The sequence below is a fragment of the Vulpes lagopus genome, chromosome 4 (assembly GCF_018345385.1).
Source record: "Vulpes lagopus strain Blue_001 chromosome 4, ASM1834538v1, whole genome shotgun sequence".
Lineage (NCBI taxonomy): Eukaryota > Metazoa > Chordata > Mammalia > Carnivora > Canidae > Vulpes > Vulpes lagopus.
Window position 1 is genome coordinate 120,270,650 of NC_054827.1, and position 121,896 is coordinate 120,392,545.

Genomic DNA, 121,896 nt, shown 5'->3' on the forward strand with positions numbered 1-121,896 from the left:
GCCGAGGTTGGCACGGCTGTGGGGTGGGCAGCTGGTGCACTTCCCTAATCCTGGGGGCTGAGGCGGGAGCCTGGGTGTTCCCTGGCGTCGATCTCAGAGCTGGGGGTGCTGGGCAGTCGGCAGGCAGGACGGGGCCTGGAGCTGGTCCAGGGAGGAGCTAACAATCAACGTGAGGCGCCCTGGGCCTGCCTCTCCCACCGGCCCCGGCGCAGGGAGGAAGTGTGGCAGGAAGCAGGGGGTGGTGGCGGCCGCCGTGCAGTCAGCCGGGCTGTGGGTGGCCGCTGCCTGTCCTGGCTGGCTGAGACGGCCCGCAGGGCCAGCTGGCAGGGAGCCGGGAGCGGCCACCTGGTGCCTGCCCACCACCGCCTGGGAGCTGCCTCTGAGGAGCTGGACGCAGGTACGGGGGACACCGGGACGGGCAGGACGAGGACCGGCTGAGCAGGTATCATCCACGGAGCTGGGGCTCGCCACCCACGGCGCAATCTGAAAATAGTTTGTGGACTTTCACTTTCTTGAAGAGTCCTCTGGCATCTTGGGACTGTGGGGAGCAGAGAGCTGCAGTCTGGGGAGTCTGGAAGGCTGTGGGCCGGTTAGGAGACCGCAGCCAGGAGTCCTGAGCGCCGGGGGCAGCCAATGAAGCGCCTCGCTGCTGTGATCTCGCTGGACCCCCCCCCCTTCATGTGGGCACTCAGCAAGCGTGTGCCAGGGTCTGGGCAAGGCGCAGAGCCCAGCCAGCAGGACGGAGTCCGGGTGTCGGGGTCTCTGGTGGGCCCCTGCCCTGGGCAGGGTGCCACATTGGGCAGACACCACAAGACAGCCCAGGGTGGCTCTGCAGCTGTGCCTGGCCACTCTGAGGTCACCATCTCTGGGCCTCTTTAACATCATCTGGATGGAGATGAGTGCCCTGACCAGAGGCACCAACCAGATAGTTGTAGGGGAGGACACAGACCCAGGACTTCTAATGTCAGGTCCTGCCCTAGGTGTGTGCTCCCAGCAAGCCACTGAGACCCCCTCCTGGCTTCCAATGACCTCCCCAGGAGCACCAGACCCCAGCTCTGTCCCTCACAAAGCAACCTTGGCAGTTAGTGGAGCTGGCTGGTGCTGGGAGCTGTGGGGGCTGAGATGGAGTGCGTGCAGGTTAAGGGCAGGCGCTCCAGTGCTGGACTCGGCCCCTCTGAGTTCAAATCCCGTCAGTGCCCCCTGGCCAGCTGAGTCCCTGCAGCAGCTGGCTGAGCCTGTGAAATGGGCACCGTGGCATCCCCTCCCCCAGGTCATCAGGGAGATTAGATGGGTGTGTGTGGTCAGCACCTCAGGGTGGTGGGTGCTCAGGGACGGTCACACTGCAGTTGGTGACGATGACACATCCTATCGGGGGCATTGTGCACTTGATTCTCACAAAATGTCTGATGCAGGTGAGGTCGACCCTACCTCCCAGCAGAGAAAGCGAGAAGGCACGCGTATTACAGGAGAACCAGTGTCCCCGGGGAGGCCGTGACACAACATCTGTCCCTGGGGGGCTCCCAACAGTGGGAACCTACTCTCACCATCTGGAGGCCACAAGTCCGAAATCACAGGGTTCTCAGGACCCAGCTCCCTCTGGAGGCACCAGGGGAGGGTCCCTCTCACCTCCTGCTTCCCACCTCCTCCAGCTCCCGGGGCTCCCAGCCACGTCCCTCCCTCTGGCCTCTGTGGTCACATGGCCTCTGCCCCATGCCCATCCACATCCCTCCTTTTATAAGACACCATCCCTGGGTTAGGGCCCCCCCCTGCAGCATGACCTCATCCTAACAAGTCAGATTTGCAGAGACCCTCTTCCAAGTAAGGCCACCTGCTGAGGCGCTGGGTGGGGATGGATCTTGGGGGACACTACCCCAGTCCAGGGGTGACCAGACAACTCAAGAGGTGCTTCTTGGTGGTGTGGACAGGGTCTATGTGCATCCCAAAGGTACTGGTTCTAGACGAGCCCCATGAGTGCTTCCACCAGACCCCCCAACCCAATCAGGACTGAAAAGGTACCACCTCTCCCTCTGTGGAACCCACTTTTATTCAGCACCAGCTGTAACCCTGGAGTGTTCCTTGTGAGGCAGGTGCATCAGCTCTCCCCGTCTGGGTGGGCAGAGTGAGGCGTGGAGAGCTCTCCCAGCCCACTGACCCCATGTCTCCTCCCCTGGGCCGGGTGCTGGCCAGGGCCTGCGGCCTGCTGCTGACCCACCAGGCACCCACCCCCCGGGGTTTTTGTCCCAGACAGGCTGAGCAAAGAGGGTGAAGGCCAGAAGGGAGGGTCTCCCCGCGATGGTGACCAGAGAGCGGCCCCCCAGGAGCCCAGGTCAGCTGCCAAGGCTGCGGTCTGGGAGCTGCATCCACTGGAGAAGCCCCGGCCTGTGAGGAGGAGCGAGGCCATTATAGGAAGCGGGGAGGGAACCTTCCTGCACAGATTGGGCCCACTTCCTCATCTCCAGCTGTGACTAGGACCCCCCCCCGCCCCCGCCCCCGCACTGACGACTATCACCCGTGGCCCCGCCTGCCCAGGCACATCCGTCATGGGGCAGATGGGAGGGTCTCTGAGCCCAGGAAGCCTTCCCTTTGCTCTGGAAGCTGTCCCTGAGGCAGCCGGGAGCAGGCCCCTGGTGTCCCCGGACACACACACGGATGGGCCGGTCCTGACCCCGGGGCCGAGGTGAGCAGAATAGGAGGCTGCCACAGGACCCGGCACAGTCCTGCGAGATGCCCGGCCGCAGGGCCCCCTGCTGCACCCAGGGTGGGGGCTAGGATGTGCCTCCTGAAGGGTAATGTGGCCGGGCAGGGGGGTGGGAGGCTTGGACCCTGACATGGGCTTCAGCAGGTCAGAGGGGAGGGACAGCAGGCTGGCCTTGCAGACCTCAGGCATCCTGGTCCCAGCACCCCCATGGTCGGCTGGGGTGTGGGAGCTGCAAGCCAGCAGGTGAAGCCAGGAGGAGGGAAAGAAACAGCCCAGGCTTGGGCTTGGCTGGGGCCTGGGGAGCACAGCCAGTACATGGAGCTGGATCCGGAGGACAGCGAGGGGTCTTCATGCTTTACAAGGATGGAGATAGCCTAGCTGTATGTGTCATCCCCTGGGTGCTCCTTGGAGTCAGGTCCCCATTGGGGGTGGGGGTAGGGGCCCCTGGAAGCTTCACTCCTGCAAACCTTGCCGGCCTCAGGCTGTTGGGGGCCTGTTGGTTCTGGTACTGGAGCAGACGGGCTGTTTGGGACCAAGGCCACAGGAGGGGCACCAGAGTAATTCCTGCCAGAAACACGGTGCCCTGCTTCTGCAGCTCCCGTGGCCATTACTACCTTTCTTTCTTTCTTTTCTTTTCTCTTCCTTTTTTTTTTTTTTAATCTTTTTCTTTTGGATTATGGGAGCAATCCTGGCTTATAATGGGCTGCAAAGCAGCCCTTGCCAATCCCCAGTGGAGATCACTCTAGACCTTTTAGGGGAGGGTCCAAGGAAGGGGCAGCAGGCCGGGCGAAGCCCCACTGTGGGCTGAGACTCCCCCAAGTGACCATCCAGGGAACCTGGGAGGGGAGGTGGCTGCCTGTGCCACTGGCTGAGCAGTGTCCCTGGGTCCTGCTGGTGTCCAGTGCATGGAGGCTTTGGGGACAGGTCACGTGTGGCTGAACTGGGTGTGTTGAGTGATGGGCAGTAGCTCCCACGGGAGCCCTGGCCTCAAATCGCCAAGGGCCAGGAAAGAAGGCGGGCAGGAGGCCTTGCCGCTGACCCCGTGAGTCCTGTCCAGCTTGGGAGGAACAGATGGCCAGAGGGATTGGCCCACTTCCCTGGGAACCCGGGGGTCTGGGACCCCGTCATTGCTCTGCGGCTGCCCAGCTATGTGGTGACTCGGGCCTTCCGTGCTTTGCCTGGTCAGTCCTGAGCCCTTTGGACAGTTGTGGCCGAGAAGTGACCTTGGGCATATGGCTGTCTGCGCTCTGCCCCACCGTGCTGTTGGGGCCACCTGTCAGCCCCTCTGTACACGGTCCCCACCTCCCCCGGGGGCCTCACTGGCTCCCCAACCCTCTTCCCTCCCCCCACCCTCCAGTGTTGGGAGTTACCCCTGAACTAACTAGCCCTGGCACATGCAGGTGGTGACAAACACTCATGTCCAAGGCTCTCTGGGAATCTGGGTCCAGGCCCAATCCTTGGTTTCAGGGGGTCTGGAGGGAGGTGGGAACAGGCCTTGAAGGGATGGGTCCTGTATATTCCATGTTGCGTCTGATAAAGATCCAGCGGCCTCTTGGTTTTGGTGACAACATGAGGCAGGGAAATAAACCCAAGGCCCAGCATGGTTCCAGCTCCCCTCTCTTGTCTTCTAGGACTGAAGGGGACTTCCCAGGGTACAGAACCAAACCCCCCACTCCGGGCCTCACAGGCTTTGGGGGCTCTTCTGCTTTAATGGGATGCTCGATGCTTTGGGAGCCCTCACCTCATCTATCACGACCTGTGCCCCGTGTCCTGTGTCCTGCACCCCAGCATCTCCAAGGCTGCCCAGGTGCTTCCTGTCTCTGCCAAGGGCATCAGGGTGCAGCTGCGGGACAGGACCGGGGCCGGTGGTTGCCATCCAGGCTCTGAGTTCTGCATGGCCACCCCCGTACTCTGCCCGCTGCTGGGGACTTGCTCCCCAACATCCTCCAAGGAAGGGGTGAGACGGTGCTTTCCTGTCCCTGCATGCAGACGGAGTTCCCGCTGGCCAGTCCTAGGTTTGGGGTGAAATCTCATAGGTCATCATCAAGGGTCAGGGGGTCCCGAAATGAGGGGTTCTCTTGCTTGTGCTCTTGCCGACCTTGCGCATGAGCGAGCAGGACCATTCCTCGTCTCCACTGTCCCTGAGGTGGAAGCTGAGCAAAGAGCTGGCTTTTCCCCGTCCCTGGGGCCCAGCTGGGGGTCTTCCCCAGCCCCAGCCCTGACCACTCGGCACCCCTGCCACCCCAGGTGTTCCATCTGAGAGGGGACTCTGTGTTCTTCTGTGTCCTCACTGGTGACAAAGCCCCAAACCCAGGAGCAGGGTGTGTCCATCTCTGGACATCTCTGATCCATCTCTCATCTCTGACCCCAGTAAGGAGGGAGGCTTAATGACTGCTCCTGGGCGGGGGAGCAGTCGCCCATTCTGTCCTCGTTCTGCCTCGGCCACTTCCTCCTTCCCTGCCATCTGCCACCTGCTTCCTTCCCTCCACAAGCGGCCTGGAAGCTGGCTTACTTCCTGGCCCCTGGGATGGGACGGTGTTCCGGGGCCCCTGCTAGAGCCCAGGCCTCTTCCAGTGTCGGAGGCAGGATCCCCGGAGCCTGGGCGGGGTGGGGCTGTGGTGTTGTAAGGAGCCACAGGGTCCCTTGGGAACCTGAGGCCAGAATCACAGCGTTGCTGGTTGTGGGAAATGGAACTCGATGGTGTCTCCGTGGGAGTCTGCTCCGGCCCCACTGGACAGGACGTGTGGGGGGCTTGCTCACGTCCAAGGTGCCAGGGTGTCCCAAGAGGACTTCTCTGTGCCCCACGTCCGTCTGGCACTTGCAGGAATGTTTGAGCAGCCATGACCTGCTCTGAGCTACTTCCTAGGGGTCTACTGATGAGCTGGGGTGGGACCCCCACCTGCCCGCAGAGACTTCCAGCCCAGCTGGTGAGAGGGGCCCAGGTCTCGGAAAGAGCCTGCGGCAGGGGTTTGTCGTAGTGGAGAGGCCCCCCGACTCGGGAGCAGAGCTTTGGAAGGATGTGCAGAGGCCCACCAGGCGAAGGGGAGGTGATGTCCCCTCCTGACCCCACCCCTGCGCGGCACCCACGGGCACCTGTGTCCCTGGGGAGGCCTCGCTGCTGACCAGCCCCCTCTCCTCTGCCCACAGTGGCCAGCTGGCATGCGGAGCCCCCGGCCCTGAGGCCGCAGCGGACATGGAGGGCCCAGCGGAGGCGGCCTGGGAGGAGCCGGCCACCAGGGGGAGGGGGCCCACAGCGCCCTCGGGAGGCGGTGGTGGCGGCCACAAGGTCCAGAGAGCGGCCATGGGCTCCTCGGTCATCTGGGAGCGAGCAGGGCCCGAGGAGGCCGAGGTTCTGGGCGGAGGCGGTGAGTACAGCGCGCCGTCCCCCCCACCGTCCAGCCCCCCGGGAATGGAGCGCGGCGTCCACACGGTCAGGGTGCGTGTGGAGACGGCCCTGTGCCCAGTGAGACATTGTGACACACGAGGGCCCCGCTGGTGTTTCTCCAGGAGGCCGTGTGTGTCTGATAACAACCCTGGTGTGGTGAGGGGAGGGCCAGGAAGCTCTGGAACAGCTGCCCCCGGGGAATTTAGGGCTCTGGAGTAACCTTGGCGCTCCAGGCCCTGCTTTGTCCTTAGGACTGAAGCCCCTGGGACTGCTCAGAGGCAGTCCCTCATTCCTCGGGGATGACATTCGCTCGGGGCGGCCCTCATTCCTCTAGGGGGCGAACGAAGGTTGTCCAAGAGGGGATCCAGGGCCACCCAGGACCAAGCCGGGGCCTCCCCCTGGGGGAGGGGATGCGCCAGAGACGTGGGCACCTGAGGCCAAGCGAGGAAGGGAAGCAGGGAACTGCCAGGGATGGGATCATCCGGACTGTCCTGGGGGACCCAGGGGCATCCTGACTGTACAGGGGGACCCGGGGGCATCCTGACTGTCCGGGGGACCCGGGAGGATCCTGACTGTGCAGGGGGACCAGGGGGGATCCTGACTGTGCAGGGGGACCTGGGGGCATCCTGACTGCAGGGGGACCAGGGGAGATCCTGACTGTGCAGGGGGACTAGGGGGGATCCTGACTGTGCAGGGGGACCCGGGAGCATCCTGACTGTCGCCGCCCAGCTGGACTTGGGCTCGTTTCCTGCTTAGATACCTGGGAAGCACCTGTGTGATCTCCAGGACCCCTGTTTCTACATCCTGGGCCCTGGGGACAAGCTGCAGAGGGAGGACCCTCCCTGAGCTGAGGACAGTCCGTTTCTCCTGCGTCCTCCCAGGGTTCCCTGCCTCACCTGCCCACCCTCCTCCGGGTCACGTGCCCGGGGGCCCGGGCTGGAGCTCAGAGATGCTCAGTAGAGATCTGAATGGCCAGTGAATGATGGATGTGTGGGGAGAACACAAATAAAGCCTCACGAGGTACATGGTGGCAGCCTGGGGCATCTTTACACCTGTTTCCTCAGGTCCCCTGGCCGTGAGGAGCTGGGAAGGGCCAGGGTGACCCTCCTGGTGTGGACTCACCATAGGGAGGGGTCCTGGCGTCAGTTCCAGAGCCCGCTGGGCACCTCCTCTGCTGGCCTGCACTTTGCGGTGTCTCGTCAGTCCTGCCAGGCTGTGAGCCACACCCGACCCTCCTCACAAGGCCGAGAGGGCATATGTCACCCTCGGGGAGTGATGGTGCAGACAGACCAGGATCAGCCCTGGCTGTCCCAGACCTGGGGTTCCTCCTGGGCTGCCGCCTGCCCTCTGTGGTCAGTAGAGCCGCGGCCCCCAGACAAGTGCACATCCTGGGCCCCAGATCATATAGCAGAGGTGATTTTGCGGATGGAGTTAGGAATCCAGAGAGGGAAAGAGAAGCCTGGGTCAGAATCTTCTGGCTCCAAAGATCGAGGACGAGCCACCGTCTGAGGGCACGGTGGGCGCCCCTAGGAGCTGGAGACAGGCTCCCCCCATGGAGCCTCCAGGGAGAACTGGCTCTGCTGACACCTTTTCGCCAGTAAGACCTTTCCAGACCCCAGCACAGCTGGACAATACACTCGTGTCATTGTCAGAGGCCACAAGCCTGCGGTTACCTGTTCTAGGACATGGAGAGCCTCGTACCCCTCCATTCTCCTCGGGCTTTTGTGACCTGGACAAAGGGGACACAAGGGGTCAGTGGTTTGCAGGGGCATGGGTACATCTTTTCCAGAAATACTGGGGGCTTTGTGCTGGCAAAACTACGCGTCACCTGTTTTGACCTTGATCCCACAACCTTGCTCTGTTACAGATGCCACTCCTCCTGCTGGCAGCTCTGGGCCTGCTACTGGGACCCCTTCTGGCCAGATGGGCACATACCCCACAGGTAGACATCCTTGGGCCCCACATCATGCAGCAGGGCTCAGTCTGGGCAGGACCATCAATGTGGGATCCCTGGGCATCCCCTCTTCCCTCCAGCCCCAACTGTGCCATGGCCTGCGGGTTCAGGAAAGTCTCGTCCCCAGACTCCCCTCCCAGATGGCTGTGGGGATGGGGAGGCTGGTAGGTGCGGATGGCCAGGTCCTGCGCCCAGGTTCTGCTTCGGCCCCGCCGGGAGAGGGCCCAGGATGCTGTATTTCCACGCAGGGCCTGAAGGCAGGAGTGGACGGGCCAGGAGGCTGGCCCAGGTGTGGGGGCAGTGAGACTCTGGGAGGGATGTGCAGTGGGGGACACAGAGGGAGGGGCAGGGCCTGGCTTCTGGGGTGGGGGCTCCAAGGACTGGTGGGATTTCTGTAGGGCACAGATGAGGGGAGGAAGAACTGGGCCGTGGAGGGAGATGAGGTGAGAAAAGGAGCCCCTTACCCCTGAGACCCCACTCCCAGCTCCCGGCTGTGGTGACACAAAAACCCCAGCATTGCTGGCAGTTCCCCTTTGCCTCGACACCCGCCCGTCCCCTGACTTGCCTTCCGGGTGGCCGGTGCTGCTGTGGTCACTCACGATGGCCAGGGAGTGTTGAGCAAGCGGCAGATTATTTTGAGTCTGACAATGCCACCCGCCCTCTTACGGGAGTTGGAGGCGTCCCATCCAAGAACCAGTTGTGAAATGTTGGGCATGCTTCCCATTAGGCAGGGGGGTGGGGGGGGTGGGGAGAGACTGAGTCCTGATTCCAGAAGTCTCCATGTTGCCCTCCTCTCCCCTCCCTCTTTCTCTTCTCCTCCTTCTCTCATTTCCCCTCCACCCCTGGGGATCAGCACATGCTCTGGGGATCTCAGTAGCACCGTTGGGAGGTCTCTTAGCTGGGTAGGGGTGGGGGTGGGCAGAGAGGCGGTTCAGCTGGGATCTGAACTGTAGGGCCGCCTGTCAGGCAGGCCAGTATTTGGTCTGGGAGCAATTGCTCCAGGTGGAAGATGTAGTGAGTGCAAAGGCCCTGGGGCAGGGTAGGGGGGATGCTTTGATGTCCTAGGGCAGCACGGAGGCCACAGGCCAGAGAAGAGGTGGTGGGGGAACCAGGGCCAGAGGCTCGAGGCTGTGCTGGAGGGAAGGTGGAAAGGGTTTGCATCTTACTCTACCCAAGAAGAAAAAGCCCTGGAGCCATGCTAGCCAATACAGGAGACACACAATTCATGTTTAAATTTATCTTTAATAAAATGAAAAATCTGGTTCACACAGTTATACCGGCTGTATTTCGAGAGCTCAAGGGCTCCATGTGGCAGGCGGTAGCTGTTCAGGACAGTGGATGGCACTTCCTGAGAGGGTTGAGCGCTGGGGTGTGCGGCAAGCCAGAGCTCATCATAAGGGGACCCTCTGGCTTTCTGTGGGCCTGGGAACTGGAGGGAGAGCAGGGTCCAGGGCAGACCTATAGGACTGGGGCACAGGGAGGGGGGCTGTGGTGGGTTCGGCTCAGTTTGGCAGTTCCCTGGTGGACCTGTGTGCTGTGTGGTGCAGGGAGGTGTTCTTGGTCTGAGCAGGGCGGGGCCTGGGAGCTCTTTGGAAAATGGGAGAAAGGGAGAGGAGTTAGTTTGGGGGACAGGGTGGTGAGTCCTGGGATGCCTGTGGGTGTCTGCTGTAGCTTGAATGCCCCTGTCTGGTGCTCAGGTGATAGGAGAGGTCGGGGCTGGAGGTCAGGGTGATGCTGGTCACTTTGCCGAGTGTCTACTCTGTGCTGCCCCTTCCAGACCTGACCTTGCAGCTACTGGCCGTGCGGAGGAAGACTGGGCTGCCGGACCCCAGCTTGCAGCAGACCGTGAGGCGCCGGCTCCGTCTGCTGGAAAATGACAGCCGAGAGGTGGCCCGTGCACTGGGGGTGAGCCTGGCTTCTCTGGGGTCCATGGGCAGGTACAAGGGTTCCAAGCCCAAGAGCAGGGACAGAGGATAGGGGTGGATCTAGGAGAATGCTTGATGTCCAGACCTCTGTCCCTAAGGAGTCAAGGCCACAGGAGGGGAGGACATCCCTGGAACACACCTCATGGTGGCACTGTGACTTGTCCCTGTCTGTTCTCCTGGATGACTGGGCCACCAATCACACCCTGCAGTTCCCACCACACGTGGCCCACCGTACACCCAGTGTCCCATTCCGGTCAGCATGCCCCCACCCTGCCAGAGATTCTTAAAGTCTCTGTCATGGGGAGTGAAAGGGACGGTGTGTGTGGATCTTATTCTTAGATTTTGATGGAGCCAGGCCCCTGTAGACCTCTGCACAGTGGACGCTCTGGCAGGATGGTGGCCAAGGAGGGGGCTGGGCCGGGCGACGTCCCTGTGGTGGAGGTCCTGGGCTTAGGGCTGGGCAGTCACCATGTGACCTTGCAGTCAGCCTAGCCTGACCTTGGCCAGAACCCAGCTTCTGAGGCACCAGTCAGGGATGCTTAAGCTTGTTACCCTACGGAGCTGAGGTGCAGGTCCAGCAAACAGCATGGGAGTACCAGCCCTGGGTGGTGCAGGCAAGGGGCGGAATCCCAGCTGTGCCATGTGCTGAGGGGCAGGCCTCGAATAAGACACGCAGCCTCCGTTCTCAGGCTCTTCTTCTTTTTCTTTTTTAAAAAGATTTTATTTATTTATTCATGAGCAACACAGAGAGAGAGGCAGAGACACAGGCAGAGGGAGAAGCGGGCTCCCTGCAGGGAGCCTGATGCAGGACTCAATCCCAGGACCCCGGGATCACACCCTGAGCTGAAGGCAGATGCTCAACCAGTGAGCCTCGCAGGTGCCCCCATTCTCAGGCTCTTAACTGGAGCCCAGAGTAGCACCCATCCACAGCACACATACATGGTACCTCGTAAGTGCTGGTGTTATTTCCAAGCCCGACCACCACCAGGAGTGTTCATGGATGGGAGTCAGGGGAGAGGGGGTACCAGAGTTAGGGCGGATGCCTGCGTCGTGCTGCCCGAGGGGCTCGGTTGGGTTGCACAGGGCCCAGCGCACGGCCTACAGGGAGGACCTGGTTTGCAGAGGGTGGAGGCCGAGCCTGGGGCACACAGGGGCTCTGGGAAGGAGCAGGGCTTGGCCCAGGCACGAGGAGCCACAGCTGGCTTGAGAGCCCCCGCCTCGGGCTGTAAAGGACCCAGCTCTGAGCCTCCACCCCTGCCTGGGTCACTTCTGCGAAGCGTTTGTGCTGCGCAGCTCTGTCCCTGTGGCCAGATGCCGAAAGCCCCCCGCCTCCCCCGGGACCGTTTCTTCCCCATAGGAGTTATCGGCCAGGCTGCTGTCTATCCACAGTGACCAGGATCGGATCGTGGTGACCTTTAAGACTTTCGAGGAAATCTGGAAGTTCTCCACCTACCACGCTCTTGGTAAAGTGGTGGCCCTCCCAGAACTGGTTGTGGGGACTCCCCCCAGAGGACACTTGTCACACACTGAGCATTTAATGTCATAAATCGGGCTTCAGAATAGACTGGCTCACAACGGCCGGTGCGACGGGACTTGGGAGTTAGCGCTCACCCGCTCTCAGGGAGAAAGGATGGACGGGATGGGTGCAGAGGTGCAGGTCTGTCCCCAGACACGGGCTGCCTTCCATGTTCCTTCCTGCTCTGCGCCGTGGGAGAAGCTTTGCAAGGCCAGACCTCGAGGGAGGCTGAGTTCGGACCAGGCTGTCTGCAGCCCAGCCCAAGAGCTCTCTTTCTAAAGCACCCCAATCTGTTAGGAGGCACATGTGGGGTCTGGCTGCATCCTCTGGGGAAACCGTGCTCCACCACCTTGGTCCAAGGGCTGAGAGCATGGAAAATAAGAGCGACAGTGTCTTGGGCACCTGGCACAGGGCCTGTGCTAACCCTCCAGCACACGCGCTCCCCTTGAACATTCTCATCCCATCTCACGGATGCGGAGACTGAGGGTCAGACAAGTGGCTTGTCCTTGCCCAAACTCGCCAGGACACAGGGAAGTCCAGGGCGTCTCCCATGGTCACCGCCAGTCCACTCACAGCCCAGATGGTCAGACCTGGCACCTCTCTGGGTTTCAGACAGTCCCGCGAGTCCCCAAGATAGGGCAGGGCTCCCCCAGTGCCAGGGCCGCAAGGCTTCCCTGCCTCCTTTTGGAGCCTGCTGGTGACCTCGCCTATCTGGTCCCCAGGCTTTACTCATCACTGCCTGGAAAACCTGCTCGTCGACCAGGCCTTCTGGCTGCTTTCGCCCAACGAGGATGAGGAGACAGCCGTCCAAGTCCACGTGGACCAGGAGGCCTTGACGCTGACGCATGAGAGCCTCCTCACCCAGGAGGGTGAGCGCTGCACGGTGACGGTGACGTCGGCCAGCTCCATGCCGCGCTGGGGACGCCCCAGGGAGGAGGGCCCGGGAGGCTCTGGCCTGTGCGGGGACATTAACGGGGGCCTCATGCAGGAAGGAGCACGTGGGGGGACTCTGGCCGGGAAATGCCCGGGCCCTGTTGCTTAGCGGTAAAGACCTGGTCAGGCCCCCAGGAAATAACAGTCAAAGGGGTTCTGCAAGCGGCACCCATACCGCTATGTCGAGAGCCGGTGTTGCCTCAAGTGCGGAGGGGGCCTCAGTAATTGGGCACAAGTCAGCCGCAAACAGACCACAAAGCTGCCTGCCTTCCCCTGGCTCCCGAGAAGAAGAGAGGCGGCCAGGCTCCCAGCAGTGGTCCCCTCAGACAGGGAAACTGAGGCTCTGCACTCACAGAGTGGAGCTGGGACTCCAGGCCGGTGTCAGCTGTTTCTGTGGATGCAGAGCCTGGGCCTGGGAGACCCTGCAGAGCGGCGGCCTTTACGCGTGTCCCCTGGCAGGGAACATGCGGGGCCCGCCTGGCAAAGATCCAGCCACCTGTGGCCAGCCACACTGAAGGATGGTCTCTGTCCCTTTAAAGGTCCTTTCTTTGTCCTGTGTCCTGACCACCATGTGCGACTAACCACCAGCCCCCGGGGTGCAGGGGGCGGCCCCCAGCCCCTCGGGCGAGCCTCAAGGGGTCCCCAGGGAGAAGCAGCCTCCGCAGTGGACTCTTCTGCTCCCAGCCCTGGCACGTCCTCCGAGGAGGTGGCAGCAGTGGCCGCTCCAGAAACTTTGATTCCGTTTCATCAGTAGGTACCGACCTTTGTTTCTCTGCTTCCTGTCAGTCTCACGTGTTGTCGGGCCAGATGGAGTCCGTCTGCAGGCCAGAGGAGGTGGACAGGGCCCCGCAGACCTGCTTGCATCCCTATCTTGCCGCTTCCAGCCTGTGGCCATGGCAAACCAGGCCAGGTCTGGACCTCAGGGCTGCCACCTGCCTGAGGACGCTGACATTCTGTGGCAGGGCCGTCCTGGCAGGAGTGTGCAGCATGGAGCTCTTGCTTCATGCTCTGGCTTGTTCTGAAATGCTTTTGAGGGCACTAGCTGCATAATGTGTGCCCATAGTAGGGAGGTATGAGGCAGATAAAGCCTGGGGAAGGCAAGAACGGGTGGCATGTAAGCTCCTGCTCATGTGTCCAATGTGGGGCATTAACTTGGCTTGGAGCTTCCTGGCAGCCAAAGCAAAGAGAGAAACTCGATGCCCTGATGTTTAGAATCTGGGAAATAACAGGCAATGGCTCAGCTTGTGTCTTAGGCTAATGGAGGGAGGTGTCCCAGGATGCCAGCCTGAGGCAGGAGGCACCTGGGCTGGGCAGCATGGGGCTCCCTGCTGGCAGTGCCACATACCTGGGCCTGTGTGTGTGTGTGTGTGTGTGTGTGTGTGTGTGTGTAGTGGGGGCAGGTGCTGGAATTCGCCTGGGTCCTTGGGGGGCTGCTGACCTGTCCAGCCTACTCAGTTTCAGCTTGCCACACATCTGAGATCCTCTCTTGTCCCACTGCAGGTGGGCTCTCAGGGTCCCCTGGGACCCCATCGACAACTCCGTGAGCCAACCTGTGACATCAGACACCCCATTGATGGGTAAATTCTTCCACTGGCCTTTCTCCCCTGGGGAAGGGGTGGGCAAGGAGGGGCAGGTACCAGCATTCAGGAGGCTTCTGTGCTCACCTTGAATCCTCCCCAAGCCAGAGGAGGTAGTGAGAATCCTCTCCAGTTCATGTTGTGACAACCAAAGCTAAGAGGTCCACCGGTTGGTCCAAATTCATTTTACACAGTGGGGCCAGGACGACCCGGGTGCTGGTCACCGCCTCCAGGGAGCCCGAGCATTGCACTCACAGACCATCCACATGCACGGCTTTCTCTCTGGCAGCACATTTGTCACGCCAAGGGCCCTCACACAGGTGGGCTCGGCTCCAGCTGCATATGCCGTGTGCACTAATGGAGGCTCCTGAGGCTTAGATCTTAGGTCTTCTCTTGCAAAGACAACATGGGCCTTCAGTGTGGGCTCCTGGTCCAGTGCTCTCTGCTCTGCCCATGCTGGCTGGTGCAAGGATGGCCTCGTGTACCCATTCAGGGACTATAAGGCCTCATGGGAGAGGCACCTATGTTTACAGAGGCACCTGTCCTGGGTGGATGCTGGCCTGGCCTGGCCTGGCCAGGGTGGGACAGAGGAGAGATCCCTGGCCTTGGAGGCTGACAGCTCTGGGTCTCAGTTTCTCATCCTCAGTATGGAGATAATGTGCCCCCTCCAGGGATCACTAGATACCTGGCCCCTTGGGTGCAGTGGCCATGCTCCATCGCAACCCCAACCACCTGTTCCTAACCGAGCCCCCCACCCGGGGTGTGCCCCCAGCACTGACCGTGTGGCCTCCTTCCTACAGCCACGGGCTTGGCCTCGGCGGTGGTGGACTACCAGGGATCTGGGCCTGAAGAGATGACCTTCAGGGGCGGCGATGCCATCGAGATCCTGGGCGCCCAGGTGCCCGGCCTGCCCTGGTGCCTGGGCCGGCACGTGGCCTCGGGCCAGGTCGGGTTTGTGCGGACGAGTCTCGTCAGTGTGCAGGGCCAAGCGTCTGAGTGAGTGGCCGAGGCCCTGCCCTCTCCTGACCTGCCCTTCCACCCCTGTGGGAAGTCCTGGTGCCCCCGCCCTGGGCTGACTCCTAGGTGACAATCCTGGACCTGGGCCTGGGCCTCCTGCCCTCGCGAACATCCGGGCATCATTCGTTCCCTGGTCCCCGGGCTGGCATCCTTCCTGTCTGGTGTGCCCTGTCCTTCACCAGGGCAGGGGCTGTTCTCTGCAATCCAGCGTTGTCCTGCGGATGCTATGACAAAGCACCACACTGGGGGCCAAGAACAGCGGATGGCGATTCTGTCCCAGTTCTAGGGGACACAAGTCCAAAATCAAGGTGTCCCGGAGGCGCCAGGGGAGGATTGCTTCCACATTCCTCCAGTTCCTGCTGGCTGCAGCGAGCCTGGCTTGTGTCACCCCAGTCTCTGCCTCCATCTTCACCTGCCCCCCAGCCCTACCCCCACGCATCTGTGTGCCCCTCTTCCTTTTTTTTTTTTTTTAAGATTTTATTTATTTATTCATGAGAGACACACAGAGAGAGGCAGAGACACAGGCAGAGGGAGAAGCAGGCTCCATGCAGGGAGCCTGATGTGGGACTCGATCCCTGGTCTCCAGGATCACACCCTGGGCTGAAGGCGGCGCTAAACCACTGAGCCACCGGGGCTGCCCTGTGTGTCCCTCTTCCTAGAAGGACATTGGTCATGGATCAGGGTCCCCCCACTCCAGTGTGACCTCATCCTATCTAATTACATCTGCAAAGCCCCTTTACCAAGTAAGGTCACCTTCTGAGGTTCTAGGTGGAGATAAATGAATTTTGAGGGACCGTTCACCCCTGTGCACCACGTTGCTCCCTTTCATAAAGCCCTTCGACGACTCTGGGCCTGGCCTTCGCCCTCACCCCACCCCCTGTGACCCAGACCCTGGTGACCACCAATGTCAAAGGCTGCCCCCTGCCATCAGAGCAGGTGTGTTCACCTCCTCAAGAACAACTTTGTGTGGACACGTGCGCCCTACGTGGGACATCCCCTCCATCCAGGCCTGCCCATTTTCCTGGGGAGTCTCACTGGCCCCCAAGTCCCATGTCCAACAGCTCATCCCTGGGGATGCGCTTCTCCCCCTACAGGACCCCCACAGCCTGCTGGTGACATGCCTGCCCTGTCTGGGGGATTCTGAGCGTCCCCGCTGTGTGGCCGTGGGCAGCAGCAGGAGCGTCCCGGGTGAGCGGTCAGCGCGCACAGCTAGGCCATCCGTTGGTGGCCATTCTGCTCCCTGAGCTTGAGCTTCCATCAGAAAGACCTCAGGCTGGGAGCCCGCGGGAGGTGGGTGTGCAGAAAGGCCTTTACTGAGTCTGTCCCGGGGCCCCCGGGCCTGGCCTCCCACACACGTCTGCCGGGGACCCTCTGGCCCTGACATCCCGGGTCATTCACAGACCGGCCCCTCCCAGATGGAACCTCAAAGGCCACTTTGGCTTCACAAATTCAAAGTGTCTGTTGCACCTGCTGGTCAGGAGGGAGCTGGAAGCTGGCCGGCCCGGGGCTGAGAGCCGCCGCTAGACCAGCGTCTCCCGAAGTGGGTTCCCCGCAGCTTTCCGTCACAGACCCGGTGGAGCTCACGCAAGGTGGGGATGCCCTCCGCGTGCCTGGCTGGCGGTCCGCAGCGAGGCCCAGCACCGGGAAGGCAACGCGAAGTCTGACCTGCTTTCCCTGTCGGAACGCATTGCCCACACTGACTTCACCGTCAGGACCCTCTCTCTCAGCCCCAGCGGCGGCGTTCCGTGGAACCCTGTCTGGGGAACCCTCCGTCTAGACGAGTCCTGTCACGTATCCAGGGGAGACCGCGGCTTCTGCGTGGACAGCTGGGGTCCGTGTGACTTACGCCTGCCCTGACCTCGCCCAGGGTCTGAGCTGGGATGGCTGCTGGGTGCGCTCGTCCGTCGGCTCCCTGACGCTAGGGTGACGGGGCTGCAGCAGAAGCTCCTCGTTTGCTCAGCACGTGTTGACTGAACATCCGTCTATGCCAGACCCTGCGCCTTCATCCTTCGTGTGATGAACCTGGTGGCCAGGCCTTTTCTCCTCTTACTTTGACATGATTTCAGACTTAGGGAAAAGTTGCAAAGAGAGCACAGGATTCCCATCATCTCCCCTCATCCTGATCGCCCAGATGTGAGCGTGTTGTGATGCTTGTTTCCTGCTTTGCCCTCGTGTTTGAACCCTGTGGCGAGTTGGCTGCAAGCACGTGGCCCCACTCCCGGCGAGCTGGGCGGCGCGTTCCCTGAAGCCAGGACATCCACCTGCATCCCCACGGCACAGCTGCCACAATCGGGAGACGACACTGGTGCAAAGTCGCTCTCTGCGGGCCACACGCAGGTCTCGTGAGGATCCCAGTCATGCCTTCGAAACCCAGAGAAAGTTCCAGACCCCGTGGCGCCAGCCTCGCCTCCTTAATCCGAAACAGTTCCTTCATCTCCTTGTCCTTCAGGACGTCTCTGAAGAATACAGGCCTGTTATTCTGCTGAATGTTCCAGACGCTGCCCCGAGATTTTCTTTAACTTCTCAAAATAGCTCCTAGTTTGAAAGCACTTTTCAAGGTTTCATATTATGCTGCCAATTTAGTCGTACAAGCACAAATCGCCTGTGCCTTCTCTCTCTGCTCTCCATCCTGGTTTTCATCTCCCTGACTCGGCGCAGACATGTGCCCTGTGTTTGCGTGGGGCACTGTGGGGAGCACCCGCAGAGGCGGTAGGCAGAGCCGTGGGAGCACAGGATGCGAAGGGACTGAACCTGCTTGCTGCTGCCAGCTCCCTCCTCACAGGGGAGGGAACTATGAAGTGGGGCTTTGTAGGCTGCCTAGGAGCTCACCTTCCCCAGGTTACCATGACCCACTGGGTCTGTAGCAGCCTCTCCTGCTCCTGGCACCTGTCTCAGCTGGTGAGGCACCATCCAGGAGGGCAGGATCTATTTTGTTTTTGCCCCAGTGGTGAAGACATAGCAGGTGTGAGGGGTCTGTCTGTCAAATGAGTGGAAATGGGTCTTGCTTAGGAGATATACTATCTTAAATAAAGCACCTTTTTTTTTTTTCCAGGCTGGAAAATGTGATTTTTCTCAATGAGGAAGAAAGGTCATTCTTCAGCAATGAAGGGCGCTTTTCAGAGGAGGACGCCAGGCAGCTACTGAGGAGGGCGTCTGGCGCCGACGTGTGTACCGTGTACAGCTTGGGTAGGTGTGCGGGTGCTGGTGGTGGGGCGCTGCTCCCCTCGTGCCTCCCACTGGCTTCGGGGACATCACGGGACCTCAAACTGGTCACCCCCTCCAGCCAGGTGCTCAGGACGGTTTTTGTGGGCAGATTCCCAGAGGGACTGGGGAGGGTCTGTAGCTTTCCTACAGGGTTGCACCAGCTAGTGACCGCCAGTCCCAGGAGGCACTGAGCTCCTGCTGAACAGCATCGGCCTGTCCCCTCGGTGGGCCGTGATTGTTCTGGCTTCCGTGCACTGCTCAAGACACCCCTGCCCTCTGACATTTCCTCTCCTGAAAGCCCGGCTTCCTCCATCAGGAAGTGAAGGAATGCAAACCCCTAGGCACTTAAAAGTTACCAGACAGATGCTGTTGCTGCCCCCAGGACTTGTAGGGGTAGCAGACAGGCCAGGTGCAGAGAGGGGGATGGAAAGAGAGGCAGGGAGGTGCCCACAGTCCCCTGAGGTTCCCGCTGCCCACCTGCCGCTTTGCCAAGAGTCTGTGAGAGAGTGACCATCCTGCTGTCACAAGATGAGGGGCCTGGGCCCGTGTGGCTGTGGTCTGGCCGGGTTGCCTGAGTGCTGGGGGGCCGGGGCTGGACCCCAGGGCTGCCACCTCCTACAGACAATGCCGCACCACCCTGTGCTCAGGGAAGGCAGCGCCCCGCACAGAAGCGGGACACGTGTCGGCCACAGCCAAGGGAGTGAGGCCCCAACAAATTTGCCGGTCGACTGTCGCGGACAGGACAGGAGAGCCGGGTTCCTTCATCCCAAGGATGAAGGGGAATACATGTGTGGACACACACACACACTTACACGTACATGCAATATGTACATGTGCACGCACACACATGCACACACACCTACACATCACGCAGACACACGCGTGCACACATGCACATCCACACTTGCTGCTCGCACCTGTGCTTGCTGATGCGCATGCCAGGAACAGCTCCTCCAAGAACGGAGTTCAAGTTTCTAGGTTCCCACACGTTGCTCTCTCTTCCTAAAACAGGCAAACTTGGATCTCAGCTTTGCGAGTCGGGCTTAAACCAGCCCGGCATACACTCTCGTCTTTGTTAGGAAGGCTGTGGGCACCCCTCAGCCGGGGGACGTTCTGGGGTCCCCTCTCCCGGGGGCCGCCTAGCTTCCCGCGAGCCTGCACAGTTGTCCTAGCTGACTTTACACTTCAGACAACCTTTCCCAGCCAGCTGCTCATGTCAGCCCATTTTCGGGAGGCGGAAACCAAGGCTTAGGGAGGGCCCCGTCACGAGGAGGGTGGGGTGCAGGTGGAGCTGCTGCCCTGATCTCCAGGACAGCAGGTGAGACTGCGAGCAGCCCAGGGTAGGGAGTCCACCCCTGTCCCCAGAGAGGTGGCAGCAGAAGCCCACGGCCTCTGGGGGGTGTGGGCAGGACAGAGCCTGTGGGCAGGGGATCCTCAGCCCCCCAACCAGGGGATCCTCAGCCCCACAGCCCCTCAGGCTGCCCCAGCCCATACCCCCTCCTGACATGGCCCCTCCTGGAGGTGCTGGCCCGAGAGTGATGCTTTTTTTCTCCCCATTTCAGACAGATTAGAAGAAGCTGAGTGTGAACAGCCAGAACCAGGTAGGCTCCTCCCACAGGATCCCCTCCTATGGGATCCAGGCTGGGGCTGGGGTGATGCCAGGCTGCACAGCATGGATGGGGGGAGGGGTGGGGACCTCATGCCTCCCTGGGGGAGGGCAGGTGGGCGGGGCGTCAGCCCTGATGGGGAGCTGGATGAGGTGAAGGTAAGCTCCCCCTGCTGCTGTGGTGGGTCCCCCGTGAACACACCAGGCCTCCTGCAGAGCAGGGTGTCCCCTCCATAGTCTGAGCCATGCCTGGCCCCCTGCTCTGTCTCCAGCAGAGAGGGGCCTCCCCTCCATAGTCTGAGCCATGCCTGGCTTCCTGCTCTGTCCTCAGCAAAGAGGGACGTCCCCTCCATAGTCTGAGCCATGCCTGGCCCCCTGCTCTGTCTCCAGCAGAGAGGGACCTCCCCTCCATAGTCTGAGCCATGCCTGGCCAGGGGTTCTTTTCTTGAAACCTAGACCAGCTGAAATTCTCTGCTTTGAGAGGGTGAAGGGGGTGCAGGGCCTGGATTTGGAGCTTCGTGCTGGAGCAGCCCCTTTGGGATCTGTCTCTTCTTCCCGGGCGAGCTGATTAAGGGATCTCCCTCCTCCCTCCACACCTCCACCTCGTCCCCCCACAGAGGATCTGCACTGGGGAGATCCTGGGCACTTGAATGCCTGAGGACCCTTTGGGGTTCCTCAGGCATAGAGTCCACCTGGATGCAAACAGGGAAGGGCCACCTGGGGTTCTGGACGAGAAGGCTCCGGAGATCCCAGGGCCACTGTGGGGCCTCCCCTCACCCCTGCGCTCTGCTGCATGGGGAGCAGCAGGACTTGCCAGCATCGGAGGGGGTGGGCGAAGCCGATTCACACCCACAGTGAGGTCGTCAGGTCAGACATTTGCCCCTGAACCGCACTGAATTCTCGTTTATTCCTGGCCTTCACAGACTAACAAAGAGAGTTCGTTTTGAACATATTTTGTGCAAGTGAACTCGAAACAGAAGAACCTTTAGATCCTGGTTCTTTCCTTGCAGACAAATTCCCCCTTTAAGCTCCTGTTTTCCCAACAGGAAGCATAGCCGCATGCTCCTGGGCGCTGGCTGTGCCTTCGAGGGCCGACCAAAGCCAGCAGTCCAGCAAGCGAGCTCCCTTGGGCAGTGGGGGTCCCAGATTCCCCAGCATCTTGTCCCTTTAGGAGCTGTGGGCCTCAGATTCCCAAACCAACCAGGACGAAGGTGGAGACCCGGGGGTCTGGGAGCTATTCCTCAACTTTCCTGCCAGACATAGCCCCGGGCTGGACAGAGGGACACAGACTTCACTGTCCTCAGTTCTGTGGGTGGCTTTTGAGCACGTGCCGACCCATAGCTCTGATCGGCTTGTGATGATTTCATGGGAGTGGGGGGGGGGGCTGTACCTGACAGGAGACCCCCCAAGGGCTGAGGAAATCCCACGGAGGCAGCCGTACCAGAAATGTGGACATGTCTGTCCATTAAGTGGCTTTAACTCTTTCTGGAGAGAATTTTTTTTAAGATTATTTATTTAATGGGATCACAACCTGAGCCTGAGGCAGATGCTCACCCACTGAGACACCCAGTCACCCCGGAGGGAAAAGGACTTTAAATGATCACTGAGCGGTGCTTTTAAACAGGAAGCATAGGAGGGCATTCCTGGGTAAAAATCTTGGCCAAAGTGATCCCTAGTCTCACAACCATGACTGAATTCCCACTGAGTGCTGGGTGCTGGGTGCTGGGCTCCGCGTTTCATGTCAGTTTTGATGCTCAGGTAGGGGAGGCTCAGGCAGGACCTGACAGGGACACTGAGGCTCGGAGGGATGTCCTTACCCCAGCCTGGACCCAGATCAGGTGCTCATCTATCTTGGGGGTTTTGGTGACTTGCAGAAATGCCTCTGCCTTCCCTGACCCCAGAGCCGCGTGAGACCCTACAGAAGGTGAAGAATGTTCTAGAACAATGCAAGTCCTGCCAGGACTGCCCGGAGGAGCCAGCATCCTGGGGTCTGTGCTCGGCGTCCAGTGGTACAAGCTCACCGGACAGTGAGGAGCCCTCCTTCTGCTTGGACTCAGAGGCCGACTGGACCCACCCGGAGGCCCTGGGCTCACTGCTGCTATTCCTGGATGCGCCTGGGTACAAGGCCTGCTTCCGTGGCCTCTATGACCTCTCCCTGCCGGGGCTGAGCACCCTGTTTTGTGGCTTCACCGATGAGGAGGAGCTAGCTGGGCACCTGGCCCAGGCCCGAGGGGCAGCCAAGAAGGCCGGCTTCCCCATGGCCCTCGCCAGGCTCTGCTTCCTCCTGGGGCGGCTGTGCGTGCGCAGGCTCAAGCTGTCCCAGGCCCGGGTGTACTTCGAGGAGGCCCTGGGGGCCCTGGGGGGCCACTTTGGCGACCTCTTCCTGGCGGTGGCTGTGTACGCCAACCTGGCCACCGTTCACCTGAAGCAGAAGAACAGGGACAGGTGCGCGCAGGTGGTGCCCAAAGCCTCGGCCCTGCTGCTGGGGACGCCCAGCCACGTCTGCAGCACCGAGGCCTGAGTCGGAGCTCCTGAAGCATGCCCTGCGGCAGGCCATCGCCTGCCGGAGCCCCCAGGCCGAGGCCCGGGCCTGCTTCCTGCTGGCCAGGCACCACACTCGCCTCAAGCAGCCCGAGGAGGCCCTGCCCTTCCTGGAGAGGCTGCTGCTTCTGCACGGGGCCTGGGGCTCCCCAGAGGCCTCGTGGCCCATGGACGGCTACCTGCTCCTGGCGGACATCTACAGCCGGCAGTGCCTGCCGCACCTGGCGCTGAGCTGCGTCCGGGCGGCCTCGCTGCGGGCCCGGGGCTCGCCGGGCAGTGCGCTCCGAAGCGTGGACCTGGTCCTCCGGAACTGCCCGCAGCTGCCCCACCCGCCCGCCCAGACGGCGCACCACCTCCGGCGGGCGCTGGCCTCCCTGGCCTCGGGCCCGGGGCAGGCGCTGCGCGGCCCCCTCTGCGCCAGCCTGGCCCGGCTGCACAGCCGCCACGGGCAGCAGGACAGGGCCATCTCCTTCATGGCGCAGGCGGTGGAGGCGGCCGCGGGCGCCGGCCGCCGCCTGGCAGTAGACTACGTGGTGGCGCTCGCCTGGCTCTACGTGCTTCACGGCCGGAGCCCGCTGGCCCTGGACATCCTCGAGTCTGTCCTGGACGTGGCCGTGGCCAGCGAGGACCAGGAGGGCGTCATCGCCAACCTGGCAGCAATCGCCCTCAAGAGGACGGGCCGGACCCGGCAGGCGGCCGAGGGCTACTACCGCGCCCTGCGTGTCGCCCGGAGCCGGGGCCACCTGAGGAACCAAGCGGTGGTGCTGGCCAATTTCGGGGCGCTGTGCCTGCAGGCGGGGGCCGGGGGCCTGGCCCAGCACTACCACCTGGAGGCCGTGAAGCTCTTCTCGCGGCTGCCCAGCGGCGACTGCGGCCAGGACTTCACATGGGTGCTCCTGCGGCTCGGCCACCTGCACACCCGCAGGGCCCTCGCCCGGCAGGGCAAGTGCTACTACGAGTGGGCCTTTCTGGTCGCCGTGGAGACGGACCACGTGGAGGGTAAGTGCCAGCCCTGCCCTTCCCGGCCCCACTCTCCCCCGGGCTCTGGGTCGGGCGCGCTGGCTTCCTGGAGGGAAATGTTTTCCTCTCACTTCTGTCCAGAGCACACCCGGGGTTTGCAGCTTGGAGGCAAGCGGTTGTTCTTCCACCAGTGAGAGTGTTGAATATTTGCAGGTGCCCTGGAGGCTGGCTGGGGGGCGGCTCTCGCGGGAGTATGCCAGGCTCGGTGCGGGGGTTGGCCAAGAGTGGGGCACAGACGCCCGGGTCACAAGAGCCACAGGTCAGCTCCTGGAGACCATCAGCCAGCTCTACCTGTCCCTGGGCACTGAGCGGTGAGGATGCCGGCCTTGATCCTGGGGCAGCCTCTCCGCAGGGACAGTTTCATTCCCAGTGTCAGACAGGCTCTGAGCCTGCAGGCCTGGGGAGCATCCCGACCTGTACTCGGGGCACGACATGGGGTGCTCATCATGATGATGGGAGGCTCCTGGCCCCAGCTCATAGGACCTGAGGGTGGAGAGGGTCTAGCCAAGCATGGGATGGAAGGTAGGCAGAAGGTGCCACCTGTGCCAAGGCCCTGGGGTGAGCAGGCTGGGCCATGCAGGGGATGGGTGTGTTGGGTGGTGGGTGGTGAGAACCTTGGCTGGGGGGCTAGGGCAGAGGCCGGGGAACCCAGGCTGTGGTTTGACATTGTTCCCGAGAGCACTAGGGAGCCACTGAGGGATATAGGATATAAGACCCTCACCAGGCCTGGAAGGGGGCCCTCTGGACCTCCGGGAGGAGCCCAGAACTGGGTGCCTGGATGCACCCTGCAGCCTCGGGCAGGTCCTGGCTGTGCTCAGAGGTTCTGCCCCTGTGCTGAGCCTGAAAGAGAACGACGGCCGCTCTGCGTCGTCTCTGAGCTGGTTTGGGTAGCTTGTCTCCCGAGGCTCGAGGCTCGACCTCTGTCAGCCAAAATCCTTCAGCCTCTTCTGTGATCCTTTCATTTCCATAAGACTTATGCTGATGGCCTCTCTTCCGCTGCCGATTCCAACACTTTACACCTTTTCTTCTGGTCTGGCTAAAGATGAGTCCATTTTGTTCATCTTCCTAAAGACTTGTCATTGGGTTTCATGAATTTTCTCTCTTCTCAACATTACTATTTTATCTTGGTTCTTGAACCTTTGCTGTTCCTTCCTTTTGCTTGCTCTGGGTCTAGTTACCTGCTCTTTTCCTCCTGCCTTAGAGGGGGAAGTTTAAATGTTTTTTTTCTGAAATGTTTCTTTGTTGGGGATCCCTGGGTGGCGCAGCGGTTTGGCGCCTGCCTTTGGCCCAGGGCGCGATCCTGGAGACCCGGGATCGAGTCCCACGTCGGGCTCCCGGTGCATGGAGCCTGCTTCTCCCTCTGCCTGTGTCTCTGCCTCTCTCTCTCTCTCTCTCTCTCTCTCTGACTATCATGAATAAATAATTAAAAAAAAGAAGAAATGTTTCTTTGTTAATGTAGGCGTCCCTCTAAACCCTGCTGTCCTGCGTCCCGTGGGGTTGGGTACGTTGCTCTTGTATCTCCACTCATTTCGAAATATGTCCTCGTTCCCGTTGTGATGTCTCCCACAAGCCGCTGGCTGTTTAGGAGCACACTCTTTGTGCCCACATATTCCGGGATTTCCTGAATTTCCTTCCTCCTGACTTCTGGTCGTGTTTCATTTGTCTCTGGAGGACACGCTCTGTAAGACGTCAGGCCCCTCACAATTACTGGGAGTTGCTCTGTGATTGGACGTGTGGTCCCTCTCAGGAAACATGACTGAGAGGTCTCGTGGGTTGCGGGCTTGTTCCAATCATCTGTGTCCTCACTGATGTCCGGGTCAGCTGAGTGGGGAAGAGCTCGATCTCAGTCCCCAGGTTCAGGCGAGGCAAATAGGGCTGCGGTTTGGAGCCTGGCCTCATGAAGGAGCTGGAAGCCAGTATGAATCCCAGCCCCACTGTGCACTGTGTGCTCCAGGCTTGGTGCTCTGCTTGGGACTCCGTGTGCAAGCCTGCAGCGTTGGGAAGCTTGTGCTCCCTGCCTGGTCGGCGTGGTAGGAAGGCAGCGCGGCATGGTGGGAGAGGCCGGCCAGGACCCCCCCAGGCCTGGGAATTGTGGAAGAGGTCAGCACCGTATCTGTGACCTGCCCTACCGGGGCTCATCACCGTGTGCTCATCGGCTGTGCGACCTTGAGCAGGTGGCCTAGCCTGTCTGGGCTCAGTTTCCACACCTGCGATGCCCCAGAGGCTGGCACACAGCAGGGGCCTTTGGACCTTGCAAATGTCCCTGCAGTGCATGACAGTGATGCCCTCCTTTTGTCTCCCCCGCCCAGGCCAGCTGCGTGCCGTCCAGCATCTCTGTCACTTCTATAGCACCGTCATGCCCAGCGAGGCCCAGTGCGTCGTCTACCACGAGTTCCAGCTCTCGCTGGCCCGCAGGGTGGCCGACAAGGTGCTGGAGGGTCAGCTCCTGGAGACCATCAGCCAGCTCTACCTGTCCCTGGGCACTGAGCGGTGAGGATGCCAGCCTTGATCCTGGGGCAGCCTCTCCGCAGGGACAGTTTCATTCCTAGTGTCAGACAGGCTCTGAGCCTGCAGGCCTGGGGAGCATCCCGACCTGTACTTGGGGCATGTGGGTCCCAGGACAGCTGTCCTCTGCCCACACACCTCCCGGCCTTCCAGGGGAGGCAGAGTGTGCATTTCTGGGTCACTTTTCAGATCATGGCGACTTTTGGAAACTGACCTCTGTGTTCCCCGAGTCTCCTTCAGCCAGCCCAGCTCTGGGCCGAGCAGCCTGTCCCCGACTGTCCCCTCAGATGTAAGGACTAGAGGATTCTTGTCCATGGAGTGATAGCTGGTTGTCCCACCTGTTTCCTGTGGGCAGAGTTTCGGGGTCACTTGTCCTATGTAATGCCTACACTGTGCATCCCAATCAGGTGTGGTAAGGGACAGCCTGGGAAGATCACTGAGGACACCCTCTCCAGCGGGAGACTCTCTGAGAGGCAGGGAGGGAGCCACAGCCCAGCCTCGGCCTCCCCCCACACTCCAGGGCCTCAGTTTCACCACAGGACTAATGGACAGTGACCTTGACAAATGCTTCTCAAAGTGGGGTCCCCAGAGCTGCAGCATCCACATCACCTGGGAGCCTACTGGGAAGGCACATTCCCGGGTCCCACCCCAGACCTGCCAAGTCCCAAACTCTGGGAGCACGGCCCTACAACCCGAGTTTGAGAACCCCTGGCGCAGGTTATCTCTACATTTCTGCCCAGTGCAGATGCTCCCTGCTGCGGCCAGAGGTCACATGTCCGTGTCTGGGGAGGCGGGGTAGAGACAGAGGGGCCCGCTCCTCCTCTCCGTTCTCTCCCAAGAGCCTTCTTGACTTTTGCCAGCTGAGCAGATGTAACCAGACGGGCACTGGGAAGAGCCCAGTCTGCCCCTACGCGGGCAGCTGGCCTGGGAGCACCTGCTCTGACCAGCTGGCTCTAATTCCAGGGCCTACAGGTCCGCGCTGGACTACACCAAGCGCAGTCTGGGGATATTCATCGACCTCCAGAAGAAGGAGAAGGAGGCACATGCCTGGCTGCAGGCAGGGAAAATCTACTACATCCTGCAGCAGAACGAGCTGGTGGATCTGTACATACAGGTGCAAGGGCGTGGAGCGCGTGCACCACACTCGCTGCCCACTCACTCTCTCCTTCGTCCCCAGAGCACGGCAGGCACCTGCTGCGTGCTGGCTGCCTACGCCACCCCCACCCCTGGACTCCCACTTCCAGCATCTTACACAATGACCCGAGCAAGCCCCCGGGGGGCCAGAGGCGGGTGCCCCTCACTGCGCCCACCTGGGCTGGTACACAGCAAGTGCTCAGTAAACATGCAAATGATGCGTTCGGTCTATTAACACACGGGAGAACTTGCTTCCGCGGTATGTGGCGTGTCTCCTTAGAAATGCATTAATCACAAGCTCCATTTCCAGTTGCATTCCCAAACATGACGTGATTTGAAGTAAATTGAGAGGCTTGTGAGGGTTATGTTTTCATTTTTGAGCACCTGCTGTGTACTTCCCTGGGCCAGGGGCTGAGGATCCCAGATCGGGAGCTTATGGCTGAAAGGGGGAGCAGACACATCAGTAAACAGTTCTCCCACGGGGCTGCCTTGGGGCTGTAGGCAGGGACATGGTGGAGGAAGGAGCCAGGAGGGTGAGCTCCAGTTGGTCTGGGGAGGCTGGATTGAGCAGCGGGGGGTGGGGCCCACCTTCGAGGTGGGCTCTGGACAGTAGGATTCTCAGGGGCAGAGGCCAGATGTGCATGTGTGGCCGGTTCTGGATTGCCCGTGGGGGCTGGTCTACTCTTGTCCATTCATCTGCTGTTCGTTGAGCACCTAGTATGCACCAGGCACCTTGCTGGGCTCTGGATATGGCAGAGAAGCAACAGCCTTAGCCACCTGGTGGGAGGGACAGGCAGGTGTGTGCTGTCAGGTGTTGCCAGGGGCCACGGAGGAAGATAGTAGAGGGGAAGCCAGATAGTAGAGCCCGGCCAGGGTCTGGGACTGGTTGCAGGGATTCAGGGGCCTCCACCTCTGAGCTCCATCCCAAACTCCTCACCAGCCCACACTTGCCGACTCCCAGGGCCCTGGCCAGACAGAGTTCCCCATGGCACATAGCAGGAACCGCCGTCCCCGCTGAAGGACGAAGGTGTGGGCGAGGGGAAAGGCAGCCGCACTCCTGTTGCACATCCTCAGGGCCGCCCCGAGGGTCTAGGGGCAGCTGGGGATGCTGAGAGTCTCCGCCGGAGCACTGTGGGCCTCATGAGAGTTTCTGCGTGCCCACAGGTGGCGCAGAATGCAGCCCTATACACGGGGGACCCCAACCTGGGACTGGAGCTGTTTGAGGCAGCAGGGGACATCTTCTTCAATGGGACCTGGGAGCGGGAGAAAGCCGTGTCCTTCTACCGGGTGAGTTGGCTGATGAGGGCGGGCCTGCTGCCTAGAGGGAGGGCCGCCCCATGCACTCACTTGCTTCATTCCTGGGTGGCTTCACCCAGGATGATCCTGACCCCCAGCCCCAACCTGGGAGGGAACATTGGAGGGACAGAGGCAGCTCTGGGCTTACAGGACCTCAAACTCCTGGGAGGCCAGTCCTACTCCATCTGGCAGATAGGAAACTGAAGCCCAGAGATGCATAAGGGCACAGCGCAGGACACACAGCCCGACCATGGAGGGACCGGCACCAGGGCCAGGACTGCATGCATCTACAAGTAGAGCAGCTGCTCCCTGCCCGGCCAGCCCACAGCCTGCAGCCCAGCCCTGGGGACAGAGAAACACCCACTTTTAGAGCAGGAGGGTGTTGGGTCCTACTTGTCAGGCTCTCATCAGCCGGGGGTTGGGGGCACTGGTCTGAGGTTACTGAGACAGGCTGCAGGTCATACCCCAGCTTGCTCATGGCCCAGCGGCCCTGTGGGCGTCAGGGCCTCTCCAGGCTGACTTTCCTCCTGGGGTACAGAGCTGAACAGAGATGCCACAGGATAACGGGGTACATTTGGGGCTTTGAGGGATACCAGGCCTGACCCGCCTGTTTGTGTGGCAGGATCGGGCACTGCCCCTGGCTGTGACCACAGGGAACCAAGAGGCAGAGCTGCGGCTGTGCAACAAGCTGGTGGCGCTGCTGGCTGAACTGGAGTCGCCCCAAGAGGGCCTGGAGTTTGCCCACATGGCCCTGGCGCTCAGCATCACCCTGGGTGAGCCCTGCACCCCGGCCCCCCAGGGCCTCTACCTCTGACACCTGCAGGGTCAGCGCAGAAGACAAAAGACAGGGGGACCCCAGGGCACCTGCGGGGCTGCAGGTCACCCTCTCCTCTGCAGGTCCCAAATCTGCCCCTGGATGGTGCGGGGCCTGTCGGAAGTGTCCCACTCACTGGGTGGCTGGGCTCTCCTTGTCAGTTCTGTGGCTTCCTCTGCCTCTTTCCCTGCTGACCACAAGGGCCAGCCAGTGTGCCTTGTGTTCTAGACACCTCAGGCTTCTCTCTGGCCCCTACACACATGCCGAGCTGGGTCAGTCATGCTGTTCCATATGTTGTCCCTTCCCAGTGTCTGTCTCCGCACTCAGCCAGCCCCACTGTTCTCTGTCTGGAGATGTCCCAGTCCCCTCAGTCCCTGACACCCCCTGTCCCGGCCCCTAAGGGTGCCATCCCAGGCCATGTGTCTTCCCCCAGAGAGAGGCACACAGTCAGTGTGCAGCAGGGTTTGTGTGCAGAGCCCACGGAGGTGGGCTGGAAATTGGAGGGAGCTGGTGACTCCCCAGGGGTGGCGGAGGAGCTGCAAATACAGCAGGAAGGGTCCCTCTCTTGTTGGGAGGCTGCCCGGAGTCCTGGTACCTGCCGTGCACAGCCGGCCTGACTCTGGGGCCTCCTGCTGACCCCTCCGGGGCCATGTGCAGGCACAGAGCTGGAACGTCCACCTCCCTCGGTGGACAGGGAGCAGACAATATTAGGCCCACTGTGCAGGTGGGGAGACTGAGTCCTGGGACCGGCTGGAGCTTTTGAGACGATGTCGGCGTGGGGGGCCAGGGCTGGCCTGTGCCCCCACCACCCCCACAGCCGTATCCTCACGCGTGCCCCCATCCCTGTGCCTCCAGGGGACCGGCTGAACGAGCGCGTGGCCTACCACCGGCTGGCCGCCCTGCACCACCGGCTGGGCCACAGCGAGCTGGCCGAGCACTTCTACCTCAAGGCTCTGTCGCTTTGCAACTCGCCCTTGCAGTTCGATGAGGAGACCCTGTACTATGTGAAGGTGTACCTGGTGCTTGGTGACATCATCTTCTATGACCTGAAGGTGAGTGGGGGCGGGGGAGGCAGGGCTCAGGGCACGTGGTGGGTGGGGGAGCCAGCCCCGCTTGGAGTGGGATCGCAGATCGCAGATCCAGGCCTGGCCCCGGCCCTCCTGCCGCGTGGTCTCGGCCTCCGCCCGGAGCTCCAGACCAGGCTGTGAGGAGCAGGCCAGGTCAGCGGACGTGGTCCGAGTCCCACCCAGGCCGGGCCCTGCCCTTGAGAGCTCCACGTCCAGGGAACAGTCTGACATGTGAGCAGACGTTGGCCACCACTGGGTAAAAACAAACAAAAAAGTGTGTAGTCAGGGCAGCCTCCTGGAGGAGGTAACTGCAAAGCTGAGTCTTTTTTTTTTTTTTTTAAGATTTTATTTGTTTATTCATGAGAGACATAGAGAGAGAGAGAGGCAGACACAGGCAGAGGGAGAAGCAGGCTCCATGCAGGGAGCCTGATGTGGGACTTGACCCTGGGGCTCCAGGATCACGCCCTGGGCTGAAGGCAGACGCTTAACCACTGAGCCACCCAGGCATTCCTGAGTCTTAACAGTCCAGCGGACGTTCGCCTCCAAAAGAGTGCGGGGGATGAGGTCATTCTCCGGGGGGTGGGGGAGGAGTCACCACTGCCCCCAGATACCACGTTGTAAGGTGCTACCCAAGTCCTGGCACCTCCTCCAGGATGCCTGCCACTGTGGACAGAGGGATTCTTTCCTGGAATCCTAAGTCACAGAGGGAAACGGGCTAGGGATGGGTTGTGGCCTACCCTGGGGTTTGTAGCAAGGACACCCCTGCAGGCAGCCTGGCTAGATCCTGCCCTGCTGGAGCTGGGGGAGCTGGAGCTGGGGCTCTCCCCGTCTCCCAGCCCCGCAGTGGACACAGACCAGAGCCTGGAGACGTCTGCATGCTGCCCTATGGGCAGGTGCCCCCATCGCCCCACCCTGGGTATGGTAGCACTGCATGGCACAGTGTCTCTGCTCCGTGTTGGCTGAAGGGGGGAGCAGGGGCTGACGTCTCCAACCCCCCCCCCCCCCATGGCACCTAGGGCCTGGGGCAGCGCTGGAAGCCCCCCACCCAGTTAGCAGCCACCAACTGCCTGCCTGGGGCAGCCTTGGCTGTGCACTGTTGACACCTGGTGGTCAGAGGTGGTCACTGCGGCCTCCTGCTATGTCAGAGCCGACAGTTCTTTGGGGAGCCTGTGGGCAGTGGTGGGTACTGCAACTTAGCCTCACTGTGTTCCAGTCTGTGTGATCCAGGCTCTGTACGATCCAGGCTCTATGACATCCACACTGTGTGATGGAGGCTCTGTGTGATCCAGGTTCTGTGATCCAGGCTCTATGACATCCAGACTGTGATGGAGGCTCTGTGTGATCCAGGCTCTGTGATCCAGGTTCTGTATGATCTAGGCTCTGTGATTCAGGCTCTATGACATCCAGGCTGTGTGATCTAGGCTCTGTGTGATCCAGGCTCTGTGTGGTTGGCTCTTCTCATGCTTTACTGTTCTAGAGGAGTGGTGCCCCCACAGGACAGGGCAGAGACAGAGGCCGGCATGGTCAGCTAGTCAGGGTAGGACTAGGAGCCGCATGGTGGAGCTCCAGTGCCAGGGACCCTGGGACCCACCACCCTCTGACCCAGTGAGCCTGCATGCTTCATGTATGTGCCTGCTGTCCCAGGCTAGGCTCTGCGCTGGGCCTCCCCCGTGTAGGTGTGCAGAGCCTGGCAGTAGGGCAGAGCTGTAGCCAACCTCACCTGAGCTCTGTCATCTGTGGCGTGTGTCCCTGACCCCTGGGCCACTGAGGAACACAGCCGCACAGAGGTTAAAATCCCAGAGTCTATGTGATTGGTTACTAAGCAGCTCTGCATAAGAAGGGGAAACTGAGGCTGGAAGATGAACAAATGTGCTCAAGATAGGAGTCAGGGAGCTGGGCTCAGAGGTACTCAACCTGACACCAGGCCCTGGGGATGAGACCTTATCTCTCCATGGTCTCACGGGACAGGAAGGCAAGGTCCCTGGGCTTGGGAGGCTGGGGTCCAGTGGTTTCCCAGCTGTGCCGTGGCTGCCATCAGCTCCACGTCTATCATTAGGGTCCACAGCCGACTTCATACCCTGCAGCACAGCCCAGGAGAGACGGAGGCTCCTCTGTGTGCCCCCTGCACGGACAGGCATGGGAAAGGCTGCTTGGAGGTTGGGGGCCGTGGGCATCTCTGCCACTGTACAGCACCCCCTGTTACCTGCACATGGGGGCATCAGGGCTGAATGAGCATGACTTGAATAGGACAGATTTGGGTGTGAATCCTGCATGTGCCCCCACTGGCTGCTGCAGGCACATGTGCACACACACGTACACGGATACACACCACTCCCCTACCACCCACAGTGGCCAGTTCCCTAGTTGGGATGTCCCCTCCTCCAGGAAGCCCTCCCATCCTATACCAGGCTGACTCAGGTGCCACCTGGGGCTCCCGCAGGCTGCTGCTCACCCCTGTGGTCAATGTGGTCCTGGAATGGGCCATGGCTCCCACCTCACACTGGGCCCAGTGCCTGGAGGGGCTCAGAGCAGCTCCGAGTCCCTGCTGTTCTGTTTTCCTGAGCCCGCGCTCTGTGCAAGGGCAGTGAGGAGCCAGGGCTGCTGACGGTGTCCTGGGAGCCATCCCAGGCAGCGGAGGGAAGGGCCGGGTCTGGGTTTTAGAGTGGTCCCTCAGGAGGGGCTGGGGCGGACACGACGGGGAGGCCGGGCAGGGCAGCAGCCTCCGGAGAGACGGGCTCGCGAGCCCCCGCCTGCACCCAGGGACGCGTTAGGGTCAAATCTGGCTGAGCCACCGTCTCTCCCCCAGGACCCCTTCGACGCGGCCGGGTACTACCAGCTGGCGCTGGCGGCAGCCGTGGACCTGGGCAGCAAGAAAGCCCAGATGAAGATCTACACGCGCCTGGCCACCATCTACCACAACTTCCTCCTGGACCGCGAGAAGTCCCTCTTCTTCTACCAGAAAGCCCGGACCTTCGCCACGGAGCTTAACATCCGCAAGGTCAACCTGGTCCCCGAGCGGTGCTGGGGGCGGGCGCCCTGGCTGGCCCCCAGCCCCCCGCCCTGAAGACCCCGGCCCATAGGAGTGGACTCCCCACCTCTCCTGGGGTCTCTGCGGGGCTTGTTTCCTGGGAGACGGGGGTCAGACAGCAACCGATGATTTTGTGGAAACCTGCTACAGCCTGCAAGACCCCTCCCCTGGTCTGCCTCTGGGGGAGTGTCAGGGACCAGGCCCCATCCCTGGGGACCCCCCTGGTCTGCATCCCGTCCTCAGCTGTGAGCTGGAAGGACAGACCCGGGCCAGGTCCCCCTGCCAGCCTCGCACACCCCAGTTCCTGGTGTCAAAGCGTAAGACGGCTGCAGGTTTCCTTGGGCATCTTCTCCCTCACCCATCCCCTCACAGCGTGTCTGGCTCTAGCTCTGCCTTCAGCCCTCAGACTGACCTCCAGAGCCAGCCCATTTGGGACTGTTATTGTCTCCATTTCCAGTTGAGGAGATGGAGGCACAGAGAGGTTAGGTGCCTGGCCCACAGTCACACAGCAGGTAGGTGGGGCTGGGTGTATACCACCTGCCCGCCTGCCTCAAGGGATGTGTCTTCATTAGAACCTAAGGGCAGGTCCTGGAAGAGGGTGTCAGCGCCTCGCTGTCTCTCCACCCCTTATCTGTGTCCCAAAGGCACCCTTATCTGTGTCCCAAAGGCAACAGTCCCCGGTTCCTTCGGGGCCCCAAGGGAAGGTGGCCCCAGCGCTCTCCAACCTGAGCATCCTCTGGCCCAGCCTGGCCCGTCACCCGCAGCCCCGCTGGCCCTGCGTGGTCTGCTGCTGAGCTTGTCTAAAGGCCCATCTGCACCGCCAAGTGCCAGGGAGCCTCGATTTACAGGCAGGGAAATAGTCTCAGAGAGGCCGTGGGTCTCCCGGGTCGATCTCCCCCACACGGCATCATGTCACTCTCCTCTTTTTCTTTAATTTATTTTGTTAAGTAAGGTGAAATTTACATAAAATTAACCATTTAACATGGACAGTTCAATGGCATTTTGTGTATTTACAGTGACGAACATGTTTTCATTGCCCCATGGAAAACTGGCCCTAGAAAAGTCACTTCTCCTTCCCCCTCCAAGAGCCTCCTTGAGCAAGAGGGGAAGCTGAGGCCGGCAGAGGGACTGGATGGTGGGCCAGAACTCTGGGTCAGGACCTGAGCCCGGGAGAGGTTGCAGGCCCCAGGGGCCCCAGGGAAGGGGGCAAGGGATTGGGGTCTGCGAAGCCCCGGGTCCCTGCCCGCTCAGAGCTGGCCTGCAGGTTTCCCCCGGGGCCTCTCCCACCAGGGAGCAGCAGAGAGCCTTCCAGAAGCTGGCGCAGAGAGGCTGCCCAACCTCCCAAACTTGACCCCAAAATGCCTTCTAGAGGCGGGAGGGAGGGCGTGGAAAGCAGGAGGCGGCCTCACTGTAATTGAAAACAGGACGACCTGATGACCTGGTGCAGCAGGCAGCGGCACAGTAACCCCAGGACAGATCTCGGGTCACTGACTGCGGGGCGCCGCCCGGGCCTGGGCCTGCAGCCACCCCGCAGCGGACGGGGCCAGAGGGCAGGGTCACTCAGGGGCCCCACCACCTGCCTGGGAATCCGTGCCCCACCCCCTGACCTTCCCAGAGCTGTCACTCCCACCCCCCGCATCCAGGGTCCCACGCCCCCCACCTGCCGGAACCCTGATACCCCAGGGCAGCAGACTTGGTGGTCCCAAGGGGGACTTCGGTCGCATAGCCCCTAGGTTCCCATCCCAGCCCCCCCACTTAGAGGCTGGGGACTTGGGGTGAGTTCATTTCCCTGAGCCCCAGTTTGGTCAAAGCCAAGCTGAGGCTGGTGACCCCAGTACTGGGAGTCAAGGGAGGATTCACAGAGCAGGGTGCTTGGTGCCAGATCCAGGGCTGAGGTTGCCTGTTTGTTCTCGATGATACTTAACACTGCGGGAAGAGCACCAACAACCACAGGCTGAGTCATCTGGTCAAGTCCCGTAGCTTCTTAGACCCTCGGTCTCTTCTTTTGTAACCAGAGACAAACCCTACTTCAGGGTCCTGAGAAGGAAGAGTGAAGACGTGCCCGGCACAAAGCGGCTCGTGGAACCGGGCAGCCGGTCCCTTCTTTTCAGCCGAAGCCAGGAGGTGGACAGAGGCCAGGACTCCAGTGTTGCTCTGCCCCTTCAGGGAGCAGGGCCTGGGCAGCAGCCCCCTGACCCATCTGTCGGCAGAGTGAGTGTGGGATGGGCCCGTGGCTGGCACCTGTGCACCAAGTGAGCACCCAGCCAGAAGCCCTGCTGCCCCTGCTGTAGAAGAAGGCGTCCCCACCGGGTCCTTCGGGGCCCCCGGCCACGCAGGTTCAGCAGGCACCTCCTGCACACAAGCTCCGTGAACTCCCGCAGGTCATGCGAGGACAAATGTCAAGCCAAATCCAGGTTGGCCTCTAGCTTTGGGCGAGGCAACACTGAGTGACGGATAATGACCGTCCCAAGGAGGCACAGCGTCTGTCCTCATCCCCACCATGGAGCGACAGCAGCCCCGTTGCCTCCAACCGAGGGGCGGGCAGGGGCCGTGGAGGGTGGGTGTACCTGACACCAAGCTGGACTCTCCCAGGCCAGATGTCTGGGGACACAAGAGCTCGCCGCAGGGAGAGCTGGACCCCCGCCCCGCCCCACGAGCAGAGGACCTCCCTTGTGAAGGGGAAGGCAGGTCTAGGCGGCCCTGAGGGTCTGCTGGGCCCAGCTTCATGCCCCTTCGACTCCAGGCTGCATCTTCGTCCTGTGTTTGGGGGAAGTCAGCCTGTGCTTCCCGGCCTCCGGGGCTGGCCCGGCCTGGGCAGGGGGCCGCCGGCCACCAGCTTCACGACTGGGGGACCCTGTCTTCCAGCCACAGGCTGGGCATCTGTGCAAGGCAGGGCTCTGCCTCCCTCTGACCCCATGTGACCTGGAGTACCCCGCAAAGGCCCCCTTCATGTGCCAGGGCGCCTCGCCCCTGTGAGAGCTTGGTTTCCTGCTGTGTGGAGGGTGTAAGGAGATGTCCTGACTGAGCTGTTAGATTAGCAGCAGCACATGAAGCTAGCTAGCATTTTAACAAACCGGGGTTTACTAAGGTCACCGGGTTGATGAGAAAAGGGGAAAGAAGACAAAGACACCTGTGCACCTGCCGCCCCGGCCATGCTCTCCAAGCTCCACTAGTCCACATGTGAGGCTTTGGGGTACAGCTCCTGGTCCTGCACCAGGAGGCCAGGAAGGAGCAGGGAGGGAAGCCCAGGATCTCAGCCACCCCCCAGCTGGCGTGGGACCCAGACAGTCTGGGCTTTACCATCTTCCTTCCCCGAGCAGAGGGCAAGCTCTGCACTGGGCCTGCATCCTTGGGCTTGGGGAGCTCTACAGGGCCTCGTTCCCTCCCCAGGGCAGCCGTCTGTAACTGCAAGCACGACCCTTATCCACCCATGCTGTGCTCACCAGGCCAGCCCTCACCTCCAGCCAGAACCAAAAACATTTCACAACCTCTGTGGCTTTGGGCGGCGTTCGCACGGCATCCCAGGAAGAAAGAACGTAGGACTAGGGGTGTGACTGGGAAACGGGGCGTCCCCCAGACACACAGGGTGGGCTCTGCGTCTGTGACGGCTCTGCTGAGGCTGTCTGCAGGGTGGGGGGACCCCTCTGGGGACCTATTAATGTGGGGAGGTGGTGAGGCTAGGGAAAGGGCAGGGCTGGGTTTTCAGGGAAGTCCAGGGAGGACGATGCAGCTGTGTCGGGCTCCAGAGCGGGCCCCACCCCAGGGGAGGGCAGCAGGGGTGGCAAATCCCTCGCCAGGACTGGACAGGTTGGTAGCAGGCACCTGCCCTCCCATCCCCGTGGGGCAGCTCCTGTGTGCAGCACGCTCTGCATCGGCTCCTACCCAGGCTCACGGCCCGCCGGCCAGCAGGGAGGACCCCGTGGAGTGTGGTCACGCCTGGTTCAGCCCGGGCTTCTCTATCCAGCACCACAGACACACCCATCCCCGACTGGGCCTGGATCCTGGGGCTGAGTGCAAGGTTGGGTGGGCCCTGACTGAAGGACATCTGCTTTCTGGGGAACACCCCAGAGGGCCCTGTCTGGGGACAGGGTCACCTCTCACCTCTGCCAGTCGTGAGGGACAGCAATCGCTGGGCAGGAAGGGACCTGCTGGGAGCTCAGCTGCTCACCTGGCTGTACCCCGACCTCAGCCAACACTGTGGGGCAGACCCAAAGACCACCCCAGGGCTCACTCCGTAGATGCAGGGAGGCATTCCGTGTCCTCCCATCCCCACGTGGGATAAATACTCTCAGCAAGTGGGGAACAGGCCTGCCTCAGCGGACAAGGGCTTTCTGCCCACCGTGGAGTCTAAGCAGGTTCCGTGTGAGCTGAGGAGGGGGCCGGGTGGCGCCCCCCACTTCTAGTCCACATGATACTGAAGGTCCCAGAAAACCAGCAAACCAAGGACAAGAAACAGGTGCACAAGGGTTGATAAAGAAAAAACAAGTGGACACCATCCACAGATGGTACAATCGCTTGCATGGAAAACCTGCATCTCCGACAGCCTCTGGGATGAACAAGAAGGTTTCCCAGCGAACAAAGGCAGCTCTGCCCCTACAGACCCACAGCTCTGAGTTGGGAAATGCAGTTTGTATTTTTAAGGATTTTTTATTTATTCATGAGAGACACACAGAAAGAGAGGCAGAGACAAGGCAGAGGGAGAAGCAGGTTCCTTGCGGGGAGCCTGATGTGGGACTCGATCCCAAAACCCCGGGATCACACCCTGAGCCAAATGCAGATGCTCAACCGCTGAGCAGCCCAGGTGTCCCAGGAAATACAGTTTTAAAAACTACACTGTTCAGAGTATCAAGAATGTATACAAATATCTGGGAATAAGACTAACCAAATAGTTACTGCGTGCATGAGTGGGGAATGGCAACATGGTAAAGATGTCGGTAGCTATGCAGCAATTGAAAAAAAAAAAAAGAAAGAAGAAAAGAAAGAAAGAAAGAAAGAAAGAAAGAAAGAAAGAAAGAAAGAAAGAAAGAAAGAAAGAAAGAAAGAAAAACCCATGTAAAACTTTGCAAAGAGAGAGGCTCTAGAATTTGTACCAAAGAACCAAAGGTCAGGGTTAGCTGACCACAGAACTCCTAAAGAGGACAGAGTTGCGGAGGGGGCACGTCCCCCATGGATCTGATGGTTTATTCTAAAATTACTTCCTGAATATAGGGCACTATCCTACATTCCTTCTTGAATGTAGGACAGGTAAATAAATGACTATGAAAAGACAGACCACCTAGAATTGAGCTAGCAGACGTGTGGACAAGGCACACAGCACATCGACCTGCAGCCAGGCCCCTCGCGGCCACCGTGGGCACCCCGGCCGGTCCACGTGTGAGGTGGTCACCACGCCACCGGGCTCCTCAAACCCCCGAGCCCTGTCAGATTAAATCCCAAAGATGTGGAAAGCAGAAGAGGTGTGACCTCCTCAAAAATAAGGAGCATCTTTTCATGAGGCCGAGTGGGGAAGAACGTCTCCCACGTGGCGAGCAGCACCAGAGGGAAAGGACGACGGATGTGAAAGCAGCACAGCGTGAGCTTGACCGCGTTTGGGTCATAAACCGTCACCCACGAAAGCCACCACTTGGACGCGACGGAAGGACGAGCCATGGGCTTGGAGGAGTCACCTGCGTATCCCAGTGGTGTCACTGTGTGTGTGTGTGTGTGTGTGTGTGTTTCCTGCGTGTAATACTCACAGTACGTGCATGCATGTGCATAGGATATAACCGCACGCCCGCACACGCACAGAGTTGGTGAATTATTTAAAATAAAGGGGCAAACATGGCAGCAGACAAGTTATGGAAGCGGAAGGCAAAACGGCCAAAGGTCCCACCCTGGCGAGATGCCAGCCCATCCCTGTGCACCGGGGGCACCGGCGGGGACACGGACACGGGAGCTCCGTGCTGTGAGGCAGGATGGGCACCTCCCCGGAGAGCAATCATCTGGTGCCTTGTGGTGTGAGCTAGAAACCCCAGAAGCGGAGTCCACCTGCTACCCGACGTGCACAGGCGTCAGTGCACAGCGGGCCCCACACGTGAGCCCCAGGAGACGTGCAGGTTCGCACTGAAGCACCCGTGGTGACGGCAGCTGTGCCAGGAGGGGAACGGGCACATTTCTTCCCTGGAGAGAGGGCATCCCCTCCCCTCGTGCGTGGCTCTGGCTGGTGGATATTAGTGCCCGGGACACAAGGGGAGGCCTAGAAAGCCTGGCCACGTGGGAATGGGCTGCCTACCATGTGTGGGGAGCCCTGAGGCTCCGCCAGAGCCAGCTGCGCCTTCTGGAGAACACGAGACCTCCAGGAGGAGATGTGAGGTGCCCCCGATGGCTGCCATCCACATGAGTGCAGCCATCCTAGGTCACGAGGTCACACGGTCACTCAGACACCAGCCACCAGCCAGGTGCCTGCACACAGATGGCTTAGTGGCCACCGGCCAGACTGGCCCAGACACTGGTGAGTTTCGTAAAATGGCTCTTGCGGGGACGCCTGGGTGGCTCAAAGGTTGAGCGTCTGCTTTGGGCTCAGGGCGTGATCCTGGAGACGTGGGATCAAGTCCCACATCAGGTTCCCTGCAGGGAGCCTGCTTCTCCCTCTGCCTGTGTCTCTGCCTCTCTCTCTCTGTATCTCTCATGAATAAATAAAGAAAATCTTTTTTAAAAGACAAAATAAAATAAAATAAAATAAAATAAAATAATAAAATAAAATAAAATGACTGTTGCTTAGCCTCCCTAAGTATTGGCGTGGTTTGCTTGCAGCAGGAGCTGACAGATAGGAAACCCTGACAGTCTCCTCCAGGGCCAACGGCAGGAACAAATGCATCGTGTCCATTAGGGAAATGCCGTCCAACTGCAACAGTGGATGAAACGTCACAGGCGAATCCAGCAAACATCAGTTAGATGCAAACAGCAAGCTACGCAAGATTGCACACAGTCTGACACGGCTGGTGGGAGGCCTGCTATCTTGAGGCTGATGCCAGCGGTGTGAACCCTCCCAGCCTGGCGAGTCTTGGGCTGCCCCTCCCACCCCGAGGTCCCAAGGTCGGCGCAGGGAGGGGATGCGGTTGTCCCGCTGTCCTGGGCCTGTACCAGCCCCCACGGCACCCCCTTACCCCTTCTCCCCTCTGGCCCCCACACCAATCTGCAGCCCTTGGCTTTGTTTTTAGTTCCAGGAGGGCTGGGCTCACATGGCTCAGAGCAAGGCTGAGAACAGTCTATGGTTATGAACCTCGGTTTAATAGACGGGGCACAGTGCCCCAAGACAGTTGCCTATTAAAAATGGATATGGTTGTAAAAGAACCTAAAGTTATAAAATAAGTAAGTCACAGGGATGAAACGTATAGCAGAGGGAATATGGTCGACAATGTGGTAATAACCTTGTCTGGTGGCAGATGGCAACTACTCTGACCGGGGTGAGCATGGAATACTAAGAATAGGGTATGTGTACTACAGACGTACGAGCAGCCAGATCTGGGCCCCCCACCACAGCACGTGCTGGCGAGGACACAGAGCCACAGGAGCTCCTGCTCACCACGCTGGGGACGCAGAATCACCGGTGCAGATGCTCTGGGAGATGGTCTGTCAGTTTCTTACCAAACTAAACATTTACTATCTGATCCAGCAATGAAGCTGCTTGGCATTTACCCAAAGGAGCTGAAAACTTGTCCACACAAAACCCTACACACAGATATTAACAGCAGCTTTGTTCATAATTCCCCAAACTCAGAAGGAACCAGGATGTCCTTAGTTGGTGATGAAGGAATAAGCTGTGTCCATCTAGATGGTGGATTATTCAGTGTTAAACAGAAACAAACTGTCAAGGCACAAAAGGGCCTGGAGGAGCCTCAGGTGCACGTCACAAAGAGGAAGAAGCCAGTCAGCAAAGGCTGTGTGCTGTAGGAGTCCCTCTGCAGCACATTCTGGAAAAACAGAGCGACGATGGGGACAGGAAGGAGACCAGTGGGTGCCAGGGGCTGGGGTTGGGGACGAGGACCCCGGGGGAGCACGAGGGTGTTTAGGGTAGCAAAGCTCCTCTGTGTGATACCACAGGGGTGGACACCTGTCATTCCGCGGTGGTCCAAGCCCACAGACACACAACACCGACAGGGACCTGGAACTGAGCTGTGAACTCTGGGTGACTGCGTACCCACAAGTTCATTGAGTTTAACAAAGGTACCCTCTGGTGCAGGATGGTGGTGATGGGGGAGGCCGTGCATGACGGCCGAGGACCTAGCCTAGAAAGGAACCTTCTGCACTGGACCAGCAAACTCCCTTAGGGAACTGGGTCAGGACAGAGAGAAGAATGTCATCTGTCGTGGCTCCGGCTGTAGAGCAGCTGAGGCTGAGGCAATGGGCAGCGGGAGGGTCCCTGCACCCAGGGTGGGGGCGAGCAAGTGTTGAGAGGCCTCTGGGAGGCCCAAAGCATGGGGTCCCCTAGAAGAGGGTGCGAACAGATGGCCCTCATGACGGGAGACCCTGCCGCCAGCATCTCACATTGCCCGAATTCAAATCCTAAGGTGGCCACGTTTAAGACCCAAATAACTGAGTTGCTATGAACGGAAAGCACAGGTTTCTGCGATCGCTGGAGCTCCAAGTTTCTTGTTGATTGGTCCGAGGCAGGGACCTGGCATCTGAGTTTTTGAAAGTTCTTGGAGTCATCTGGGGACCTCAATCTGTGGGCGATCTGGGGCAATGTCCCCCACCCGATGGGGGCTCAGAAACGTCCGGCCATTTCGGCCACCCAGCTTTTCCAGCACTTACAGGCTCCTCAGGGCTCGGTCCTTGCACACGCCTCCTCTCCACAGGTGCCCAGGCGGATCCTCTGCAAGCGTCCAGGTGCTAGGTGGATCCTTCTGGGAAAGAGCAAGAGTGAGAGAAACACAGCAGGTGGATGCCGGGGTTCCGGGCCGTGTGTGAGTCAGTACTTTAGGCTGAACACACACAGGGGCGGGGGGGTGGGCTGGTGAGGGCAGAAAGTACCCCCTCGCAGTCTGGAGGCCAGAGGTCTGAAATCAAGGTGTCGGCAGGCTCTCCTCCCTCCGGGCTCCAGGGAGAATGGCCTCCTTGCTTTTCCAGCTCCGGAGGCTGCTATCTTCAAGGCCACGTGTGTCCTGGAACCCCCCATCTCACCCGCTGCCCGCCCCCCGTCTGTGTGTGTGTGGACACTCCTCTGCCTCCCTCCCAGAACGCAGCAGGTTGGGGGCCTCAGGTAACCCAGGTTAACTCCCCACCTCAATGTCCTGAATGTAACTTCATCCTCGATCCAAATCCTTCTTCTGCCTTACAAGGTCACATTCACAGGATCCAAGGTTAGGGCATGGATATTTTGGGGGGTCCTCATCAGCCCGCTCACACCCATCAAGGGTGATTCAAACCCTACCTGTAGCCCTAGAGAGCAGCATGAGGGAGATGGGGCTGCAGGTGTAATTTTAGACAGACCCGTGGCTGTGTGCCCCCCACCCCCGCCACTAGGCATCAGATGGAGTTGGGCGGTGGGGGGAGTCCTCCACACCAGCAGCCGGGGTCCCCCAGAGAGAGGGACGGGGGTGTAGCCTGGAGCCTGGGAAGGAGACTGACTTCCTGGGGAGGCTGGTCCTGCGGGATGTGGGATCCCAGGCAGGAGCTGGCTGTTTCGTCTGGGAAGGCTAGAGGCTCAGTATCTCCATGGTGTGTGTGACTCCCTCTGTCCTCACGGCTCCTTTGCTCGGGGCCTGGGTTCTGAGACCTGGGTGTCCTTCCCTTTGTGGGGGAGTGAGGGGACGGGAGCTGTTCAGGGGCGTCCGGGGTGAGTGGCCCTTCTGTAAAACCACCAGAGCTCCCTTGACACCAGTCTGGCAATTTAAATAATTATTTATATGTTTGTTTGTTTGAGGCTGGAGGAGGGGCAGAGGGAGAGGGACAAGCAGACTCCATGCTGAGTGTAGGACCTGATGCGGGGAATGATTTCATGACCCTGAGATCATGACCTGAGCAGAAACCAAGAGCCGGACACTCGACTGACTGAACCCCCCACTTCTGACAATCCCACTGGGCACTTGAGGGACCCGGGGCCATGATGGGATGTGTCCAAAGCCATTTGGCCTGGAAGGTGAGAGCTCCTGGTCATGGGCATCAACTCCTTGGAGTCTGGGCTTCCCCATCTGTAAAATGGGGTTGCCGCTGCTGCTTTGTGAGAGTGTGTGTTTAAAGTACACGCCCTCAGTAAATGGTGCTGTTACTGTTATCTTTTTACTGGGGAAGGTCTTGATGAGGATGACCCACATGCACAGGGCAAAAATCTATCTCCCACGGCCCCCTTGCACGTGCTCCCTCCTCTGCCTGGCAGGCTCCTATTCAGCTGGCAGGACCCACTGTCAAAGGCCCCTTCTGTGAAACCTTCCCTGGCCACAAGGCCTCCCCCTCACTGGGCATCCTATACCTCCCCAGGCAGGTATATATACATCACACTAGGTCGTTGCCAACTGTTTACCTGCTGGGACCCTCCCCACCCCCTGGCTCACTGTGAGCCCCTACAGGCAGCAGTGGGTCTCATCCACCATCTGTGCCATGATCAGTGTTGGGCTCAGAAGCTCAGCAGGTGTCTGTGGAGCGAATGAGCACCTGAGGGCGGGTGTGTGAGACCTCATGAACGAAGGTGGCTCCAGAGCAGGGAGTAGCCCTCCCTGAAGATGCAGACGCAGCCAGAAGTCCCGCCAGGGGCTGGGGGTGGGGAGGGTCCTAGCTTCCCTGGAATGTGGAGGGGCAGGTCTGTCCCTCCAGGTTGGGGAAGAGCTTAGAAACCATGTGGAGGATCCATTTCTGCACTGAAACAAACGTTCTTTTTCTCAAAAACCCCTTAGGCTCCTCTTTCTGGGGTCATATTATTTGCCGTGAGTTATTGTTGTGTATCTTTTCCACTGAGGATGAGCCAAGTGAGTATTTGTTGGATTTTTGCTACAGAGAACTTAGCCAGGCTGTTTTTATCAACTACGTGCTGCACAGATGCACGTCTTCAAATCCCTCCTCTGAACCCCACTCACATTCGGGGTGGGCGGTCCTGGCTCTTTGTTTCAGGACAAAGTATGTGCAGAGACCTTGTGTGACCACAGCCCCTTTGCATGGCTAAGGGAAAAGAAGAGCAGAACTCAGACCCCTCCTGCCTCCCCTCCCAACACCCTCTCCCCTCCCATTTCCATGGTAACTCTGGGGGTGGTCTGCAGGCTGGTGGAGGGGGCTCGCACTCCCTAGGATATGGTGACAGCGTCCAATGGGAATGCTTTGAGTCACAGATCCCCAGCTCCCCATCACCTGTGTCTGTTTTGACGCTTAGATTGCTCACTAATGGTTTATCTCTTCGGTTGTCGTGAGAGCCCTCGGCCTGCAGTGGGATGTGGGGTCAAGGAATTCACAGCAGGTGCTATTTGCCAGCAGGCTGAAAATCTAGCTTGGGACTCCAGGAGCCTGGGAAGAGCATGAGGACAGGTAATGGGGTGAACAGCATCCCCCCAAATCATACCCGCCTAGAGCCTCAGAATGTGACCTTACTAGAAATAGGATACTTGCCAATGGAATAGTACAGGTCTGGAGGTGAGATCCTCCTGGGTCATCCAGGGGAGCTCTAAATCCAGAGACTGGTCCCCAGAGAGACAGAAGAGGAGACACAGAGAGAAAGCAGAGGGGTTGGGACAGAGGACAGGTGGACACCTGCAGGCCCAAGAGTTGGCAGAGGCAGGGAAGGACCACCCCTCAAGCCCAGCCCCCTGGGGCTCCAATGGCAGGGAGGCCCTTGAGGAAGACTCCCAGCTCCCAGACTGGGAGAGCACACGTTCCTGTAGTCGTGAGCACCCAGTTTGTGGGAATCTGCTCGGGGCAACCCCAAGAGAGCCATCCAGGACAATGGCTGTGTCCACACCATGGGGACCCTCAGGCCAGGGAGCCCCTTGCCAGCTTTAGTAGAGGAGGCGGCGGTGAGCAGGGGCCCATCCTGCAGCAGGAATGACGCAGGCTGGTCCGGCCCCGCCTGGGCGGTCCTCCTGGGAGGTCCTCCTGGGTTTGCTTCCCGCACCTCCTGCTCATCGGCCCGGGGCGTGGGCGTCGAGGTGGCCGCAGGAACCACTGGGTACGTTGGCATATTGCCATCGCCCTTTCAGAGGAGCTTAAGGCCTTACATGTTGGAGCATGGCCTCACCACGGTCCCCCCTGCTTCCTGCTCCTGGGTGACGCGGCGGTCATCTGGCCGCACAGCAAGGGTGCGTGCCCCGGGCTGCAGCACACCCTACTTCCCTGGAGAGACACTTGTAAAAGGGACCTTCCACATCCCTGTGTCTCACCCGCTCCTGCTTGTCAGCCAGGGGCTCTCGGGCCCTGACTTCACAGCAGCCATGGCGGGGCGGGAGGCTCTTCCCTGCTCCCAGCCTCAGTTTACCAGTCAAGCAAATCGGAAGGGAAACGACCGCACCCCGGGTGCAGAGGAGGCCAAGAGTCTGAAGTTGAGGTGCATCCGGAACTCAGAGGTGCACGCGTGTTTGGTGCTTGCCCCCCAAACTGACACCCTCTGGCTCAAAGCTCAGCCATCCCGTCATCGTATGCCGTGTGTGGACTCACAAGAGCATGGCTGCAGTGAAGACATCACCCCGAGACGAGTCACACCCTCCTCGCCGCCCCAAGGGCCGCAGCCACGGACCCATGCTCATCTCCATGATGCTGTCACCCCCCAGAAGGTTGTGTAAGTGGCATCATGTGGGACGTGATTCCGCCGCTTGTTCCTGGGATCCAGGCTGCTGTGCTTTACCAAGAGTTTCTCCCTCTTTGTTGCAAGTGGTCTCCACACTTCGGATGGGATGGCCCTGGGGACACGGGGTGGCTCTGACCTCTCACCTCGCGCACTTGGCTGCTCCCAGTCAGGGCTATTATGGGAAAAGCTGCTATGAATGATTAACATATGGATTGCTGTGGGGACGCGGTCTTCGCTGCTCTGGGATGAATGCCCAGGACCTCCACAGGTGCGTCATATGCTTATGTTTGGTTCAGTTTTTTACAGAAAGTGCCAGATCACGTCCTGGAGTGGCTGCACTGTTGTGTGTGTCTGACAGCATCATCACTGACGCATGCACGCACCCAGAAGGACACCCATGATGGCTGGCCTTGCCGGCAGGGTCCAATGTGATCATTCTTCCTTCTGTGCCTATTCTTGTATCTTCCCAACTTCACGGAATTTTATAATACATACTTTGGGATCAGAGAAAAAGTAAGTTCCGTAAAGATTATTTGATAAAGTGATAAAATTCTCATGAAACCATGTTTTTATTTTTTTTTAAAGATTCTATTTATTTATTCATGAGAGACACAGAGAGAGAGAGAGAGGCAGAGACACAGGCAGAGGGAGAAGCAGGCTCCATGCTGGGAGCCCGACGCAGGACTTGATCCCTGGACCCGGGGATTATGACCTGAGCTGAAGGCAGATGCTTGACCACTGAGCCACCCAGATGCCCCACCGTGTTCTTATTTTTAAGACTGCTTTAAAAGATTATTTATTTAGAGAGAGAATGTGTGCTCACGAGCAGGGGCAGGAGCAGAGGGAAGAGGAGACAGGGAGAGAATCTCAGGCAGATGCCCTGCTGAGCACAGAGCCAGATTCAGGGCCCAATCCCACGACCCTGACCTGAGCTGATATCAGGAGTCGGACACTTAGATGATTAAGTGACGTAGGTGCCCCGAAATCATGTTTTTTTAAAGTGAAGATGCTGTAAGGTGTAGCAGTACCGTGAACACACCCACACTCTGGCACACTCACGTGCATGCACATGCACCCACGCACTCCAGGACTCACAACCAGAGGACAGTAACCCCATCATCCACAGGACTCCCCTGACTGCTGGGGTCGGGGTCAGGATTGAGTTCCCCGGGTCACTGTAACAAATCACCGCAAACAGGGTGGCTGAAAACAGAGAAACTCATTCTCTCAGACTGGAGGCTGGAATCCAAACCGAGGTGGGGTTGGGGGTCCCTCCAGGGGCACCAGGGGAGGCTCCTTCCAGCCTCTCCCAGCTCCTAGGCATCCCTCCATCTGACCTCTGTGATCACGCAGCCTCTGCCTCCTTCTCCGTGTGTCTTTTATAAGGACACTTGTCGTTGGATTTAGGGCCCACCCAGGTGATCCAGGATGAGGGTACATTGAGATCTTAATCACACCTGCAAAGAAACATTTTCAAAATAAGTTCACCTCCACAAGTTCTGGTGGTCAGGAGGTGCACAAACCAATTAACCTATCTTGAGGGGATGACTTTAAAGAAATTTCTGTGTACTCTTTGCGACTTTCTGAATTATCCACAATGAGAATGTATAGCTTTTATAATTAGATGCAATCAACAACAATAATAATGGGTTGCCTAAAAATAATAGTTATTTCTCCGACCTTGAAAGAGAGCCAGAAACAGGACAAGAGAGAGGGTTGACAAGCAGGTTGACAGAGTGGGCTGGAGCCTCTAGTTGTGGGGAGGTGCCTGACCCTCCTCCCCCAACCCCCGTCCTGGCCCTGAGAGCCAGGGGCTGGGCTGGAGTCACGGTGTCATCATCACACAGGCATGTCCCCAGGGTGGGGGATGGGCCTGGGGGTCCTGTGGCCCGAAGAAGATGGGCACAGGGACGGGGTGGTGGGGCCTCTGGGGAGCAGCTGACGGAGGCTGTGCTGCTGTTCACTGGACCCTGGGTGGGCAGCACGGCACAGACCCCTTGCCGGTCACTCTGGGCCTCACTGGTAAGATTGGCACTGTCACCTCCACTTTATGGGTGAGGAAATGGCATCTCAGGTAAATCATTTGCTCAAGGCTCACAGCTGGTGCGTGATGGAGTGTGGCTCCGACGGGGCATGTGGTCTCCAGGACACCTTCCAAAACTTGGAGACACTTGGCTGAATGTGGACTGGAAATGACATCTCTTTGGTGTCCTGGCTGTATGCAGTGGTGCTCACTCAGTGTTCCTGGACCCCGTCTCCCTGAGGGCAGGGCTCATGTCTACCTGGTTCTGTGTGATGAGGGACCCCTTGGGGTTTTGACTGAAAAGCTGGGACTGGGGGCCCCCAGAGGCCAGGTGGGGTGGTGGCGACCCTCTGAATCCAGGAATCTGTGCTCCATGGTGCTGCTCCCCTGCTCTGTGATTCGGGCCTATGTCACACTTGCCCTAGGCCTCAGTTTCCCCATCTATACAATAGAGGTGATGCTTCTCAGGCCCTGCAAGCTCTGCGACAGTGGTCTGTGGAGACAAATGGGAAAATAAGTTTCCTTCCACAAGGCTGGTTGGTGGCCCTGGCCTCCTGCCTTCCGGGAAGCAGGTCACTGCTGACCTCTGAGCATCCCAGGCCCCCGCCTGTGCCCAGCGGGAGGTGGCCAGTCCCCCTTCCGCCCTCTGGAAAGAATCCCAGGACCGCAACTCTGGGAAGAACTCTCAGCCTGGCCCTGGGAATGGCCCTGGGGACCAGGACTGTCTGCTGGAAAGACAGTGCCTGCAGTGTAGACACTGACACACACCCAGACAGTGCAACATTTGCATAATGCACACACACGTGCACACAGGCATGCATGCACACTTATGCCTGGACTGCACATTCACACACACATGCACACAGGTACTCACACCTGCATTGCACATGCATTATGTATGCACACACGAGTGCACACAGGTATGCATGCACACTCACATCTGTGTTGTACATGCATATATATGCGCACACGAGTGTACACAGGTACACACACACTCATGCCTGCATTGCACATGCATACACACATGCACACAAATGCACACACACACATTGCTCTCAAGTAACTATTAACAGTTCTACCCTTCATAAGTGTCTATGCAGAGAAAGGCAATCCTTAAAGGAAGAATCACCCAGAGACCCACCTGTGAAGTGCACATTTTGGAGAATTTCCTTCCAGACCTCGAGAGAAGAGATAGGCAGACATACATCATTTATAATTCTTTTATTTAAAGATTTTATTTATTTATTCATGAGAAACATAGATAAAGAGGCAAAGACACAGGCAGAGGGAGAAGCAGGCTCCCCACGGGGGAGCCCAATGTGAGACTTGATCCCAGACCCCGGGATCATGCCCTGAGCCAAAGGCAGACGCTCAACCACTGCACCACCCTGGAGTCCCATATCCTTTCTAATTCTTACAACAATGGCATCATGCGCCCTTCTGGGTGGTCACCTCTCTCCACTCTAGGAGGCACGTGGTTCCCTTTCATGTAGACCTGGGAGGAGCCCCGAGAGACGCTGCTTCCTCAGACAGCCCGCCGGGCGGCAGCATGAAAGGCATCCTGATTGTTCTGCATCCTGAAAGCACCATGGGAAGTGTCCACAGCTTGACTCTTTCCTTGGGATTAGCACCTGGGAGCTGCGGGGCCGGTGGTGAGCAGCCTTTCTTTGCAGGAGAATCTGTCCCTGTCTGTCTGTGCAGCTCTCCCACCCCCACCCTGAAAGGCGCCCAGCACAGGGGCACACCCCAAGCATGCTGCATCCAGGGGTGTATGGGCAGGGATCTTTCCCTGAAGGCTCACTTGGTTTGGTTCAAGAGGCCACACGGCTCTCCTTGTACAATACCCCCTGCATATGGCTTTCCTTACACAGTGTCTGCCCCTAAACCACCATCGCCTGTGTTTGAAGCATGTGTCTATACCCAGGTGTCAAGGGCTGTGCTGGGGAGCAGCCCCCTGAGGGCCACATTCATGGAAACGTGGGCTTAAAACACCATCCTTCCAGTGGACTCTGTGGCCGCAGATGAACACAGAACACAGCTCTGGGCACCTGGCAAAGTTGAGACCCTCCTGGGGGCACCCCTTCCAGGAACAGGTGCATGCCCGAGAGCAAACACCAGAGGGAGGGCCAGGGAGGCTGGGTGAGGGCCAGCAACGCTGGTATCGGGCCCTACCCTGCGCACTAACCAAGAAGGGACATTTCCCTGCCTGGGCTCCCCAAGGTGGAGCTGTGGGTGGAGGGTGGGACATTGCACTGTGCCTGTAGTAACAGTGTCCAGTACAAGGAAGTTGTCCCACGTGGAAGGAACAGTATGGGGAGGACCCCGAGGTGGGACCTGGCCTCCCAAAACCTTTGGGGGAGGGGGACGCCACAGAAATGGGGTGACAGAGGCTGACCGTGGTCACAGCCTGGGACCACTTAGTCCTGTGCTCTGAGCTGTGTGAGTCCTTAAAATCACGGCAAAATGCATATGACATAAATTTACCCTTGAACCATTTTCAGGTGTGTGGTTCTGTGGTGTTTACAGTGCCACTGTGCTGCCATCACCAACAGCAACTCCAGAGCTGTTTCATTGTCCCAAACTACAGCTCTGTGCCCATGAGACACTAACTCCCCATCCCCGCCTCCCACCCGCTGACCCCGCGAATCTGACCCCCCGAGGAAGCCCGTGCAGGTGGAACCATGCAGTAGCCATCCTTCCGTGCCCAGCTTGCTTCGTTCAGCAGAACGTCCCCCAGATTCATCCGCGTGGTGGCCCGTGTCAGAACGTCCTTCCTGTTTCAGGCTGCATGATGTCCCAGTGTGCGGATGGGCCACACTGCGTTCCGTCGTCCCTTGGGTTGCTTCCACGTTTTGGCTGCCGTGAGCATTTCCGTCTGAGGCTCTGCTTTCACTTCTTCGGGATGTTTACCCCAGAAGTGGAATTGCCGAAATGTACGGCAATCCTGCCCAAGGTTGTGAGGACGCGCCACACCGTCTCCCAGCAGCGGCAGCACCGTTGTGCGCTCCCAGCTCCCGTCCGCAGCGCGCGGGGTTCCAACCCCTCACGTCTTCGCCGAGGCTTGTTCTCTGTTATTTATCTATTATAAATAGCAGCCGTCCAAAGGGCCCAGGTGACATCTCATCATGGTTTTGATTTGCGCTTCCCGGAGGATGAGGGATGTGGAGCATCGCTTCACGTGTTGTTGGCCATCTGTCTGTCTTCCTCGGAGACACTGGTCATGTCATATGCATGTCATATGCATGTCATATCCACTCTGGTCTTCTGCCCACTTTAAAATTGTTTCTGGTTGTTGTTGAACTGTCAAGCTTTCCGTGCACTCTGGACATTGGCTCCTTGACAGACATACTCCGGGCAGGTGCTTCCTCGCGAGCTCCGGTCGCCTCTCCGCTCAGCTGACTGTGCCTTGCACAAGAGTTTTCATTTTGATGCAGGCCTGTGTCCTTGATGTCGTGTCTGACAAATCGTCACCAAATCTAACATCATGGAGCGTTTCCCTAATTGTTCTTCCAAAAGTGTTAGAGTCTTATCTTTAGACCTTTGATCCATTTTGAGCTGATGTTTGGGTATGGTGTGAGGTCCAGGCCCAACTCATTTCCTCGCATGAGGATGTAAGGACTTTTTTAAAAGGAAATTTAAGATATATATGCTCACTACAGAAGTCGTCGGTAAATATTTCTTGTACAGAAAACTGCTTAAAAAAAAAAAGAACATTAAAATCACAAATCATCTCCCGAGAAGTGGAAACTTCAAACGTTACTTTTCAGAAACCATTATGTGCATATGTGCAACACTGGATGCATAGCACGTGTGTCATTTCCAAATCTTCATCTTTTCCTGTGGCGTCTGGTGTGGGCTTCCATGCACCTCCTCAGCTCTGTGCCCTCCAGGCCCCGTCCTGCTCTCCAAGAGCCCACAGCGACTCCTGCACACCTCCCGCCACTCACCCGACTCCCTCCCTGCATCTTAACATAACCTGGAGATTCAGGCTCAAGTGTGCTATTGGTTTACTCTTCTCCTAATTCTGTACCCGTCCCCCTGCTGCTGCTCCTTTTTAGAGCAAAACTGCAGGAAAGCCTCTTCTCTCCACCCCTACACATTCCGTGGGCATCCTGTGGTCTCCGTCTACACTGCCTTGCTGGGCAAGTTCCTCCAGTCCCATGGACTCCAACAGCACCTCTGCACCCAGGATTCCTGGTGGCACGCCTGCTGCAACATACCCTCCACCCCAGACCCACCTGCCACCTGCCTGACTCGGCTCCTCCACCTGGATGGCAACAGACTTCTGCAGCCGGGCGCCTGAGCTTCGCACTGAGCCCCACTGAGCCCCTCCTGCAGGGGCGTTCCTCTCTCTTTCAGGAACGGCTGCTTGAGGCTTCCAGTGCTCGGGCACAGAATCTCATGGTCAGCCTGGGCTCCCCACATTCTCCGTCACCCATGGCTTCAGAACAGATCCAGAGCCCACCACCTCAAGGCCACTTGCACCTGCCTGAGCCCTGTGTCACTGTGACCACTCTTAACTGGCCTCCTGGCCTCTGCCTCAACCTCCTCCATAGAAGCCAGATGGTGTCAGTCCCCTGCTCAGACCCCTTGGAGACTCTCAACCCCCTCACAGCCCTGAGACCCCTGTGACCCCACCACCTCTCTTCATTCATCTCATTCCAATAGCTCTCCCCTCACTTGCTGGGTTCTACAGCACCCCAGACAGTGCCCTGCCTCAGGGCCTTTGCACATGCTCTTCCCACTGTCTGGAGCCCTCCTGTCCACACCCACAGGGCCCATCTCTCCCTCACCTCCTTCGGGTCAGTGCTGAATGTCCCCTCCCGGTGAGGCCTTCCTGGCTGTCTCAACATCAGAGCAATTGCGGCACTGCCCCCACCCCCCACCACCCCACCCCACCCAGCTGGCTCATGTACCCCAGCCCTGTCATACCGCCAGACACCTGTTATGCTCACCCATTTATTCCTTGCCCCACAGAGCAGGGACTTGGCTCTATCCACCCACCCAAGGCCCACCACTGCCTGCTGCAGCTCTGCGATGTTTATTCTTTGTTGAATGAATGCATTATAGATCTTTGCCCTTAGGAATAATGTTGACACTTGTTATTATTCTGTAAGCAATGCCTAATTACCTTGCCCGACTCTGTGATTCACCACCTTCGAACCTGCTGCCTGGCCTTCACGCCACAACCCCCCGATTGTTAAACAGATGATGTGAATCACCTCTGAGGCAACAGGAGTTCATCTCTACGTGGCCTTTCTGGGGGGGGGGGGGGACGAGACGGGGGCACATTTCCTGACCTCTCAAAGATTTAAAAACACCTGAGTGTTTCCTTCACACGCTAAGAGACACTTGCTTGGGATGAAATTCTTGGGGGAGGCGATGCTTTTCCTTCAAAATTCCACAGTCGATGGGACACCTGGGTGGCTCAGACAGTTAAGCGCCCGACTCTTGATTTCAGCTCAGCTCACAATCTCAGGGTCACGAGATAGAGCCCTGCGTCAGGCACCATGCTGGCCATGGAGTCTGCTTGAAATTCCCTCCCTCTGCCCCTCCCCACCCCTCTCTCTCTACTAAAAAATAAAAAAATTAACAAAATTCCACACATTGTCCCATTGCCTCCTGAGATTCAGAACCTCAGAGCCCCATATGTGGAGCCCTGGTCCAGCCTCACAGAGTAGAGAATTATTTACCAACCAGCACAGGCCACGCTCGTGGCTGCTGGGCATCCACGCACACTCAAGCCTCTATATGACAACAAAGCCACTGTCTTCCCCTGATGAGATGACACAAAGGGGAAAACGTGGAAACCATCAACAGAACGAAAGGCAGCCTACAGCGTGGGAGAAGAGATTTGCCACTGTTTATCTGATAGGACATTTATACCCAAAATATAAAAGGAACTCATACGACTCCCAAAAAATACAAACAAGTGACCAGCACACTGACACATGAAAAGATGCTCGACATCATTATTCCCCAGGAAGTGCAAGTCAGAACCACGGTGAGCTCTTACGTCACAACTGTCAGAAGGGCTGGCATCAAAGGCGAGACGCAACAGGTGCCTCCTGCACGGCTGGTGGGAGCGCAAACCCCTGCAGCCCCCACCGAGCACAGGATGCGGGCTCCTCCGAGAGCTAAAAATAGAGCTACCCTGTGTTCCCTCTTCCGGGTATAGATCCAAGGGGAAGGCAGACAGGATACGGAGGAGTCGTCTGCTCCCCCACATTCACGGTGGCACCAGTCACAGCAGCCAAAGCACAGAAACGGCCCAGGTGTCCATGGAGGGCTGAGTAGCTGACGACACGTGCATGCAGAGGAGGGAGTGTCATTCAGCCATGAGAAAGAACAAAATCCTGCCGCTTGCAACACCACGAAGGGGCCTGGATGGTGTCACGGTGCATAAAGATTCCTCACTCACGCATGGAATCTAAAAACCCGGAGCTCATGGAAAGAGAGTCCAGAGCAGAGGCTGCCGCGGCTGGAAGGGGATGTGCGGGGAGATCCTGGTTCAAGAGCGGGAACCTTGGTGCGGAGCTGGATGCACGCTGGGGCCCCAATGCACAGCACAGTGGCTGAGATGACCACACGGTCCTACACTTGCACGTGGCAGAGAGCGGATCTGAGTGTCCTCGCCACACACACACACACACACACACACACACACAGGAAAGGAGCAGCAACTGTGTCACAAGGGAGGCGGACTCCCCCTCGCTCCTTCTGCTCACCCTCATCTCTGCGACAGCCACGCATTCCTCCAGGAGTGAGGCGACCACACAGACCCCCCACCCTGGGCTTCGGTCTCACTTTGTCCTGCGGCCTCAGGGGAGACAGGGAGACAGGGCATCAGCTCTCAGGCCTCCAGACACTTCCTTCAGTGAGCGTCAGCAAAATAAGGCTTCAGGTTCACAGTGGGGCCAGTTCTCGGTCCGGGCTACAGCGGAAAAACGCAGGAGAAGATGGACACGTCCCTTCCATCTTCTGGGGGCAGAGATGGGGTGGGGGGTAGCCTTGCACAGGCCCACTGGCAGGGGTGCAGAAGGGGACATGCCTCCAGGGTGAGGTCACTGAGCTGGCTGTGGCCCAGGGCAGGGGCGGGAACCCTGCGTCTGCCCAAAGCCAGGGCTGGGCCGGGGGTGACACTGCCAGGCCTCCCTGGGGCAGGGAACCGCGGCGGCTTGAGGCTGAACCTTCCTGCCCGTGGCGCAGGATAATTACAGGGTCCCGGCCGCATGCAGGGACGGGGGGGTGGGGGAGCATGCCGCGGGCCCCTTGGTTCCTGTGCTGCATGTGTGATTTGTCTGGAGGGGTTTCCGTGGAACACAGCCACACGGGAGCAGTGAAGGCTAAAGGGGCCTCGTACCGGCCACCCCAAGGGCCGCAGAGGCGCTGTGTCCACTGTGGACACAATCCTATCCTGGCTCTGGCCTTGCCGTCCCCTACCTGCAGCCAGTGACGACCTCATGGACGCACAGCTTGCTCGTCAACCCCACAGTGGCTCCATTGCACTTAGAATCAAATCAGAGCTCCCACCAGGGCCTGGCATCCTTGATCCGAGCCCCCCGTCTACACTCCAGCCACAGAGTCACCTCCGGCTGTTCCCTCCTGGCCCATCCATCTGCCCCTTGCAGGGGTGGGACACTGGAACTACACCAAGTGCTGGTGGGTGGGACAGTCCTCTGCCTGGGCCCTGGGAAGGGAATCCCACTCTGGACCTGTATCCTGTCCGGGGCAGCACCTCTGTCTGCCTCCGTAAGCCTTGAATGCAGAGCCGATAATGAGTCGGCCTCCTCTGTGGTGGCCACAGTCGCAGAAAGGCTGGACTCTTCCTGGATCCCTACGTCCTTCCTGGGCTGGCTTCCAGTCTGAACTCAGGCTCTCAGAAGGGGCTCAGTGCGCCTCACCCCGTCTTGGTCTGGTTCCCCTCAAGCAGACCGAGTCTGACTCTGGTCATTGTGCCATGGATCTGTAGGCAGGGTGTTCTTGGGACCTGCCCAGAGAGGAATTTAGAGGTAAAGGGACAACGTGTCTGCAACTCACCCTCGAACAGTCCAGAAGAAAATGTGTGTGATGGAGAGAGGCAGAAGCATTTGGGGAATCAGGAGCAGGTGTATGGTATTCTTTGAGTTATTCTTGCAACTTTTCTTGAAGTCTATAATAATCTCAAAATAAGAATCCCATAAACATGGAAGAAGGTGGCATCGCTGGGGAGAAGTGCAGTGGGAGGAGGGCCTTGGCTCGGAGCTGGGGACCCTCGCTTTGTGGTTGGGGTGGGGGGAAGTGGCAGTGCAGGTGCACAGCAGGGCCAGGGTGTGGAGCGATCCAAGGATAGTGCCAAGCTGTGCAAAGCTGGTGGGAAGTCAGATGTAGAGAATGTTTGCAGCTACACTTCAGGGGGGTGTCAGGCAGGATTGGTGTCTAAGAGGAAAATTCTAGGGATGCCTGGGTGGCTCAGTGGTTGAGCATCTGCCTTTAGCTCAGGGCATGGTCTCAGAGTCCTGGGATCAAGTCCCGCATTGGGCTCCCTGTAGGGAGCCTGCTTCTCCCTCTGCCTGTGTCTCTGCCTGTCTCTCTCTGTGTCTCTCATGAATAAATAAAATATTTTTAAAAAATGAAAGGAAAGTTCTAGCACAGCAAGGAAAGCTGGAGGTATAATGAGGTCACCTTTGGCGTGAGTCCCTGTGTCGTGAATGAGAGGGCGGCAGGGTCGTCTCCTGAGAGAGCAGAGTCCAGGGGATGAGCACACTGGGGTGATGCAGCAGGGCGACCATCCCCAGGGTAGTCCTCAGCCCACAGCCATGGGGTGAGACAGCAAGGGGTTAGGTTTACCAAATGACCATGACAGAGGCAGACAGACCGACAGACAGATAAAGAAATGGGAGAAGAGGCGCTTAATTGCAAAGACTTCTTGATCGCTAGGATCTGAGCTGCCTGCAGAAGGGTGGGCAGAGTGGGTGAGGACTGCCACCCAGAAAGTCGAGTCAGTATCAGGACTGGGGCAGAGGGATGCGTGAGCAGGCTGGTGGAGGGTTGGAGCACAAACCCGCCTGGGGAGAGGGTAGGTCGCCCAGACCATTCATTCAAGGGGAAGAGAGCCAAAGGGCAGGTGGTGCTGGGACAACGGGACATCCCAGTGCAGGTGAGTACAGCCAGATCCCTCCCTCATGCCACACACAGAAATCCCCTAGAAGGGGCCGCAGATCCCAAGGGAGGCACTGAAGTCATAAAGCTCCTAGAGGAAAACACCCACCCCGCCCAACAACCAGGCGTCAGCCATGCCCAGGCCTCCCACCGGCCTCTCGCCTGCAGCCCGCCGCTCCCAGTTCCAGGTGGCCTGCGAGGCCAGGCTCTGGGCTCCAGGCACACACAGTGCTGGGGAAGGGCCGCCCGCGGAGGGGGAACCACACAGCCTCCAGGTGGGACAAACCAGAGTTACAGCCCTAGCCCTGGGCCTTGGGGGAGCTGTTCCCTGCTCTGAGCCTCAGGTCCTCCCTGTAAAGTGGAGACCTTGTGTAGGCACTCGGCTGAGTGCTCCCCATCTATGTTTACTGTTGGGTAAACATACTCTGAGTGGGCACAGCTTCTGCACGACAATCTCAGTTGCAGGTAACCACAGGACACCCAACTCTGCTTTCAATGTCATAGGACTTTACTGGCTCAGTTGACTGAGAACAGAGTGCTGCTTCAGGCATGGCATGATCCAGGCTCCTGACCTGCTAGTCTTCTCTCCTTCTCTCAGTTCCACTTCTCGTGAGGTTTCATCCCAAGGCAGACATTCCCCTCGAGGTCATCAGATGCGCTGGTCTGATTCTCCCAACCAAGGAAAGAAAAAGACCAGAATCAAGGAAAGTAGGCTCCTCCCCACAGCTCCATCAACCAGCTCCTTGAGGGGAATTGACTCTCAATGGTTAGAGGGCCCACCCCTAAATCAATCACTGTGGAAGGGGGTGGGACATGCCAATGGGTTGGGCCAATCGGGGCTTACCCTCAAATGGGACTGAGTTTCAGGAAACTCAGAAGCTTGGTGCCTGTCCATCGGAAAAATGGGGAGTGGTAGAAAAACACCAGATCTGCATCCAGAGCCTTACACCAGGGCAGGGTGGGTACTGGGGGGTCTGCCCATGGTCAAGGCTGAGAAGCCAGGTTGCTGTGGGGAGCCCAGCCAGGCAAGGGCACCATGGGGTGTGGGGTGCTCTGAACAGAGGAGAGGTTGGAGCAACAACACAGGCAGGGCTGCCCTGGCAGGTGTGTGAGAGGGGTCCCATCCCTGGAGGTGAGCAAGCCCACTGGGATGACACTTGGTCGGCCTCCAGCGCTGGCTCTCTGAGACCACATGACCCCAGCCCCCAACTGGACACCTTCCATAGTCCAGCCCACGCCACCCCCCAAAGCAGGGCCCACTGTGTGACCTTGGGCGAGTCACTTAACCTTTCTGAACCTCTTCCCTGTGACATGGGAATGGTAGGAGACCCTCCACAGGGACATATGGGAACATGGTAGGTGCCCAGAAACGGTTGGTCCTAGGACCACTGGGGTGGAGGTGTTCTGGAGGGTGCCTATGTCCCACCCCAGGGTGAAAGTTTTGAGGGGTGCCCCACATGGGCGTCAGCACCCTCCTTGCCCTCGGATCTGAGGCACAGCAGGCCCTGGGACCCTGAGGACAAAGCCCAGGGGACAGGAAGAGCAGCTTGGCCCAGGGACAGGGGGAAGGGGACTCCAGACCCCTGTCCATCCTTCCTGACAAGGTGGCACAGGCCTTGGGGAGCCAGAGTGACCGTTTCAGAGCAGGGCCTGGCCTCCCCAGCTCCTACGAGGATGGGAAGGGCCTCAGGGGCTGGAGGGCTGGCAGCTCCTCTGAGGGCGGCGGAGGCCAGCAGCCTTCAGGACAGCTGCACGGGCCGCCAGCTGAGTGGGTGGGGCTGGCCGTCCTGAGACAGAGCAGACAGGACGCACCCTCCCAGGAGAGGGGTCACGTCCAGCTCCTCCGTCGGGCCGGGCCGGGGCGGGGCAGTTTCCAAGAAGAGCCCAGGCTGCAGGCGGTCAAAGCTGAGGCCTGTTGTCTTAGGAGGAGACCAAGCCCTGCTGTCCGGGCAGGCTGAGCTCACCATCTTTCAGTGGGCCAGACCCCTCCCCTGCCCGTCTTGCTCAGCTCTCGTGACTGAGTCTCTGCATCAGCTAGTCCCAAACCCGCTTTTGCACAAGAGGCCCAAGCCCCACTGCCTGGGTTCTAATCCTGATTCTGTGGCTCATTGCTGTGTGACCTTGGGCAAGTCACAGAACCTCTCTGTGCCAGCTCTCTTAAAAGGTCAAATGAGCATATCAGTAGTAGCAGCTCCGTTGGAGATTTGGGTGAGGGTTTGGGTGAGGCTGCTACGTGGAACTCAGGGCCCTGTCCGTGAGCCCGGCTGTCTTAGCAAACCACCTGCCCTTCTTGGGCCTCAGTTCTCCTTCTGTAAAATGAGTATGAGCAGAAGTGTAGTGCTGAGAAGTGCATGGATTTTGGGGTCAGACCCAACTGGTTTCTAGACCCAAGTCCATCATCCAGGGGCTTAGTGGCCTTGGGAAAGCCACTTGAACTCTCTGAGCTGAGTTTTCTGCACCTAAGAAACAGGTATAACTGGCACCCCTGTGGCACTGTACCCAGAATTTAAGGAAACGCCTGAGAGAGAGCAGAGCTGGGGGCAGCCGACCAGCCCGACAGCAGTGGGGTCCCTCCCCCTCTCCAGGCCTCGCTCCACCCTTGCCGGGGCATTGCCCCCCATGCCCTCGGGGTTACCAGACACCTACTCACCCGCACCCTGTGCCCCATGTTTGTTTTCTTTTTTTAATAATAAATTTATTTTTTATTGGTGTTCAATTTGCCAACATACAGAATAACACCCAGTGCTCATCCCCTCAAGTGCCCCCTCAGTGCCCGTCACCCATTCACCCCCACCCCCCGCCCTCCTCCCCTTCCACCACCCCTAGTTTGTTTCCCAGAGTTAGGAGTCTTTATGTTCTGTCTCCCTTCCTGATATTTCCCACACATTTCTTCTCCCTTCTCTTCTATTCCCTTTCACTATTATTTATATTTGTTTTCTGTGCTGTGTCACAAATTATCATAAACCCACTGGCTTAAAACAACACCCACTGAGCATCTCATGTCTCCGTGGGCCGAGATGGCACATTCTGGCCAGTCCTCATGCAGGGTCTCACAGAGTGTCGGCCAATGGCTCCCCTGACAGGAGGCTCAGCCAGGGGGTGTCTTCAGGTCCTTCGGGGCATTGGCAGAACTCACTTCCTTGTGGGTATAGGACTGAGGTTCCCATTTCCTGGCTGGCTGTCAGCTGTGGGATGCTCAGCTCCAAGACATCGCCCCAGGTCCTGGCCCCGTGGCCCCCTCGGGGTCCCCCACACATCCATGCTCTCTCCACACTTCAAGCCTCTGGTGTCAGGAAGGGCTCAGTCCCTATTAAGGGCTTGCCTGATTAGGTCAGGCCCACCCACACTCAAGAGGAAGGGAATTATACAGAGTGTGCATACCGGGGGGTGGGGTAGGAATTTGGGGGGAACATCCTAGCACCCTGCCCACCTCCTCCTTTGGCCCTTGGGAGCCCCAGGAGGAAGCCTTCTCACCTCCGGTAGATAGCAAACTGGAGCCCCAGGTCACACAGCAAATGCCTAGAGAAGAAACAACCGGGGACCAGCCCCAGATGCGTACAGCCTTCTTTTGTAGACGAGGGGACTGATGTATCCTCTACAGCCTTCTAGGTCTAAGCAGAGTCCAAAGGCGAGAATTACAGGAGCAGAATTTATCTCAAAGGAAGAACATTCTAGCAACTGAAGGCACTGCTTTGATGGGTAGTGAGCTCCCCGTCATCAGAGGTGTCTGAGCAGAGGCTGGCTGGCCCTGTCGGGATGCCCACGAGCTGGTGCCAGTCACCATGCAGCTTCTTCCAGTCAGTCTCTGAGACCTACCTTCCTGCCAGTGGGGACCGTCATCCTGCTGGAAAAGGAGCCCAGCAGGCGATCAGAGCTGGACTGGACGCAGCTCCTGACTCCGCTGCCTCCGTGACGGGGTCGGGGGTGGATGTGACAACCACCGACTGGGGCCAAGAAGATACACTGAGCCTTTCACCAGGCTGCTGGGGAAAGCCCCCCACCCCCACCCCAGAGGAGGGTGCCTGGTCCTGCACCAACCAGCACCACGGGAGCACTGTCCACATGGGCCGCAAGACATCAGGAGCCCCTAGATCAGGCCCCTGATGCCTGATCATAAACCCCCTTCTAGCTGTCAGAGCACTTGTCGAATGGCACTCACAGGAAGGTCTCCCATCCCCCCGGGTGCTGGAGCAGCCCCTGTCAAGCCCCCAAGCATCCTTCTGTCCCTGCATCGTCCACGCGTCAGGGCGCAGCTGCCCTGAAAGCACAGCGCATGGCCGAGGGAATGTGCTCTGGAGCCAGACAGCCTGGGTCCAGATCTTGGCCCTGCTCAGGCCGGCTGTGTAACCTTGAACACATTACTCCACCTCTCTGTCCTTGGCTGCCGCACCCACCAAACAGGACCATGATGGCACTGATGTCTCAGGGTTCCCGAGAGTGGTACCAGGTGCTGGCCGCTGTGGCTCTCGCTCCCTCTCCCCGTTGAGGCCGGGGCCCCGCATGGGACAGCTGGAAGAAGGAAGCCAGGCAGGGGTCAGGAGGGAAGTGTCCCTCCCAGAGGGACCCACTGCCTGCAAGTGCGGTGAGTGCCAAGGGGAGGGGGCTGCAGACAGATGTGACCACGTCACTGCCCCCTCGCCACCCCACCCTCTGAGTCACCCACTGATGTGAGCTGCTGAGTCTTATCGCAGGCCAAGGTGTGGCCAGGGATGGTCCTCGAGGTCCCCAAGTGACATAACTATGACCTCATCTGATGTGAAGCCTGGGCCTGGACAAGGGTCAGGTGACAAGGTAAAGCCTGTCCGGAGTTTGGATGGCTCGGCCCAAGGACCAGGGCCCAGCGCTGCCATCCACCTCTACGCAGAGGTAGAGGTGAGGGACGCGGGTGCCCCAGGGGGAGGCCGACCCCCACCTAGCCCAGGTCCAGCCTGGATGCACTCAATTCCATTCCAATCCGTGTAGATAACACTGTCCGACGCCCAGCGTGCACCAGCCCTGGGGAAATGAGACACTGTCCCCTCTGGGCCCGGGGCTGCCATCTGGAGCCAGGTCAGGCATGACCTAGATGGTGGTCATATCATAACCCGGAGCAAGGTCACTGTTCACAGCCAGAGCCCCCCCCCCCTCCGCCGCAATGGGCACAAGGCCCAGAGTCACTTGAAGAGCATCTCCTCTGCCAGAGGATGTTGGGGTGTCCCCCAAAGGCACTTGCCATGAGCGCACACATAAGGCAGAGGGCGGGCCAGGGGCACCTGCCACCAGCTGCTCTGGGCTGGCCGGTGTGATGCCCATGCTCCCCGGCGGGTGCTGACCCACCTCAGTCTTTGGGCTCCATCTGTTAGAGGGTCCCATGGTGGCGTCTGGGGCCTTCGGCATATGGTTCCCCACAGATCCTCTCCTTTCTTCTAGAACCTTCTTGCCCTGCTGTGCTGTGTGCCCCACGTCACGTGGGCTGACCCCAGCCCATTTGTTGAACAAAGGTTCATGGAGTTCTTCGCCTGTGGTCGTGGGTCACCCGGGGAGGCCAGGTGTGCAGCGGGCGTGCTCATGAGTGAGTGGGTGGGTGGGGAGACTCTCACCAACTTCAGCATCTGAGCCCCTGCTCCCAGTGAGCTTCCGGGACTTTCTGCCAAGCTCGAGCATTACCACCGAAGCAGCTGCTTCCCTGCCCCCTGCCCCCCCAGAAAGTCCAAGTCACATCCGCTGACCACTGGAGCTTCTTGTGGAAGCCTGGGCCCTCTTGCCCCTGGTCCCCACCAAGGAATATCTTATGGGGAGCCATCTAGGACGCGCTGTGGAGGGTGCTGTCAGGACACCGGCTGCATCTTCTTTCTGAGGCCCCCTGGGGAAGCCTCCCCTCCTCTTGATGGTGAGAAAAGCCAGGCTGCTGTGGAGCAATGGGCTTGTCTTATCACATGGACGTCAATGTTTCCCTATTTGCCCTGACTACTGGGAAGCCCAGAGCCACATTTACAGACACGCACTAAAAAAAAATCATCTCATGGTAGGAATTCATCTATCAACCTCACCTCTGGTTTTCCATTATTTTTTTTACACCCCTTCCCCCCCTTTTTTTTTGCTTTGCTCTGTTTCTCTCTTCTCCTTTTTATCTGTTCTGTTTGTAAAGAGTCTTAAACACGGTGGGGGCAGGTACGGGGAGTAAATATACATGAATGAATGATACATTTACCCAGACAAAATCGCCCCCCAGCACTTGCGGGACATGCCCTAGTGGCCGGCGACAGTGCAGCAGGGAGGCCTGGCAGGGTGCCCGGGCATGCCCGCAGAGCCCGGGCCAGAAGCCCCGGCTGAGGGTGACGAGCCTCCCGTCCCCCGACCCCCGTAGGTCCTGATGGCAGCAGGACCCCCTTCCCACCGCTCCTCAACGTGCCCCGTCTTCCAAGGCACATGCACCTACAGAAGGGCAGGGCTCTGGGAGAGACTCAGATCCTGGCCAAAGAGGCGCGGGGATGCTGCTGGGGGTGTGCTGGTCTGTGGAGCCCTAGGAGGCAGGAAGGAGCGGCAGCAGCAGGGCAGCAGGGGGCTGCTCCCGCCGTGTCCCCCCACCCCCCACCCCACCCCCCAGGCTGCCCCTGACATCTTGGAAATGCACTCCCTGTTGGCCTGCCCAGCACTCCGGGCTCCGGCCAGCCCGCGCTCTCTGCAGCCTCAGGAGCCCAGCCCGCCCACGGCAGGGGGGAACAAGACGACCCCAGGGACCACACCCCGGCGTCCAAGTGCTGCAGAGAAGCTTGTATGTGTCCTTTTGCTCTGGGCCTGTTTCCCGTCTGCACAAGGCACAGATAGAGATCCCCTGTGGAGGCGGCTGTAAAGGTCACAGGTGGCCTTTGGGGGCAGTGTGGCCTCCTCCGGGGAAGAGCCTGGACCTGACTGGCGGAAGGGCCCAAGCCAGCGGTGTCCCAGCCTGCCACACGCTGTGACCTGACCCTCTGGAGCCTCCCCTAAGGAACATAATCCCCGCCTCCTAGGCGCCCTGAACACTGAGCCAAATGCTGTATGTGGGGCAGCATCGCGGGGCCCCAGGAGCCGCATTTGCTGTCAGTCGAAAGCTACAGAGGGTTGCTGTACAGCTCTCCTCTGCAGCGGCAGCCACCCCGCCTCCAGGGTGCAGATGGGGAACCTCTCTGAGACTCAGTTTCCCCATCTGTAGACAAAAGGGTGAGAAGAAATGAGCTCTTGGCCCTCCCTCCCTGAGGTCTCTGCTCTCTGGACCCTGCGGAATGCAGGCACACGAACATACTGCCCCAGACATGGGCGTCTGCGGTGGGACGTGGGCCCCCAGAGGGTGCACTCTGGGTCGTGATGCCCCCATCACGAGGGTCAGCCTTCTACCCCTGAGGTGTGAGTCCACCCTGCAGGACATGCAAACCAGGAGACCCGACCAGGGATAGGGACAGCCCAGCCCAGTCTAGCCCTGGGGTCCCCAACCCCTGGAATGCTCCACATCTTCAAGACAAAATGCATTCCCAGTTTTTCTGAGGTAGAAATATATGTCGTATTGTTCTTTTAGAAGGGAAAGCCCAACCTCCCTTCACAGCCCACTGCCTTGTGGTCCTTCACATCCATGTTCATGGCCACTGTCTCTCCCAGATTCCGTGGATGCTCATGCCCAGGGTCCCCCAGAATCTTGGCCCTGCATCCTTCTCAGTCGGAGCCACTTTCTCCAACACACCTGTCTGGCATGGCCACCCCCCTTCTGATCCATCAGTAGTGCCCAGTCCTCCCAGGACCCAGGGCCTCAGGGATGGGACTCACCCTCTTCTCCCTGCTGCCTCTCCCAGCTGCGGGTGGAAGTTCCTCAACTGGGTGTCCATAGTCTGCATGGGAACAAGCATCCTTGTTTTCACCAACGCCTCCCCCGAAGGGCAGTGTTTCCTTCGGTGGGGAAGTGGGCTCAAGAGAAGTCACGGGCATTTCCACGCCCTGCTGGCTGCTGCAGGCACCCCAAGTACCCTTCTGCTCAGCTGCTTTGAAATCCTGGCTGATGACCCTGCCACTGGCCAGATGATGTTATTTAACACACTCACAAAGAAGCCTGTGTATAGATCACAGACACGGATTTGTTTTCCTATAGACTTAATACCTGTATTCCAGTAGCACCGTATATGCTGTGCAGTTTGTTTCATGCATTTTTAAAAAGCATCATTCTGCAAGCCAGCCTTCCCTGACTTCACCAGGTGGCCAGAGGGGCTCACCACACAAACAGGACAAGGATCTCCAGTCCCAGGGTTTGCACACGTGTGTTTTCTCCTGCCCAATGAGTCACCACTCTGATTTACTTTTGCTTCCAGAGCCTCTGACCAGGTGGTGACCAGCTCCTGGTGTGTCCTCTCCCAGGCCCCAGTCCCTTTGCTGCATAGCCCACCTCCTCTGTGGGGTCCTCCCAGCAATCCTGTGAGGGAGCAAAGTGGCTCTTCATTGCCCTTCTGTGCAGGAGAAACTGAGTCACAGAGTTGTAGATGACTCCCAGGGTCCCTAGGGACTGGGACCCCCAGGGGGACAGAACTGTGTCAGACACCTCAGACAGACCCATCACACCTCCAAGCTATAAAGACAGAGGAGGGAATTCCGGGCATAGGCAGGTGCTTCCTGAAGGTCTGTCTCCAGTAGAGGTGGGGATCCAGGTGTGGGTCCCCTTTGAATCCTGGGCTGGGGGAGGGCAGCTCACTGGGGAGGAGGAGTAGGGGTATGTGATGGGAAGGAGTGGGAGGGTGTGATGGGGAGGAGGAGCAGGGGGGATGTGCTGGGGAAGAGGAGCAGGGGTATGTGATGGGGAGAAGGAAGAGCAGGGGTATGTGATAGGGAGGAGGAGGAGGAGGGGTATGTGACGGGAAGGAGGAGCAGGGGTATGCACTGAGGAGGAGGAGTGGGAGGGTGTGCTGGGGAGGAGGAGGGGGGATGTGCTGGGGAGGAGGAGCAGGGGGATGCGCTGGGGAGGAGGAGCGGGAGGGTGTGCTGGGGAGGAGGAGCAGGGGGATGCGCTGGGGGAGGAGGAGGGGGGATGCGCTGGGGAGGAGGAGCAGGGGCATGCACTGGGAGGAGGAGCAGTGGGATGCGCTGGGGAGGAGCGGCAGGGTGTGCTGGGGGAGGAGGGATGCCTGGGGGAGGAGGATGCGCTGGGGAGGAGGATGCAGGGGGATGCGCTGGGAGGAGGAGCAGGGGGATGCACTGGGGGAGGAGGAGCAGATGGGATGCGCTGGGGAGGAGCGGCAGGGTGTGCTGGGGAGGAGGAGAAGGGGGAGATGCGCTGGGGAGAGGACGCGGGACGAGTGTGCTGGGGAGGAGGAGCAGGGGGATGCGATGGGAGGAGGAAGCAGGGGGATGCGCTGGGAGAGGAGCAGGGGGATGCGCTGGGGAGAGGAGCGCCAGGGTCGTGCTGGGGAGGAGGAGCAGGGGGCATGCGCCTGGGAAGAGGAGCAGGGGGATGCGCTGGGGAGGAGGAGCAGGGGGATGCGCTGGGGAGGAGGAGCAGGGGGATGCGCTGGGGAGGAGGAGCGGCAGGGTGTGCTGGGGAGGAGGAGCAGGGGGATGCGCTGGGAGGAGGAGCAGGGGATGCCGCTGGGAGGAGGAGCAGGGGGATGCGCTGGGGAGGAGGAGCAGGGGGATGCGCCGGGGAGGAGGAGCAGGATCCCCGCCCGGGATCCCCGCGCCGTCTCCCAGCCCAGGCCGGCCGGCCGGTCGGCGGCGCTGCTCCGGCGGGTCCCGCCGGAAGGCCGGGCGGGCAGGCGGCAGCGGGGGCGGGGCTGGCTGCGGGGCCGGGCCGCCCCTTCCAGGGAGGGCGGGCCGCGCGCGCCTTTAAGTGCGGCGGGGCCCGGGCGCGCCGAGCGTCGGCCCAGGAGGAGCGGGCGCCTCTCCGCCCCGAGCCCGAGCCCGAGCGCGGCATGACCCCGCGGCCCCGCGGCCCGCCCGCCTGAGCCACCGGCGCATGTGGCCGCGCGCCCAGCCCCGTCCCCTGCGCAGGCGGCCGCCGCCCGGCCCCCGCCCGGCCTCGGCGTCCCCGCGGCTCCCCGGCCGGGCCCCCGCGCCGCCGCCCGCCGCCCTCCCCGCCGCTATGCCGGCGCGCGCGCTGCTGCTGGCCGCGCTGGCCGCCCTGGCGCTGGCCCGAGAGCCCCCGGCCGCGCCGTGCCCCGCGCGCTGCGACGTGTCCCGGTGCCCGAGCCCACGCTGCCCCGGCGGCTACGTGCCCGACCTGTGCAACTGCTGCCTGGTGTGCGCGGCCGGCGAGGGCGAGCCCTGCGGCCGGCCGCTGGACTCGCCCTGCGGGGAGAGCCTGGAGTGCGCGCGGGGCGTGTGCCGCTGCCGCTGGGCGCTCGCCGTGTGCGGCACCGACGGGCACACCTACGCCAACGTGTGTGCGCTGCAGGCGGCCAGCCGGCGCGCGCTGGAGCTCTCGGGGACGCCGGTGCGCCAGCTGCAGAAGGGCGCCTGCCCGTCGGGTAAGCGCTCGGCCTGGGGAGGGAAGGCACCCCCCGCGCCGTGGGGGCGCAGGGCCGGAGAGGGGCTTCCAAGGCCACGCTGGCCGGGCAGGCAGGCGGGCAGGCCTCTTAGCAATCATCTAACCGGACCCCTGGTCTTCTGGGTGGGGAAACTGAGGCGCAAGGCCACGGAAGTAGGTCAAAGTGAAACGAGCCCGCTGGCTCTTCGCTTCTCTTTCTCTCTGGCCTCACCAAAGCGAACCTGTCTCGTGTATCATTTCTGCTGCTCCTGTATTCCGGCTCTGCCCGGGCCATAAACCTCACCCAGAACGGGTGTTCTCTTGAGTGATACCCAGTTTTCTTTCTTCTTAGCTGCACTTAGAGTGCATGTCTCCAGAGGGCTGTTTGGGAATGGTGAGCAAGCATGTGGGGTCTCTGCGGGCATGGGGCCTCCTGGGACAGGCTGCTGAGACAGGGAATTCCTTTGTCCCTCCAAACCCTAGGACAGCCTCCCCACAACCAGAGCTGGCCCAGGACTGCTTCTTGCCACACAACTTGACCCTGTGCATGGAAGAAAATGCTAGGAAACCCTGCCATCCCTTTATCTGTTTAGGGCGCTTCTTAGGAAGGCAGCCTCGGGCGTCGGTTCAGTAGGTGCTTGCAGTCACTATGTGCTGGGCACTGAGCCCCAATTTCACGGAGATGAGTGGAGCCCTGCGTGTGCCCTCAGTTTACAGCCGCTGGGGGGAGACGCTGACCACCAGGCAGGCTTGGCAGGCCCTGGGAGCACCGTGAGGAGGATAACTGCCTGGGCTGCTGGGAAGCCTTTGGGGAGGAGGAGTCTCAACAGAGGAGGGAGGACAAGTCTTCTAGGTAGTGGTCAGGAATGGTTTTCTGGGAAGAGCAGATGGCAGGAGCCACCACACGGAGGCCTAACTTCATAGGATGAGCTGCACCGGCGAGAGCACATAGCCGGGAGCAGCTGGCGTGCAGTGGGATGTGGGTGTATGTGTGTGTGTGTGACACCCAGGACTGGGTGGGCTGGCAGGCATGGGTCACAAGTGGCCATAAGTGTCTCGCCAATGGCTTAGACTTCATCCTGCAGGCCAGACTTCCCAGGTTGCATCTGGTATTCTGAAAATAAGTATCTCATGGCCCAAAAAGCTTAGGAAAATAAACAGTGTCCATGCAGTGGTGATTCACACTACCTTTGAGTCTATCAGACATTCTGAGAAACCTGCAGAGAGAGAGAGAGAGGAAAAAAAAAAAACAACCCACACACAAAATCATAAATCCCAGGATTTTCCAAGAGAATTTCAGCAGAGACCTCTTCTTTTCTGGCAAAACATGTATGACCTCCTCTTGGCACCTCGGGGTTCTGGGGAGCCCAGTCTGGGAAGACCATGTAGGATTCTATATGATTATTTAGGGGAGCCAGTGAAGGGCTTTAAGGGAGGGGAGGGTGATTCGGTCAGGCTTGTGTTTAGGTTGTGCCCAGAAGAGCGAGGGATGAGAGCATAGTGCCACACGGAGTCTTGGACATGGACATTGGCATTGACGGGCCCTCCACAAGCCATGCCAATGGCCCCCAGAGACAGCGGGCTGGGGTGACGCTGGCACCCTCCCATTATATTTTGGCTATGTCCATGGGGGCCCCCCAATCCTGACTCCGCCTTGCGGGGGACACTATTAGACTAAGGCTCCAGGGTCCGGGGCAGTCCAAGCATTTTGAAACCCTCATTTCTTGACTGAGGGAGTCCACGTTCGGTACCTTCCCTGTGTGTCCAGCTGGCCCTGGGCCTGTGACCAGGGCACTGTGATGGGCCACACCCTGCCTGTGCCCTGGAGAAACTCCACAGTTGGTCAGGGAGACAAGTGGGGAGGGGAGAAGAGGGGAGGAGCCTGACAGACAGGTGCAGAGGGCACTCAGCAGGCAGGCGGGGGCTGCAGTGTGGGGGTCCCGGGCTAGGGCTTCGACGAGCTGCTGACCTGGTTTCCTCTCTGTAATGAGCGTGGGGCTGACAGTAGCAGTTGCCGGGAGAACCGTGGCAGGGATTGATGGGCCAGGGCATGCGGGCACGTGGCGCCCTGAGCCATCGGTAGACCATGTATTAGTTCACGGGTTGCTGTCCCCGTGAGGACCACTGGCACCACTTCTGTTTTATCTGGCCAGGTCAGCCTCGGTGCTGAGCTGTGGAAGGTGAGCCGGAGCTCTCCCGGCAAAGGATGGGGTGGTCAGGAGGGACGGGGGACAAAGCAGAGGCTGGAGGAGCAGCCTTGCAGGCACAGGATCCCAGAGCCCAAGGGGCAGGGGCCTTGGGAGGGAGCAGGGACCGTAAAGGGGGCTGCGGGCACGGCCTCCGTGCCGCGAGGAGGGTGCACGGGGCTGGGGTCCAGCACGCTGTGCACATTAATCTGTGTGGCCCCGCCCTTGCTCCTGGGCCCTGTGCCATCATCATCACCCCATGCACAGGGACCTCAAACATCCAGGGTCCAGCCAGTTCCACCTGCAAAATCCAGTCCCTACAGAATACTTGCTGAGCCAGGGTCTCTGGCTAGCGCTCTCATCTGCCTCTGCGCGTCTGCTCCTTCTTACACCACAGATGCGCTCGGTGAGGCAGGGAGCGGTCAAGGCATTGGTCTGAGGTCACTTGGCCAGGAAGTGACCGAACCAGGCCAGCCCCCGCCCCCTGTCCCCTCACCCGCCCCGCCCTGGCTGGCTTTGAAAGCTGCGATGTCAGGGCCCCAGGCTTCTTCTGCAGGCAGGGACAGCAGGGTCCTTGAGGTCTGGCGTCTGGGTCAGACCAGGGTCCCCGGCTCCACTGGGCTGGGTGATGTCCACACATAGCAGCAGGCGAGGTGCTGCCCATCCCGGGCTTTCCTGCACACAATTCTTGCCAGCTCCGCCCTCGCCTTAACCGGCCTTCAGATGGCCAGGCGCTGGCGACCAGGTCCAGTCTTCAGTGCCTGGCTCTTCCCTGGGCTGGAGCTCTGTGTTTCTGCTGGCCGTGGTCCTCGTGTCACCTTGTCCTCCCACCCACGGGTGGGTCCTCAGCTCCACCTAGAATCTGCCCCTGAGCAGGTTCCTACTTGTCCCAGTAGGGACATTGTTCCTACTTGTCCCAGCACCACTGGCCTCCACCTCCCTCATCCTCCCTCAGCTCACTTCTCCATGCAGCGGCCACAGTAACCTTGATAAATCCATGGTGCCCGTCACTGGTGGGACATCCCTCAGTAGCCCCCCAGAACTTTGACCCACTGGGCCCGCCTGGTCCCCTCCCACCCCGCAGCGCCACCTCATCCTCTGTGCTGCAGCCCACCCTTCTCTTCCCCACCTCAGGGCCTTTGCACATGCTGTGCCAGCTGCCCCAGGTGCCCATTCCCTCACCTTCATGTAACCATGTCCTCATCTGTCTGGGCCTGGATGTGCCACCCCCCTCCCCGAGCTGCCTTCCCTGACCACGACACCTAGGTCACCCCTTGCTCAGCCTCATGAGCACACCCCAAGGGCCCTCCAGACCCCCTCCCTTCACCTGTGTGATCAGCCTTATCTGCCGTTTCTCCATCTTACTGGCTCTGAGCCTCGCGGGGCAGGGGTCTGGCCCCGATTCCCTGCCAGGCCTGCTCCATCACCCGGCATGTAGTAGATATTGTGGAACGGACAGATCATCTGTGAATCCCCCATAAGCACCCCGACTCTGCTTGCACACCCCCAGTGAAGGGAGCTTACTACCTTTCCAGGAGCTTTGCATCTGCCCATCTGCCCACTGCCTGGTGCGGATAAGTGCCCGTCCGTGGGATAGTAGACACGGCGATGAAGGTAGTCATCGTGTCTGTAGGGAGAGGAGGCTTCTGTTTTCACCCACCAGAGCCCCGCGACCCCCCAAACTTCTCTGCCCGCAACTGCAGACAAATAGGCCTGTGCACACACAATTAATTCAAAACTTAGAGCCCAAGGGCAGGTTACAACGTGGCGTTTAATAATCCGCGTTGATTGCGCAAGCGGGGTGCAGGTTCCGACAGTGTCTCTTCCTGTTTTATTTATTTAAGGGCTTTGGTCGGTGTTTCAGTTTTAATCCCCTCAGCGGCTTCCTGCGCATGTCTTGGAACTCAGCCCCGGGGCCCAGGGAGGATGACGTTTCCCGTCCACCCCCTGCCCACACGCTGGACAGCGGAGGCCAGCTGCGGCCTCCGGCCAGTCTCGAGAGGGGAGCAGAGACCGGGGTGCTGTGCAGCTGTCCTTCCGGACCAGGCCGGGGCCTTGGGGGCGCCCCCACCCTCTGCTCTTGACCTCAGCCTGGAGGTGTGGCAGGGGTCCCACAGCAACCCCTGGGGGCCGCCTACTCAGACTCCTCCCCTTGCCGTGAACCCCCACAGGGCGGCCCGAAGGGGTGTTGTAAGACTTGGATCTCCCTGCTGAAAGCCCAGCCATGGCTCCCACTGCCTTCAAGACCAAGCAAGCACGACTTCTAATGCCGCCTGCAGGGTTGGTGTGACCTGGCCTCCTCTTCCTACCCGGCGTTGCCACACTTAACAGGCCCCTGTGAAATCCCCGATCCCATATTGTGAGGGACAGAGGACTATGTGTGGCACCCAGGTGAGGGAGATGCCACCACCAGAATGGGGAAAGGGGTAGATTAAGAAGGGCTTCCTGGAGGAGGTGGCATATAGACAGCCATTTAGAGGTGGACACAGAGCCCCAGTGCAGAGAAGTCTGATGGGAATCACTGAGCATAGGCTGGTGTCAGACGGAGGAGCCGGGAGGTGACCCATCGTCAGGAGGTGGAGAACCACCAAAAGTTTATGGGTAGCAGGTGTGCAGAATGGCTGCAGGGGCCCAGCTAGTGGGAGGCCAGTGTCCTGGGTGGGGAGAGCTGATGAGGCCTGAGCTAGGGTGACAGCTGAGGGCCTGAGGATCTCTGACAGGGGGCAAGGGTGTCAGGGGGCTGTCAGGACGGAGGGATGGCAGGGCCTTTCCTGGAGGCAGGGCGCCTGGAGAAGCAGGTTTGGAGAAGCAAGGTGGTGAGTTCAGGTTAGGTATGGGGGGCGCCCCGGCGTCAAGGGTGTGAGTTCTGTGGCAAGAGACTGGCTGATGAGCTACGGCAACTGCGTGTCCACGGCGGGCACCTGGCTAAGTGAGCGGTGTGTCCTGCCCGAGGGTCTGATTGCCTCCTGGGCCTCACTTTGAGGGAGAAAAGCCACCAGACTTACCAGGGTCAAGGTGAGACATTAGGCTTGTGCTTCAGGCTGCCACAGCCTTACACACACATTAGGCCCTTTATGAGAAAAAGCTAGCAGAGGCAGGGACCTACCCCAGGTGAGGAGGGACAGCTCTGCCTGAGCGCAGGTCCCCTGATTTTGCATCTGCTGCTCTGCCCACTGGGCACACCTCCAGTGCCTTGAGGAAGTGGCTTTCCTGCTTGATTTTGATAAGTATGTTACATAAGCGGGTAAGAAAGAGAATAAAGTCACAGATCCCTTGTCCTCAGCGCAGCGAAGATGTGACCAGGACGTATGTATGGGTGCCCTAAACCGAACACCAGGTCTAGTGCGGGTCGGGGATGGGTACGAACCCTTGGAAATCTGCAGCGCACAACCTGCCCAACTGTATGCTTTAGCCCCTGTGGCACATGATGGGCAGAAACAGAACTGAAACTGAGTTCTGTTCTCCACGTCCAGCCGCTCAGGGGTGAGTCGCAGCTACCCCACCTGCAAGCCTCCTAAGCTCTCTGCACTGCAGCTTCATCTGCGAAATGGTACCCTTCTCGCTGGGCCACTGGACAGGCAGAGAGGTGAGGAATTTAATGTGCTTTGCACGGCGTAAAGGCTAACGGGCTTCAGTGTAAACAGACCTAAGTACCACCCGGTGGGTGTTTCTGGAATAGATGGAATTTGGAGAGAGAAGGAGAGGTAGTGGAGGAAGGGAAGGTGCTGGAAGGCCGTGTTTGTGGACAGGCTGCCATGTGCCCAAGGGAGTTCCGCTGACCATACCTTGGCTTCCGTGGCCACCCAGAGTCCTGCCTGCCTTCAGTGTCCCTCTGACAAAGGACAGACAAGCTGTGTCAGAGCCTCCTCCTCCTGAGGCTGGCTCAGTAGAGGAGCCACAGTGACCCCAGGCCGAAACTGGCCAAGCTGGGCGCCCCCGGGCAGGACAGCCAGTCACGGGCTGAGGACCAGCCTGGAGCTGAGGAAGTGCCTGGGGTCAGCATCCCTGGCTCTGGGCCGTGGGTGGGCATTTTCCTGGCCTGTGAAATGGACACAGATCCAGCTGCATAGGACGGCTTTGAGAGGTCATAAGGCTCGTAAATACCCGGAGCCCAACGTATGGTGGCTTCTGGGCAGGACCCATGGGGGATGGGCCCTGCACTCCCCTGACAGGAGCCTGGAGCCTGTGCAGACAGACAGCAGCACCGTCATGCCCCTGGGAAGCCCCTGTTCCTGGCTCAGGGTGAGACAGTCACTTAGGGACAGGCAAGTTTTCAAGAGCAAGAGAAACACAGGGAACTGTTCTAGGATCTAATTAGACCTGGGGGTCGGCTCCTGGGGCTTCAAAACCTGCCCCTGAAGAGTGAGTGGGGCCTGGGGGCCATGTAGGGGCCCCCAGACGGTGCATTTGTCCCTGCAGAGCATTCACACACCCCCTTGCTCATCCAACCATTCTCTCCCTGCTCTATGCTGTGGACTGGGAGAGCCCAGGCCATGGTGGCTATCAGGGGGATGTGCCATAGGAGGGGTTATGAGGGGCCGTGAGGGGACCCAGAGGGGTGAGAGTGGTCACTGAGCCTGCTGAGTCAGGGCAGGCTCCCCAGAGGAGGTGTGCTGGCCTGGGCTTTAAGGATGAGGGAAGGGGCATTCGTGCCAGAGGGTATGGGAGCTGGGGGTACTGGGGGAAGAGGGGCAGTGAAGAGTCGGTGAACCTGAAGGTGTGGGTGGAATCCGGACACCCCATCCTCAAATGCTCTGCAGGCTGTGTTTAGCGTTATGGACAGATGGGCACAGCCTGGGGCTTTGTGGTCATCTGCTGATGACCCTTTCATCCCGGCTCATAGCTAACCACTGGGTGACAGATGGGGGCTTCTTTGGAAAAAATAAAGGCAATGACCTCAGAGGAACAGAACTGGGTCTCAGGCCTGACTGCCCATTATGTGCTGGAGGGGTAATACACACGGTTGGACAGGCTGCGTACTGCACAACTCCAAGGGAAGCCAGTCACAGTGTGATCTTTGTTGATAATGGACTTGTGCAGTCTACAACCTGTGTAGCAGCAGTCCGGGGTGGTCGCTTCCCCACTCTGAGCCTCGGTCTCCCCATCTGTTCCATGGTGTTACGACCACCCAAGCTGGCGCATCATGAGTCCTCTCTCAGGCTCTGCCACCGTCCCTGAGCCCTCCTGGAAGCTCTGCCACTCGAGGATGTTGGGGCGGAGCCCGGAAGCCCAGGCTCTGGCCCTGCGGACGGACGGAGGGACGCTGGTCCCGGTTGCTCCCATCCTGGCCGTACCCCTTCGTCTCCTGCGAGGCGCCGCGGGACACCTGGCCTTGATTGCTTGGCTCTGTGTCACATTCCTCCCGACTCAGACTTCCAAGTCCTGTGGGTTACAGTTTATTTTTGAAAACAAAACACAACAAAATGCTAACAGCTGAATCTGGTCGAGATTGACTGTTGACTTCAGAACTTTGGCTGGAGGACTGGGTGGGGGCGGGGGTTGTCAAAACCCCAAATAAACAGAATCTGCTTTCCAGCCATGGGGCCCGAGGTTTTCATGTGGAAAGAAGCGGTGGGAACCGAGTCCTCCCTTCCCACTGATTCATGGGGTGATTCATCCGTGTGTGGGGAGGAGGACCAGGAAACAGGCCCTGCCCCGCCCCGCCCCCCCCTCCCCACCACCCACCACGGATGGTCTGCTTAAAGGGACAGGGCCTGGCAGGGCCCAGGGGGTGCCCCAGGCCCTGGGTCCAGAAGGACTCAGGCTCTGACATCCTTGGGACCTGGGTGGAGGCCTCCCTGGACTTCCCTCTGCCCTATCCCCTGTCACCCTGTGCTGTGCCTGGCTGGTCACTTGCCCGTACGTGGCAAAGGGTGCACACAGAGGCACTCAGCATGCGTGGATTGAATACAGCCCGCATGAGAGCGAGTACCATGGGCAAGATGTTATGCTGGGAACCCCCAGGAGGGAGAGAAGCATTCCGGCTGGAAGAAGCCTGCGGGGGGTGGGGGTGTCTGCCTAGAAGAGGTGGGATTTGAGTTATGCCGGGGGATATGGGTTCCCAGGGGCCTTGGGCTGGGGAGGACAGAGCTGGGCTTAGCCCCCACAGCTGACTGGCAGTTTCACCTGCAGAGTTTGGGGACGGTTAGCAATCCTGCGTGGAAGTAGATGCGTGGAGGCCGAGTGGGCCCGGCCCCGGGGCCCTTGTTTTGTGAGCTCTAAACCTCAGGCCCCACCCTGCCAAGGGTGTTGCCACCGGGAGGAGGGCTCCCAGGCAGGGTAGCCCCCGGCCACCTGCAGTTTGATGGCGAGAGGCCTTGCGGTGCCCAGCAATAGGCCACGTCTCCAGCCAGGCTCTGGCCACTCCAGACAGGCCGCCTTTGATTCAAGCTGACCACAGTGGCCTGGGCCCTCTGGGTCCAGCGCTGGCTGCCTGGCTGGGAGGCAGCCACCAATCACAGAATTGATAATTGATGGGTGGAGTCTCCTCTCCACACCTGACCTTGGAGCCTCTCCCCCGACCCTGTGTCCCAGCTCAGGCGTATTGGACAGTCGGACAGTCGGGGTATTAGGGAGCCACTGGGGTTAGGTGAGCAGCCCCTAAGGATGACAGCGCCCAGCCCGAGCTCAGAATGTGCCTTCTCCAACTAGATAAGCACCTTCGGGCAGGAGGATTCATCTCTGAGCCACACGCTCTCCCTGCCTTTGAGAGGGAGGCCATGACCCCCACCCTGGTGGCCTCCTGAATGTGGGGAGATTAGTTGGGAATGTGGGTGGGGCCTGATTTGCCCACAGATGTCTTTGGGGCACCTATGGTGGCTGCACTCACCATGATGCTTCCTGTCCCTCTGGACTAAATGGAAAATCAGATTTTCACCAGATCCTGATGCTCCGTCACCTCTCAGATCCAGAGGAATCTCAGCTGCAAAACTAGACTTTGCAGGCCGAGCCCTATTTGCTCACCAACAGCAGGTGCTGGGGTGTGTGGTGGGCTCCCCTGGGCAGGGAGCTTCGCATCTGCAAGTCACATCCACGCCCAGTTCCCACAGGTCAGGGGACATCTTCAGTCTCATTTTCAGACTAGGAGTCGAGGCCCAGTGAGGGCGAGTGATTTGCCTAAAGCCACACAGCTGGAAGTGCCCTGCCAGGCAGCATGCGTCACTCCCAACCCTATGCTCATTCGGGGACGGCTTACAAGCAGCATGGGGGCAGCGTCAGTTCCAGGTAGCCCCAGTCTCTGGCGGGGACCTGGGCGACCTCAGCACATGCCCGAGCAGGGAGACCAAAGGGGTGTGGGCCCCGTGCCACCCACATCCCTCAGGCCTGCGGTCCTGGCAGGCGGCAGCCCCCACTGCTGACAGCAGCAGAAATCCGAGCCGGCGAAGGTTCCAGGGGAGTTCGTGAACCGCCTGGCAAGTCAGACTGGGGCTTGGCCAAGTAGGATGGGGGGCCCTGGCGACTCAGACATCCGGAGTCCCGCGAGGCCCAGGAGGGGGTCACACTATGGCCAAATGGGGCAGCTTGTGCAGGCCAGCCAGGAGCTTTGCTGGTCTCTTGCCCAGTCACTGCTCTAGCCCAGGGGCTGGAGGGACAGGCCAGAGCTGGCAGGGGGAGGGACGGTCACCTCATGCCAGGGCACGGATGTATATATGAGAAAGAGCAAGGTCTGGGGGGCTGGCCCAGATCTCTCTTAAATGTCAGGTTGCTGCTTGCAGCTGAGGGCAGGTGTCCTAACCTCCTCTGACCTCCTGGCCTGCCTGGTGGCATCCAATGAAGTAATGTGAAGAAGCTCCGCCTTAGCTGTTCTTGGGGTGAGGAAGCCCCCTCACAGATGTCTGGGTGTCACCCTACTGCTGAGTGTGGAGCATCCCTGCAGGGCTCAGGGCCCGGTGGGGTCCCTCCCTGGTGGGGCTTCCTCCTGGGTGGGAGATTGGGGCGCCACGGGCCATGTCTGGCTCCTCCTGATGCACCTGGTTCTTCCTGCCAGTGTAGGTCTCCACCAGCTGACCAGCCCGCGGTACAAGTTCAACTTCATCGCTGACGTGGTGGAGAAGATCGCGCCAGCCGTGGTCCACATAGAGCTCTTCTTGAGGTGCGTGAGCCCCTGCCAGGCTTCCCCCCCATTCTGGTAGGGGGGTGGGGCAGGAGAAGCCAAGTAAGCGCACGTGGGGTCAGATAGACCCCCCCCCAGACACCTCCACCACGTGTGCCCTTGGGTGGGGGGGCGTCTCCTTGCCGAGGAGAGTGGGCACCCAGTTGCACCAGCTGGGCTGCAGGTTTGCTAAGCAGGTGTGCCCGGGGTGAGGGCGGGGGCAACTCTGGTATCACGGGGGCTGCCGGAGCTGGTTCTGGGAAGCACTGCTGCCTGAAGGCTGATTGTCAGCAGAACCCTGGGGTCTCCTCCCAGGTTGACCCATACACCCCAAAGAGAAGACGTTGGCAGCATGATGTCTTAAGTTAAAAATCTGACTTAACCTCTCAGCCACTGTGTGTGGAGGGGGCCACCAAGCTGCCCAGATGAGGCACGCAGGGTCTGAACCCCCACTCCACGCTGCTGGAGAACAGAGGGAGCCAGGCCCACGGGCCTGGAGTGGATGCTCAGCGCAAGGCCTGGGGCCAGGGCGCCGGGGCTTGCCCGTCTGCACAGTGTGTTCCCCAGGGGCGTGGAGGCCGGCCAGCACAAGTGTGCCAACCCCGAGCCCCAGGGTACCAGGTGGCCCATGGCGGAATTGCTCACACCAATTCCCAGCCCCAGCATTGCGCTCCCTGTTCACAGGCATGGAGCTTGCCCGGTGGGAGCCCTTGTCATGGGGTCATGACATGCCCATGGGTCATGGTCATGCCCATCTCTGGAGGGCAGGGGCAGTGTTCACCCCTGACAGCGCTCCATGGGACCAGCAACCACTGGCTCAAGCTCCCCATCAGATGAGCAGGGCCCTTGGACCCACTGTGCACTCTGAGCCATGTTGGCTGCTTTGCCTGCATTCCTCTAAACAGCCCTGGTGAGTGCCCACCTCGTGGAGTTGGGGGCTGGCTACCGCAGGACTCACCCTGAGTCAGGACCGGCTGGCCCACCCCTCAGCACTGGCTGGCACGCTGCTCCCGAGGCCCTTTCTGCCCACACTCAGGGCCGAACCCCACATGCTAGGCTCTGATGTTCCCATTTCCTGGGTTGGAGCAGAGGCCAGGGAGCTTCTCCAAGCTCACAGAGCCACTGAGTCGGGCTTTGACCCCAGGTCCTCAGGCCCCAAAGCTGACCCCTTACTGCCCTTTCTGTAGGCTCCAGACCCTGAGACATGTCATTGAGGAAATTACAACTGGACACGCTAAATGGCAGGTCCCTGGCCTTGCCGGTGGCTCAGACTGGCCAATGTCTTTCTAGAGGGCTCCAGGCATCAGGCTCTGGGCCAGCTAATTGTTGACTGCAGCCTAGTGCCCTTGGAGACCGATGTCCTAGTGGGCGGGTGGGCGAGGCCAGGCGGGCGAGATCTCAGACAGATGAGATGCTCATCAAACCTGGGAGCCTCCACTGTGACCCCTGACCTGAGGGAGGAGTCTGCCAGCTGCCTCGGGCCCCTCCTGTGGACACACACCAGATCCCACCATGGGTGCTGGCGGGGGTGGAAGCAGAGGCTGCGGTCACCCTTGGGGCCGAGTGGCCAGGCTGCCTGACCCAGACGAGCAGTTCACATCCTGGACCACTGTCTACGCCTGTAAACTACTGCTACCACTACTGTGCGCAGTGGTTGTGGGCATCACATCACCTCGTGTCTGGCTCAGAGCACTCGTGACGTTCATTAGCCCTCGTCCTGGTCCTGCCCGTGAGGCAGCCTTCTGCACTCCCTCGCTTTCCTGAGACGTGCCCACCCTCCTGTTCTCTTCCCTCCTGCATGGTTCCAGGCCCCTTCCGGTACCCTTTCTCCCTCATCTCTGGGGGCGGCCCAGGCACTGAGTACTCACACCATCCACGCCCCTCGGGATCCCAGGGAGGGTCCTGAGCTGTGTCCTGCCTCCCCGGCGTTCTGGCCATGGGCCATGGGCCCTGTGGGCTCTGCTGAGGCTTGGGCTTTTTCTTACATCAGTGAATTCTGACCTCTGGCCGTTTGATCCCATTTACGGAGGTGGACCCTGAGGCCCAGGGTCTGCCCGTGTCTGACATGGTGCATGCCGCCCGGCACTGTCCAGTGCTCCCAGCCCTGAGTCCTCGGAAGGACGGCACCTGGTGCAGAATTTGTGGAACAGAGCCTGCCACCGGCCCTGCCTGTCACACCATCCGGGGCTCTGGGCAGCTGCCAGAGGGGAGGGACCTGAGGGGGAAGAGGGGAGCACACCCCTGCCCCCAGCCTATGATCTCTCTGAGTAGTCAGATCTGCCCCCCTTAGGGAAGCCAGCCTCCCTGAGGGCCAGCTGTGGGTCAGCCCCAGCGGACGCTACACGCACATTAATGCGTTGTCCCTCATGCCAACAGCAGCCAGGTTTATTGAGTGACTTCCTGCCTCCAGATGTGTTAGATACCAGGCATCACACTCAGCAGGGCAGGGATCCCATTTCCTAGCTGGGGAGACTGAGGCCCGCCCACAGCCAGGCAGATAATAAGTGGGACAGGCCTGAGATTAGAGTCCCGGCCTGTCTGGCTCCAGTGCTGAGCTGTCTGGCAGCGAGCGTCTGCCGGTCTTGGCAGGCCTGACGTGCATGGGCCTCCCGTCTCTTCCCAGAAGGTTGCAGGTCACAGATGGTTCTCCCCTCGATCTGGCTGTGAAACGGGTCCAGGCGTAAGTGACCTGGCCAAGGCCACAGCTGAAGGTGGCAGAGCTGGGGTTGGCCCTGGGCCCAGGGGACTCTGAACCCCACGCTGGGTTCTGCTTCTCACCAGCTGGTGCATGGCTGTGGCCGGCTCTGCATCCAAGCCCCGTGTCCAGGCCCCCACATCCAGGCCCCTACCCATCCTGACCGCCCTCCTGTGCTCCCCTCCCCGCAGACACCCGCTGTTTGGCCGTAACGTGCCCCTGTCCAGCGGCTCGGGCTTCATCATGTCAGAGGCCGGCCTGATCGTCACCAACGCTCACGTGGTGTCCAGCACCAACGCCGTCTCAGGCCGGCAGCAGCTCAAGGTGCAGCTGCAGAACGGTGACACCTATGAGGCCACCATCAAGGACATCGACAAGAAGTCGGATATCGCCACCATCAAGATCCACCCCAAAGTGAGTGGCCGGGGGGCGGGCGGGGGAGCCCGGAACAGCATCAGCCCAACCTCCCTGTGGGGCACTTGGAGGAACTAAGGCCTGGGGCGCCCGGCAGTTTGCTCCCAGTCAGTCACAGGTCAGGTCGGACTAGAACTGGGTTCTCCAGACCCCTGCCCTGTGCTTCCCCGAGCTGCCAGCTGCAAGCAGAGCTGGGCAGCCATCCACCAGCCGGGCCTGCATGGATGTCCTTCACGACCCAGGGACACTCCTAGTGTCCCTCCCAGGCCCACTCCAGGACATGCAACTGTCCCTGTGGAGCTGACAGGGCTGTGGGAGCATTGCGACATATGCCCTCGTCCCTCCACATCCAGTCCCCACTATAAGCTGGCCTTGGAGCCCACAGCGGGGCTGTGTCATCCCCCATCACTGCTAGTGGCTGTGTCCAGGGGGCCTGCCACGGGCTGGTACCATCTGTGCCCCACAGACCTTGGCAGACAGGGTGTCAGCGTCCAAGGGGAAACAGGCTAAGAGAGGTGAGACCACTGCCCAGTATCCTGCAGACCCGGGGCAGGGCTTGTCCACTGTCATGGTTATGAGGCTCGATGAGGGCCGCTGCTGGCCACCCCTGCCGTGAGGTCGGTGACCCTGGGGCTGTCTGTTCTGGTGAGTCTGGCTTGGCCTGGTGACTCTGAATCTGGTTCTGCTCTTTCTCAATATAAGTTGAATAGTTTTGGTGATCATGAGTCTATGTGAGGAGGCTCCTTCCTACACGATCAAGGGAGAAGAGAGTTACCCTAGTGTGGACCCCTCCCACGTTTTTTAAGATTTTATTTATTTATTCATGAGAGACACAGAGAGAGAGAGAGAGGCAGAGATACAGGCAGAGGGAGAAGCAGGCTCCATGCAGGGAGCCCAACTCAGGACTTCATCCCAGGTCCCCAGGATCACACCCTGGGCCAAAGTCAGCACTAAACCGCTCAGCCACCTGGTCTGCCTCCCTCCCCACGTTTGACCCCTTGGTGGTAGTTACTGAGCCCGGGGTGTCACCTCCATCCCAAAGATGAGGCTGCTCAGGCTGGGAGCACCGGGGGTGTGCTCAAGGGCAGGGGTTGGCAGCTTTGGTGGTGAGGCTCCAGGAAGTAAATGTTTCCAGGCTTGTGGGGCCTGTGAGCACTGTGGACACCTCTCAGCTATGCAGCAGCCACAGGGGATAAGAACGCATGGCTGTGTTGCAATAAAACTTTATTTATACAACAGGCAGCAGGTGGATGTGGCCCTAGGACCAGTGTGCAGCCCCCGCCGATGACACCCACAGGGCAATGTGGACCCAGACTGGACCCCAGGCCCGGCTGCCACTGGGTCTCTCCCATTCCAGGACCTGTGGCAAAACCATAGGATGGGGCACACCCTGGCAGCCATCGGTGGCCACAGATGCTGGTGGAGTTAGTAAGGCCCTGGTGCCCTGGTAAGGCCCTAGTGCCTGCTGGCCGGATCGGCACCCACCGTTTCTCCTTGACGCAGGCGCTGCCTCTGAGCCCCTGAGTCCTGCGTGTGGCAGCTCCCCCAGCTTTGGGGAGAGGCTGCTGCCCCGAGTGGCTGGGGCATGGTGAGGAAGAGCGTCCCTGAGGCCAGGTGGTATTATCCCTCCCTCTGTGACCAGCCAGAGATGTAAGCATCATTCCTGTGGGTCCTCACGTCCAGGTGCGTGGGCCCGGCTCTTCCACCTGGGACCCTCTGTGCCAGGTCCCCCCGCCATCCCACCAGATGGCATCGGGGTCCTTGTCAGAGCTAGAGGGAAGCTTGTGTGATCGGAGCACGACGGTCACCAGCACCTTCTTCTAGAGCTTTGTGTCTGTGGGTCATGGTGGACCCCCAGGAGCCTGCAGAGGAAGTGCCCCTCATCTGGCCACCCCAGGGGTGGCATCTGACACAAGTCATATGACACCAAATCCCCAAATTCATGGGGGTGTTGGTGAGAGGGGCTCGGCTCCCCTCAATTTTGTGGATGCTGGCACGTGCACTCAGCACCCTAGCCAGCGCTCAGGAACACCTGCTCTGAGCATGCTCCCTGCAGCTTCCAGAACATGGAGGCAAACCCAACACAGCCAGATCCCAGAGCTCCCAGTCTAGCTGCCAAGTCAACATGAAGTCTAGCGTCACGTGGAAATAGCATGGGCAGGTGTCTCAGTGCATGAGGGGTGACGGCAGAGCTTGGCTAAGTCACTCTGTTGCTCTCAGTTTCCCTGTGTCTCTACTGAGAGGTGAGGTTGAGCTGGATCAAGAGTTCCAGGGTCTTCACCTGGGCTCCAGGCTTCCCGCAGGTCTCTAGGTCACATGCATCGCCTTGTGTGTGATGCATTTTGGAAGGTATTCAGAGCTCCAGCAGATTTCAGAGGGACCTGTGACCATGGAACCACTGGGCTCATGACCTCAGAGGCCATGCTCGGCTGGATCCTCCAGGCATCCTCCCTGTGTGCAGCCCCTGCAGCCGCCTGGGGAACCCTGTGGTCAGTCACAGGGCAGCTGAGCCTCTGTTCTGAGGACTCCAGCCTGGGTCTCTCCTACTGTGGGTCAGCTGGAGGCCGGCCTGGCCTCTGTCTGAGTTGGCGACTTGCCTTGGCCTTGACCCCTGACGGCTCTATCCAGCTGCTCCTGCCTTGCTGGGACCACCCTGCTGGGGGCTGGCCTCCATCTGGCTCCCGTCCCACCAAAGGCAGACAGCTGAGCCTCCCTTTCCTTGTCCCCCCTCCAGAAAAAGCTGCCGGCGCTGCTGCTGGGACACTCGGCAGACCTGCGACCCGGCGAGTTTGTGGTGGCCATCGGCAGCCCCTTCGCCCTACAGAACACGGTGACCACGGGCATCGTCAGTACGGCCCAGCGGGACGGCAAGGAGCTGGGCCTCCGGGACTCGGACATGGACTACATCCAGACGGATGCCATCATCAACGTGAGTGCTCGTGGGGCCTCAGGCGGGCTCACCCCATCACTCAACACATCCACTTGCTAGAAGTCTCCTTCTTTATGCTAAATAGAGCTCTGGGTCCCTGTGACTTCTGCACCTGGGTGCCGGGACCTCCCTGGGGGTTAGAAGCTGCTGCCCTGACCTGGGAAAGCTCTTCAGAGACGCAGAGAGTCTCTGCCCGAGTCACCCCCTCTTCTGGGCACTGTTGGTTTCATCACTGTAGCACATGACACCTTTCCCGCTTACAGAGCACTCTGCCCTGGCCCAGCATGCCCACCTCTCTGGGTTTGCCATGACCTGGACTATTCTGGAAGTGTTAGCCATTGTAGAGAGCCCTGGAGGCGGGTGGGATAGAACCGAGCCGTGGGTCGGGTTGGGGGGAGCCTGTGAGGTCTGTGCGGGGAGCATTGGTCACCAAACAGCCGTGCACTTGGCCTCTGGGGCCTCAGCTCTCTCACCTGTGGAATGGGTGCAGTGAGGCCTTTCGAGATGCTGTTGGGAGTGAGATTTGATTATCTGTTTCTGTGCTGGTTGAAACGAGGGTGGGAAGACAGAGCTTCAGGAGCCCTCTGGCAGGGCTCAGGGCTCCCCTAACGTCGCGTGTCCTCTGCTTGCAGTACGGGAACTCCGGGGGACCCCTGGTGAACCTGGTAAGTGTCCCCAAGTGTAGGGCCCTCTAGTGCTCTGGGGCTCTGCTCCCGTGGCCATACAACCTGGAGGCGGGATGCAACCCCAAAGATGGACCTTGAAGCTTCACACGCAATAGCTGGGCTAAAGGCCCAGAAGGAGGACATGGCCCCAGGCACCAGTGCTCTGGGCCTCCGTCCCCCCCTAGAGATACTGCATTGTCAGAGGAATAAGGATGACCCAGAACAGCAGCCAGACAGGGACCACATGCCCAGCGAGGACGGGGGCGGCAGGGGAGACACAGGTCAGGGCTGGTCACTGCTCCGGGCCCCCATCCTTGCATTTACATGTGTGGAGAGGGGGCATCCTTGTTCTGTCCCAGTTTTCTCAGTCACCACTCCCCCACATCTGTCCTGGGCCCCAGAGTGGGACTCCTTCTCATACCAGGTGAAATTTATAGAATAAACCAGGAGTTCAGTTCAGCTCCTGGGCCCTGAATTACCGGCTGCCATCCCCACCCCGGGGAGCTCCCATCCATGCCACAGTGTGTCAGACCCGAGCATGCCCAAGTGTGATGTGAGGAACAGTGAGGAGACACTGGAGAAATACAGGCAGGGAGGGCTGCCTGGAGGCGGGAGTGTCTAATCTGGGCTGTGGAGACTAAGGGTTTGGGGCTTAGGAGATACACAGGAGAAAGTCCAGGGAGAAGGTGCCACATGAGCAGGAGGGGTCAGAGGGAGCTTCACCCTGCCCCCCAACCCCCTGAGCAGCCCTGCAGCTGTTCAGCAGGACGGGAGGCCACAGCATGGTTGTTCATGAAAGCTGTGCAGGTGGGCTTTATGCTGGAGGCCAGAAAAGCAGGGGTGCGTGCTGGGCTGCAGGGAGGAGCACCTTCCCGAGGGTGTCAAGAACAAGGTGTCTCCTGATCCATGCTGTAGCCTTGAAGGGGTGCAGGGCAGGGGCAGGGCGGGAGGCCAAGTCCCAGGGGATGGAGGGGGGGCACTGGGAAGCTGCCCTGGCCTCACACCCCTAGCCCCACTTCTAGGACGAAGGGAGAGAGGCCCCAGGCCCATAGGCATCATCGCCCCCTGTCCGGGCTCCAGCCTCTTGGGATGCTGTGGAGGTGGAGGTGTGCTCCTCCTCAGTGGGCACCGCCTGAGGAGCAGAAGGAGAGAGGGGACCAGGTGTGGAGGGAGGAGTGGGAGGCGAACCCTGAAGGGCCTCCCAGGATGGCTTCTGGATGCCCCAGGAGCCTCCCAGCAAGAGGCAGTGCCGGCCAGGTGGGCCCTGGAAGCCAGGTGCGGGGCGGGTGCAGACAGGGTGCTGGGGCCCCCCTCCCCAGTGATGCCCCTCTGACTGCCCTGCCCAGGATGGCGAGGTCATTGGCATCAACACGCTAAAGGTGGCAGCCGGCATCTCCTTCGCCATCCCCTCGGACCGCATCACACGCTTCCTCACGGAGTTCCAGGACAAGCACGTCAAAGGTGCGGCGCTGCCCCGGGGCTGCTGAGGGAGGGGACGGGCAGGGGCCCCCTGCTTTCCTGCATGCGCTCCCCTTCTGGCTGGGGGTCCCCCACTCACCTCCCACCTCCAGCAGCTTCCACCCCCAGGCTCCACTTCTCTGGGTGGCTGCAGACAGAACTGGTAGTGTGTCCTTCCCTCCCTTCCTCCCCGCCACCCCCATCCTTCCTCTTCCCTTCCCTCCTCCTTTCCATCCACCCACCCACCCACCCCCCATCTACCCATCTGCCCTTTTATCTACCCCTCTGCCTACCTATCCACCCTTTCTCCCCCATCCTCCCTCCCTCCCATGTGCTCATCCCTGAGCACTCCTGCTTCTAGCCTGAGGTCATGCAGACTGTCCCAGAGGGGAGCCTGTACCCTAGGAAACAGAGCCCAAGCCCCTGATCCCTAGAAGGCATCTTCCTCTCAGCACCCCACACAGGGGTGCCCAGGCCTTCTCCCACTGCTGGATGGCCATGAGCATCCACCTGGTGGAGGCCTTGGCCAGGCACGGGTGACTCTCCCCAGTGAGGGCCCATCACTCTCTTAAAGTTGGTCACAGCTGCTTTCCGAGGGACAGTCATATGGCTCCTGATCTCGGGAGCTTCCTGGTGGCCTCCACCTTCCTGCCTTTCATTTAGCCCAGTGAACCAGTGAATGTCTCCCTCCTGCCATTTTGTCTCCTGTGCCCACCTGGCCGATGCCCAGATCTGCCTCAGCCCCACCACTCACACCTTCAAATTGCTTCCATGTCTCCTCCCAGCCCCCTCACCAGCAGTTCATTGAGAGCATGGGGCTTCTTCATGCTGGCCCTGTCCACGATCCCATCAGCCAAGCACATGGAGCCCCGTGTGGCCAAGACCAGTGCCATGAGGACTGGTCACGTGAAGAACCACTGTTGAGGAAGGACTCCATTGGGTTCATCGGTGTCCCTCATGTGAAGATGGCCAGGAGCCAGGGCAGAGCCAGTCTTCCCTAAAGAAGCTGAAGGCTTCTTCTGTTGGATGGGTTGGGGACCATTTAACACCACATCTTTTCTCCTTGCCTGCCAGGAAGCTCAGAACTCAAGCCGGGTTGCGCCTTCATACCTGTCATAGTCTTGATGCTTTCTTTAATAACTGAGCTTTTCTAGTATAATTACCCTCCCTCCTGCTCCAAGGGTGCCTTGGACTTTGGCTACCTTCCTGGAAGTTGATGGATCTGCATTTTGCACAGGTTGAGCTGTTAGGTCACTGTTGGGAAATGGATGATAGCGTCCTCTTGCTTCTTGCTTCTCTCTTCCTCTCCTCTCTCAGATGAGAACCAGCAGGGGCCACCAGGGTTCATTCCTTTATTGTACAGAGACTGTCCCTGTCAGTGCTCACCTCACCCCAGACGCCCTGGGAAACACTCATTCCCTGTCCCCAGAGCTGTCACCTCCCTCAGGACACGTGGATGAATCAGAGAGCCCAATCAATCCTAGCTGGATGATCGAATCTATAATTTAAAGCCCTTCTGAAATTGATTGGTGTTCACTTCTGCTTTTTTTTTTCTTAATAAAATTATCAAAATACTTAACCAGTTAATCCAAAGTTCTTTAAAACAGACCATCCTTAAACCAAGGAGTGTGAAGGTGTGTTTCTTGTTCCTGTCTAGGGTGTGGGGCTCAGAGGCCTCTGGGGTCTCTTAGGGGAAGAGGAGTCACCATGCTGGTCCAAGGGAGCCTCAGTGTCAGGCCCCAGGAGTTTGGGGGTTCAGCTAACCTTAGCACTAGAGTGTACCCCAGGAGTGTTTGGGCCAGTGGGGCCAGGTGGTTATGGATATCTGCCCCTCTGTGAACTATGGGAGCCAGTGGTCACATCCAGCCTGGGGCATGGACTTGGTACTCGTCTCCTGCCCCCGGGGGTGGGGGGTGTCTCTGTGGCCCCGTGCTGCAGGGAGGCATCAGAGGTTCTGGCAAGAAGACCCTAGAATGCACGTTCCCTGGCCACGAGGTCCCAGGCAGACCGGGGACACCTGCGTGCTGGAGTTCTTCCCCAGTAGAGCAGGAGGCAGCAGCGGGAGGCAGGGGAGAGGTGGGCAGGACCCGTGCTGGGGAGCCCACTGTCCCTCCTTCAAGATGCCCGAGGCTGTAGTGTCCCCGAAGCCTGAGCTCGGCTCTCTGCCAGCGCAGCGGCTAGGACCAGGACTCAGCGGCGTCAGGGCTGCAGAGCGGGTCTGGGAGCAGAAGGAACCACAGTGAATGTCATTCCTGCGCAGAGCCTGGGGTCCCGTGGGTCGGGAGCCAAACACGCGTGCAACCCTGAGCTTTCATTCCAGCAGGGGCACTGGGCCACAGGAGTTCCAGTATGTCCTACGAGGGCAGAGTAGGGAGGGAGGCCCGTGGGAGGAAGGAGAGGGGATGCAGAGGGGGCCTGGGGCGGGTGGGTGGCTGGAGGGACCAGTAGGGAGTCCACCACAGGAAATGCTCCTGGCAGCCTGGGGGGGTGGGCGGCAGCTGCAGGATGAGAAGTGGTTGGGTCTTGGTCAGTTTTGAACTTGGAGCCAACAGGGCTTGGAAGGCGGGGTACAAAGTGTGAGCAAGGCAGAGGGGCATTTCCTGGGATGGGGTTCAGGGGCAGATCAGGGATCAGCCCTGATGCCCAAGAAACTGTCAGTGTGAGCCGCTTTCTGCCTTGGTTTGGGGTTTTGTTGTGAAATTCCTTTTCCACACAGCGAACCCGGTCCAGTGGCATTAGTGTGCATGCAGTTTAGGGGGAGCTGCCCGGCTTTGAAGGAACACTCGGGCAGGACCTCCAGCCGACCTCCTTGTTCCCAGCGCATGGGACCCTCCGCATCTGGGTGACCTCCCTGTGAAGGAGGAGACACAAGGGTGTCTGCTGACCTAGAGACTCAGTGCGTCCCCCCTGAACCACCCCCACATTGGGCTGGGCCTGCTGGCTCTGGGGAGTGGGCAGTGGGCTTCCAACCAAGGACTCTAACGAGCAGGCCCCTGCCTTGTGGGTGGCAGGGCTGCACATCTGCCCGGCCAGGGCACTGCTCACGCACAAGCACGGGAAGCTCAGTCCCCTTCCTATTTTGAAGAATGACCTTGGGGTTCTGAGCAGCTGACAGAGAGCCGGCTCCGTGCAGGAGCAGGACGCAGGGCCGAGGCCTCTGCTAGGGCTTCCCTCCTGTCCTCTGAGGACCTGGCCCCGTCTGTGGATTGTAATGCCATCTAGGGAGTGATTCCCAGATTCCCATAGCCAGCCTGGCCCCATCTCAGAGTGCCATACTGGGATTCTCAGCTGCCCTTGTCCCCACAGACCCTTCCAAACCCAGAGGTCCTTTCAAAACATAGGGCAGACCATGGGCCCCTCTGCTGGAAAGCGTCCCCAGGCTGCACCTGCTGGAGGTAAAGACCAAAGCCATGGGCCCAGCAGAGCTGTGAGCCTCTCCTCACCATCCTGGCCTCACATCACTCAGAGCCACCCATTCCCCACCATCATCCATCCTCTGTGAAGAAATGTCAGTTTAGGTATTTTGCCCACTTTAAAAAGTTGAGTTATTTTATGTTCTTACTAGGTTTTGAGAGGGGTCTGGATGCATCCTGGATGGGAGTCTTTGTTGGGGAAACGAGCTGCCAATGTCTCTTCCTGCTGCTTAACTTTTCATTTTCCTGACTTCACCTTCAAAGAGCGGATGTTTTATAAATTTTTATGAAGTCTCATTTACCAATTTTTTTTTTAATGGATCATGCATGTGAAGTTGTATCCAAGAAATCTGGGCTCACCAAAGTCAGGAAAATTTACTTCTACATCTCCTAGCAGTTTACTTTCTGAGGCCTTCAAGTTAGGACAATGATGCATTTTGAGTTAATTTGTTTAAAGAGTGCCGAGTATGAATCAAAGTTCTTTTTTTTTCTTTCTGCTTTGGATAGTCAGTTTCTCTAGCACTGTCTTTTTCCCCACTGAACTGAATTTGCTCCTTTGTTGAAAATAAAATGAGCCCATCCTCTCTGGCTTATCTGTCTGTCTGTCCATCTATGCCAGCTTCACTCTGTCCTGATTATTGCAGCTCTGCAGTGTCTTCAGGTCAGGTGACACCAGCCGTCCCACTGTGTCCCATCTCCAAAGCCATCCTGGTTTTTCCATATCCTTTGCATTTCCATATGGATTTTAGAATCAGCTTGCCAACCCCTGATTCCAATTTCAATTATTGCAATTGTTTTAAATTTCAATTTCCGATTGCTTGTTACTACAATATACAAATAAAGTTGATTTTCGTATGTTGTTTCATCGTAAGAGATCCCGTGACCTTGACAGCTTGTGCTGGTAGGAATTTTTGTGGGCTCCATCACAGATGATTCTGTAGTCTGTGCACAGAGATGGTTTTGCTTCTTTCTTTCCAGCCTGGATGCTTTTTCTTTTGTTCTTGCCTAGCTGGAGTCTCCATACGATATTGAATATAAGTGTTGAGAATGGATGTCCTGGCATTCGTTGTTTCTGCCCTTGGGGAGAAGTCTCTAGTCTCTCACCAGCAAGTAGGATGTGCTTGTAGGTGTCCTTCATTGGATGGAAAAAGTTCCCTTCTATTTGTAGTTTCTATTAGGAACAGATGTTAGAAGATTTTGTCAAACACGTTTTCTGCACCTTTTGAGATGATGGTTTCCCTTAGTCTGTTAATGTGGTAAATTGCATTGGTTGATTTTTGAATGTCATACCATCCTTACATTCCTGGCATAAAGCTCCTTCAATCGTGATGTATTATTCTTTGTATATATTGTTGGATTTCATTTGTTGGAAATGTCTAAAGGTTTTTTCCAGCTGTCTTCATGAGGGATGTTGGTCTAGTTTTCTCCCTCCCGATTTTGGTATCAGGATGATAGTTGGGAAGTTGTTTAGGAAGAACACTTTTTTGTCTTTAGTTCTCTGCTACAAGACTGCTTTACCATTTTTAAGATTTATTTATTTATTTATTCATGATAGACATAGAGAGAGAGAGAGAGAGAGGCAGAGACACAGGCAGAGGGAGAAGCAGGCTCCATGCTGGGAGCCCAACGTGGGACTCAATCCCGGGACTCCAGGATCACGCCCTGGGCCAAAGGCAGGCGCCAAACCGCTGAGCCACCCAGGGATCCCAAGACTGCTTTACTTTTGACACCCTGTTGACCAAATGTTAGGGGCTTCCCTGTACTAGTTGGCTGTCCTACCATTTCACCCAAGTCTGACACTGGCTACCTGGAGATAGTGTCAGAAGCCATGGTTAAGGTCGCACAAGACTGTCCCTGATTTTAGATGCCAATCACAAGTCCAGGATGTCACCTGTGCTTCTGACCCACTGGCTGGCTCCCTCGTTGGGTTTAATCATTTGCTGGAGGAACTCACAGAGCTCAGGAAAACAGTTTACTTACTAGATGACCAGTTTGTGTGTAAATAAAGAAGATTAATTCAAGAACAACAATAGGAGAGATGCATGAGACAGGTCTGGGAGAGGATGCAGAGCACCTACACATTCACCAACCTAAAAGCTCTCTGACCTGCCCTCTTGGGGTTGTATGGAGACTTTACTATGTAGTAAAGCCATGAACCATGATTGGTTCAGCCACTGCCAATTATTTCCACTTCCAGCTCTTCACCTCTCCCCAGAGGTGGAGTGGAGGTTGGGGTTGAAAGTTTGACCACCTGATCACATCATAGATTTCCTAGCAACCAGCCCCATCCTTAGGGGCTTCTCAAAATCACCTCCATAACATACACTCAGGAGTGGCTGAAAGGGGTTTATGGTGTGAGTAACAGAAGATACCCATCTCACATTTATCACTGTGAGGCTTCAGGGGCTGGCAGCAAAAGAGCCCTTGTCACTGGGAATTACAGAAGTTTTAGGGGCCATGTTCTGGGAACCATAAACGGAAATGGAAACATGTATTTCTTATTTTAAAATCACAACATCACAGAAGTATTCACTCATTTTCAATGTTCTAGAAGAGTTTGTACAGAGAGGATATTATTTCTTTCCTAAACATTAGGTAGAATTCTCCTGTGGGACCATCTGGACCTGAAGTTTTCTTTGTGGGAAGATTTTTAAGTTCAAAATAGAGGTGGAGCTACTGTGGTTATCTGCTTCTTCTTGAGTGGGATCAAGTAGTTTAGAAACTTTAAGAAATGTGTGCATTGTATCTGAGTTGTCAGATGGGTTGACATCCAGTTATTCATTAATTACATCTTACTACCTTTTCAATACTGTAGGATCTGTGGTGATGTCACCTCTCCCATGCCTGATCCGGATATGGATAATTGTCTTGTCTTTTTCTTTTTTCTTCTTTTGGCTGATCAGTCTAGCTGAAAGCTTATCAATTTTATTGATCTCCAAGAATAAGCTGTTGCTCATGTATTCTCTATTAAATTTGGGTTTTCTATCGCACTAATTTCTAGTCTTTATTATTCCCTTTCTTCTGCTTACATTGGGTTTCATTTGCTTTTCTCTTTCTGGTTCTTAAGGTAAAAGCTGAGAACAGTGATGTGAGACCTTTCTTATTCTGTGATATTCGCACTCTGGTATTATAATTCCCTCCATGTACTACTTCACCTGTACCTCACAAATGTCAATAGGTCATTTTCCCTTTTTTATCTAGTTTTAAATACTTTCTAATTTCCTTTTGATTTCTACTTTGAAGATGGGTTATTTAGAAGTGTGTTGTTTAGTTTGTAAATTATTGTAAATCGGGATGCCTGGGTGACTCAGTGGTTGAGTGTCTGCCTTCGGTTCAGGGCATGATTCTGGGGTCCGGGATGGAGTCCTGCATTGGGCTCCCTGCGAGGAGCCTGCTTCTGCCTCTGCCTATGTCTGCCTCTCTCTGTGTATCTCTCATGAATTAATAAATGAAATCTTTTTAAAAATTATTGGAAATCTTCTAGATAATCTCCTATTAGCGATTTCTACCTTAATTTCATTGTTGTCAGAGAGCAGGTTTTTATGATATAAGGTTTTGATTGTACCGAGACTTGTTTTGTGATTCAAAATAAGTAAATGTTACTTCTAGGGCTAAGATACCTTCTAAGTCACAGGTTGGCACAGCCAAGGGGATAGATAGAGCTGCTGCCTTAGCACGTTGTGTGTTTAAGTCTTCAGCTAGAGGGCCTGGCACATGGCTAGTGCTCACTAGGCATTACTGGCTAATGTTCTACTTTATGGGGAAAGCAGGAGAAGGTAACAAGTTCAGATCTGAAAAGGAAAGTTTGGGGAACCTGCAAGATGGAGGCTGGAGAGGAGAGCCCCATTGGCCATTGGGGTTTGGGTGTGGGGCTCAGCAGCAGAGAATCTGTGGGGGCTGATGTGGTTGCATGGGACCTGAGGGCAAGGATGGGCATGAAGTCACCAGACTAGACAGGACATCTCCCAACACCTCAATGGCAGCTTGGAGGAGAGAGGCAACTCTAGGCCTGTGAGCACATGGGATGGATCCTGTTGCTTTCTGCTCCTGGGAGGAATTTGGCTCCCACCCGGTGCCTCAGGGAGGGCAGAGGCTTTCATAACAGCTCTAACAGAGTCCTATAATGTTTTGTTCTCAGACTGGAAGAAGCGTTTCATTGGCATACGGATGCGGACCATCACACCTAGGTGAGTGTCTGAGGATGCAGCCCTGATGTCCCTCCATCTTCATCCCTCACCTTAGCTCTCCTCCCAGACCTTGCCCAGGTGTGCTCAGCCACCTGCAAGTGTTCCACTGGGCCATACAGAGTCAGACTCCCAAGTCTCTGCTTAGGCCAAACCTCTGCCTGCAATGCCTTTTCCTCCTTTGTCTAATGGGTTCCTTCAGCCCCCTGAGGACTCACAAATTACCACAAACTTGGTGCCTTAAGACAATAGGAATCCATTCTTTGGAAGATCTGAATGCCAGTAGTCCAAAATCAGGGTGCCAGCAAGTCTGTGCTCCCACTGAAGGTTCTGTGGAGAGAGTCCTCCCCTGCTTCTCGGGGCTCCAGATGTTTCTTAGTTTGCAGCCACATCACCCCAATCTCTACCTCTATCCTCATGTGGCCTCCTCTGTGTATCTGTGTCCAAATATCCCCCTTCTTTCTCTTATAAAAGCACCAGCCCTTGGATTTAGGTCCCACCCTAAGTCAAGGTGACCCTATCTAGAGATCCTTAACCAATGAGATCTTTAGAGACCCTATTTCTAAACAAAGTCACATTCTAAGGTTCTGAGTGGGCATGAATTTTTGGGAGGCACTGTTCTATTCCACATGCCACTCAAGTGGGAGGAGTACCACCTCTACTCCCTGCAAACCTGTGCTTCCCTTCCAAGCATTACACTGGTCTCATGGGCTGGAATTGCCTGTTTGTGCCCTGTCCCCTCAACTTTGAACCTGAGCTCCTTGGGAGTGAGAACTGTGTTCCAATCATCAGTACCACATATGCAGCAGAGTAGGTGGCTGGAAACACTGATAGTGAAATAAAGGGTGCGGTGGGTAAAGAAAAGGAGAGAGGGAGGGAAAGAAGGGAAGCAGAGAGAGAAAAATATACAAAGTCAAGTCCAAGAATTTGAAGAAGGAGGTCACTGCATTGAGGGCTCTGGGGAGAACTAAAGCATGCTCAACTGACTATACCCTCAAACCTATGCAGCCTCTAAAATGATCATTCTTCCCAGTTCATCAACTGTTAATCTAGGGATTAAATCTGGAAGCCATTTGTAATCAAAACCAATATACCAATTTATCTAAATGTGTTCTTTCTTTCTCTCTTTCATCCACCCATCCATCACACCATTTGTCCATCCATCACATCATCCTTTGATCAGTCTGTCACACTACCCATCTGTCTATTCATCCATCACACATCCATCCATCCATTCATCCATCCATCATCATTCCATCAATCTATCACACCGTCCATCCGTCCATCACACCATCCCTCCATCTATCCATCACACATCCCTCCATAATACCATCCTTCCATCCATCTATCACACCACCTGTCCAGTCTTCTGTCTATCCAGTCCATGACTCACTCATTGCTCATCCTTCATCTATCCGTTTATTCATCATTCCTTCCATCCATCCATTTTCTCATCCATTCTTCTACCTTTCCTTCCTTCCTCTCATACCTCATCCCGCCCACCCTCCCAACTATCCATCACCTTCCCCTGTCTACACTTCTAACCATCCATCTTCAGTAAACTTTCTCTTGAGGAGCCCATGTCGAGTGGGGGACACTGAGAAGAACCAGTGACAACCCGGAGTGGTCAGTGGTGGGACAGAGCAGTGCCGAGATTTAAAGGAGATGCCTCCTCTGGCCCAGGTGGGGGGGGGGGAACGGTGGGGGCAGCTTTCTGCCAAGGAGTCAGTTTAGAGGCTCAGGAGAAATGCATTAATGGTGGAACTACCTTTTCAGTTTGGTGGAAGAACTAAAGGCCAGCAATCCAGACTTCCCATCAGTCAGCAGTGGAATTTATGTGCAAGAGGTTGTTCCAAACTCACCTTCTCAGAGGTAGGTTGTACTACGGGAAGCAGGGAAGCCAGACTGGAGGAAAGCAGACACCCTGGAGGGTGGAGTTGGGTGGGCACGAGGCCTAGGGTGGGCCCACTTCAGCGATCTTGCATAACCTTGAGCTCCCGGCACATGACATGGCATGGAAGTGGCAGGTGGCATTCTAGCCTATCATCTAAGCCAGGGGCAGGCTGGAGAGATGAAGTACCCTGTAGAGCATTGGCACTGCCCTTCCATGGCTGGGCACGTCCTTTCCTTTGGGTCAGGAGAGACAGAGTAGTGGAGACCCCTCAGAGCTCAAACCCCAATCCAGCCTACCTCCCACCAGCCCGCTGGGCCCACCTGGGTCTTCCTAGGCCTATTTCCTCATCTACAAAATGGAAACAATTGGGCCTACTCTTTCTCCTCTGAGGAGACCTTGTCCAGACCAAATGAGACAAAGCATTATTTTCTTTGAAACCTCTAAGTACCAGAAAAATATTGACTTTCTGCAACACCAGGAGCCAAGGCAACTAGTGTAGTGCAGGTACCACATGCTTGTATGGCCCATGTAGGGCCCAGAAGGAATCTGAGCAAGCCCTTTCCCTCCTTTGCCACAGGTCACCAGTCAGTACAGTGGGTGGGCTGCATCCAGTCAGTGGTCTAAATGGTAATCCCTGGAGCTGGAGGTCATTCACATGGGGTCTGTGAGGGACGAGGGCAAGGTGTGGAATGGAGGGGAGCCAGACAGGCAGGCCTCCAGCCCCACAGGGCCCCTTCAGCCAAACAGGACCTCTCTTCCTGTTTGCTGTGCTGTGCTGCTTCAGCGGCTGTGCAGGAAGTTGTGGACCCTGTAGCGCATGGGCTCAGTCCACAGCTGGCCTGCAATAGAAGTTGTTGGAACATAGATCCATGAAACCAAAGAATTACCACCAAACTGAGGGTTTCAGCAGTTACCAGGAGTGGCCACAGGCAGGCCGCCTCAAGAGCCAAAGTGATGGGATCAGTAGCAAGGGTGGCTGCTGCTGACCAAGGCTACCTAATCTGTTAGCCCTCACTGCAGCCTGGACCTCGAAATCTGCAGGTGTGTTCCCACATAGGACTGCAGATGTGGAAACTGCAGTCAAAGGGGCCAAGTGTCTGACCTGTGGCAGCCCAGCTAAAAGAACTGCACCCAGAACTTGAACCCAGGCCCTCGTGATTAGAGAAGAAGCCAGCTCACAAAACACAAGCCATTGTAGGACATTGGTTTCCACCTGGTGTAGGAACCTTGGAGTCAGGACACTATTCTTACTGGTTGAAATGATTTTTCTTAAACTGCCTCTGTTCACCTGATTGTCCCCCAAATAGGGTCTGGGTCCCGGGGGTGGGGGGAACATGCAGTAACTGGGTGTCTCTCCATTGGCAGAGGGGGCATCCAAGATGGCGACATCATCGTCAAGGTCAACGGGCGCCCTCTGGCGGACTCAAGTGAGCTGCAGGAGGCTGTCCTGACGGAGTCCCCTCTGCTGCTGGAGGTGCGGCGGGGGAATGATGACATCCTGTTCAGCATCTCTCCGGAGGTGGTTCTGTGAGGGTGGGGCCCCCTCCCCACATTGCCGAGTGCCAGAGCCTGCAGCCTGGGACGGGTGCCAGCTGAGAGGTCCCATCCAGAGCCACGGCCTCCCACGGGGTCAGGACGAAGGACCACAGACGGTCCTCAGTAGAGCCAGTGGCCTCCTCCTGGCCATCCAGGGGCAGAGCCGCAGGCAGGGCTTGGCCAGGGACCCACCTCAGCCTCAGGAAGGTTGACTTCTATGTGATCATGCCATGGGGACAGCTGGATGCCTCCCTTGTACAGATGCTCCTGAAGGCCACCTTCCAAGAGCCCAGGATATCCAGAACACTCCTCTGGAGTTCCCTTACAGCTCCCACCCTCCCTTCTACACCCCTGCCTTTACACCTGTCCAACCTCTGTCTGAATGCCCAGGCTGCTCCTACCCCATCTCCCCTCCCACTCACCTGCTCAGGTCAGTTCCCGAGCCTGTCCTCCCCGAGAAAGGCCTCTCATCCCCCGCACCAGACACCACAGTGTCCACCACATTGAATGACCTGGGCTGTTGCTCCGCCAGCTTGGAGGCCCTGGAGGGTGGCCGTGTCTGACTCCCTTCGGGAGTCAAGTGTGGGGACCTGGCCCAGATTGGTCCCGAGGGTACCCTGGCTTCTCATCTGTGATGAGGGTACCCTGTGGCTTCCCAGGGGGGAGAGAGCCTGGCCAGGAACAAAGTGCCTGACACCCTCTGGAAGGCCACCTGTCCTCCTGAAGGTGACCATGGGGCAGGGGGCAGAGGAAGCCCCCTGACAAGGGGAGGGGTGACGAGGACTGAGCCGGCTTCGCCTCCCCTGTGCTGTTCTGCAAGGGGCAGTCGACTCCTGGAATCACCCACCAGAGCGGCTGGGGAGCGCGCGTCATGTGTCGAGGTGTATTTGTGAGCTTCGCTGTACAGTGGATTCCCCTGTATGCTTGTACTGTATGTTTCTCTACTGTATGAAAATTAAAGTTTACAAGCACATGGTCCTCAGCCCGCGGGTACTAAGGGTAGCCCACCCCGCCAGCCACAGCTTCTCTTGGATCTGGAGCTGATTTTCCAGTCAGCCGAAGGCCTGGGAACACCCAGGCCCTGGGGCATAGGGCTGCTCCCCACTTGCTCCTAGTCTGTGGTCTCAGGCAAGTCGTCTCCCTGCCCCTGCCTCGTCCTCAACCCAGGTGCGGAGGAACACCGATACCACTGTCCCCGAGGCCAGGGGGCGGAGCACTTGGAAGGGTACCTGGCTTACTGTGAGCCCAGCTGAGCCAGGCTAGTGTGCCAGTCCTAAAGCTTCTCTGTATCTGCTCCACATCACCCTTGCTTCAGACCCACCAGTGATGGGGAAACGAGGCAGGAAGAGACAAAGCAGATTGCCCAGGGATGCAGCAGAGGCAGGGGGTGGGGGGCTCCGAGCAGGGTATAGAGCCATGAGTTGCCCAGGGCAGGCCCCCCCGAGTAATAAGCGGGGGGCCCCAGGGTGAGGTGAGCAAGCTGGGTGCCCAGCTGATCTGAGAGGGAGGGGCCAAGGCCTGGGTTCTGGACCGCCCCGGTCCCAGCCTTGCAGGGCGGCAGGGCTTGCCCAGCTGGCCTCTGGGCGGCTGTGTAACTGCTGGACACCTTCTCCCTAGGGAGGAGTGAACAACTGCAGGACTTCAAGCCCTTCCAGGCTCTGAGATCCTGAGGCTCGACAGGTCCAGATTTAAATAAGCCCACCATGGGGCACTTTTAGAAGATGGCCCCAGGTGGCTGTGGCCTTAGGGCGCCGTGGGAATTCTGGTTGGTACCTAAAGGGACTCATGAGACAGGCACACCAGGCATTGGTGATGCTGGATGCAGCTGGCTGTGCACTGTGGCCAGCCAACTAGATGGAGAGAATCAGACCAAAGAGCACCTGGCACCCACCCTGGGAAAGGACCAGAAACTATTGCAAGCAGCTGTGAGTGAGGACGCCGTGATCTGCTTCAACAGCCCGGTTTTGCAATCCTTGGGCTCTGATTACCACGTGTACTGAGCACCGCTCCCCACACCCAGGCCACACGGGGGCCCTGGGTCTCCTCTGCGGGAAACAAGGTCCTGGTGCCCAGGCTGCCCTGCATGAGGCTGAGCTGGAGAAAACCCTCAGGCCAAGGGCAGACGGCCACGGACACTCAAGGGACCGCCAACGGCCAGCCCAGGACTGTCCCTTGCAGCTGCAGGACACCTCAAAGGTGGTGGGGGATCTCGAGCATTTCAGGGACTTTGTCCCAAGGTCTGGGCCTTGGATAGATCACACTTCCTGAACACGGCCTCCCAGGAGCACCCATGGCAGCCAGACAGCATCACCCCTTCCCCACCACTGCACCCCAAAACCCTTGAGTCTGGAGAGGGTGAAAGGAAGGGGACAGAGGCAGGGCACAGCAAGGGGGTGGCCACTGCCAGGAGAAACCCGGGGCTCGGCCAGAAGGCACCTACCTGCTTTGCTGCAGCCAACATGGAGTTAAATATCATGTAGAGGCTCCTGACTCAGGGTCTGGCCCCAACAGTGCTCCAGAATGTCACTTGGCATCCTCTCACTCTCTGCCACCGGCCCCTGGGATGACCAGGGCCATCCGCCCCCACCTCAGATCGTCCTGCTGGGAAGTGGGGGTCTCTGAGCTTGGGAGTCAGCCCGGCCTGGGCTGTGGTCTTGGCTTTGCCCCTTTCTGGCTGAGCCGTGTTGGGGACTTCAGCTCTATGCTTGGCCTGTGCTTGCCACTCCCTGGGGAGGAAGGAGCCCTCGCCTGACCCCCGCTGCCGCGGTGGGAGTGGGCTCTCTGGCGTTCAAGCCCTCTGTCCGCCAGCCGCCCAGCCTGCACCCCCACTCCACCCCCGCCCTCAGCTGAGAGGAGCTGACTTCCCCAATGCTCCTCCAGCTGCACCCGGTGAAAAACAACTTTTCCAGAGCCTGCCAGCTGCTGAGAGCTATTACGCAACCTCCAGGCCCCTGAGGCAACCCCCAGTGGCTGGGTTTGCAGCCCACCCCTCCACTATCTGACCTGGGAGCTATAAACGGGGCGCTAACAAGGGCAGCACCCTAGGAGAGGAGCACCCTGTTCCAGCCTGGGGGCCCTTGTAAATACCTGGGATCCAGGAAGGACAGGACCGGGAGGATCATTGCAGGTCCCTGGCTCCAAGCGCCCCATTGGACAGAGGCGGGAACTTCGGCCTTGAGAGTAGGGTTTGGGGTCACACGTGAGCTCACGGCTGGCCTTCCGGGGGACCAGGGCTGGGTTGGAGCAGACAGCTGCGGCTACAGCTGCAGCAGAACAAACATCCGCCGCCTGAGCGCATGGGGCTGGGCCAGGTTCTCCAGGAGGGGCAGATCCCGGGGGGCACAGCATCTTCCTCCTTCCAGGGCCCCTCCCCACACCCAAGAGGATTAGCAGATCCAGAACACAGGTCACCGAAGGTGTAAGCTCTGGAAAGGGTCAGATGCCAGGAAAAACAGCGGGGTACCTGTTGAGGCTTGAGTGGTGCCTGGGGACACCGGGGCTGGGGGCCTGCCTGCCTGCCATCATCTGCCCCAGCCCTGGGTCGATGTGGACACACCTGACCCCCGCTGCCCTGCTCTTGGTCCACATTCTTCAGGTTTTTTGGTCCATCTCTGTACTCTCTCCCTCTGCTCCACCTGCTTCTTCCAGCCTTTGCCTTATGCAAGCTGCTCCATCCACCTGAACGCTGCCCAGGCTCCCTTGTGCCTGCCTTGCTCCCTCCAATCATCTGCATCACAACCCTGGAATCAGGACATCACACACATGGCCAAAGAGACCTCATGGCCATGGTCAAGTGAAGGCTCCTGACACAGAAGGTTATCCTGGATGATCTGGGCAGCCCCTGGGGTCACAGGGTCCTGACCAGAAGGAGGCAGGAGGGTCAGAGTGGAAGATGTAGGGACAGAAGCAGAGGCTGGGGGGATGTGAGGAAGGGGCTGTGCCACAGGAAGGTTCTAGAAGCTGGAGGGAACAGCTGTTCCCTGGAGCCTCCAGGAGAAACCACACCTGCCCACACTTTGATGTTAGCGCATTGACACTGGCTCTGGTATCCTCACACAGTGGTCACACACCTCAGGCACCTCCCTGCCCCAGATGGCTGCCGTCTAGCTTCTCAGCTCCAGAGGAGACTCGGTCAGGGGTCAGGGGTGGCCAGCTAACTGTAGGGTGCCCCAGCCCACCTCCATCAATCCTCCCAGACCCACCTCCCAGCCCCTCCCAACCCTGGCCAGGTCAATGTAATAAGGACGTGATGGGCACACTTGTACACACAGCACAGGTGAGCATGCACATGGCATGGATATGTGTGCACTCATGTCATACACAGGTGTGTACATGGAACAGACATACATGTACACATGGTACACATGAATGTGCACTGCACAAATGTGAGTGTGTACACAAACACATCCGTGAAACTGTTCCGCTCTCGATTGCACCAATTTTTGGCGTGATGCACGCTTGTGGACATTTCACTCAGCACATTAGGGTTACACCTACTTTTCCTGGATTCAATTTCTTCCTCTTTTATAAATTTGTTTTTCCTTTTGGTTAAAATGTTTTCTCCAGTAAATGTTTTCACAAAGAAGTACAGGGGTGGGTGGTGAGTGAAGAGCTGACATGCTTGAAACGTTTTCATTTTTCCTAAATCATTTTTATCATGAAGTGTGACACACATACAGAAAAGTGCCCAGACCTAACACTTGAATGTACAGTTGGCCCTTGGACATCACGGGCATTAGAGGCACTGACCCCCTACACAGCCAAAATCCACATTTAACTTTGGACTCCCTGAAACATAACTACTAATAGTCCACTGTTGACCAGAAGCCTTACCAATAACAAAAAATACTGATTATCATGTATTTTGTATATTGCGTGTATCATGTACTGGATAATGAAATAAGCTAGAGAAAAAAAATGTTACTGAGAAAATCAAAAGGAAGAGAAAGCACGTTTACAGCATCTATGGAAGAAAATCCGCGTCTAAGCGGACCCTCGTAGTTCAAATCCATGTCGTTCAAGGGTCATCTGTATTCTCAGAAAGCGAACACATCACCACCTGCCAAGTCGAGAGCCAGAGCACTGACGACCCCCGCGCTGCCTCGCCCCCCCAGAGGCTCCCGAGAAGCCCCTGGTGGTAAGCACCCCTCCCGCTCCTCCGTGGCTCTACCACCTGTGCGTGCATCGCTCCGCACAAGCTGGGCTTTGCCTGCCTCTCTAACTGCTGTAAAAGGACTCTCATAGCCGCGCTCACTTGGGTCCGGCTTCTGGGCTGACAGTATGCTTGTGAGAGTCACCCATGCTGCTGCGCGCAGCAGTAGTGAGTTGATTTTCACCCCGTGTAGCCTCCTGCCCGTGTCCATCCGGTCTCCCATTACAGACACTCGGGGGGCTCTGGTGTGGGGCTGTGGCCGCCGTGCGGGCGTGCACATCTCCAAGCACATCTCCAGTGACTTGTGTGAGCGTTTCCGTTGGGTGTGTTCCTGCTAGTGAAGCTCCCAGGTCCCTGGGTGTCTGCACATTCCGTTTTGGTAGAAACACAAGCTTTCCAAAGTGGTTTTACTAATTTGTGGCAAGGTGTGTGGCCAGCCTTGAATTGGAGGCGTTCTGTGGGCCCAGAGCAGTGGCTCTTGATTTCAGTTTGCAAATCCATGACCCCTCGGAGGTCGGGCGACTTTCCAAACACTCATCGGCTGTCTGGGCATCCTTCCTTGTGTGTAGCTTTCCAGTCTGGCCAGTTAATCTCCTGATCCGCCTTCTCCTCGTCGCTGGGTAGCTCTCTTGCATACCACAGAAATGAGCTCTCTTCTGTTTTATATGCACTGGAAACACCTTCTTCCTCCCTGTGGCTTACATTTCACTCTCCAAATGGTGTCCCTTGATGAACAGAAAGGTTGGTTTTAATAGCCCCATTTACCAATCTTCTCCTTTATAGCTCGTGTCTTCATGTCTGACCTAGAAAGTGTCTTCCCGCCCCGTAGGTCCCTATCTTCCTGTTAGGTTCCCGACGCTTGATTATCTTACGTTTTACACTAGATGACTTCTGTATGTGGAGCACAGGAGAGGTCAGGTTTCATTTGCTGCATGTGGATAGATGGATAGCTAATTGTCCCATAAGCCATTTATTGGAAAGATACATCCTTTTCCTCCTTTGCCATAAACCAAGCTCCCATATGCATGTAGGTCTGTCTCTGGACCCCTTTTGCCCTATTGATCTTTCTGTGCCCAACACCACCCTATCCTAGTTATTTTAGCTTTATGACATAGTTTGTTATCCAGTGCAGTAAAGCCACCCTCCTATACTTGTCCTTCAAAAGTGCTTAAGTATCCTTGATTCTTTGTTTTTCTGCATATGTTTTAGAATAAATTTACCAAGTTCCACCCCTTGTGAATTTGGTTAGAAAGGCGATGAGTCTATAGGTCAGCTCTGAGAGAGGTGACATTCATGATATTCAGGCTTCGAATACATGAACTTGGGTGTTCGCCCACTTATTTGCATTTTCATTTTCTCCAAATAATTTATAGTTTTCTGTGTAAATAGCTTACATTTGATATTTTAAATGGTATCCTTTGATTTTTGTTTTAATTTCTGAACCTTTGCTGATATATCAACCATTTTTTTAAGATTTCTTCTTATTTTTCATCATGTTTTATACTGGCCTGTAGACAACAATCTTGCAAAAATCACTTGTTAATTCTCACAATTGATTACTTTGGATTTCCTATATATTCAATCCCATCACATATAAATAATGAGTTTTATTTCTTTCCTTTCAGTCCTAATACCTTTTACTTCTTCTTGCTCTACTGCACTGGCTAAACCTCTTATTCAATGTCATGCAGAAATAATGAGAATGGGCATCTTAATCTTGTTCCTGATCTCAAAGGGAAATCTTTCAACATTTCACCCTCAGAATAATGTTTGCTGTAGTTTTGTTGTAGTTACCCTTTGTCAGCTTAAGAAAGTTCTCTTTTATTCCTAGTTTGCTAAGGGATTTTATTATGCATGAATACTGATGTTAACAAAGTCTTTTCTGCTTCTACTAACATGATTAAATGATTCCTCCCCTATTCTGTTAATATAGGGAAATGCACTGATTTTGAAATATTTTACCGATTTTGAATTACCGGACAAAATCTAATTTTATTATGATGTCTTATCCTTTTTTATATTCTTGCTAATATTTTGCTTGAGACTTTTGTGTTCCTAAGTGCACCAGGTTTGCAATCTCCCTTTTTCCAAGGGTTCACATAGGATTTTGCTCCTAAAACAGCCTCATAATAATATGACTTGGGCAATTTCTACTCCTTTTCTCCTCTCTGGGAAAACTGGTGTAAGATTGGCATTTCTCTCCTAAATGGTGATAGAATTTAAGAATAGGCATCTATTCTTGGAATTTTGTTTGTGGGAAGGCTTAAAAAATGGGTTCAATTTCTTTAATAGCTACAAGACTAGTTTGATTTTCTATCTCTTCATGTATCAGCTTAGATAAGTTGTATTTCCCTGGGAATGTGTTCATTTCATCCAAATTTTCAGAATATTAGCCTAAAAATATTCATAATTTCCTCTTTTTATTTATTTTTTAAGTTTTACTTATTTATTTATTTTAGTAATCTCCCAAACATGGGGCTCAAACTCACAACCCTGAGATCAAGAGTTGCACACTTCACCAACTGATCCAGCCAGGCGCCCCTCCTCTTTTTATTTCTTGAATGTCTTCAGTTTCTACACTTATGTCCCCACTTTTAAAAAGATTTTATTTATTTATTTGAGAGAGAGAGAGAGAGAAGAAGCAATGGAGAGGGCAAAGGGAGAGAGAGAGAGAGAGAGAGAGAGAGAGAGAGAGAACCAGACTCCCTGCTGAGCAGGAAGCCTAATGCAGGACTTGATCCCAGGACCATGATGAGATCATGACCTGAGCCAAAGACAGATGCTTAACCCACTGTGCCACCCAGGTGCCCCCTCACTCCATTTTTACTCTTGATATCACTATTTATGTCTTCTTTCTTTCTTTCTTACTTAGTCTTGCCAGGAGGTTATAAATTTTATTACTTAAAAAACAAAAAAAAAAACCACCATTTGGTTTTGTTGATCCTTTCCGTTGTGTACTTGTTTTGTTTCCTATTTCATTCATTTCTGCTCTTACCCTTATTATTTCTTCCACTTTCCTTGTTGGGTTTAATCGACCTTCCTCTTTTTTTCAATATACACACTGGAAGGTATAACTTCCTTGTGACACAGCTTTCGCGGGATCACCCAAGTTGTTTTTCCTGGAACTCCTTTTAAGTGATACTGCACACTGTGGAGTGCAGACTCTGGAACCAGACAACCTGCATCTGAATTTTCACTTTACAACTTTCTAGCTGGGCTGCCATGGCCAGGTGACTTCTCATTCCTCAGTTTTCTCATTGTAAAAGGGAGATAATAATAATTCCCACCTGGGGATTAAATAATTAAAACACTTTACACAGTGCCTGGCACTCAAAATAAATTATTAGTTGTTACCTCTCTTATTACCCCTGTTCTCCATTTCTAAACTCAGGAAGATTTCCTTGACTTTTCCCTTCAATTTATTCTCTGTAACTTTTCCATAAATTCTTTCTTGTTCTCAGATTGCCTCTTTTATTTTTCTATAGTAGCCACTTCTTGTTCTGTGGATGCCAAATCTCTCCAGGATAGTAATTCTTATATTTTTAAGTCAACCTGTCTGAAAACAGAATGAGCTCCATTTTCTTTGAAGTCAGCTCTGCTTCTCCACCTCATTCTTTCCTCTGGCCGCTGCTGCTTCTCCTCTAATACCAGCTGGTCCTTGTTTGTCTGCCAAAACAAGTGACTTAGGGACTTGGTTAATTAGTGGAAGTGCATGGCAGCTGTGCAGGTTTCTCTGCTGAGAGAGAAGTGGGCCATGATCTGTGGGTCCTAGATGCTGTATCTCCTGGCAGGCATCACTAGGGTATGCAGGATGGGGCATCTGGGATCCTCATTTCACTGACAAAGTAAAGAGGCCTTCCTCTGGAATGCCACCCTGCCCTTGGAGACCCGATCTTGCATTTGCAGAGGAGCTGGACAGTTTCCTCTGCCACCAGGTCAGCTCACCAGCAAGCAAGCCTCCATCCCTTCACTTCCTTTCCCTCTTCTCTGCAAACCCAGGTGGCTCTCCTGGCACTCTGGGTCTCCTTTGGCCAGTTCTCTCAGCTGTGACCCCTCTGCTCCCAGGAGAGATTTGTCTCCCAGAAACTTGTTAGAATCTTCCACCTGTTTGTGGTCACTGCTCAGGCCCAAAGAGCTTTTTAAACTGCTTCACTCTGTACCTCCCTACTGTCATTTCACTGGGACTAAGAGACAGGAGGGGAGCAGAGGCACACCTGGATCCAACACTTTGGATAAAAATGTCTTTAGTTGTATTTCTAGATTTCTTTACTGAGGTTCCCCCCCTCCTTTACTGAGGGAAGCTCACCTATGGTTGCAAATCTTGGTTCTGTCAAGTGTGGTAAACTCTCTGAGCCTCAGCAGATGGAGGCTGTAATGCGTGTCCCAGAGTTGTCACAACATCCACTTGACCGTTCCCTCCAGCCTGAGTGTGTCCTGGTGGAATTAGGAAAAGCCTTCTGATCCTCTAGAAGTTTTACCACTGCTTCCCAGCAAATACAGCCATAGGTAGACAAGTCTACTCCGACCTTGTATTTGAGGGGCACTATCTAGAGGTGGGTTAACCAGAGGGTGATGAAACACATTGAGAGGTCCCAGGATCCAGCTCACAGAGCACACTGTAGACCACCAGTCCCACTTCTGGCTCTGAAAACAAAACTTTCCAAATGGACTAAGCTCTTCCCCCCTCTCCTCCTTCAGCTGACCTCTTGGCCTTCATGTAGCCATGGGGACAGCATTCTTTCAGGTGGCAAAGGGATGCCTGAATCTCGGTGGCAGAGCTTAAGCATGGCAGCTTCCCCACCACTGACCAGCATACTTGCACATTTGGAGAATGGCCCACACACAGCTTCCTCCCCACCTGCAAGGGCTGAGCTCCATGAAAACTTCCTGACAAAATAGGAGCTTAGCAAACTAGAGGCCTCTCCAGTCAAGGGGGACAAACAGGCCCTTTGTGTATTTTGCATTCACTGAAATGAAACAGTAAAGACCACCTTCTAGATAAGTAGAATGTCCATGACCTAAATCACAGTGTCACTGAGAAATAGAGTCTTTACAAACCCAGTCCTTTATGTCTGCCCTACTCCCAGCTCACCTGCTCTGTGGCTGGTAACACAGAGACCAGAGACTGTGCTTGCTCCTCTGTGACCCTCTGATACAGCCCTCCTCAGCCCTGCTTCAGGCCCACCTGGGTCCCTGAGGCAGTGCACGACTCCAGTGCTTGGGGCTCTGTGGGCAAATTCATCCCACAGTGGGGCATCCCTCACTGGGCCTGTGCCCTCCTGCCACCGAGGTAATTGTCGGGTTCTCTCAGCTTACCTGGAAGACCCTGCAGCCCCAGAACCCGGCTCACCTGCAGCTTCTCAGCCTCCTCAAGCTCTCCCACAGCTTCCCTGCAAGCCCTCTCTACCTCCACCCTGCCATCGGCTGTACCTCTGAGTTCTGTCTCCTTTTTCTGCTTGTTCTTAATAGCAATGACAAACTTGTCAGATACCAGAATTGAAATTATTGTCCTTGAGGAATAGGTGTGCAGAAATAAATACATATGGTGGAATGGTGACAAGAAGAGCTGGCAGGAGGTGAGAGTTGGGGGGACACCCAAATGCAAGCATTTACACATGCAGGGCTGAGGCTGGGTCCCCAGAGGTAAGGACGTGGGGGTGAGTGCTCTATTTGAGAGATGACCCTAGAAGCCCCGTGTTGAGTGGAGAGTTCAGATAGGGAAAGAGAGGAAGCCAAAGGATGGTGAGCCGGTCACTGACATGACACCTTTGGGAGACAATGTGAGCCATGCAGCACTGTCCACCCGAGGGGACTGGGAGCTGGGTGACTATCATCCAGCCCCCACTGTCACTGGCTAAGGGCAGCTCTGGGGGCATGTGCTGGGTGAGCACAGAGGGCAGCGCTTGAGCAGAACAGCAGGCAGCACCTGCAGTGAGACACTATCCACTCACTCCGGGATGATCATGAGGAGGCCATGCGAATGGGTACCCAGAGAACTGGCAGCATAGGGACACATCCCCAGGACAGGCAGATGCATGAGATGCTGTAGGAGGTTAGAATTTGGCACCCCTTAAAACATCTTTTAAAATCTTTTTGCTTTTTTAAAAAGATTTTATTTATTTATTCATGAGAGACACAGAGAGAGAGGCAGAGACACAGGCAGAGGGAGAAGCAGGCTCCATGCAGGGAGCCTGATGTGGGACTCAATCCCAGGACCCCGAGATCACACCCTGAGCTGAAGGCAGACGCTCAACCACTGAGCAACCCAGGTATCCCATAAAATCTTTTTGCTTTGTTGATATTTTTAATATGAAAAAAATTAATAGTGAAATTAATTCAAGTGCACAGTACAGAATAGAAAATATAACTAAACTGTGAATGTTTCTCCCAGCCCTGATACACTGTAGCATCATTCTCCTTTGAATACATGAAACTCTCCCCATGCACCATAGGCAGCCGCTGTCCTGATTTCTAGCAGCACACTGGTCATCACTTTGCCACTGGTCATCACTTTGCTGCTGTGACAGATGTGTGGGCTCAGTATTGGTGCCACTCCTCCGTGGTAAGTGGTCTTTTCTCTCTAGAGGCTTTATGATCCTCTCTTTGTCTTTGGTACTTGGGAGGAGGAAGCACTGGTGGAAGCTATAAATGGTGGGCAGAGTGTGGAACGCTTGCTGGCTGGCCCTCTGTGGAGGGGTATGTAGAACCTCACCTCCAGGCTCTGCAGCCGCCGCTTCCACAACAGCACGCCGCTTCCACACCAGTTGGAAGAAAAACTCTAGCAAATGCAGTTATCTTGCTGTTGTTTCATTTCCACTGGTGCTTGAATATCTCTTGTGTCTGGTGCCCCCAGCAGCTTTTGGCTCATCCGCCCTCTGTCCAGGTCTGTGCATCCCTTCACAGACACCCGTACCTACTGCATAGATATGGGTGTGCATGTGTGTGAATCTGTGTGCACAAAATTGCCTGCAATGGGTCTCCACATGCTCAGGGCATGCAACTCGAGAGTGCACATGCTCACAGGGCAGGTGCTCATGGGGCAGGAGCTCACAGGGCAGGAGCTCTGTGACATTCTGACACCTGCTACCACATAGATAAACCTGGAGGACATTATGCTCAGGGAAATGAATCAGTCACAGAAGGACAAATGTTGTGTCATTCTACTTATAGGAGGGCCCCAGCAGAGTCAAATGATGAAAGATCTAAATGTGAGACAAGAGTCCATCAAAATCCTAGAGGAGAACACAGGCAACACCCTTTTTGAACTTGGCCACAGTAACCTCTTGCAAGATACATCCGAAGGCAAAAGAAACAAAAGCAAAAATGAACTATTGGGACTTCATCAAGATAAGAAGCTTTTGCACAGCAAAGGATACAGTCAACAAAACTAAAAGACAACCTACAGAATGGGAGAAGATATTTGCAAATGACATATCAGATAAAGGGCTAGTTTCCAAGATCTATAAAGAACTTCTTAAACTCAACAGCAAAGAGACAAACAATCCAATCATGAAATGGGCAAAAGACATGAAGAGAAATCTCACAGAGGAAGACATGGACATGGCCAACATGCACATGAGAAAATGCTCCGCATCACTTGCCATCAGGGAAATACAAATCAAAACCACAATGAGATGCCACCTCACACCAGTGAGAATGGGGAAAATTAACAAGGCAGGAAACAACAAATGTTGGAGAGGATGTGGAGAAAAGGGAACCCTCTTGCACTGTTGGTGGGAATGTGAACTGGTGCAGCCACTCTGGAAAACTGTGTGGAGGTTCCTCAAAGAGTTAAAAATAGATCTGCCCTACGACTCAGCAATTGCACTGTTGGGGATTTACCCCAAAGATTCAGATGCAATGAAACGTCGGGACACCTGCACCCCGATGTTTCTATCAGCAATGGCCACAATAGCCAAACTGTGGAAGGAGCCTCGGTGTCCATCGAAAGATGAATGGATAAAGAAGATGTGGTTTATGTATTCAATGGAATATTACTCAGCCATTAGAAACGACAAATACCCACCATTTGCTTCAACATGGATGGAACTGGAGGGTATTATGCTGAGTGCAGTAAGTCAATCGGAGAAGGACAAACAGTGTATGGTCTCATTCATTTGGGGAATATAAATAATAGTGAAAGGGAATATAAAGGAAGGGAGAAGAAATGTGTGGGAAATATCAGAAAGGGAGACAGAACGTAAAACTCCTAACTCCGGGAAACGAACTAGGGGTGGTGGAAGGGGAGGAGGGCGGGGGGTGGGGGTGAATGGGTGACGGGCACTGAGTGGGGCACTTGAGGGGATGAGCACTGGGTGTTATTCTGTATGTTGGTAAATTGAACACCAATAAAAAATTAATTTATTTTTAAAAAAGTGTCAAATCTACAGAGGTAGAAAGTAGATGGGGGCACCAGGGACTGGCAGGGGGAGGAATGGGAAGTTAGAGCTTCATGGGGACAGAGTTCCAGCTGGGGAAGATGGAAAAGGCTCTGGGGATGGAGGATGGGGTGGCTGCACAACACTGTGAATGACCCAGACACTTAAAAATATAGTTTAGATGGGCAATTTTATGTTATGTGTATTTTACCACAATAAGATATTTTAAAGGTCAGAATGTTAAACTTTATGTATATATTTTATCCCAATTTTTTAAAATGAAAAAAGAATCTCCTCTTCACCCTGGCACATTGGTATTTTATGTAGGTAAAATAAGACAGTCTGAATTCCCCTGGCACGTGTGGAATTGGAGCCTGGTTTTTCACATCAATGAGCACAATCATCCATGGAGGCTGACCATGCACCAGCTGTACGCCAGGCGTGAGATTCCTCCCCTTAGTTTGATGCACACACCAGCCCCTGATGGGAGCATCGCCATCAGCCCCAAACTCACGCAAGAGACCAAGGCTTCACATCAAATGTCTAAAAAGTGGTAGCATATAAATTAAATCCAGGTCCCTCTGACCAACACCATCCTGCTCACTGGGCCTCAGTTTCTCAGCCAAGAAAAGCTTGGAAAAAAAAATAAATAAATAAATAAATAAATAAATAAAAAAGAAAAGCTTGGAAAAGAAAAGCTTCATTCGCTGCATTCTCGGACCTCCCATGAGTGAGAGCTGTCAGGGCTGAGTTCAAGAGATAGCAGGGAGGATCACAGAGTCCTTGTCCCCAGGGACTCCCAGTCCAGCAGGAATGGTGACTCAGTAGGATCCCTGCTGAGAAAGCACCCAACCTGGCGGGCAAGGCATGCTTCCAAGGAGGGAAGGGACGTATCTAGCCTAGCCCCTGTCCACGGGGAGCTTGCAGTAAGCAAGCTGGGGCTGATACGGTCTCTGTATCACTAAGATGGTCCAAGAGGTCCTCCCAGCTCCCACCCGATGGCTAACTTAGAGAAGTAATGATAACAGCAAAAGACTCTCTCAAGCACACTCACTTCGAGCAAGTAGGATTTGTACTCTCTCTCCCTGAGGTCTGCTGGCACCCTCGTCTGCCCCAGTAGAAAGTTGCCTTCTTACGAGATTAACGTGCTTCTGCATGCATTTTTATACTGTATTTGGGTAGGAAGCATTGACGTGTCGGGTCATCCAAGGGCTGGGCCGTAATCTGGCCTCCATCCGCTGGGAGTCAACACCTCTGCCAACAGTCCATGTCATCCACAAATAGAGCCTTTTTCTATTTTGGTGTCTCGGAGAGGGCCTGTTCATGGATGGGACCCAAGTTGGCCACTATCTTGACAATGTGTTTGCATTTAGAGCAGAATTGGATCTAAAAATAGGTTTTGGAAAGGTGGCTGCTGAGGCCAATACTCTGCACGGCCAACGGCAGGTTTGGGGCTCAGGATGGAGCCTCGGCTGAGAGTGTGGGGAGAGCATATACTACCCTGCCTTCTGGCCTCCATGGGCCTGCTGTCTGAGCATGCTTCCCTGTCTCCAAATGTTGCCTCTTCTGGGAAGCCATCCAGACCACCTGGTTGGGGGGAGCCTCCTTGCTCCTTCCCTACTGTCACTCTACCTGCCTGTCTCTTCCAAGAGATTGAGCTCCTTGAGGACAGGGCCCATATGATTCCTCTATGCCTTCCCAGCACTGACCAAGATGCGTAAAGCTTTGAGTTTGAAATGACCTAAGTCCTCACCTTGTCTCTGCCATCCCAGCTCTGTGACCTCAAGCAAGTCACTCTCCCTCTCTGTGATGCAGTTTTTGCACCTGAAAGGCAGAACAGCAATCCCTCCTCACAGGGGTGATTAAGAGGCTCAAAATAACCAGGTGCCCCCTCTCTTGCTGCCGTTAGACTCCTGTACCTACGAAAGCAGATCTTTCACCTGGAGCTACTTGGGCATGGGACTCACACTGGGAACAAGAAAGGTGTATACTTCTGAGAAGATTCATTAGGATTAAATGGGATAATTCAGGTCAAATAAAATTAAACCTCTGCCTGGCATTTAGCAAGTGTCCCCAAAATATCAGCAGCCATCACCATCATCGCTACCATCATCACTACCATTAACGATCATCATTACCATCATTATCACCTTCATCACCATTACCATCATCACCACTATCACCATTATCACCACCATGGTCACATCATCAACACCATCACCACCATCACCATCACCATCATTACCACCATGATTACCATCTTCAACACCGTTGCCACCATTACCACCATCACCATCATCATCTTTACTTTCATTAGTGTTTCTCAAGAAGAATCTATTTATCTAATGGTATAAGAGAAAAATGTTGAATTGCTGAAGATTTTGTTGGGAGTAGGGGAGGGAAAGTACATCCCAGCCTTATAGCAACAACCTGAAGATCCCCACAGTCAAACGGGGGGTGGGTTCCCCCTGGAGCCCCAGGCCTCACTGGAGGCCACATTCCCCTCGGACCCCACTCCACCTGCTCTGTGCATGCTACTCCTTTCCCCTCCCAGGTGTCCCCAAGGAGCATCAAGTCCCTTGCCCTGTTTTCCAGTCTCCTTCCATGGCACTGGGCCCAGCAGATACCCTGGCCATGAAGGCCTCTCCTGACTCAAGTGTGTTGCAGTGTCTTGCCCATAGAGCATCCCAGAATAGTCAATGGCTTCCATATGTTTGTTCTTCAGTGTTACATAGAATATGTATCCAACCCCATGCTAGCACCTCATCAAAATTTTCCAGAAAAAGCTGAGCTTGGAGATGTTTAAGAACTTACTTTGGTGGCACAGGCCAGAGGTAGTGGTTCCCAGAGGGAGGCATATGCCGGGCATGCGCCCACCACAGATAACCAGTTATTATGTTGTCAGTGCTGCTAGCTCAGTGGCACCAGCGTAGGACCTGGAACTGGCTGTGTGGCCTTGGGTGAGGGATATCCTCTGAGCCTGTTTCAAAATACCTATAAAATGGAGATATCTGTCCCTGACTCTCAGAAGCCCATGTGGCGTCCACTCTGGAAGGTGGGCACTTTACCCACCACACTCCGCAAGGCCCAGTGCTCCCACCCCTGCTCCCTGTGCCAGGGCCAGCACTGAGCTGTGTGCTCTGCCTCTCTGCAAGCAAGCCAAGTGGGTCTGTCCAGCCTCTTACCTGGCTTGTGGGCTGCACACACCCATCCCCTTGGGGGCAGAGACTTCAGGTCTGGCCAGCCTCTCCTGAGCAACCACCCTCCACTCTCCATCATATTCACCAGAAGCAGGGGATGGCTAAGGTCAGTATATCTAGCCTGAAGCACCCCTTCAGAGAGGGTCGGGCTCGTTATTTAGAAGAGGTGGGACTGTAGCACCCTTTGCTCTTAGATGCACGTTCTGGGCAGGAAGAGCCCCATCTAGGTGCCCATTACCACAGTGACATTGTTTCGACCACTCACCATGAGGAAGGCACCTGAGGGCCTGAGGTATAAGATGTCATCTCGGGACATTGTAAACGAGTTGTTTCCTACTTTTTACAGACAAGGAGACATGCTCAGAGAAGATAAGGGGGTGCCCTGGCCACACAGCACAAAGGTGGCAGGGCTGAATGTGGACCAGAATCTATTTGATTCTTAAGTCAAGCCATGGGCTCTGTGCACACTGCTCACAAAGCTGCCACCCAACCCCACCGTCGCCGGGTATATAGGGACTGAGGGTCCTGCTTTGGAGTCTGGGTCTCTGAGCCACTGCCAGCTTCTGTGACAGGCTCAGGTTCAGGGCCAGGCAGACATGGGCTGACAAATATTTGTGGAATGAATGGTTTGTGGCCTTACAGGACCAGGTCAGAACTGGCACGGACCCTCCTCGTTCTGTTTCCTTCATCAGACCTCCCTGAGTGCTTGCTCTAGGCCCAGGGCAAGAGAGGCTCGGGGAAGAGACAGGCCACATCCTGGGGTCCCTGGCACATGCAGCTCACCAGATACCCTTCTGGGGAGGACTTGGGGTGCAGCCTCAGAGGTCCTAGTGACCATACCCACAAGTTGGCCGGCTCACCTACAGACCATCCCGTCTCTCCAGTTGAGGTCTGCCTCTGGTGATCTCAGGTCAAAGGACCAGCCTGGGAGTGTGCAAGCCACGTGCCAGAGAAGCAACACTCAGGAGCAACCCCAGCCAGAAGCGGACAGCTGTGTGGATCACCAGCTTCCTTGTGCCTCAGTGGGACCACTCCAGATGTGCCTCCTCCCTTCCCTGCTTCTCTGCCAGGGCTGGCTGGGGCTCCTGCACAAGGGTGAAAGAGCTTGGAGATGCAGGACAGGATAGGTGAAGCGTGTGAGGACTGCAGGTGAGAGAGTGAGCGCTGTAGGAAATTGGGAGAGGGAGTTGGCTTCCAGGAGGAAGGGGCGCCGGAGCCAGGCCCTGGAGCCTAGCAAAAGCAAGGGGCAAGCCCGTGACTGCCCTCGGGCCTCCTTGGGCCCTTTCCACAGCGGGCTCTGAGGATGGGACTTGACCGTGAAGAGCTGCCCCCATCATCTCTTTTAAAGGCCTTTTCCAAGAAAGGACTGCAGCTGGAGAAATCATCCGCTCTTGGCCCATCCAGACGTAGAAAACGGGCTGCTTCCCAGGCGTCCCCCGCTGCCCATGTCAGCGGCGGAGGGGCCCATACCCCAGGCCAGGCCGAGTCAAATTTCACTGTGGGCCTATCTCCCGTCAGGCCGGTGGGCCGGGGCTGCCAGACGCCGGCCGGAGACGTGTGACAGCTGGCCCTAGTGACACTGCTGGGCCCCGTCCAGCCCGCTCCAAAAGCTCTGCTGCTAAACTCATCTGCATGGGCCCCTGTCTGCTGGTTCCTTCTCTCCGCGTCTCTTCCTTCAAAAAAATTAATAAGCTGACTGCCCTTTCCTCACGGTAAAGGGAACACGGTTCAGAGCAGAAAAATCTGAAAAACACGATGAAAACGTTCCTAACGGCAGCCCGCAGGCACGGTGCACGCACTTCCACCGCGGACCCCGCTGGCCTGGACGGGGCTGCCCTGAACCCGCAGGGCAAACTGGGGAACCCGCATCTTGACAATACTGAGGCTCCCGGCTCCACTTTCTTCCTCGGGTGGCCTGCCTGCCTCCCTCCACCAGGCTCGCCCCTTGAGGCTGTGGCCCCGGGGACCCGCAGGCGCCGACCCGCCGATCCCTGGGCCTGCAGACCCTCCGGCCGCCCCCAACTGCTGCTTCAGGCTCACTGTTCACTCCAGCAGCCTTAGTTAGCTTTTGTTCTGGAAAGTGTAGGAGCCATTCAGCAAAGGACCAGTGACACCTGCTCCTGGCGCACATTCCCTTGGCTGCCCTTGTCACTGTGCCAGCTGCGGCCACTCGGGGGCATCCCTGAGACCCACCGTGTGAGGGGGTAGAGGGGGGGTGGGAGGACTCAGAGCACAGGGATCGCTACCCCCTCCCAGTGTGAGGCCCGGACAGGAGCCCTCGCCAGCCTGAGTGCCTGGGGCTGACCTTGGTGTACATCCTCGCTGTCAAAGCAGGCTCGGGGCAGTTCCTTCAGGGGATCCCTGAGGCTCCATCCCACTCTGACCCCTCAGAGCCTGCTCTTGACCAAGACCCTGAAGTCCTGAGGCACAAGCTCCATCCTGCTTTCCCGGGATTCCTTTCTCATTAGAGACAGAGAGACAGAGAGACAGAGAGAGAGGCCGAAGGATAAGCAGGCTCCGCGCAAGGAACCCAACGTGGGACTTGATCTCGGGTCTCCAGTATCATGCCCTGGGCCGAAGGTGGCGCTAAACCACTGAGCCACCCAGGCTGCCCAGGATTCCTTTCTCTCAATGGGCTCCGTGCTGCCCATGATGTAGCTTGGCACAGGGCTCCGATGACAGGGGGCAGTTTGCTGAACCCCCACAGCATGGGCATGCCACATGGAAAATACCAGCTCCTCAGGTGCTGCTGGCCCCAGGTGGGAGCCTCCTTCCATGCACAGGATGCCCCTCACTACCCCATCCTCCCGCCCTGAATGTCCATGTTGGAAGTTGGGGTCCCTACTCTAGTCTGTGCTGACTTGTTAATGGCATCGACTGCTCCGCCTGTCATTTAGGCCAACAACCCACTTAGGCTGCACTTGGACTTTCTAGGCTCATTTTACCCCCCACCCCAAAACCCCTCTTCGTCCTCCCTGATCAGCGAGCCTGATTCTCATCCCAACCCACCCGACTTAGGGTCAAGCCTGGACTCATGATGCATGAGAGATGCTACCCCCTGTTCAAAGCCTGTCACACCAGGGTGACGCTCCCCAGCTGATGGGGCAGGTCACCAGCGCCTGATGTTTGTACGGGGCCTGGGGCCTCTTGGGAAACAGGGGAAGGTTTTCTGCTAGTGGTGCCATGCCGGCCCCCAAGTCGGGGTTGTAGAGGAGAAGGAAGACAAAGTGTCCCAGGCTTCTGGGACAGAATAGTGATGACCCCAAGAGAGGAGCATGGAAGTGCATCCCAAGCAGTAGCTCTAGGCCTAGGGGACCCCAGATGCACCCAGGATGCCTCTGCCCTCTCAGGAGCCCCTGCACTGAGACTGACTAGAAAACAGGACAGCTATAAGACGTTGGGGCTGACATGTGTGGCCAGGGGCTGGGGGGCAGCAGGTGGATGGAGAGACAGGCAGAGGGTCAGCTTGGGTGGAAGCCAGCAGAACTGGGGAGGCCAGGAGGAATTGGGAGGGGGCATGTCCCATGCCTGAGCACTCCAGGTGTGACTTCTCAGAAAAGCAGGAGGTTGGACCTCGCCTTGGGAGGAGGAGATGCATGAAGCCTTGGCAGGTGGGTGAATGGAACAGGGGCCCCAGCAACCACATGGTGTCTGGGTGAGGGGAAAAATCCTGGAAGCTGCCCCGAGTCCAGGTGCCCAAGGCTGGGTGTCCCCACTGGCTGGTGAACACCACACACACTTATGGCAGACTGGAGGCCGGGCAGAGGAATCAGACCACGAGGATGCCCAGCCACCCAGGCCAGGTGGCTCTGCCCTCTCTGGGCCCTGCCTCCCCTGGGGCTCGCAGCTGCTGAGACAGTACCTGGGGGATGGGCATCGGACTGCACCTGTGACACCCAGTCAGTGTCTGCTTGGAAACCAGAAGGGAGCAGGTGGCCTGCCAACCAGGGGTGGAGGTGGGGAGAGGGTGTGGGTTTCTAAGCCACCAGGGGTCTTAGAACAGAACACCAGGGGCTGGGGGCAATGGACATCCATTCCTCAGGGTTCGAAGGCTGGAAGGCCGAGATCGAGCTGCCAGCGGATGGGTTCCTCTCTACTCCTGGTGTGCAGACGGCCACCTGCTTGCTGTGTCCTCTCGTGGCCTAGAGACATCACCTCTCTCCATCTCTTCCTGTAAAGACACTAATCTCGTCACGGAGTCCCACTCTCATGACCTGATCACCTCTCCAGGGTGACCCCTCACCTCCTAACATCACCACGTGGGGGGATGGGGCTTCGACGTATATATTTTAGGAGATGCAAACCTTCAGTCAGTAGCACTCCCACCAAAACAAACAAAAGGACTACATTGGATTCTGCAACTCTCAGCCTTGGGATCTTGGAACGTCAAAGCGCAGAATAGTAGAAGGACACCCCCTCGCCCTGCGGCCTCATACACACCTGTGCACCACTGGGGACATCCAGGTACACCTACTGGTGCACCCAGGCTTCCAGGGATCCACTGTGTCTAAGAAGAATATGCTACTTTTACAATGGGAAGAAATAAATTGCATTTAACTACAAATAACAATGTGTCAACAGTGCGGCCTGCTAGGGAGAACCATTCCTAGAACCACAGGTCCAGGCTCTTGTGCTCTGAGCAGGCCCTTATTTCCCCAGTCTTGCCCCCTGCCACTCCCCCCAGCTCCCTGACTCCTGCCCCCACTGCTGAAAAAAGGGGCTGATCACGGCCAGGACAGGGACACAGCATTTAGGGAAGCACCTGCTTGCAGGGTCGCGCAAGCGCAGCTACTGCTGAAAAGGAACACCACCACCCCGCCACCCCATGCCGTGCTCTGTACTCCCTTTCCCTGCCAGCCCTGTCCTGGGCGCAAGCCTCACCTTGGGCTTCTGGACCCCAGGAGACAGCCGGCTCTAGGGTCACCTCTGAACCTCCTTACCACACGAGGCTCTGCTAGGCTCGTGGGTGGTATTTCAGGAGACCATCAGGTCTCCCAGGCCTTAGAAAGTCCATGTGATGTGGGGACATTGCTTTGGAGCCCCATGGGCGTGGCCTGGCAGCCTGACCCCCTGGAGCTGTGAGACCCCGAGTCAGGCAGCTCACCTCTGGGGCCTCGTCTGTCAAGTGGGTCCCTGAGTCTCCACATCACAGGGTCGGTGTGGAGATCTCCGAGGGGGCCTGGGTCAAGCGGCCAAGGGCTGTGCCCAGTGCTCACCTCTCAGCGGGAGCCCCGCCCCCTCTCTGCCCAGAGGCAGCTAGCCCTTCTAGAATGTCTGAGCTGGGAAGGGCATGCACTCACCCATCCCATGGCCGGCTTGAGGCAGACTTAGGATCTCCTGTCCCCTCTCCTGGACCGGCCGGCCGGCCGGCCATGGCCACGGTCCCACGGCTGGCAGACCCGGGTGTGTGAGGTAGTGTCTGTGTCCGGCCCTGGTCTGGTGCCTGGGCAATGAGGGCACAGGAGTGGGGAGCCAGGAGGTGCCGAGCTCAGGCCTGTGGGGAGACGCTCTGCACAGCCAGCAGGGTGGAGGGCACGGGCAGCCCTGCCCAGCCCCATTCCCCCGCCCAAGCCCACAGCCCCCGCCTGTGCACTGGGAGAGAACCCCAGGCCAGCCTCCTGACCCGGGCCTGAAGGAAGCGGGTGGAAGGTCCTCAGGCCCCGATGGTGTTCCCAGGGCCCTGCCAGTAGGACATTTTGCAGGTAGCCAAGGAAAGACAAGGTCATGGGGACAGAGGGCATCACTTGTTTACAAACACCTACAGCCAGAGACACCACTTGGAGGGTGACACGTAGCCCATGGAGACAGAGAGGGCCACCCAGCAGCCCCAGGAGGCCCTAAGGCCCAGGCAGGTCAGAAGACTATGGCAAGGAGTCCTCGGCCTCAGGCAGGCAAGTCTGCAGAAGGCTCTAGAGAGCAAGGACGTGACACTGTCACATGTGGGCAGCTGAGCACTGTCGAGGGCTTGAGCCATGTGGCCCCAAGCAAGCTGGGTGCAGGAGTCACTGGGGCTGTGGCCCACAGGCAGGGGTGGGGGGTGCAGAGGGAGGTGACTTGCATAGGGATGGGCAGAGGCAAAGGCCAGCCAGAGCTGCCTCCACCCACAGACAGAGAGACCCCGAAGACAAGAGGGTGGGCCCGGGGCCTCAGTTCCCCAGTGGGGAGCAAGGGGACCAGGTCACAGAGACATCAGCCCCTCCTGTTTTAAAGGTACCACTAACTCATGTCCAGAGGGAGAAAGGAGTGGCTGGCAATGTGATTCCCACAGCCTGGGCTCACCTGCAGCCCCAGGAGGAGGGTTGGGGGGAAAGGGCAGACAGGAGTTCATCTGTGCATGTGACCACATACACACACACACATCAGACCAAACTCACACTTGCACACTCACCAGCCCAAGCCCCCAGAAGATGAAGGCAGCTGAACACAAGTGGCTCCCTGTCAGCTCAGCAAGGAGCCTTCTTCTGCTGCCACCTTGCACCACGTCCCACATGGGCACATCTGAGCTTCTGACACCCAGAGGAACACCATGTCCATTTGACCAGGACACCAGAACCTGTCTTGGTGGCCTAAGACATTCAAAGCCACCTCCCACCTGGAAACTTGTCAGAGCTTAGGAGGCTGCGCTGGGAAGGCCCCCAAGGCTCCCCTGGGGTTGACACGACACAGAGAGGAGAGAAGCAGGCTGACTGGCTCTCAGTGAGACCAACGTGCGGCACCCCAGGAGCACTGCTGCAGTGCCACTTATGCACAAGGTGCAGGACTATCACCGTGAGGTCATTGGGGACAGAGGCTCTGGCTTGCTGCTAACCCACCAGGAGCTCCTGGGGGCTATGGAGGGGCGTTCTTTACCACTGAGGCACCTGAGCGGGCACCAGGGGGCTGCAGAGAGAGGAGAGAGCCTGTCTCAGAGCTCAGGGGGGCAGGGGATCATGGGCCCTGACATCACCATCTGGAATGATACAGGACCACACTTAGCCTTACCAACCACTGAGTCCGTCGCCTGCTGTCTGGATGAAGCTGGTATGAGTTGTGTCTTGATATCTTGTCACAAGAGGGTCCAAATGAACCCAGTAAGGGTCTATGGCATCTGAAAGTCCTAACCTGAAGGCCCGCATCCTGAGGACACACGGAGAGCCACAGCATCATTACCAGGAAAATAGCCGAGTCCCACTTGGTCCAATGCCTATTTTGCCTGCGTGACCCAAGGCCGGAGGTGACTTCCGTGGGCTCACAGTGTGGTGTTTCATGGACCACTCCTCTGTTTAAAACAGATTTGGGGGGAAAAGTTTTCAATTAGTAATAATCGCACCTTGGATAAACCTCACTGGCAACAATACGGCCACTGTACAAGGCTTAAAACAAAACTTTCACATTATATTTTACAGCTGTGTTGGTACAAACGTGAATGTGCTCCAGGCTGGACTCATCATAGATTCATTATTCTCTTCCCTTTTCCATCTGTTTTTTAAAGAACTTAAAGCCAAACATTCATAGGGCCCTCAAGGCCTGTGTGTGCCCTTGCCTACTGGAGATGCCAGCCCCGAGCAGCCAGCTAGAGCCCCGGGCACGGCCCCCGCCTACAGTGCGCCCCAAATGCTGGGCCAACCGGTCACTTGGAAAAGTGTGTTCAGGGAGAGGGCAGAAGTTGCTGGAAACCTACTCGAATTTCCCACAAAGGTGTGACCAAGCTCTGGTCTAGGACAGGGACCAGTTGACAGCCCAGGACAGGGACCCATTGACAGCCCAGGACAGGGACCACAGGGGTGATGATCCAAGACCTGTGACCCAGGAAAGAATGACTGGAGCACCTCAGCTTAGGGCCACAGAGAGCCCTCTCCCCAGCACCTGGCCAGGTGCCTAGTGACCTCCTAGATACCCCCACCCATCAGCCCCACCTGCCCCACCCTATTCCCTCGGAAGTCCTTCTGGTACCACAGGCTCCCTCAATACCCTTTGGTGTCCCCTAGAGCCACAGGTTAGGACAGGTTCCTGATTTAGCATCCCAGTCTCTACCTCTGTCTCGGGGTCAGCCTGGCCCAGCCATGCTCAGTTGCCTGCCAGGAAGAACCCCGACCCCATCCTCACTCAGGTCGAAGGCCCGCAGCCCCCTGGTCC

The 121,896-nt window shown here is 57.4% G+C and overlaps 2 protein-coding genes and 1 pseudogene across 3 annotated transcripts in view; 2 read left to right on the forward strand and 1 right to left on the reverse strand.

The window, feature by feature from the left end:
• The window catches only part of SH3TC1 (SH3 domain and tetratricopeptide repeats 1), a 48,214-nt gene extending 14,007 nt beyond the window's left edge, over positions 1-34,207 (forward strand). The window contains 18 exon segments of the mRNA XM_041752431.1: positions 5,846-6,063; positions 7,951-8,025; positions 9,815-9,942; positions 11,320-11,425; positions 12,201-12,347; positions 12,951-13,161; positions 13,912-13,988; positions 14,789-14,984; positions 18,058-18,191; positions 19,772-19,810; positions 21,690-22,333; positions 22,335-23,355; positions 25,686-25,866; positions 26,845-26,995; positions 28,180-28,302; positions 28,934-29,084; positions 29,981-30,177; positions 32,999-34,207. Of these exon segments, the coding sequence (XP_041608365.1) occupies positions 5,846-6,063; positions 7,951-8,025; positions 9,815-9,942; positions 11,320-11,425; positions 12,201-12,347; positions 12,951-13,161; positions 13,912-13,988; positions 14,789-14,984; positions 18,058-18,191; positions 19,772-19,810; positions 21,690-22,333; positions 22,335-23,355; positions 25,686-25,866; positions 26,845-26,995; positions 28,180-28,302; positions 28,934-29,084; positions 29,981-30,177; positions 32,999-33,256 (4,057 nt within the window). The 3' untranslated portion in view covers positions 33,257-34,207.
• Positions 34,208-67,170: 32,963 nt separating this feature from the next.
• Positions 67,171-98,024, forward strand: HTRA3 (HtrA serine peptidase 3). Of its 2 annotated transcripts, XM_041753110.1 has the most exons (9): positions 67,174-67,586; positions 77,764-77,863; positions 80,750-80,972; positions 83,707-83,901; positions 84,534-84,566; positions 85,913-86,027; positions 93,576-93,624; positions 95,398-95,493; positions 96,881-98,024. In XM_041753110.1, exons 1-9 carry the CDS (start codon positions 67,202-67,204, stop codon positions 97,044-97,046), a joined length of 1,362 nt encoding a protein of 453 aa, XP_041609044.1. In that variant the 5' UTR covers positions 67,174-67,201; the 3' UTR covers positions 97,047-98,024. The 2 variants fall into 2 exon arrangements, with proteins under 2 accessions (XP_041609045.1, XP_041609044.1); XM_041753111.1 differs by lacking the exons at positions 93,576-93,624; positions 95,398-95,493; positions 96,881-98,024 and adding an exon at positions 86,810-90,027 and having other exon boundaries at positions 67,171-67,586.
• Positions 98,025-121,049: 23,025 nt separating this feature from the next.
• Positions 121,050-121,135, reverse strand: LOC121490317 (annotated as a pseudogene).
• Between the last annotated feature and the right edge of the window lie 761 nt (positions 121,136-121,896).

Coding starts and splice junctions, on each gene's coding strand:
- HTRA3 (XM_041753110.1), top strand. CDS start 67,202: ATGCCGGCGCGCGCGCTGCTGCTGGCCGCGCTGGCCGCCCTGGCGCTG. Junction 80,973..83,706: donor CCATCAAGATCCACCCCAAA/GTGAGTGGCCGG, acceptor TCCCCCCTCCAG/AAAAAGCTGCCGGCGCTGCT. Junction 83,902..84,533: donor AGACGGATGCCATCATCAAC/GTGAGTGCTCGT, acceptor CTCTGCTTGCAG/TACGGGAACTCCGGGGGACC.